Genomic DNA, 144179 nt, shown 5'->3' on the forward strand with positions numbered 1-144179 from the left:
TGTGTGTGTGTGTGTGTGTGTGTGTGTGTTGTTCTTTGGGGGAAGAAATCTGCACTACATTGTGGTCTGAGGCGACGAAGAAGTCTGAAGTGTTTGGGAATGTCTGGTATTCTGGTGGCATGTGGACAATTGGTGCGAGATCGTTTGTGATTGCAAAAGTCACAGCCTCTTTACCTGCTTGATTTGTGCAGTTGGAAGCAAGCAGCCAACTACTGTTGTGGACATAGAAATCCCCGTGGAAGATTACTTCACTGTTTGGAGAAAATCAACATTTAAGAAAAGGTGAGTGAAGAGTTCAGGGTGGTTGTTGGCATTAGGAGAGCAGTAGAGACAGCATATGAATTTGATAATAAATCACCCATATCAGCTGTAATACCTTCTCATAAATTCATTCACACTAGATGCACTCACTACCCCTAAAGACAAACTATTCCACTTACTGCTCTGTGAGAGAAAAACCTAGCTCTTCTTCTTGACTGCGAGCAAATTTAAACTTCCGTGAATGCCTCCAAAAGATCTTGTGTATCTCGTTGGATGTGGCGTTTGCACACCACGGCGTTGGCCGCATGAAGGAAGACTTGGTTTCAAATCTAGTCGGCGACTAGAGGAAATTTTCCTAAGCCTTTTTTCGACTGGTTCCCAAGTTAGTCGATCTCTAGCACGGGAAAGCAGGTTTTTTGTCCCCTGGAATTCAATAAAATTGACTGTAGAACCCACACTATTTCAGACATTAAATATATTGTGCATTCACGTCAATTCACTGCATTCCACTCAGTTAGTGAGTGGAATGCAGTGAATTGACGCCCCAAGAAGTGCCGCCATCTCCTGGTCCGTAACACAATATATTTAATGTCTGAAATAGTGTGGGTTCTACAGTCAATTTTATTGAATTCCAGGGGGAAAAAACCTGCTTTCCCGTGCTAGAGATCGACTAACTTGGGAACCAGTCGAAAAAAGGCTTAGGAAAATTTCCTCTAGTCGCCGACTAGATTTGAAACCAAGTCTTCCTTCATGTGGCCAACGCCGTGGTGTGCAAACGCCACATCCAACGGCACTTCTTGGGGCGTCAATTCACTGCATTCCACTCAGTTAGTGATGCCCTTGGGCCAACTACCTCTGATTGGGTACCAGTGGAGATTGAATTGCCCACACAGTCTCCAAACGTTAGGGCTAAAACGGCCTTGCCTACTCCCTATACGGGAATAAAACGGCGTTAGCTGATTTTTTTAATGCTTCGATGTTCTATCTTTACCTTTAGACCTATAGACCTGTACCTTAAGTCCAGTTAGGGTAGAAATACAAGAAAACAATGATGGTAACAATGTCTCAAGTAGCGATGAGTTTGTCTATTTAGTGTGAAGTGGAGGTTAACAGAATGAAATATATGGCGGGGTGTTGCTACAGACCTGGCAGCTCAGTTGTATGGGACAAAGAAATTAATCGCCAATTTAGCCTTATGGGTACCAAGCGAACGACCATTATGGGTGACTTTAATTTTCCAAACATTGATTGGGTAGAAGAGAAATCTCATGATCAGAAAGAACAGAGATTTGTTGAATTGTTGTGGGATAACTTTCTCAAACAGAATGTGAAAGAAGAAACTTGAGCTCAAAGAGTGTTGGATTTGCTCATAGCATCAGAAGGGATCTCTGACAAGAATATAGCTATTTTACCACCAATCGGTGACAGTGATCATGCTGTTCTTTCTTGGGAAGTATCTACTTGTACTGAAGCTCCGATTAAATCAGGCTACATGCTGAATTCAAAATCTGGAAATTATGATCAACTTAGAAGAATACTATCTTTGGTCCCATGGTATCAGTTACTGAATGGGAAAAATGTCAGCAATGCATGGGAATCTTTGAAAAAGTGCTTGAATGAGGTGGTATCTGAATGTATCCCTAATGTTCGAAGAGTAAACAGGTTGGGTGTGAAATGGATGTGCAGCCTTATTAAGCTAGAGATCCACAAGAAGAAGATGATGTGGAAAGAGTATCATGAGAATAAGAGTGAGAGAAGTTATGAAATATATAAACCTGAGGCCAGAAAAATAACAAGTATTGTGAGAAAAGCTAAAACGGAGTATGAAAAGAAATTGGTCATGCAAGCTAATGGCAATCCAAAAGAATTTTATCGTTATGCCGCAAGCAAAAGAAAGAATGAATGTGGAAGAATAACTTTATTGAATGCATATGGTACACGAGTGTCGGAAGCTAAGGGGATTGTTCAGTTAATGAGTGCTCACTTTGCTAAGATATATCAACCAGGTGTATGTAGTATGGTGCACAGTGCTATTGCTACGTTGGATGAAGAGTTAGAGGTTCATGAAAATGAGATTGAAGAACTTTTGCATAACCTGGATAAGAATTTGTCAATAGGGACAGATGGAATACCTTCCCGTTTGTTAAAGGAATGTTCAGCTGAATTAGCTAAGCCTTTCACACATTTGTATAATTTGAGTCTCAGCTCAGGAATGATACCACAGGAATGGAAGGAATGTAATATAGTTGAATTTCACAAGGGTGGTGCAAAAATTTATGTCTAACTACCGACCTATTAGTATTTCTGGTGTGATAGTGAAGATTTTAGAGAAGTTAGTAAGAACTCGCATACAGAAATGGGTAGACAAGCATTCTATTCTCTGCATAGAACAGCATGGGTTTACTAAAGTTTACATTGTTATAAAATATGAGCAATTTGCTCATATTTTATAACAATGTTATGGCTGAGTTGGATAAAGGAAATGGATACGCTATGATAATGTTGGATTTTTCTAAGGCATTTGATAGGATACCACACGATAAGCTGTTGCATAAACTGGAGAATATGGGATTGGAACATAATCTATTGACTTGGATCAGGGGATGGTTAACAGACAGATATCAAAAAGTGGTATACAGTGGATATGAATCAGATTTAAGGTGTACCTCAGGATTCAGTCCTTGGGCCATTATTATTCAATCTATATATTAATGACTTCAAACAGGGTCTATCATCAGCTTTGCAATTGTGTTCTGATGATGCAAAGATAGGCAGGGAAATCAGGGATGCTACTGATATTCACTAATTACAAAATGATTTGAATAGACAGAAATCTGGGGAAACGAAAATGGCTATCAGTTTAATGTTAGTAAGTGTAAAGTTATGCACTTTGACTGACGTGATTAGAGATCCAGAGGCATATTATATTAGCGGGGTTATGCTACAAGAAACTGAAGAGGCAGGGGATCGTGGTGTATTGGTGGATAAGAATTTAAAGTTCAAAGGTCAAATAGCAAAAGTTGCAAATACAACTCAGAGGATAATTGCTATGTTGAAGCGAACCTTGACATGTAAGGATAAGAAAGTAATTTTTCCTCTTTATAAGGCTTTGATAAGACCACACCTGGATTACTGTGCGCAGATTTGGTCTCCCGGGTTCCAAGAAGCCGTGGAAAGGGTGCAAAGAAGAGTTACAAAGATTATATCCGAATTATGGGATTTAGATTATGAGGACAGATTGCGAGCATGTGGATTACAGACTGTGGTTAACAGGAGAAAGAGGGGTGATATGATAGAGGTCTATAAAATTTTGAATAGGTGTTATAGCATTCAAATGATGAAATTTTTCGTTATATGGAATGCGGGGAAAGAACACGGGAGCATCCATGGAAGTTAAGGTTGTTCTCAGTCAAGAAAGGGGTAAGAGCTAGTTTTTTCTCTCAAAGAAAAAGGGAAGGTATGATAGCTGGGTTGGGTAATTTACAGCTTCCCTCGATGAGTCCTTGACTCTCTGGAGGTCTCAGATAATAATAATAATAATAATAACAATATCATCCCTCTTTTTCCTCTTAATCAGAGCTGTAATTCACATACTAACACTCTGTTCTCATAATCTAAATCCCATAATCCAGATATAATCTTTATAACTCTTCTTTGCATCTTTCCACAACTTCTTTATCCCCTTCGAACCCTAGAGACCAAATCTGTGCACAATAATCCAGGTGTGGTCTTATCTATGCTTTATAAAGAGGAAAAACGAGTTCCTTATCCTTACATGCCATATGATCTATAGCGATCTTTCCTGCTATTGTAACGTTTAAATTCCTATCCACCATTACTGCAGAAACGAAGATAGTTTTGGTTCTGTGCACCTCCAAACTGCAAGCACTCTTAAACAGGAATGGAAACTATCAGACAGCTTGTGTTTGAAAGTTTCCTTAATGTTGTTTTCTTTTCAGACTGATATCTTACAATACGTAACATGAAATATCTGTATAATAAATTAGTTTTACTGTGGTACAACATATGTGCTTCCTTGATTATCTGCAACAGCCTAGAAAAGAGGTTTCATAGGGAGCGACTAGAATCGAACCTATTACGATCTTCTTTGGGTTGCTTACTTCTGGGTGCAAATGCATTCCCTCAGGGCTATATAAGTACATTTTATTTTGTTTGATAAGATTCGCGTAATTTGATATTAACAGGTTATGAAATCCTCTGATGCCTTTTATTTCCCAAATGGATCAATCATGAGCCCTAATTAACCTTTTTGAAGAGAGGTAGACCAGTCTCCATCTTCAAGCTTCCAGGACTAGTGAGTGAGCTAGGACTATCAAAAAATCAACTTATTGCTGTCATCTCATGGAGATTTAACCCTAACACTCACACTATTGCTTGTATCACTAAGTTCTGTTGATGTTTTGAAAATGAGGTGCTAAAATTGAAGTTTCCGCTAGAGAAAAAACTTTACTTGTGAGATAAACTAATTCAGAAATTAGCTGAAGAAAGACTAATAGTTCTAGTCAGAGATTAGAATCAAGCCCATGTCTTTTTTCAGGTGGTATTGTTTATCAATTTTTCACTCTCCCTACCATAATTTTGATAATATTAATACCAGTCTTCTTTGCTATAAAGCACAGTAAGCAAACTGAAGTTCCACTATCAGATAATTCAGCCTTCAGTTGAATAACGATCAACATTTTCTATGTTTCATGTTTTTCTATTATTATATGTGGGGCTACATTGAACTACTGCACAAAGATCTGGTCGCCTGGTTTTCTAGGGAATGATGATGTATTGGAGAAGGTCCAGAGAAAGTTTACTAAGTTAGTATCAGGTCTATGGAATATCAGATACAAGGAGAGATTGAGGGGATGCAACTTACAGAGCCCTGAGAATAGAAGAGGGGGACATAAGTTGGTGAGGAGTTGTTATCAGATTAATGCAAAGAAGATATTTCATAGAGTAGAGAGAGAGAGAGGCAGGAATAGAACTACAGGCCATCCATGGAAACTGTATAAGGAAGGAAGGATGTGAGCAAGGGACTGAAAAGCAGGTTCTTTGCATGGAGAGTGCAGAAATTGTGAATAAGTTCAAGGCGACTCGATATAGACTTCCCACGATGAGTCCTTTGACTCCATGGAGGTCAGATGATTCTTTCTTTCTTAATCCTCCCCTCTTCTACCTTTTATGGTGTCGAGGTATGTATTATTGCAACCGCACTCAAGGATAAGGTGGTTAGTCCTATGCCTCCTGGTGTGTTCTATGTCTGTAGAGAATGTTCACTGGGTCGGTTTGCCTGTTCTGGGAGACGAAAACACCGAGTTTCCGGGTGAAAAAAAACCCTACCTCCGTATGAGACCAGTAATCAAAAGAGACCAGATAACGGTTCCTCACGTCACTGGTGGGAATCGAACCCAGGTCTTTCTGACCAAACCGCTTCATCTATACTGACTGGGCTATGGTGGCTCCAGATAATCATTATTATGGCCATTTTCTAAAACAGCTGATCTTACAGCTCCTACAAACTCAAGATATGCTGTTGCACCTTCTGCTGGACATTTAGTTCAACATATATGCTATTCTCATAGAATTCGCATGTCTGGCTACCATTCAGTAACCTTAACAAAAGTTACCTGGTGACTTTTGCAAACCAGAAGGAAATTCAAAATACCATTCCTTTTGATATCAGATCCAAGACTCTCAATCCTTATGCATTCTGCATTAGGTACTGTTTAAGAAGGATGTCTCTTAAGAGCTAAAGAAGTCTGTTTTACTTATTCTCACGTGACTAGCTCAAAGCTATCTCCTTAGTTATTCATAATTACCAGCATCTTAGTTCCACATAACCTTTCCTCACAGCAGTCTTTGTATGGCTGGAAAGCCTATAATTATTTCCTTTGCAAAAACTTGCACATCTGATCTTAGGTTTCATTCAGATCCTGAAGTAAGAAATCTCCCTTCTTGGAATTAGAGTATTTACAATTTTTTTTGACAAACTTAGCATTTATATCTATTTAGTGCTTCAGTATCCAAAAAGAGTTAAGCTTTAACTTGTGGTACTTTTTTCTGATCAACTGTTTATTCTATTAGTCTCAGCTCTCCTATCCTATGCTTCTCATCCATCCCTTATGATGGGTTGAGTCCCCGAATGAGGGGGCTTATGACAAATTAATGCAATCGGCTCTTCACTTCTCTGCTGCATCTCCTAAGGCAAGTATTGATGACTGCAGATTAGTGTGTTGTTCATGAGGCCGGTTTTCCTGTTCTAGGGGAGGAAAAACCCGAGTTTCTGGGTGAAAAAAACCCTTCCTTTATATGAAACCATCTAACTCACCTTTAGTCGAAAGAGAACAGATAACGTTCCTCCCGTCAAAGACGGGAATCAAACCCAGGTCTTTCCGACCAAAGGGCTTCGTCTATACCAACTGAGCTACAGAGGCTTTGCATAGTAACAATTTTTTAGATAGCTTTCCAAAATTTAAAATTCTACTTTTCTCAACACAGAAAGATCAAACTGATTAACAACTTTCTGAGCCTAGCATACAGATATTCTGAACCTTTTCTACTGATGTCCATAGACAATGTTCATCCTTTAGTCGAAACTCACCTTTAGTCGAAAGAGAACAGATAACGTTCCTCCCGTCAAAGACGGGAATCAAACCCAGGTCTTTCCGACCAAAGGGCTTCGTCTATACCAACTGAGCTACAGAGGCTTTGCATAGTAACAATTTTTTAGATAGCTTTCCAAAATTTAAAATTCTACTTTTCTCAACACAGAAAGATCAAACTGATTAACAACTTTCTGAGCCTAGCATACAGATATTCTGAACCTTTTCTACTGATGTCCATAGACAATGTTCATCCAATCTTATCTGTAGTTATACCACTTTCCTTCCATTATGATTATTCTGAGTGCAACCAGATACCAGCTGACTAGTTTTGAAACAACTCATTCTATTCATTTGTTCATGCTAATATGCAGAATGGACTCTCAGCTTGTTTCACAGCAACTGTAAGAGTATATATTCAAGAACAAAATTCCCCCCCCCCCAGTTTTATGGGTAAGACTGCTATCAAAACAAACCCACATTGTGTTGCTTTCATAGAGAAGAACACCAGACTGTTTCATCCAATGTACATTCAGCAAAAACATGGTATATTTTGCATAAACAAACGTTCTTAAGTACTAACATATTGAACACAGAAAATTCTGCTGCTAATGAAGAACAAAATTGCAAGTACTCAAAATATTCACTGGCTTCATGATGTAAGTTACTTTGGTGTGGACAGCTTTCTTTTTTAGCCATTTAAGAATTTTTGCTAGTCCACTTCTGAAACTTTTTTCAGTGACCCTGCTTGCCTTTCTTTCCATAAGTTTATTTTTCATTTGGTTAGACTATAATATATTTAGTTTAATTCTTTATCCAAGTGTAAGCAAACAAAGTTCGCACTTGAAAATATCTTCAGGACTGGGAAAAGGTAGTGCAACACCAGGCAACTCCGAGCAAAGGTGGACCAAGCTCTCATCACGCCTTGTCTCAGTATCTCCCATAATGCAAAGCAAATTTCATTGCAGACATGTATACTGCAATGCATTAAGGGAAGGGCCACTAACCAGACCGGTTTCAACCTTTATTGAGGTGTATTTAAGTAAAGGCTGCTCTAAAAATTAGACGATCCCAAAAGATCACCCAACTTAGCTTTCTTCCACTCAGTGACAGGCTCACCCTGTCACCAAGAACTTCTCAGTGTTGACTCTACCTAGTAGTAGGCTCACTCCACCATCAGACAGAGCCATAATCTCAGTGGTGGCTCTACTCAGAGATAGGCAAAATTCTATCCCAAGCAGATCCTCTCATATGTATATATATATATATATATATATATATATATATATAAATATATAATATATATATATATATATAAATATATAATATATATATAAATATAAATAATATATATATATATATATATATATATATAAATATAAATATAATATATCGACTAACGCCTTTTTATTCCCGTATATACGGGAGTAGGCGAGGCCATTTAGCCCTATCTAACTTTTGGAGACTGAGTGGGCAGTTCAATCTCCACTGGTACCCAATCAGAGACAGATGGCCCAAGGCTATCACTAATTAAGCGGTACGCAGTGAAGAGAGACGGCTCAAATGTGCCGCCATCTCCTGGTCTCTAACCCTAACACAATATATTTAATGTCTGAAATAATGTGGGTTCTACGGTCGATTTTCTTGAGTTTACAGGACGAAAAACCCGAGTTTCAGGGAGGAAAAACCTGCTTGCCCGTGCCAGAAATCGACTAACTCGGGAACCGGTCGAAAAAAGGCTTAGAAAAATTTCCTCTAGTCGCCGACTAGACTCGAAACCAAGTCTTCCTTCGTGCTGCCTAGTGCGGTGGTATGCAAACGCCACATCCACTGAGCTACACAGACTCTTATATATATAAATATATATATATTATATATTATATATATATATATTATTATATATAATATATATAATATATATAATATATATAATATATATTATATATATATATATTAGTATATATAATATATATTATATATATATATATTATTATATATATATAGTATATATATTATAATATATATACTATATATATATATTATATAAATATAATATATATATATAAATATAATATATATATATAAATATAATATATAAATATAAATATAAATATAATATATATAAATATAATATATATAAAATATATATACACCTATGTAGCTCAGTGGATGTGGCGTTTGCCAACCACGGCGCTTGGCCGCACGAAGGAAGACTTGGTTTCGAGTCTAGTCGGCGACTAGAGGAAATTTTTCTAAGCCTTTTTTCGACCGGTTCCCGAGTTAGTCGATCTCTGGCACGGGCAAGCAGGTTTTTCCTCCCGGAAACTCGGGTTTTTCGTCCTGTAAACTCAAGAAAATCGACCGTAGAACCAACATTATTTCAGACATTAAATATATTGTGTTAGGGTTAGGGACCACGAGATGGCGGCACATTTGAGCCGTCTCTCTTCACTGAGTACCGCTTAATTAGTTATAGCCTTGGGCCATCTATCTCTGATTGGTACCAGTGGAGATTGAACTGCCCACTCAGTCTCCAAAAAGTTAGATAGGGCTAAATGGCCTCGCCGACCCCCCGTATACGGGAATAAAAGAAGGCGTTAGCTGATTTTATATATATATATATATATATATATATATATAAATACATGCTGCAGTTATTCAATATTGGCGTTCACGTGAACTTGCACGCACAATTGCAACAAACAATGGCACGCCAGTTGGAACAACTTGAAAAATACGTTTTTATGTATCGATTATGTGAGGCAATTTGTACCTGTAATTTCCAGTTTGTTTAAATAATTCAATGTTTATTAGTATTCCTTTCCTTTATAAATACCTGAAGAAGGCTGCTATATGCCGAAACTAGTAGTATTTATCATTAAAATCTTGTAAAATGTTATCTCGGTCTTGGAGTCATTAAATCTATTTTTTGAAATACATATATAATATATATATAAATATATATATCCAGCATGGGAGGCAGACCCAAACGTGGAGATAATAAGGCAGAAGCAATAGGAGAGGTCATATTTACCTCTCCTATTGCTTCTGCCTTATTATCAACTACCACCTTCTCCTATAAGAAGGTGGTACTCCTGTTGGCAACAGGAGTTGCCAACAGGTGTACCACCTTCTTATTGAATTACTCTGGATTTAGAGAAAGGTGTTGGAAGTTTATTTTTCACTTGGTTAGACTATAATAAATTTAGTTTAATCTTTTATCCAAGTGTAAGCAAACAAAGTTTGCACCTGAAAATATCTTCAGGACTGGGGTAAGGTAGTGCAAGACCAGGAAACTCCGAGCAAAGGTGGACCAAGCTCTCATCACTCCTTGTCTAAGTATCTCCCATAATGCAAAGCAAATTTCATTGCAGACATGTATACTGCTATGCATTAAGGGAAGGGTCGCCACCCAGACCGGTTTCGACCTCTATTGAGGTCTCGTCAGTGGGAGGAAGATGCAAACGTGGAGATACTAAGACAGAAGCAATAATAGAGGTCATACTTACCTATACAAGTTGCCAACAGGTGTACCACCTTATTATTGAATTACTCTGGATTTAGAGAAAGATGTTGGAAGTTTATTTAGCACTTGGAATTTTTGCATTTTGCATTTTTGTCATTTTGCACTAAATTTATCATAGTCTATCCAAGTGCAAAATAAACTTCCATGATCTTTCTCTAAATCCAGAGTAATTCAATAATAAGGTGGTACACCTGTTGGCAACTCTTATAGGTAAATATGACCAACCCTTATAGGTAAAAACGCATTCCAAGGGTGAGAAGGTTAAATAAGGTAGGTACAAAATGGATGAATGAAGAAATGCAGCATGCGATACAGAGGAAAAGGAATTATGGAGGCAGCATAAGCAGAGTGGTAATAATCAATTCCATGAAGATTACAAAGAACAGGCAAGGAGTGCGACTTGGTTGGTAAGGGTAGCAAAAGTGAAGTATGAGCAGCAGTTAGCTATTGAAGCCAAAAAGAATCCTAGGGAGTTCTTTCAATGTGTAGCCAGCAAAAAAAAAAAAAGAATGATTATAGGATAACATTGATTGGAGAAAATAGTATAAGGACAACTAATGCAGAATATATAGTGGAGATAGTTAATGAGCAGTTCATAAAGGTCTATCATTCTTGTGAATGTTACATCATGGAGAGATTGTGAGCAGTTCATGGGGAGGAGAAACTAAGTGAGCAAGAGGTGTATGGGGAATTGAGCAAACTTTATGTTAATAAAGCTGTGGGATTTGATATTATACCACCACATATTCTGAAGGAATGTGCCAGGGAGTTGACATGACATCTTCCTTGACATATTTTTTTTAATACAAGTCTTGCACTGAGTCAAGTTCCTAAGGAGTGAAAGGAGGGCAAGGTTGTGCAACTTCATAAAGGAGGTGATTGGACTCAAGCATCAAACTATAGGCGTATCTGAGTGTCAGGTGTTGTGGCCAAGTTGTTGGAGCTTTTGAGAACTTGGATCCCGAACTGGGTTGACAACAATGGTATTATCTTTGATGGGCAGCATGGATTTGCTAAAGGGAGGTCATGTTTTAGTAATCTACTTACATATTACAATAAGGTGACTGCTTCCTTGGACAGAGGAGAAGGATACATAATATATTTAGATTTCGAAAAGGCTTTTGATAGATTACTGCATGACAAGTTGATAGTCAAACTAGAGCGGATGGAATTGGATATTAGATTAGTGCATTGGATCAGAAACTGGCTATCTGATAAGTATCAGCAAGTTGTGTATGGGGGAGCAATATCCACAGGGCCGGAGGAAGCGGGCATGCAGAGCATGCGGGCGCAGCTACCAAGGGGGCGCCGCCGCCAAGGCACGGTTCATAAGTTCATTTTTAAGAAACAAAATTTTTACCATAAAAACACAAAATTCTTAGAATGATCAATATTAAAAATAAATAAGGTCGGATACACCGAATAAAAATTTAAAAAAAGTTGCATATTGGCGCCTCTTTGATCAGCCGGCTGTTTAAAATTTTGCAACGAGAGCAGGCTAAATGCTTGCTTGCAGAGTATCTTCATTCTTGCTTGTCTATAATGACAAAAGAATATGTGCTCCTAAGTCAGACACATACTTTCACACTGTTAATAAGTTGGGAAAGACTGTCCATATCTTCAAGTAGAAAAACATCACAGTTACATATAATTCTTTTCTTCCTTCCATGAGTAACACGTATGAACGGTTATGCACAGAAACGCATTTTCGTACAAAACATTTATTGCTGGTTAACCAGTCATATGGTACGCATCTCAGTAGCTTACTGACAGTAGCGCAGTGCGGACTATTATTTCGTCTGTGTCATGTTGTGTAATAATTTCTTGTGGGTATAAAATAGAAATGGAATCAAAAATTAAAAAAAAAGTTATCCGGTGCACAAAATCGTAAGCGTCATGCTGCGAAAGAAGCAGATGTTAAGAAACAAACTGGGGCTCTTAATAAATTTGTTAATATAATAAAATATTCTGATGCAGATTGAAACCAGCTCTATACATCAGAAATCAGAGTTGAAGAACCGTGCATATTATCCAGTTTGTATGAAAGTACTATTGCAACTATTGAACAAGATAACAAGACATGATTTAAGTGAAAAACAGATTTAGTTGTAGTTGACCATGAAACTAACACATTGTTAGTCTCTGTAAATTTAGAAGATCCAGGTGAATGGGGAAATATTGATGAAAAATTACAAGTTGTTTTAATTGAAATGGGGCCTGTTCAAAAGAAAGATATACTGTATATCCCAGAGATACATATGGTCGTAAATTTGGCGACACGTATTATAATAGAAAAATGGAAAAGGGTGAGCTCGTGGCAAGAACATGGCTCATTTATTCCGAAACTTTAATTTTTTTTTGCTTTTGTTGCAAACTTTTTGCACCTACTGAATCAAGTAGTCTTGTACAAGGTTATAACGATTGGACAAATGTAAGTACAACTTTGCATAGACATGAGACTAGTTTAACTCACATGAAAAATTTCTTAAAATGAAAAGAACTTGATAAAAATTTAATAATCAAAACTACTATTGATTGCCAGACTCAAAGCATGTATGAAATTGAAAAAACATTGGACGAGTGTTTTAGAACGCTTGATCGAAATTATAAAATTCCTTGGTCGCCAAAATTTAGCTTTTCGCGGATCATCTGATAAATTACATGAAAGGAATAACGGCAATTTTTAAAAATTAGTCCGAACTGTTTACGTAGTTTGATCCCGTTATGGAAAAATCATTTTGAAAGGACCCTACATCGAAATAATAGAGTACACTATTTGAGTAAAGACAGACAAAATGAAATATTGGAAACTTTAAGTAACGCAATCAGGGATACAATTTTATTATCAATTCGAAAATCTAAATATTATTCCATAATTTTAGACTGCATACTTGATGCAAGTAAAACAGAACAAATGACCATTATTACTTAAGTATAAAGAGCTAATAAGCTTCATTTCGGCAATGAAAACATTACTTAAATTAAGGGGATATTAAATCCCACATTCCGATCTTTGAGTTTCTTATTCGGTTTTAAAACTATGTGGGATTTAATATCCCCTTAATTTAAGTAATGACCATTATTATTCGCTTTGTTTCCTGTGACAATGGAATTGTCAAGATCAGGAAAAACTTTTTAGGTTTTGTAGATTATCAGATTCCACAGGACGTGGTTTATGTGCAACAATAATGGAACAACTGGAAAAATGGAACATCCCCATTGGAGACATGCAAGGTCAAGGGTATGACAATGCGGCAAATATGAAAGGGAAAAAAATATGGGCTCCAAAATTTCCTTTTGAACAAAAATCCTCGAGTTTTTTACGTGCAATGTGCTGCTCATACTCTAAATTTAATCATTAACGATGCAGCCGAAGTGAATGCAGATACAATTAGTTTCTTTGCAATTATTCAAGAAATATACAATTTCTTTTCATTCTCTTACAAACAGTGGGCAATCCTATTAAAGTTCGTAAAAATTTTAACATCGAAACAGGCATCAAAAACGCGATGAAAAAGTAAAATTAATGCAATGCGCCCTCTACGATATCAGTTAGGAGAAATTTACGATGATGCATTTTTTGAAATTTTAAATAATGAAAATTTTAATAAAGAAACTCAGTATAAGCACAAACATTATGTGCTAAAATAAAAGACTACAAATTTATTTGCTCTCTTATAACTTGGCATGATTTACTTAACAGAATAAACCCTATGAGTAAAATGCTCAAGACAAAAGTTCTTGCTTTAGAATCTATCGAAAACTTAAAAATATTCTTACAAGAGGATCGATCAGATACAAATTTTAAAGAAGTTCTAAAAGCGGCAAAAGAACTGAATGAAGAGGTGGATGGAGAACAAGAATTTAAAACTGGTACGGAAGTTAGACGAAAGAAGCCACGACAATTTGACTACGAGCATTACGACGAAACGCCACTATCACCAGAAGATAAATTTAGAGTGAATGTGTTTTATACACTTCTAGATGTTGCAATGTGTTCGTTAATAGAACGTTTTGAACCACCACTAAAAACATATGATAATTTCAATTTCTTGTATAGATTACTACAAATTAATAATGAAGATTTACGAAACAATTGTGACGATTTGGAGGTTCTCTTGAAGGACGGCGACAATAAAGACGTAAATGCAATAGAACTATATTACGAATTATGTGCTTTCCGGGATATTTTTCGGAAGGATAATTTAAATATTCAAAACTCTTTCGATATTCTTATTTTTATTGTGTCCAATAATTTATCTTTCCCTAACTTTTCAATTGCTTTAAGAATACTATTAACCGTACCTGTTAGTGTAGGAGCGGTGAACGTTCCTTTTCCAAGCTGAAATTCATTAAAACCTACTTAAGAACACGTATGTCACAAAAAAGGCTTGTTAGTTTGGCGTTAATAGCTATTGAAAATGATATATGTGCGGAATTAAACGTTAAGACCATTATTTCTAATTTTATGAATATGAAATCAAAAACCCTAAAATTTTAATTAAAAAACTTCAAGTATATTTATGTAATTTAATTTATTTTCTGTTATTCTGTAAAGATGTTATTTTTTGAATACTTATATTAAATGTTCTAATTATTTCTGAATTCTTTTATTTTCTCATCTATCTTGAGTTTCTTTTATTTTCCTAAAAGATAGTTCCACTTATAAAAATTATTAAAATTTTTTTACAATTACTAAGATTTACTAACTTGTAAAATGAAAGAATTTTTAAACTTTAGTTCAAATAAATTTTAATTTTAATTAAAATTCATTTTAATTTTGTTAGCGAATCAGTCTGTGAGAAGGCTATAATCCCTGTATCATTATATTCAACGATTAAAGTGAAGTGGCTTTATCAAAATTTGCTTCAACTTTTAAGAATATTTTGAATATTCGAGTTTTTAACGATTATCCTGCCTAGTCAACACTCGTGGTTCGTTACATTTAGCAAAACAACGTGACTGTTCTTTCAAAATTTATTTAAGAAATTTCAAATAATTTAAATTTTTATTATCGTAAAAGAACCACGTTACAGGGGCGCCAAAGACCCTAGCGCCGGTTCTGAATATCCAGGAAGAGGAAAATCATTACTGATGTGCCTCAGGGTCTGTTTTTAGGGCCAATGCTGTTTAACCTGAATCTTAATAATATTGGCAAAGATTTGGATGGGGATATTCAGTTGTTTGCAGATGATTCAAAGTTGCACCCTATGAAGAGCAGAGAAGATATTGTGGCCTTACAAGAAGACCTGAATAGATTGAGTGAATGGGCACAGAAATGGGAATGCAAGTTCAATGCTGCAAAATGTAAGGTTTTAAAATTTGGGAAACAAAGATGGGATGTAGAATTTATGCTGGTGGGGATATATTGTTGGAGGTGAACGAAATAAGAGATCTTGGGGGGGGGGGTGATAGTGGATAAGGATCTGAAATTTAGGGGGACACATTGCCAAAATTGTGAGGACAACAATTCTGGGAAAGATGTGGAGGACACTGACTTTAGAAGTAGGGAGATTTTTGTTCCATTGTATAAGGCTTTAATTAGGCCATACATGGACTTCTGTGCACAGATTTGGTCACCTGGTTTTCAAAAGGATGAAGAGATTTTGGAAAGGGTCCGGAGACAACTTACTAAGGTAGTTTCTGATCTCTGGGAATGTCAAATATGAGGAAAGGTTGAGTAGATGCAATTTACAGAGTTTAGTGGATAGGAGGAAGAGGGAGGTATGATAGAGATGTTTCGCAGCAAACGGTGAGAGATCAGGGTAGAACCAGAGGACATCCCTGGAAGCTGTATAAGAAGGATGTGAGCAGAGGAGTGAGAAGCAGGCTATTTTGCATGCAGAGTTGTGAATGATTGGAATGCCTTGCCTGAGATTGTGGTGTCTGCAGAGAATTTGAATGTGTTTAAAATGCAGTATGATGAGCTGTGTGTATGACAAAAACAACTCCTATATGAGTCTCTGACTCCATGGTGTCTTGGGACATTAACAATAATAAAACAGATCAATATTGTTTGTCTGTGTATGATATTGCCTATGATATTCCAAGAAGGCATCATTCCCCATATAAGCATCATGGAATGAAAACAATTAAAGTACTGTAAAAGTTTCCGACGGTAGAAGCCATAATGAATATGGTACAAAAACCATAGATGCATACATGGATTGATTAATTAGTCTAACTCCACAAAAATTAACTGTCAAAAACAATCCACTCAGTGTTAATAACGAATGAAGTGATAAATATTTCTTTTTTACCCAGATGCAAAGTGCTGTAATATTGTTAGTGCAACTTTTCAATTAATTTTCAAGTGTCATATTTAGATAATGATCAAATATCTAAAAGCCTGATTTCTTGAGATTTTCAAATATCACATGGAATAACATTTCATTATTTCTGGAACATTTCTTTCTCTTTGATTCCAAAAGTAATAGCAGCACAGTCTGGATAACCAATGCTGTTTGCAAATCATGAATCAGGATGCTTTTCAAAACTTTACAGTCAACAAACAAAGACAGACAATCATTAGTGGCACTATTAAAAAACAACACCATAAACTTTAATATATTAACATTAACTCACTATGATCAAACTTCAACAGTTCGAAATTAACAATCAACATATGTACAGAACAAGGAAAGTCTTGTGACTAGTAGGGCAACGGTTTACATCTGATTTTGGTAAATTATAAATACAGAAAAGGCACACATAAGGATCTACAGCTTCCAGTTGGCAGTACAACATGCTTGATGACTTTTAGCTTAAATGCCATTCTGGAGCACTGGAAAGGCCTTGTAATAAGTGATAGGACAGATGGTTAGGGATATGCTCATCAGCATCAAGTTGTTCATTTCTTGCAGTTTTCTTCAATGCAAACACAAACCTCCTTAAAAATGTCATCTGGAGATCCTTCAGCAGCAATCTGCAAGGAAAAAAAAAAAAGAGAATTTTTATGTAGCATTAACCTATAAATGAATCTGAATTGTAAATTTATAACAATTTATAATAAAATAATTGCACTAGATTACAGAAGTTTTCCACAAATTTCCACACCCTTTTCTCATGAGCATCTCACCAATGAAAGTTAACCTGTCTCACATTAGTACTGTGGATAATTAATTATTAGGTAATCAAGAAAACCTGCTCCAGACACTAAACCTACAGTTTTTCAAGTCACTTTAGGCCTCCAGAGGAGAAGGATCTTTGCATAGAGTGCTTGGTGGAATGCATTGCCTGAGTGTGTTGTGAATGTCTATACACTGAATGAGTTTAAGGCCCAGTTGGATGAGCATTGTGTGCAATATTGTGTACACAATGAGTTTCTGACTCCATGGAGGTAAGATGTCAATAATAATAAATTCAATAATTACTAAGTAAATTTTATAATTCTTCAAAAAAGGTACCATACGGAGAAGTTTGAAATTTTTATGCATAACCTGTTGGATTTGAGGCGCATTTTGCAAAAAACCATAATCCAAAATCCAGATGTTTGTTTTCTTGGTGTATAGCTTTAGGAAATTTAATAAATTTTTAAGATGATCACAAAATGAATATGTGATTCAATTCAGATGTCAAATAATTTTTATTGGAGGTGGGGGGAATTGAAATTAGCATTATTTCTGGACTTGCATCAGAAAACTCACTGAAGGCCAACTCTCAGACTGCAATTCATACTCAACCTTGAAAACATATGCATCAATCCTAATCTGCCAAGCTCTGCCCTCATTGATCTTGTACTCAAAAGTCCAGAAATGGTCTTTGTCACTTGCCTCTGTATCTGTTTCCTTATGTCCTACCTTGATCATTCTGATATCCAAGTGATAAGATCTGCATACAGAAATTCACATGTGCCTTATATAGTGGCAGTATCATCTACTTATCCCTACTTGCAAGTGTCCTCATTATAATATCAATTTCCTGAAGTAGCTTTCCAACTTTTCCAATGTGCCTAATGAACTTCAGCTCCATGTCCACTGACATTTCCAGATCCCCCCCTCAATCCCTTGGAGCAAACTTCCTCCAATACAATGCATCTTAGTCTGTCTTCTTACTCCAGAGTAAATGACTTTACACTCAGCAGCAAACACTAACCCCATTCATCTTCGAAAGAGCCAATCTATTAAAATCCTCTTGTAACAGTATCAGTGCTTCTTGAAATTGCTCTTTTCAATTTAACATAATCAATGAACAACCAATCATCTCTTCTTTAACAGTGAACTAAATCAGTGATAAACATTAAATAATAGCAATCCCAGAACAGAACCCTGTAGCACTCCGCTTGTCACCTTTCCCCATTTGAGACGTTGCATAACTATACATAACTCAACAGCTTCTATTGGCCAACCATCTCCAGATTCACCCCAATCAATTTCAACAGGACTTTGTCATATGATGCTCTCTTGAATTCTTTGCAAAATATAGAAAAATTACTGTGCAATCATATCCTCTACTCAATAAAGTTGTAGTTTACAGTAATGGCAAGTTACTGAAGCTCCCCCCCCCCACCTTAAACCCATGCCTATCATCTAGAAAGATTTCTATACTCCATTTAGTTTTATTTCTAATAGGCTTCTTACACCATTACACCTGAAATGGAAACTTGTCTATAGTTGGACAATCCCTAATGCAGTGGCACTATTTTTTTTCTGCTTCCACTCTTCTAGTACTGTTCCTGTTGCCAGATTTATTGAATGACAACTCAAGAAACTGTAACCTACTTTACACATTGATATAAATAGTAATATCCCATGTAAATGCATTTATAATGGCACTTGTGACATAGTAAAATAAACTCTAAAGCAAGAGGACCTGGATGGCCAAGTGGTTAGCATATCTGCTCTCCACCAAAAGGCTGTGGGTTCGAATCCCACTGTGGGTGTAGATGTTTGCATTTGTCTGAGAAAATACTAGTGGTGGTAAGTAGTAGATGGCATTGGTGTAGATGATGTGGTTCACTGTAGTTGGTGGATGGAGAGTTGTAGAGTAGGTGTCCTCCCTCAATGAGTCTTTGGATTCCTTGGAGATGTCATGTAATAATAATAAATCTGAATATAACAGATCAATGTACAGACAATTCAACCAGGTAGAATAACAATGGATTTCAAAGATACCAAGCAACACACTAGACCAGTGTTTCCAAAACTTTCAGTACCGATGTACTAACACCACTGTACCCCCCCCCCCTCAGGCAGACAATTTGGGAATGATATGATTATATATTTGGTTTAATCCTTTATCCAAGTGTAAGCAAACAAAGTTTGCACCTGAAGTATTTTCAGGACTGGGGCAACTCATGGCAAAGGTGGTATAAGTTCTCATCAGTTGCCTTAGTAATATATAATGCAAAGCACATATCCTTGCGGACATGTATAATGCTATGCATTATACATGTCTGCAATTTGGGAGAAGTTATATTTCATTCCAACTCAAATAATTATAAAAGGTATTTGTTTTTTTAATGTTTGCATTATCAAGCAGGGATGACAGGGGTGGCCTCTTGTGAGAATAGGTGCTTGGGAGAAGGGGGATTACATTGGGTCAGCGTTTCCCAAACTTTTCCTACAATGGAACACTTCACAAATCCTGAAATTTTCACGGAACACCTTGGTTATTTTGTAATGTATTAATTAACAATTAATTGTTAATTTAGCTGATTTATTATTAATTAATGATTGATCATTAATTTTTAAAAATTAATTAAACATCCTTAAATTAATTTGTGCTGATTTTCATTGAAATATCCGATTCTGATCACCAAAAATTTATAATATTATTATAAGTACTTACGAGTAAATGCAGACTTTTCCTCCTATGTGCTGGTAGTTTTCCCTTCCTTGTGTACATCCTGGAGATCGCTGGTGGTATTCAGTATTACTAGATTTTAGTGGGAAAATTTTCTTTATACTTCCTTGCTGATTGGTCACTAACCTTTGCAACACAGATGTTATTTCTTTCAGTTTTGAGAACAGAAGATACACCGCCCATTGTTGTAATCGGCTCGCAGGCAATTTTTATGATCAGTTATAAACAGCGATATTCTCTTTCCCAATTGTTGAAAGATTTCGATATATGAAAATTAACGATAATTCACAAATATTTCCATGTTTAAAAATATGCCGCTTGGTCACTAACATTTGCTACACAGATGTCATTTCCTTCAGTTTTGAGAACAGAGGATACGCTGCCCATATTATAATCAGGCAATTTTTATGACTGGTCATAAAAATTGCCTGATTATAATATTCTGATTATATTATATATAATCAGAATATATAATATTCTGATTATATTATAATGTATTCCATTTCCCAAATGTTGGAAGGTTTCAATGTGTGAAAATTAATGATACACAGATGTTAATAGGCGTTCTGGGTCTGAGCTTTGACATTTTCACAAATATTATTCTCCTCAGAATATTTCCACTATAAAATATTTACTCATGAAAACTGCTTAGAAAACTAAAATGACAAATTCCAGGACTTCTGGAGGAATGCTTATTCACCTTCCGCGGAACACAGTTTGGGAAACCCTGCATAACTCCAGAGTGAAGTCTAGAGGGGATAGTGATAGATATAGAAACAGTGACATTTTTATTCTTTATACTAATACCAGGAGTATATGGAATAAAGGAGATGAATTGGTGGTGCTAATAGCATCAGCCTGTCCAAAGATTATAGAGATCTCTGACATGTGGTTGACGGAAGATGATATACTAACAAGAATAAAAATAGCAGGGTAACAGCATTTTTTGACCGCATAGGAAGGGAAAACACAGTGGTGGGGGTACTGCTTATGATGAGTGATGACATGTCCTCTCAGAGTGGAGGATTTGGAGCACAGTGGCACTAATCGTTTTGAAAGCATAAGGTGCAAGTTAGAGGTGAGCAAGAGAGGATATTTAGTAGGGTATTGCTACAAGCCAGGGAGCATAGAGGATGAAAAGCAGGAGATGTTTAGGCAGTTGAGCTTGGCAAGTGCAAGAAGAATGATTGTTATAGGAGATTTTAACTACAGCAGTATAAGTTGGGAAGAGGAAACTGCATGTACTAATAAGGGAATGGAATTTCTATAATTTCTGAGGGACAAATGTCTTAGTCTTCGACTACAAATTGCTGACAAATGTCAGCAATTTGTAGAAGAAGGAACACAAGGTTCAAGAGTTTTTTGGATTTGGTCACTGCATTAAAAGCACTGATAACTGAGATGGCATCTTTGCCCCAAAGTTGGAGAGAGTGATCATGTGGTTTTGACTTGGATGATGAATAGACATGCAGGAGCATCAAAGAGAAAGGAATACATGTGGAATTATAAGGCAGATGATTATAATAGTCTTAGATATCAATTTGGGGCAGTTCCATTGAGGGAAGAACTGGAAGGTCGAGATATCATCAGTGCTTGGGAACTTGTGAAAGAATATTTATTAGCAGCAATAGCAAGCTATATACCACGAGTGAAGGAGAGAACAAAATTTGATGTAAAGTGGATGACAAACAATATCAAACAGGAACTACAGGTAAAAAAGAGGTTATGGAAGAGATATAAAGAGAGGTAGAGGAGAGCAGATGCATGAAGAATATAAGACTCAGGCCAGGAGAGTGACTAGTGTGATAAGGAAGGCAAAAATGAAATATGAGAAGAGATTGGCCCTGAATCCAAAGAAAATCCTAAGCTATGTAGCCAGAAAGAGGAGAAATGTTTGTGGAAGAAAGACATTACTGGATAAAAAATGAGAATAGAGTGACTGATGCCAAGGACGTAGAGTTGTTCAATGAACACTTCATTGGGGTATTTCACCCTAGAGAAGTATCATAGATTAGAGGGATAAGGTAGGTTCGAGGTTTAGAAGTGTAAGAGAAGAGCGTTTTTCAAATACAGAGTACTCTGAATGTCAATATAACAGTGGGACTGGATGGAATTTTGCCACAGGTTATTATTATTATTATTACCCCAAGACCTCATGGAGTCAAAGATTCATCTGGGAGGTCCTATTATCACATTGTCTTAAACACACTCAAACTCCTTGCAGACACCACACTCTCAAGCAAGGCATTCCAATCATTCACAACTATGCATGAAAAAACCTGTCTCTCACTCCCCTACTCACACTCTCTTTATACGGTTTTCAGGGATGACCTCTGTTTCTCCCCTGATCTCCCACTATTCCCTGTAGAACTTCTCCACCATTGATCTTATAACAACCCCTTACCAACTTGTAGGTCTCTATCATATCTCCCCCTCTTCCTCATGTCCACCAGACTCTGCAAATTACATCTTCTCAATCTTTCCTCATACTCAACATTCCAGGAGGTCAGAAACTACCTTAGTCAGTCACCTTTGGACCCTTTCCAACATCTCTTCATCCTTCTGAAAACCCGGTAACCAAATCCGGGCACAGTAGTCCATGTGTGGCCTAATCAAAGCCTTATACAATGGAACAAGAATCTCCCTACTTCTACATGTCAGTCAGTGTCCTCCACATCATTCCCAGAAGCCTTTGTGTTGTCTTCACAATTTTGGCGATGTGAGTATGAGTATCAGGTTATGAGAGTATGTGCTAAAGAACTGACAGCTCAGTTGACCTTGATTTTTCAATGAAAGTCTGGCCAATGGAAAGGTATCCAAGAAGTGGAAGGAGGGTAAGATAGTACCATAGCATAAGGGTGGTAGCAAACTGGAAGTGGCAAACTATAGACCAGTTTGTATTTCATCAGTAGTTATTAAGATCTTGGAGAAATCAGTGAGGGACAATATACAGTGTTGGGCAGATGAGGGTAATGTTATCTGTGAGAGTCAACATGGATTTGTTAAAGGGTGTTCTTGCTATAGTAATATGATTGCCTTTTATAATAAAGTGACAAGATTGGGTGATGAGGGAAAGGCTTATTCTGCCAATTATTTTGGATTTTACAAAGGCATCTGACAGGTTACCAAATGATAAACTGATATTTAAGTTCCAGCACATGGATTTAGATGTCAGGTTAGCTAACTGGATTCAAGATTGGCTATCTGATAGGAATCAGTAAGCTGTATATGGGGGAGCAATATCAAGGAGGCAGAAGGTTACAAGTGGATTCCAAAGGGTTCAGTACCGAGACCTGTATTGTTTAACCTTTATATCAATGACATTGTCAATGTATTACAGGGGGATATTCAGTTGTTTGCAGATGATGTGAAGCTGGGAAGGGTTATTAGTAATAGTGCAGATGTGGTAACCCTGTAAGAGGATTTGAATAAACTAGACAGATGGGCAAATGAATGGGTGTCAGTTTAATGCAATAAAATGTAGTCTTGAAGTTTTGTGGATACATCAGTGGGAGGCTGGATACTCTGTTGGAGGAAATGTACTTGAGGAAGTAGAGGAGGCATGGGATCTGGGGGTGATGATTGATAGAAACCTGAAATTCAGGGTACAAAGGTGGTGAAGGCAACCCAGAGGATTGCTGCAATACTGAAAAGAACACTGACCTGCAGAAATAAAAGTTGTCATTCCATTGTATAAAGACCTGATCAGACCACACAGACTATGTTATTGTTGATAGTGATGTTTTCTCCCTGGTGCAGGACACCAGAGTGTACAGAGAATTTGAAATTGGAAGTGATCACTATTTAGTCTTGAGCAGGATAAAATTGAATTTCATATTGAAAAGAATAACATGTAAGAAAGTTTTAAAGCGAATAAAAGTTGAGCAGCTCTCAGATGTGAACTGTAGACTAAAATACAGAAATATTATTGAAAAGAAAATGAAAGAGTTTGAGAACAGGAATCAAACCTTGGAGATTCAGTGGCAAACTCTGAAGGAAACATTGATTGATTCTGCCAGAGAGGCATGTGGTGAGGTTGTGTGCAAGGATAAAAAAATCAGAACTCCCTGGTGGACACAGGAAGTTAAAGAGGCAGTGAAGAAAAAGAAGAAAGCATATCAAAAGTTCCTGGCAAATAAGTCAGCTTTTACTCTTACAGAATACAGAGACAAATGTAAGAAAGCTAAACAGTGTATAAAACTAGCTAAACAAAAGCCATGGGAGGACTTTGGCAAGACTATAGAAAATAAATATCAAGAAGGTGGCAAAATATTCTGGAGGTTGTTGAAGAAGCTTAGGAATGGAGGAAAGAGTGCTGTAAGAGGAATTAGAGATGATAAAGGTGAAATGAAAACAGGAGAAAAAGATATCCTTGAAGTATGGAGTAATTACTTTGAAAAACTGCTAAATGAAACAAGCAGTGATGACAGCACAGTGATAAAAAACACTGACCAGGCATGCAGTCAGGAATACATATCCATACTTGAAGTAGAAAAAGCCATCAAAGGCTTGAAATGTGGAAAGGCTGCAGGAGTAGATGATATTCGACCAGAAATGCTGAAGTATGGAGGTATAAGAGTCTTACAGTGGCTGCACTGCATAGTTCAGAAAGCCTGGGCAGAGGGACGAATTCCCGATGATTGGAGTAGAGCTCTCATAGTACCCATATATAAAAAGGGAAATAAAACTGAATGTGAGAATTACAGAGGTATTTCTCTACTGAGTGTTCCTGGCAAGATCTATGCAAGTATACTTGAGAAACGGTTGAGAAGAATTGTGGAAGAAAAGCTTGGTGAAGAACAAGCTGGATTCAGGCCAAATAGAGGCTGTCAGGATCAGATCTTCACTTTACGACAAATAGTCGAGAAAGCATGGGAATATAACAAAGATCTGTATTTAAGTTTTGTCGATTTGGAAAAGGCATATGACAAGGTGCCAAGAGAAAAGCTATTCAATACATTGCAGTTATATGGTGTCAATGGGGCATTATATCAAGCAATACTTAGTCTTTATTTGAGTTGTGAGTCAGCAGTTAGAACTGAAGGAAGTACAGGAAGATGGTTTAATGTTAAATCTGGTGTGAGACAAGGATGTACATTATCCCCTCTGTTATTCATTATCTATATGGATCACATTATGAAGGAATGTGGTATTAAACCTGATATCAAAATTGGAGATGTTAATGTCAGCTCTTTGCTTTATGCGGATGATGTTACACTTCTAAATAAATCCGCTACAAATCTGCAAGATTCTCTGACTAAATTGAATAGCTGTTGTAATAGATATGGTATGAAGGTCAGCAATAAAAAGACAAAGACAATGAAAATAGGCAGAATCATTGAAAATGTCAACTGTGTTGTGAATGGAGAACCTGTGGAACAAGTAAAACATTTCAGCTACTTAGGCACAATTTTTACTGAAGATGGTAAACTAAATATAGAAATAGACAACAGAATCAGCAAAGCTGGTATCGTGGGAAGTCAATTGAATAAATTCATATGGAATAAGAAAGAAATTAGTCGGAACACTAAATTAGCTGTATACAAGACTGTGTTCAAACCAATTTTAACTTATGGATCTGAGAGCTGGATCAGAAGTAAAACACTTGACCAAAGACTAGAGACCGCAGATATGAGAGTCCTGAGAAAGATTAGAGGCGTGAACAGATGGCATCAATGGCAATTTCATATTAAAAATGAGGATATTAGGAAAGAACTTGACATTGTCAGCATCCAGGAATGCGTTAGCAGAGCTAATCTCAGATGGTATGGTCACTTAAATAGAATGGGAGAGGAAAGATTAGCAAAACAAGTGTTCTCTGCCAGGTTGGCAGGAAAACGACCCAGAGGAAGACTAAGATATACGTGGATTGATAAGGTACGATATGTCTTAGACGATAGAAATATAAGATCTGATAATGTTGGAGTCTTGACAAGTAACAGACTGATTTGGAGGAAAATTGTAGATAGGAAGTTAGTAATGATGTAATTTTTTCATGTAGTACTGTCATATCCTGTACACCCCTTGAGGGTACATGGCAGGAGTTTGATGATGATGATGATGGATTTGAAGGGGATAAATTAACTGTGTAAAGGATGCAGAGGCAGATAACAGATGGTACCAAGACTGTATAATGTTAGTTATGAAGACAGGCTGAGGGAATGTGGACTGCAGAGTTTGGTAAATAGAAGAAGGAAAGGTGATATGACCAAGACTTTTAAACTGTTGAGAGGTAGTTACAGGGTTGAAACCTGAAATTCAGAGTACTGGGGAGTTCTTTCGCTTGGTGGAATGGCTGAAGGAGCAAGGGGCCATCCCTGGAAGTTATGAAAGGACACTGTGAACATGAGGATGACGAGTGGTTTCTTTGCAGGGTGGAGGGTAGTCAAACCATGGAATGCATTGTCTGATAGAGTGATGAGAGTACAAACAAAGAGTCAATGATTTCAAGGAATGGTATGATAGACTGTTTCCTAGGAAGAATCTCCCACGATGTGTCTTGACTCATGGAGGCCTGAATAATAATAATAAATTATAAACATGTTTAATTTTTTAAAATTATTAAATTTATTTTTTTATGAATCCAATGTGGAAAGGAATATGAAATTTGAATTTAATGAAAATTTAAATGAGACAAATGAAATTTAGTGTAGAGTTCTTATGTGGTTCAAACTATTTGGAATTCTTTAATGTAAAAGTTCAAGCCATGTGGTTGTAATGCAATTCAGGCAATGAAAGCCAGTCATTATCGTTTAATTTAGGGCAATGTGGTAGAACTTAGAATTCTGAACAAATGCTCAAATTTAAAATGGCAGTGGTCAGTTGATATCAGGTCATCCCAAAAGTAATGTTTTTTTTTTTTTACTGTACTTATTCAAACGTGTCTCAAATTTTCTAAACATGAATTTTTAAAGGTTTATAAGTACTACTAAGCTAAGGCAGCCTCGTTCTAAGGAATTCCAACCTTGCAAAAACATCATACATATGTTATTATTTAAATAACTCGTTATTACTATGGAGGTCACTGAAGAGCACATTAGCTATATCATGTTTTATGAGTTTAAAAAAAAAAAGCAACAATGCTGCTAACACTGTAAAAAAATGTGCAAGAAGTGTATGGCGATAATGTTTTGAATGTGCAAAAGTGCCAATGACAGTTCCAAAAATTTTGACTAAAGGGAACTTTAGCTTGAAAGCCTCCCCTCGCTCTGAGCTCCGTGTCTCTCTCGATAATGATAAGCTGGAAGCCGCTACTGCAAAATAACACAAAATTATCAACAATGCAACTGTTGATAATTTAGCGCAAAACTGTCGAAGATTTAGCAAAAGATCTTAATTCATCGTCCATCCATTGCCATTTGCAAGAACTTGGAATAGTGTCTAAGCTTGGCAAGTAGATTCCTCATGAAATAATAAACAATCGAAGAGAGCACATCAACATCTGAACTGCTCTTCATTCTCAAGAGGTTCATTCTCCATTTTTGAGTCACGCAGTCACCAATGATGAAAAATGGTTACTTTACAAGAATGTTAAGTGCTGAAGGCAGTGGGTTCATTCAGGTGAAGAGGCTAAACCTCAGCCAAAAAAAGACTTTCACTCTCAGAAGGTTTTTGTTACGTGTTTGGTGGGATATCGCTGGTATTAAACACTTTGAATTCTTGCGACAAAACTTAACAATCACAGCTGAAGTAGACTGTGAACAACTTGATAGACTGAATGAAAAACTGAAAGAAAAGAGGTGTTCACTGGTAATTCGAAGGGTGCTGTTTTTCACCTTGATAACAAATGTTCTAATAGTGCAAGAATCACCTGTACCAAGATTGAGGAACTTTGCTGGTCAAAGCTTCCACATCCTCTGCATTCTCCTGATCTTGCACCATCAGATTACCACTTATTTCGAAGTTTGCAACATTTCATCAATGAAAAACAATATGATACATTAAAGGCGGCACTGAAATTGAGCCTATGAGACTTCTTTGTCTACAAACCTCCAGCATTTTGGATACTGCAACTCTATATACAACTTGCTGATACTTGTCTTACACTGTCACCTATCCAGTTTGCTAGTTTGTTATCCAATCCCATCTGTTTCAGTTAAATTATCAGCAGCAGCTTGGTTGGCCGAGTGGTTAGCGTATCTGCTCTCCACCCAAAAGCCCAAAAGGCTGCGGATTCGAATCCCACCGTGGGCATGGATGTTTGCGATTGTCTGTGGAAATGCCATTGGTGGGCGGTAGATGGCATTGGTGAAGTTATGGTTGGTAAAGACAAGAGAGTTGTAGAGTAGATGCCCTCCCTTGATGAGTCTTGAGACTCCATGGAGGTGTCATGTAATAATAATAATAATGATATTATAGAAATTATCCAAAGCTTTGCAAAATCTAATATACCACTTTATATGCATCTTTCTTGTCCAATGCATTCATCTTTTTTTTTTTTTTCCCACTCATGAAAGGTTTATTTGTAAACCTATAGCACATTCATCATACTGCGAATGGGCTAAGGATTTTTCCCTCCATTTTTATTGATTTTATATACATACATATACTCATATATGTATATTATTTTTTTGCATTGTTCATAAATCCTGCTCTAGAGACAAAACATGAAACTTTTTCAAACCTCCAATAAGTGGGACAGCAGTGTCACACTTGGTGATGAAATTATTCACCTCCTACCTAAAGACAATCACACACGTCCATGTTCACAGTGGGATTTGAATCACAGCCTGTTGACTGGAGGGCATATATGCATTTGTTATGCTGTATTACATAAGCAAATGTGTAAAACAATGTCTTTCCTTTAACAAACTCATGCTGATGATCACAGAGAATGAATATTTTTGTTATCAATTCATTTCTGTATCTCCTTACTTTCAATAACCTAATTGGTAATTGTTCACTGGTAATTCGAAGCCTTATCACCACCCTTATCTTTTAATGGTTCTTTCTTCACAGTTCAAAACTGAATTCCCTGATCGACCAATTTCATCACCACTATGTGCAATCTCCCCCCCCTCCAACTTCCCGCTACTCTAGCAAAGAAAAGAACATGTAGAGAAAACAGATTTTGTTGTGGGAGATGGTACACAGGTATATATCATCACCTGAAAGTTTACAAGTGCAACATAAAATAGTACAGACAAAATATTCACTGAACATTTCTTATGCAGAAAAACTTTGACTGATGATATACCTAAGAAATCTTTCATGTTCTTTTCTTTTGCTAGAGTAGAGGGAGGTGTGTGTGTGTGGGGGGGGGGGGGGGGGGCTGTAAAATAGTGGTGATGAAATGGATGGATCAGAGAATTAGGCTTTAACTGTGAAGAAAGAAACCATTAAAGATAAAGAAGAGTACCCTTCAACAGCATCAGGATTATAATTAACAGGCTTGAAAGGTGCTGAGTAATGAGGAAGGAAAAATTTGCATATGAAAGGAACGTTGAGAGAATGATTAAATCAGTTTGATCATTTGTTATCACAAGTGATTTCATCTGCTGGATGAAATCCCTTGTGATAACAACAGTATAGTTCAACAAGTTTCAGCATTTGTAAATAATGGGATGAATGTCAAAACCAACTATGTCATTTGGTTTTAACAATATTTTTATTTTGGGCAATAAATCTGCATTTTTTGCAAAAATAAAGCAAGAATAGTCAATAAGTAGAAATGGAAGGATATGATGTGTTTCATGAGGATAGAAGGGGTAAAAAGGGAAGGGGAGTGCTATTGATGATAGAGAAAGAGTTATGTCCATACAAAGTAGAGAAGCAAGAGGGAAATAGTGCCAGTGGTTTTTGAGGCAGTATGGTGTGAGATAGAGGTGAATGGAATGAAATACTTGGTTGGATGTTGCTATAGACCGGAAATGTGGATGTTAGTGACTATGAAATGTATAAATAAATTAGCCCACCCACCAAGCAAATAAGAAAAGAGTGATCATTATGGGCAATTTTAATTATGGCAATATAGACTGGAATAATGAGATAGCAACTGGAAGTAAAGAAAATTAGTTTCTCGAGTTTTTGAGGGATAACTACCTCAGACAGTATGTAACAGATGGAACGCGAGGATTGAGGATCTTGGATTTGGTCACATCATCAGAGGATGTAATTATAAATGAAGTGTCAAATCACCCACCAATTGGTGAGAGTGACCATGAGGTGATTACCTGGGTGGATGCCAGCAGTGCGAGGACCTCTGTGAGAAAAGGGTATGTGGAACTGCAAGGGTGGGGATGATTATGAAGAGTTCAGGAGACAGCTTGCAGGTGTAGCATGGAATGAGGAGTTATCCGGAAAAGAGATCAATGCAGCTTGCAGGATTTACAAAAACTGTCTAGTAGATGCAATGTCTAAATGTATTCCAAGGGTGAGAAGGTTAAATAAGGTAGGTGTGAGATGGATGAATAAAGAGATTAAGCATGCAATACAGAGAAAAAGGGACATTGTGGAGACAGCATAAGAGAAGTGGAAATAACCAATTCCATGGGGTCTACAAAGACCACGCAAGGAGGGTGACTTGGTTGGTGAGGGTAGCTAAAAAGAAGTATGAACAGCAGTTAGCTAATGAAGCTAAAAAGAATCCTAAGGAGTTCTTTCGATATGTAGCCAGCAAAAGAAAGAATGATTATGGAAGGATGACATTGATTGGGGAAAATGGTATAAGACAGCTGCTGCAGAAGGTGTGGTGGAGATACTTAATGAGCAGTTCATAAAGGTCTTTCAATCTTGTGAATGTGACTTCATGGAGAGATTGAGAGCAGTTGACGATTGGGAAGAGAGACTGACTGTAAGTGAGCAAGAGGTGTATGAGAAGTTGAGCAAACTAGATGCTAATAAGGCTGTGGGGACTTGATAATATATCACCACATATTCTGAAGGAATGTGCTAGGGAGTTGACACTGGCCTTGACATATTTTTTTAATACAAGTCTTGTCAAGTTCCTAAGGAGTGGAAGGAGAGTGAGATTGTGCCACTTCATAAAGTTTGATCTTGAGTTCAACAAATGAATTCAAGCATCAAACTATAGGCCTATCTGTGTTGTGTCAGGTGTTGTAGTTATGTTGTTGGAGAAGCTTGTGAAAACTAGGATCCAGAACTGGGTTGACAACAACGATATTATCTTTGATGGACAGCATGGACTTGCTAAAGGGAGGTCATGTTTTAGTAATCTACTTACTTATTACAATTAGGTGACTGCTTCCATGGACAGAGGAGAAGGATACAGAGTAATATACTTAGATTTCACAAAGGCTTTTGATAGATTACCGCATGATAAGTTGATAGTCAAACTGGAGTGGATGGGGTTGGATGTTAGATTGGTGGATTAGATTGGAGACTGACTATCTGATAGGTATCAACAAGTTATGGGGGAGTGATATCCAGGAAAAGGAAAGTTACTAGTGGTGTTCCTCAGGGGTCTGTTTTAGGGCCATTGCTATTTATTTAACTTGTATATTAATGATATTGGTGAAGATATTCAGTTGTTTGTAGATGATGCAAAGTTGGAACGAACCATGAAGAGTAGAGAAGACATTGTGGCCTTACAAGATGACTTGAATAAATTGAGTGATTGGGCATGGGAATGGGGATGCAAGTTCAATGTTGCAAAATATAAGATTTTAAAATTTGGAAAACAGAAATGGGATGCAGAATTTATGCTTCGTGAGGATATATTGTCGGAGGTGGAGGAAATAAGGTTCTGAAATTTAGGGAACACACAGCCAAATTTGTGAAGACAACACAAAGACTTCTGGGAATGATGCAGAGGACACTGACTTATAGAAATAGGGAGATTCTTGTTCTATTGTATAAATCTTTGATTAGGCCACATATGGACTATTGTGCCCAGATTTGGTCATCTGGTTTTCACATGGATGAAGAGATGTTGGAGAGGGTCCAGAGGTGACTGACTAAAGTGGTTTCGAACCTCTGAAATGTCAAGTTTGAGGAAAGATTGAGAAGATGTAACTTACAGAGTTGGTGGACAGGAGGAGGAGGAGGAGGAGGGGAGATATGATAGAGATCTACAAGTTGTTATGGGGTTGTTATAGGATCAATGCTGGAGAGGTTCTACAGAAAATAGTGGGAGATCAGGGTAGAACCAGAGGTCATCCCTGGAAGCTGTATAAGGAGGATGTGAGCTGAGGAGTGAGAAGCAGGTTTTTTTCTTGAAGAGTTGTGAATGATTGGAATGCCTTGTCTGAGAGTGTGGTGTCTGCAGAGAATTTTGAGTATGTTTAAAGCACGGTATGATGAGCTGTGTGTTTGATAAAAAAGGACCTCCTAGATGAGTCTTTGACTCCGTGGGGTCTTGAATAGTAATAATAATAATAATAATAAGAGCATTTAAGAGTTGAGGTAAGAATTTTGCAGTAGTAAGTAGGAGTTAGTAGAATCAACAGGGGGTTTAAGAGGAACAACTTCATGGATTTTTTACAGACCATAGAAAAGAAGTTCTATTAGTTGACAATTTCCTCGAATAGAGAATTCAGTTTGTTGGTTCAGTTAGTGATAATACCACATACTTTCTTGGTAAGCGGTATTATCGCATAAAAGAAGGAATGTTTATGTTAACTAAATAGCTTTCTTTGTTTTCTTTTCATAATAGTTTAATGGCTGTTTTTTTCTCAAGGATTTCAAGGCTTGAAACCCTACTAATAGCCAAATCAGTAAACTGAATTCTGTACCAAATGACAGCTGGAAGAAGAATGTTCTTCTTCTCCCATAGTCCTAAATGGACCGTTGGGTCATTCATAGCTGGTAGGTAATAGTCTTTGTTAGCCTCCTCCAGTCATCTCGGTCTCTTGTTCGTGATGTCAGTTGAGAAAAGGAGGAATTTGTCCATTTTTTGATGTTATCAGTCCATTTTAATCGAGGTCGACTCCTAACCCTTGGTCCCAGAACAATTCCTTCTAGTGCTTGCTTTGGAATGCCATTAGCCCTCTCCACATGTCCAAACCATTTCATCTCTCCTCTTCTGATGACTGTCAGAATATTTTCCCCTTTTCTCCCGTCTATTGAATCGATCAGTTTTCGGACATTTTCAATGGTTTTGTGAGCAGTACAGGGGAAAGATTCTTCATTTCAAAAAGACAGGAGTCTCTTCTCATCTTCCTTCAATAAAGTCCAGGCCTCACAACCATATAAGAGGACAGAATTCACCAAGGTGTCAATTAGTCTTAGTCTGGTTGTGATTACTATTCTGCTATCTCTCCACAATGGTTTTAACTTTTGTGGGGCCACAGTTGCCTTAGCAATTCGGTATTTAATGTCAGTTTTTGAACTACCATCTTGACTTTTTGATGTTATGTGATTTTTGATGTTATCAGTCCATTTTAATCGAGGTCGATCCCTAACCCTTGGTCCCAGAACAATTCCTAGATAAGTGAACTTGTTTACATTCTCAATTTGTTTATTGCCAATTTGTATCTTTAAGAATTTAATGTCTGATTTTGAGATTATCATTGTTTTTGTTTTTTGTAGGTTTATGTATAATCCATATTTTTTTAATGTTCCGAAAACGCGGCTGGTTATCTCTTGTAATTCTTTACTTTCTGCCAGAAGATATCATCTGCAAAACGCAAGTTATTTATTCTTAGTCTGCCAACTGCTATTCCAGTGTCGTATTCATAAAAAGCTTCATCTATGACATATTCCAGAAAACAATTAAAAAGAACAGGGGACAAGATGCATCCCTGTCTTACCTCCCCATTCTGCCAGGAATGATTCACTGCTGTAATTTTTAATTTCAAGAAGAATACTATAAAAAAAAATTGAAGACTCATTTGTGTGGTCTTGCCAGAAATCCATAAAGGATCTCAGACTCAATGTTGGCTGTATTGACTGATACTTATGTTAGCTTCTAAGCACTCATACTGTTCCCATTCTTTTGTGAAAAACCTGTTCTGATTTCTTGAGCTAAATAAACTTATCATTACAGTAATTTAATATTGTTGTCAATTTTGATGTTCAGTACTTATTTAAGAATGTACCATTCTTAGAAACGTCCCTTATCATAGGTAATTTGACATTCACTCTGTCTGTTTTTGTTTGCAAAAACAAATTTAACAAGCAATTGAAAATACTATCATGGGAAGCACCTCTTTCTCCTGCCTTGGATATTTTCTATCTTGACCATCTAGAAGACTCCTTATTCTCCTCCATACTACCTTACCTGTCATTTTGGGTATGATATGCGAATGATGCGTTCACCATGTAGCCATACCCTGAAAATGCTCTGATGTAATTCCTAACCAAAATCAACATTATTATTATTAGGCCTCCATGGAGTCAAAAGACTCATTGCGGGAGGTCCCCCTAAGAAACACAAAGTCTACCATACCACTCCATAAACTCATTGACAGTTCTCGCTCTCACCACTCCATCAGGCAATGCATTCCATGGTTCAACCACCCTCCATGCAAAGAAACCACTCCTAACCCTCTTGCTCACAGTTTCCTTTCATAACTTCCAGGGATGACCTCTTATCATCAATCCTTCCTGCTGTTCAACCAAGCAAAATAACTCCCCAGCGTCAACCCTGTAACCACCTCTCAACAGTTTAAAAGTCTCAATCATATCACCTCTCCTTCTTCTATCCACCAAACTCTGCAGTCCACATTCCCTCAGCCCATCCTCATAACTATCCTTGTACAGTCCTGAAACCATCTTTGTACCCTTTCCACAGTTAATTTATCCCCTTCAAATCCTGGGACCAAATCTGAGAACAATAATCCAAGTGTGGTCTGATCATAGACTTATACAACGGAATGATAACAATCTTATCTCTGCAGGTCAGTGTCCTTCTCATAATTGCAGCAATCCTCTGTGTTACCTTCACCACCTTTGCAATATGTCCCCTAAATTTCAGTTTTCTATCAATCATCAACCCCAGATCTCTTGTCTCCCCTACTTCCTCCAGTACAACTCCTCCAATAGAGTATGAAGTGTCCCATCGATGTCTCCCAAACCTCAAGACTACATTTTGCTGCATTAAACCGACACCACCATTCATTTGCCCATCTATCTAGCTTATTCAAATCTTCTTGCAGTGTTGCCGCATCTGCACTATTACTAATAATCCTTCCCAGCTTCGCATCATCCGCAAACAACTGAATATCCCCTTGCAATCCACTGACAATGTCATTGATATAAAGGTTAAACAATACAGGTGCCAGTACTGAGCCCTGTGGGACCCCACTTGTAACCCTCTGCCTCCTTGAAACTGCCCCACCATACACAACTCTCCGATACCTATTGGACATCCAATCCTGAATCCAGTTGAATTCAGTGAATCCAATCTGACATCCAGACCCATGTGTTGCAACTTAAATATCAGCTTATCATGTGGTACCCTGTCAAATGCCTTGGTCTAAGTATAAGAAAATGGCAGTATATGCCTTTCCCTCATCTAATGCTATTGTAACTTTATCATAAAAGGCTAGCATATTGCTAAAACAAGAGCGCCCCTTCACAAATCCATGTCGACTCTCACAGATAACATTACCCCCATCTGCCCAATGCTGTATACAGTCCTTCACTACTTTCTCCAAGATCTTACTAACTGCTGATGATACACAAACTGGCCTATAATTAGACACTTCCAGTCTGTTACGACCCTTATGCAATGGCACTATCTTACCTTCCTTCCATTCCCTGGGCACCTTTCCTGCAGCCAGACTCATTGAAAAGCCAGGTCAAAGGCACTGTCAGTTCCGTAGCACATTCTCTCAAAACTTGTGGTGAAATACCAGTCCCACAGCTTTACTGACATCCAGAGTACTCAGTATTTGAAACACACTCTCCTCCTGTACCTCTAAACCTCGAACCTGCCCAATCCCTCTAGCATTAACCACCTTAGCGGCCATTATGGATCAAATACGCATCCTCGTATGCTTCGTATCCATCATATATTTCAATGTAATATCAATGGTATTACAATTTTAATATGCACTTCACATCCATATTTACTTGGACGTATATATAGGTCCTGGCTGGTAGAGTGATTAAAACTGACTCCTCCAGGATGAAATACTCCAATAAAGTGTTCATTGAACAATTCCACTATGTCCTCTGCATCAGTCACTCTATTCCCATTTTTATCCCACAATATCATTCTTCCACAGTCATTTCTCCTCTATGTATCATACTATATATCTCCTATATATCGTACAAATTCCCTAGGATTTTCTTTGGATCTTAGGGCCAATCTCATCTCATATTCCAGTTTCGTCTTCCTTACCATACTAGTCACTCTTCTGGCCTGTCTTATACTATTCATGCATCTTCTCTTCACCTGTCTCCTTATATCTCTTCCATAGCTTCTTGGAATTTCGCATGCAATTCTTGTTTAATATTGTTTGTCATCCACTTTACTCCAAATTGTGTCCTCTTGTTCAATCGTGGTATACAACTTACCATTGCTGCTAACAAATATTCTTTCATAATTTCCCACACACTAATGATATCCCGGCCTTCCAATTCCTCCCTCCATGAAACTTCCCCAAGTTGACGTCTTAGACTATTATAATCACCTGCCTTATAATTCCACATACATTTCCGCCTCTTGGATACTCCTGCACGTCTATTCATTTTCAAGTCAAAACCATATGGTCACTCTCTCCAACTGGTGGGAGAGATATCATCTCAGTTATTATCAACTCTTCTGATGCTATAACCAAATCCAAAACTCTTCAACCTCTTGTTCCCTCTATTACATGCTGCCTAAGACATTCGTACCTCAAGAATTCTAGAAATTCCATTCCCTTATTGCTACATGCATCTTCCTCTCCCCAATTTATACTACTGTAGTTAAAATCTCCCATAACAATCATTCTTCTTGCACTTGCCAAACTCAACCATCTAAAACATTTCCTGGTCCCCACCCTCTGTGCTCCTGGGTCTGTAGCAAACATCCTACATCCTCTCATGCAACTTAACAATATTTGTTTGTTCATATATTTCAATCTAAATTTTAAAGAACAATGTTTATAACATCAATTTTTTTCTACTTTTTATTTCATGGAATTGGCTTCTGAGAGAGACATGTACAGCAAGATTTAGCACATTATCCTTCTCAAAAAATGGGCATCAACACTTTGCTGAATTGAACTCATGTTGTTTGCTCCAACCTTTATAATCTTAAACTATAATTTGACAACATTCATTGTACTGTGGAGCAGACTGACTTCTTCTCACAGAAGATTCAATTTATCTTTGACTCTTACAGTCCTACTACTAAAAACCTTGAACTTGTATGGATATGCCAATTCCTTATATAACCTAAATCTCTGAACTAATATCTAAGATTCTTGGAAAAGAATTTAGTAACTACATTTTCTCCTGTTAACCCTCCAAAAATATACAATTTCTTCTGCACCTACCAAGTGTTTACAAAGTTCCTTGTGATTACCATCTCTTTCGCTTCAGTTGAGAGGAAACACAAAAGGAACATCAGTGTTATATCATCTAAAAAAGCCTGAGAAGTCTGATCTAGCACAGAATGGAAATGATGTTGATAACAATCTTCTGGTTAAAAACCTGTCACATCGCATTTTAAATTCGAGCATTTGTTCAGAGTGCTAAGTGCTACTACACTGCCCTAAATTAAACTGTAATGATTGTCATTCATTAACTGAAATTTGAGTCTTATCCTTATTAGTTGCAATTTGTTTTAGACATGCCTTACAACCTGACTATGGCTAGTGTAGTGTTTCCCAAAATGTATGTGTATCCCTCAGGGTTTCCAAAAGGTCTTATGTGGGGGGAGATACAAGGGATCACTATCTTAAATTCGATTTCTTTTTTTTCTTTTAAATTTTTTGTCATTGTTTTGTTGCAGGTAAGTGCAGGTCTATTCTATAATTAATTTTTTCAATAATTAAAATTCTAAAGTAAGCTTTTTAAACAGTGTATTTCTTAGTATGTATCAAGTCAACCTAAAAGTAATGTCGCTTTTAGCATTAAGTTTTGAAAGGATATAAAACATAAAAAACTTGCTAATTTAATGAGATATACATAGGTATTATTTCTGGGAAATTCCAATGTTACTCCTCCTTAAAAACTATTATTTTTACGACTATTTTTGCCTGTTTTTGTTTAGAAGTGCTTATGTCACATTGCACTTGTGCAATGTGACCTCTGAATTTTCAATATCCAATTTAAGCCTCTCTCTCAATATCATTAACACACAAGCTAAACATAAGTAGTCCAATCATGGATTCCTGATGCATTTCATTAGTGAAATCTAATTCTGTCCACTCAAGAACTGGTTAAAGAAACAGTATCCTGGAAGATCCATATGCACAAACACACAACAGCCAATCACCTATGAAAATCATCATCTGTTTTGATTTATCAATTTGTTTGGCAACGGCTTTTGCCAAATGTAAATACAGTAAAACCCGGAAGTTACGCAGTAGGTGGGACCAACAAAAAGCACCTAAGTCGAATTCGCGTAACTCTGGGTATAATTTTACATGTAATTTATATATACAAACATACAATTGGGACCAAAGGTTTACAAAAACACCTATATTTTTTAAGAAATATAATCATAATTGTAGTTTTTCGTACATAAAAAACAATAAAGTTATTTCGATGTCGATGGTTTCATAAAATCTAATAGATTCAGCTGACAGCATAATGTCTTTTTCTTGTCACGCAAAATTTCTTCATACAAAGCTAATGAATTTTTTATTCCTTACCCTGTGGATATAATTCGTTCCTCATTAGAATCTATGTCCTCCAAAATCTGTAAACCTTTCTTTTATGATTGTTCTTACTGTGGATTCCTGTAGATCGAACTTCTTTGCTAGCTCACAAATTTTCATTCGGCTAACAAAATCCTTAATAATGTTGAGTTTTGTTTCCAAAGTCAATGTTTTTCTTTTCTTGCTAGCAGTAGAAAAATCGGACTTGATTCTTTTGGATGACATTATTATTTTTTATGTGATAAAATTTTTATCAAGAACATAACATTAAACAATCGCAAGGTTTGTAGACTATAAAAATCATGTATGAATGGAGACCACGTGAAACACGTCAGTGCTTGTTCACAGCATGTGCGACACTGGCGAATGTGGCCGATGCCTGAAAGATATGACTAGTGGTGAGGCGTAAAGTGGGGCAGGAATATATACATAAGAAATCACGTAACTCTTGATTCACGTAAGTCGGGGTATGACTGTACATAAATGAAGATGCATGTGCATCTTCATTTCCCAATGCACTGGTAACCTTGTTGTAATACATAAGTAGATGTTAAAGGAAGGTTGTGCTTTAACAAACTTATGCTTACTTTCAGAGAATGCTATTACTGTTATTAATTCTTTTCTGAATCCTGGCACTCACTAATGTCTTCATCACTTTATATCTGCAAGCAACTATCAATTAAAAAGTAAATGTATAAATCAAACAAGCCCTTTCCTGGTATTGGAAAGAAAAATGTTTTTTTTTTGGTTCGCAGTTTCAAATTTGCTATTCTGGAAAAACTAATAAGGAATAAAGTACATGGTTAGAGTGGTAGAGATTAAATCATTTATTAATCTCTCTCAGAACATTCTATTCACCTGCCATTCTTCATTTAAAAAAATTGACCATCTTGTTATTTACTCTCTCACACCTTTATACAACTTCTAAGAACTCTGTGTTCCCTGTTTATAAATTTTAGAAATATTCGTATCAGAAAGAAATAAGCTTACTTTTTGAACCTTGTTACCATAATGAGTAAGAACAGGTAGTGTTTGTTTATGAAATGTATCTAAGCGTTTCTGAATAGTTGTCTCGTTATCATCCACTCGTCCACTTGTTTTCCCTCTCTCAAGAAGACGTTCTTTCATCACATCATCTGGGACTTCGAAGAACAGCACAGAGGTGCAGCTGCAGATCTATAATTGAAGCAACAGTTATGTTAAAAAATACATTATGTAAGACAGGTTAATTTAAGACCATATTCATTAGAAAAATGCACTGGATTGAAGTAAAATATTGAGAAAGAGCAAAGATAACTGAACTGCACACACCTCAATAAGCATCGTTCAGATATAACCACACTTTTCATATTCTAAGCATATTCTCAACCATTTGTGATGAGTCAAGCATTCTATACCATTCATTATCAAGTCAACCAGTTCTTGAACCACTGTTGGACAAACAAATTTGGCTGTTTTTTTTTTTTTTTTTTTTTTCCCCATATTGCTTCCTATAAGCTGATCTCATAGGAAGCATTACATCAACTTTTTTTTTTCCAGGAACCACAATCAAAAGTTTGTACTTTTAATAGCCTATGTATGCCATATACACAACTGTACTTTCCTAGAAACATAAAACTTCTTTTGTAAAAGAAGATAACATTACACATGAGTTTGAGTAATGTTATCTTCTTTTACAAAAGTCACATGCAGATAAGCCACTGATATGATATTATATAATACTCTTTCCAAATGTGGAGGTTCTCCATACCCCCATCAATGCATAGTTGTACAGACCCGACTATCCATTTGTACAGTTAGTTCTAAAGGATATTCATTTGCCTTGTATTGCATCACAGGTCATGTGTGGAAAGGAATATACATATCAATATGTTTCATTCTAAAATTCAGTAATAGTGTACTAAACTAAACTAATATTAATACAGAATTCAGGTAATAAATTATTATTAATATGTAACACCTCCAGGGAGTCCAAGGACTCATCAAGGTAGGGCACCTACTCTACAACTCTGTCTCCACCAACTACAATGAACCACAACTACACCAACGACAACTACGGCCAACCACCACCACTACTTCCACAGAAAATCAAACATCCACGCCCATGGTGGGATTCGAACCTGCAGCCTTTTGGCTGGAGAGCGGATACGTTAGCCACTCGGCCAACCAGGCTGGCAAATAATACTAATATGAGGGTCAGGACTAGGGAAAAAAAACTGCTGACTGTTATAGCATGTTCTGTAGGAGCAAGTATGGATGAGTAGTATCATAATAAAGCAGCTCTTGCTTTGATGTTACTCATTTAACTCCTACATGGAGTATCCTCTTGGGAATGCAGTCCAATAGCACTACACAAATATCCACCGACTATTTCCCTATGCACTACTGACAACTCCTAATCACCAGCTCTGCAGTTCTACACATGCCCCTTCTTAAGGAAGAATTACATATTTAGCAACCTCTTAGGACAAAACTGCATGATTACTTGCAGTTTTGTCCCAATATAGAGGAGGCACCTACTGTGGCTATCTGATGCTATTACTAGATCCAGTCCTCTCAAATCCTGGGTATCCCTCACCTTCCATATTCCTTAGTAACTGTATAAATTCTTTTCATCACCCATGCAAACATAGTTGAAGTTTGCATAATAACCACATTGACCTGCATCCGTTGTGCATCTTCTTCAGTCTGTGGCAAGCAACCTACAATATTTTGTTCGGTTACCCTCTATCTCACACCCAATAAATCTCAATCCTAAATTCCTCCTTTAGCTTTTACATTTGTTAGTTGAAATTTTCAGCTATCATCAGTAACCTCTTTTCTCAACTTATTCCTATAATTCTCTCTCTCTCTCTCCCCCCCCCCCCCCTAAAAATACAATACTCTTACATTCTTTTCCTATATCTTCTGTCAATTTAGTCTCATTGATAACTATAATTGAACAAGTTAAACTAACTATTGCCAAAAAACTATCCTTATTCCAAATGTTTTTGCCATTTGTGTACAAGAAATATTATATCCCTTTGAATCTGCAACTACTGTTGTACGAGGATGGTCTGAAAATTTCTCAGCCTCGACCATAGATGGCAATACTATCGGCAAGATTTTTGTTAAATTCTGAATGAGAACATTTATAAGACAATATTATATCATTCAGAATTAATGTGAATTATTCCTTACTGTTGCGTATCACAAAATTGTAAAATAAGTGTAAATATTTCTAGTCATAAATTGTGCTATTCTTGCAAATTCCTGGTAATACGTATACACACCATGTAAACTATACACTGAGACCTTGGAACTTAATCCTATTATTGCCTAAGGCAGGATATGTAAGCTTACATATCCTGCCTTAGGCAATGGTCATATATGTCATACATGTAACAATCTAAATTTTCACCAGTCCTATTTGGTGCTGATAGCTGAACGATGCCTATGGAGATGTCTACCAGTGCACATTTTGGCGCCAGAGGTTAGGGAGACATGCACTGTTGAAAAAGAAAGGAACCAATGGGAAATTAGAGCACGAGATACAAAATGGAATTGCAGATCGTACATTGTTCTTTTCTCTCTTGTTTTCTGACTTGTGACTCCGGGTTCGTGCCCTTGATCTTCGATGATTCCATAGTCGTTGAAGCTCAGCGGAAGCTTCGGAAGTATCCAGCATTATGGTCGTCAATTTTGCCAGATATATCCACTCCAGAGCCAGTCAGATGAGATGCGGCAATACAGGGCCATGCTGTACTGATGACCAGAAAACTGAATAATCTTTCCATTATGCTGTAGAAGGCAAGCCTTCTTATAGATGTAGCCAGAGCCGACTGAATGTTTCTAGGTAGAAGTCCTAGGAAGAAAGATAGGTGCCATCCAAAGCATGTAATGTCAAGAAAAGTATGTGTACTGTTCCGGTAAGATTTCCAATTCTCTATCTTACGAGCATGTGAAAGGGGACATGTAATGAATATGAGAATATTCTTAATTGAACTTGTAGTGATTCAGAAAGTGTTCCTAAGGAACGCATTCAATTTAGATTAGTATGTTTGTTCCAAGGGAATGTGTGTAGTATTGATTTTTGTTCATAGTGGACATGTAAGAATATAACAATAGTTCCTAGAGAATGTGTGTATAAGAATTAACAATTGTTCCTCAGTAGACGCAAAAGATATTAATAATAGTTCACAGAGAACGTGTGTGTGTGTGTGTGTGTGTGTGTGTGTGTGTGTGTGTAAGAATTTAAGAGTTAGTTTTAGTACCTGAGGAATATGTTCTGATTTAGATGATTTATGTAGAGTTATGTGACAAAATTGAGGAACCTTAGGAACTCTAAATGTTACATTGTATAATGTGCTGTGTATTGAAGTGAAAGTTAAGTAAGGCAACAGATAATTAATGTAGGGTTCCAGTTTTTTTTATTGCCAATGATTACTCCTTAAGAGAAAAGTCGTGAGCAGAGTATGATCTTATGTTTTAGATACTTAAAAATGTGTTTGATAATTTAAGTGTAGCTATATATCCATTGAAATCAATTGAGAGATCTTAATTCATGTTTTATTCAAGTTTGTAATTTCTTGTCTTAGTATAATAAATGTCCTTGTTTGATTGTAATTACGTGCTTGCCTGTTTTGTTCTCATTTCACCACTTGCTAAAATAGAATCTAAGCGGGAAACCGAAAATTTATATAAAAGTATTGAATAGAGGACCACGATTGCTGTATGTTAAAAGTTGAGATAAATTATTGATTTAGAGAGCCTATATTAGGTAAAAGAGGACATTATACTTACTGATTGTTATTTCCCTGATGTTATGCATGCAATCATCTAAATGCGGAGTGGCATAGCATGAACAAATAAATTTCTCTGCATTGAAAAGGAATTAATAATAAGTGAGAATTAGAGAAGTTAACCCTTTTCATAGATTACTTCCTTACCATCCTCGTATAAGTATAATGTCAATTTGATTCAAGAGTAGGCCTAAAGATGATTGAAGACTGCGTGTTTAAGATATATAAGAGAGATAAAGTAATAAGTAAAGAGGATACCTTGATATAAGTTATATAAAAGTCGTTATGGAAGCATCACAAAATAAAGTATGATTAAAAGTTAAAATAAGAAAGTAACGACGTAACAGTCTCACTGATAACTATAATTGACCAAGTTAAACTAACTATTGCCAAAAAACTATCCTTATTCCAAAAGGTTTTTTGGCATTTGTGTACAAGAAATATTATATCGCTTTGAATCTGCAACTACCTTTGTACGAGGGTGGTCTGAAAATTTCTTGGCTTCGACCATAGATGGCAACACTATCAGCAAGATTTTTTTTTTTCTCAGCTGGTACATCTGTCATAAGCATCCATGTGAAATTGCCAGTTCTATCAAGTAGTTTGTTTTATACAGTTGTCTGAAGCAAAAGTGTTGTCTGTATCCCTTGAAATGAATAAAATTGAGTATCATGTGCAGTTATAAAATTCTCTGTAAAAGAAGGTTTAACGCAAAAAGAAACTCATTCAAAGCTCATAAAAGTTTATGGGCACTTTTCTCCTTCGTTTTCAACAATTAAGAAATGGGCTGCAGAGTTTAAACGTGGCCGTACCAGCCTTGAAGATGATCCACGTGAAGGACGTCCAAAAAATGTAACAGCACCAGAAATCATTGATCGAGTGCACATTATGGTATTGGATGACTGACGGGTCAAAGTGCATGAAATTGATGACTATAGGCATTTCAAAAGAAGATGTAGGCATGCTGATCAAAAATGCGAGTGCGTTTTTGATCTCACAGCAGATCAAGTCCTGAGGCTCAAATTAAACAAAATGGTCAAGGGCACTGACAATTCTTTAGCCGCTTCACCTACAACACGAGCTGGTATAAAATCCAATCCCACAGGTATATTGACATTGAGGTTCTGTAATAGACTAGTTACCTCTACTTCATTCATCACAATTCCAGTATAAGCTGTTGGTCCTTCTATTCCTGCAAAGTCACCACCTGGATGATATACTCTTGCAAAGTGCTCGCTCAGTAATTCCACAATATCGACTGATTCGGTTACCTCCCTACCCTCAGCATTTTTTAAGATCATTCTACCATGAGCATTTTTCCTTTTACTTGCAACATATTGAAAAAACTGTTTGGGATTCTCTTTAGCCTGCGTGGCCAATTTCCTTTCGTAATCTGCTTTTCTTACCGCCCTTGTTACCATCCTGGCCTGAGCTTTATACTGTTCATGCGACTGATGGTCACCCTTCTCCTTAAATTCTCTCCACAATTGTTTCTTTTTTTGCAGCTCAAGCTTAGTGTTATTCATCCATTTAACCTCTACTTGATTTATTATTCGGACTCTTGGTATACAGTCAACCACTGCCTCCTGCAAACAGTTCTTAACCACCTCCCATGCACTATCAACTTCCAGCCCTTGCAGTTTTACATGCCATGGCATTGAGCCAAGCACACACCTAAGCTTGTCATACTTACCAGCCCGGTAATTCCACATGTACCCTGTCTTAATTGTAAATTCAACTCCTTTAGCCACATCCCAAGTCATGACCTTATGGTCACTCTCACCAATTGGTGGCAACATGGTCATGTTAGTTACAGCCACATTCTCAGTTGCAGTTACTAGGTCCAGCACTCTCTGCCCCCTGGTATTTTCCACTACATGTTGCCGTAGATAGTTGTCCCTTAATAACCGTATAAAATCCAATTCCTTCTTCCCATGTGCCCTCTCCTCTTTCCAGTCAATGTTACCATAATTGAAATAACCCATAATAATTACCCTCCTTCAACTCATTTCTTCTATTTGCTTATGCATACTATCCCTACCATCTATTCTATCCCTTAGATCCCTTAATTTTCCCATTGCCAAAACACCTTTGTGGGCAAGTGCATTGTCCAATTATTACTATTACTATTATTATGGGCAACTCCTGATGAAAGATGATTTTTATCTTCTGCAAATTGGGTCTTTTCTCAAGATTTTTTTCGTCTAGTCTGGTTAAAAGATCAGAATAATATTCCCCGGTTATTGTTTTACCTTTTTCAAGATAATTAATAAACCAAATGCCTAATATCAGTCCCAAGGGGGTGGAAAGAGGGGAAAACAGTTCCACTGAACAAAGGTGGTTCCAAGGCTGCTGTTGAAAATTACCGGCCAATCAGCATAACAGGAATCATTATCACGGTCTTAGAGAAAATAGTCAAGAGGAAAATACAAGATTGGATAGAAGAAAATGGGATACTGTATCGGGGACAGCATGGTTTTGTGAAGGGTAGGTCATGCCTCAGTAACTTGCTCACATATTATAACACAGTGACGGCTGAACTGGATAAGGGTAATGGGTTTACAGTGATTCTACTGGACCTTGCTAAGGCCTTTGACAGGATACCACATGGAATTCTAATCAGTAAATTGCAGCATATGGGGATGGACATAGGGTTGGTGAGATGGATAGGAGGGTGGTTGACGGAGAGATATCAGAGAGTGGTTTACTCAGGAGTAGAGTCCACAAGACGGCCTGTGACTAGTGGTGTGCCACAAGGATCTGTTCTTGGACCACTGCTGTTTAATTTGTTCATAAATGATATAGGAAAGGATCTGAGAGGAACTGTTCATTTGTTTGCGGATGATGCGAAGTTGGGTAGGGCAATAGTGAATGCAGATGACGTCAAAATTTTTCAGGATGATTTGGATAGATTGGAGGTCTGGGCTAAGGAGAATGGATGTCAATTTAATGTGGCAAAATGTAAGGTTATGCATTTTGGGGTGAAAAGATTGGCGGCAGTTTACTGCATTGGTGCTCCAGGAAATCAATGAGGCACGAGATTTAGGAGTGTTGGTGGATAAGGAATTGAAATTTAGGGGACATATTGCAAAAGTGGCCAAATCAGCTCATCAAATCACTTGGTTGCTGAAGAATACGTTGACAAGCAGAGACAAGCAGGTTATTGTTCCTCTGTATCGAGCCTTGATAAGACCCCATCTCGACTACTGTGCTCAGATTTGGTCACCTAGGTTTCTTCTTGATGGGGAGGAGGTGGAGAGGATCCAGAGCCGAGTGACCAAGATGATAGCAGGTCTGTGGAATGAACCTTATGAGAACAGGTTGAGGATTTGTGGGTTGCAAAAATTGGTTGATAGGCAGAGGAGGGGAGATATGATTGAGACATTCAAATTACTGAAGGGTTTCTATAAAATTAATTCAGAAGATATTTTTGAGAACAAGGCTGGTTGTGGGAGGACTAGGGGACATCCATGGAAACTGGGCAAAAGTGTGGTTAGTAAAGGTGTTAGAGCTGGGTTCTTTACTTTTAGAGTAGTGAATGAGTGGAATGCACTCCCTGAGTCTGTGGTGGATGCTGTGACAGTGAATGAGTTTAAGGCGAGGTATGATAGATACTGTATGAATGTCGAATAGTTGTGATGAACATGATTTGGAGCCTCCCTTGATGAGTCTAATGACTCCCTGGAGTTGCCCGTAATAATAGGACAATGCACTTGCCCACAAACGTGTTTTGGCAATGGGAAAATTAAGGGATCTACACTCTGAATTGTTGGAACATCCACCCTATTCCCCAAATTTGACTCCTCTGACTTCTATCTCTTCCCAAAACTAAAACTCTTCCTCGCTTGTTAGTGTTTTTCATCGAATCAAGAGGTGATTGAGGCTGTAGAAGGGTATTTTGCAGATCTTATTGAGAACCACTACAGGGATGGCGCTGGAGCATTGCTGGAATAAATGCATTAGTCTCTTAAGGGCGATTATGTTGAAAAAAAATAATAATAATTTTGAAATTATAAATTAGTTTTTTCATTGTTAGGCCAAGATCTTTTCAGACCACCCTCATATGTTGTAATTTCCAACCCAATCAAGACTTCAGAAACTGCATTTGGCATTGCATAATCATTTGCATATTCATTTGTCTCTGGGTGACGAGAGAGAGAGAGAGAGAGCGAGAGATGCCTGCCTGCAATCAGTCATACAAGTCCTCTTCCAAACATCTACAAACTGCACATTCCTCCTGCAGAAGCTTTGCATCAACTCATTTGCAGTTTTTATGTCCCTTCCTGTATATTCCTATCATTCCATTGGAGCAGACAATCTTTATTCTTTCTCCCACACCACCTCTTTCAGAATTTTGTTATCTTCCTTCATTTCATATTTTTTGCCATTCAAATCATTTGTTCCTGCCAAACAATTAATTTTTACACACTCTCTCTCTCTCTCTCCATATACTAACAGCATTTTTAACATTCTTATCTCTGCGCTCAACTATTGCAACTATAGAGTTAGGTGAAAACTCAGAACCCAGAAGCAGTATGACATCAAGAATTGCAAGGTCAAGAAGTCAGCAGGTGAAGGAGAAAAAAAACGAGTTTTTGAAGAAGGCAGTGTTATAGTGCAATCTCAGAGTTAGATAAAAATCAGGTAGAAGTCAAATGGACAAGCAAAAAGAAAAAATATAAAGCACTTTTTTTTCAGGTAAGTACTGAATCTTCTTTTTTTGCTCATCCACTGGACTCCTCCTGATTTTATCTTTCTAACTCTGGAAATATAGTTTAGATGCAGCCTAAAATGTAATCAGCAAGTTCATTGTAGCAAGGGTGGCCTTTTGTGGGAATGGGTGCTTGGCAGGAAGGGGGATGACACCAGGAAACACTGAGTCCAGTAGAATCTGCAAGGGACAATGACAGGTATAGAAGCAATGACATTTTTATGCTTTATACTAATGCCAGGAGTATCTGGAATAAAGGAGATGAATTGGTGGTGCTGATAGCATCAGCCTGACCAAAGATTATTGGGATCTTGCAGACATGGTTGATGGAAGATGATATAATAACAGGAATAGAAGTAGCAGGGTATTTTCAGAAGGATAGGAAGGGAAAACGTAGTGGTGGAGTACAGCTTATGATTAGTGATGACTTATGTCCTTTAAGAATGGATGCTTTAGACACTAATGGTTTTGAAAGCATATGGTGTGAGGTAGAAGTGGCCAAGACAAAATATTTAGTAGGGTTGTGCTACAAACCAAGGATCATAGCGGGTGGGGAGCAGGAGATGTTTAGGCAGTTGAGCTTGGCAAGTGCAAGAAAAATGATTGTTATGGGAGATTTTAACTACAGCAGTATAAGCTGGGAAAAGGAAAATGCATGTAGTAATGAGGGAATGGAATTTCTAGAATTCTTGAGGGACAAATGTCTTAGACAACATGTAATAGAAGGAACAAGAGACTCAAGAGTTTTGGATTTGGTAATAACATCAGAAGATGCTGATATAACTGAGATGACATCTCTTACCTCAGTTGGAGAGAGTGACCATGAGGTTTTGACTTGGAAAATGAACAGACATGCAGGAGTATCAAAGAGATGGGAACGTATGTGGAATTATAAGGCAGGTGATTATAATAGTCTTAGATATCCACTTGGAGCAGTTCCATAGAGGGTGGAATTGGAAGGCCGGGATATCATTAGTGATTTGGAAATTGAAGGAATATTTGTTAGCAGCCATAGTAAGCTATATTCCACAAGTGAAGAAGAGGACACAATTTGGGGTAAAGTGGATGACAAACAATATCAAACAGGAACTGCAGGTGAAAAAGAGATTATAGAAGAAATACAAGGAGAAGGGTGGAGAGCAGATGCACGAAGAATATAAAACATAGGCCAGGAAAGTGATTAGTATGGTGAGGAAGGCAAAACTGGAATATGAAATGAGATTGGCACTAAGATCCAATGAAAATCCTAGGGAATTTTTTAGCTATGTGGCCAGTAGAAGGAGAAATGATTGTGGAAGAATGACATTGCAGAATGAAAATGGGAATAGGGTGACTGATGCAGAGGACATAGTGGAATTGTTCAATGAGCACTTTATTGGAGTATTTCATCCTGGAGAAGAAGGTTTTAATACTAAAAGATAAGGAAGGTTCAGGTTTTAGAGGTGCAAAAGGAGAGAGTGTTCAAAATACTGAATACTATGGATGTCAGTAAAGCTGTGGACTGGATAGTGTTTCACCACAGGTTTTGAGAGAATGTGCTAAAGAACTGACAGCTCCGTTGACCTGGCTCTTCAATAAAAGTCTGCCTGTGGGAAAGGTACACAAGGAATGGAAAGAAGGTAAGATAGTGCCATTGCATAAGGGTAGTAGCAGACTGGAAGTGTCTAATTATAGGCCAGTTTGTGTCATCAGTAGTTGTTGAGGTCTTGGAAAAAATAGCGAGGGACAATATACAGCATTGGGCAGATAAGGTTATGTTATTTGTGAGAATCAACATGGATTTGTTAAGGGGCACTCTTGCTTTAGTAATATGATTGCCTTTTATAATAAAGTGATAAGAGCAATGAGGGGAAAGGCATATACTGTCACTTTTCCAGATTTTGCAAAAGTCATTTGACAATTGTGCCACATGATAAGCTGATGTTTAAGTTGCAGCACATGGGTTTAAATGTCGGGTTACTGAACTGGGTTCAGGATTGGCTGTCTGATACATATCAGAGAGTTGTGTATGGTGGGGCAATATCAAGGAGGCAGAAAGTTACAAGTGGGTGTTCCGCAGAGTTTGGTACTGGGATCTGTATTGTTTAACCTTTATATGAGTGATATTGTCAACGGATTGCAGGGGGATATTCAGTTGTTTGCAGATGATGTGAAGCTGGGAAGGGTTATTAGTAATAGTGCAGACGCAGCAGCCCTGCAAGAGGATTTGAATAAACTAGACAGATGGGAGAATGAATGGGGACATTGGCTTACTGCAGCAAAATGTAAAGTCTTGAAGTTTGGAATATATCAATAGGAGGCTGCATACTCCATTGGAAGAGCTGTACTGGAGGAAGTAGGGGAGACGAGATCTGTGGTGATGACTGACAGAAAACTGAAATTCAGGGAACATATTGTAAAGGTGGTGAAGGTAGCCCAGAAGACTGCTACAATACTGAGAAGGACGCTGCCTTTCAGAGATAAAGGAGTTATCATTCCATTGTATAAGACCCTGATGAGATTACACTTAGACTATTGTTCTCAAATTTGGTCCCCACGATTTGAAGGGGATAAATTAACTGTGAAAGGTGCAGACAGATAACAGATGGTTTCAGGACTGTACAATGTTAGTTATGAGGATGAGCTGAGGGAATGTAGACTGCAGAGTTTGGTGGATCGGAGAAGGGAAGGTGACATGATTGAGACTTTTAAACTGTTGAGAGGTAGTTGCAGAGTTGACACTGGGGAGTTCTTTCAGTTGGTGGAACAGCGGTAAGGAGCAATGACAAGGGGCCATCACTGGAAGTTACGAAAGGAAACTGTGAGCAAGAGGGTGAGGAGTGGTTTCTTTGCATGGAGGGTGGTTGAACTATGGAATGCACTGACTGATAAGGTGGTGAGAGCAAGAATGGTCAATGAGTTCAAGGAGTGGTATAATAGACTTTGGGAGATTCCTAGGAAGAATCTCCCACGATGAGTCTTTTGACTCCATTGAGGCCTGAATATTAATAATTAATAATAAAGAATATGAACTACAAGCACCATTACCTGTCAATCTTCTATTCAACAAAGTAAAATGCTTCTGATTTGTCTGGTCAAAAAAATCACTCAAATTATGAGAGGAAATCAGCTGAGCAGACTAAATGAAATCTTACAGAGAAAACAAATGATTATAATGATGACTAATGTATACTGATGACAGGAGGGTGAGAGTAGAAGTAATCCAATTACTGATTATGCATCTCCAGGCTACTTCTATGCAGGTATACTTAATATACCTGTCTGATGTGATGGGAATAGGTGAGTTAAGAGGTGCTCACGGTATCGCAAAATATGGCTGAAGAATTAGATGAAATATTAGCACAAGTGTTAACAGAATGTGTGAGAGGATTAGTAGTGCACATGAATAGATCTAAGTCTCAGATTGAAGTCAGGAAAATGAAACAGAAAGTTCTACTTATTCAATGACAGTGCATTCATCTCTGCAATTTTCCTTGAATAAGTGAATGCACTGTCATTGAATAAGATTAAGGAAAGTGACGACATTGTGTGAGGTCTCTTGCAATGAATCTTGAGACTCCATGAAAGAATAAACAATAATAATAATGTTTTTAATATGTGCCCCACAGCATCCAAAGCCCATTAGTCCTTCTGTAGAATTTTTTAACAAGAATTTGCTAACTGATGTTCATCTATTCAGTCTGTTGAAATATCTTGCTTAAATAGTAAAGTTTGTTCTTGTAAGTAGTATCCATCAGAAAGCTCCTTAAAAAATCCAAGAGTTGCGATTTGGAGATGATCAAAAATATTCAGAAATTGAAAACATCCAGCACCTTAATTATTTTGGTCTCAAACCTGTTGTGAAAATGTATCCTCTCAAAATTGATTTCCATGCCATAAAGAAATAGAAGGAATTTGAGGTCATGGAAATAACAGTCAATTACAGTATTCATAAGAAAACTGGTCAAACAAGATACTGAAATAGTACCACAACACCACATATCTTCAAGTATAAAAATATTACCATCATATAGTGCCTTCATAGTGCAATTGGAAGAATGATGGTACGTTGCGCCCTTCGATTGAAAAATCGAATAAGTTCAATTCTCGTTGTGACGAGAGGAAATGTTTATATGTTTTTTTTTTAAAGTGAATAGTCTGACTTCTGTCAAGATTTGTGCTACATTGTTTTTCTGGAATAGAGTGTCTTCAGTGGTTGTTTTTGAAGTTAGTTGTTGTCACTATATTGTGTATTTTGGTTACCAAAAAGACAAGTCAGAATCGGATGCATAACAGTGGAAGAGAAGACGAAGATAACATAGGTTTTCATTATTTAGTTTTATTTTATTTATATTTAGTACACTTAAATGTTCTGTTTGTATTTGTATGTACTTTTACTTATATAGTTATATTCCCTTATACTTATTTAGCATTTAGTTGTAATAGATCCTCAACACTATTTTGAATAATGGTGGCAGTTAAAATTGCAAATGGCGTATCACCAAGTCCTCTCCCATTTAAGGACTCCTATTTTGAGTGATATCATATGGGATTTTGTAGCATGCAGGACTTGTGAAATGTATGCGTCCTGGCGGTTGTATATGTGGCAGGTGAGAGAAGGGGGAAATACGTATATGCGCAAAATGCAGGCAATGGGAGTAATGTGGTGAGTTAGAGATGACTATAATTGACCTTACTGAGACTATAACTGACCTCATTGAGTCAGAGGCGAGAGATTCTCCACATAGAGATGAGTGGTATGATAGAGGGCGAGAATGGTAAGAGAAATATGAATAAAATAATGAGAGTAGGGAGTATGGAAAAGCTGAATGATTATGAAGTTTTTGGAGATGGCCTCAATTGGGAGATGAATGGCAAATAAGAGTGGCTGATTTGCAGAGAGAGAGAGAGAGAGAGAGAGAGAGAGAGAGATGAGCTGAAAGAGTAGGTGGAATGTCTAGGGAATGAGATGAGAAGTGTGAAAGATGAGATTAGAGGAATGAGAGAAAGTTATGGGAATGATAGAAGAAGAGAGAATGGAAACAGTAGCAGGAAGGGAATGAGAAGAATGCGAGGGAGCAGTGGAACCAGGGACAGAGTGATGTCAGGAAGGCAGGTAAGTAGGGAAACACAGAGAGAAAGTGTTAGAGGAGAGAGAGTGAGGGATGCATGTGAGCAATCGAGGAACAGGGTGGTAACAGGTGTAATATATGGGGACTCAGTGATCCGTGGTGTGGTGTGCAAGATACAATGTGTTTAGGAGTGTTTGCCTGGAGGAATGATAGAAAGTGTGGCTATGGCAATTAAGAGGGGTGAAAGGGTGGATAAGATGATTGTGATGGTAGGAACAAATGTCTTGAGAGGTAATGTAAACTGGGCGGCAAGAGATATGAGATTGTTGCTTGAGGGTGTACAAAAGAAGATGCAGAGAGAAAAGATAGTGTGCATGTTGCCTAGTAAGATAGTGACGGGCTTGAGCAGAAGAGCAGTAATATTGAATAATAACTAGAATGTGTCAGAAGAGAGGATTGGAATATGTGGATGTATGGAGGGTGTTTGAGGACAGAAAGGAATTGTATGCTATCATGCATTCAAATGCAAGAGAGAGACTGCCTGCATTTGAATGAGGAAGGACGTAGGCATCTGGAAGAGACTGCTGTTCTGAACAAGTCACTGTGTCAATACAGGGAAACTAGAATGCCCAGGTTGGTAGCAGGGGTGGCCTCTTGTGGGAACAGGTACTTGGAAGAAGGGGAATGACAACAGGTAACACTGAGCCTAGATGGGATAATGCTGGGTATAGAAACAGTGGCATTTTTATGCCTTATACTAATGCCAGGAGTATCCAGAATAAAGGAGAGGAATTGGTGGCGCTGATAGCATCACACTGGTTAAAGTGAGACGTGGTTGACAGAAGAGGATATAATAACAGGAATAGAAATAGCAGGGTACAGCATTTTTCAGCAGGATAGGAAGGGAAAGTGTGGTGGTGGAGTAATGCTTATGATAAGTGCCAACTTATGTCCTCTAAGAGTGGGGCTATGGAAGGCAGTGACACTAATGGTTTTGAAAGCATATCGTGTGAGGTAGAAGTGGCCAAGACAAGATATTTAATTACGTGTTGATACAAACCAAGGAGCACAGAGGGTGGGGACCAGGAGATGTTTAGACAGTTGAGCTAGGCAAATGCAAGAAGAATGATTGTTATGGGAGATTTTAACTACAGCAGTATAAATTGGGAAGAGGAAGATGCATGTAGCAATAAGGGAATGGAATTTCTAGAATTCTTGAGGGACAAATGTCTTAGGAAACATGTAATAGAGGGAACAACAGTTTTGGATTTGGTCATAGCATCAGAAGAGTTGATAATAACTGAGATGACATCCCACCAGTTGGAGAGAGTGACCATGTGGTTTTGACTTGAAAATGAATAGACATGCAAGAGTATCAAAAGAGATGGGAACATATGTGGAATTATAAGGCAGGTGATTATAATAGTCTTAGACATCAACTTGGGGAAGTTTCATGGAGGGAGGAATTGGAAGGGCAAGATAGCATCAGTGCTTGAGAAATTGTGAAGGAATATTTGTTAGCAGCAATAGCAAGCTATATTCCACAAGTGAAGAAGAGGACACAATTTGGAGTAAAGTAGATGACAAACAATATTAAACAGGAACTTCTTGTGAAAAAGAGGCTATGGAAGAGATAATGAGACAGGTGAAGAAAAGATGCATGAAGAATATAAGACACCAGGAGAGTGACTAGTATGGTAAGGAAGGTGAAACTGGAATATGAGAAGAGATTGGCCCTAACATCCAAAGAAAATCCTAGGGAATTTTTTAGCTATGTGACCAGTAGGAGGAGAAATGACTGTGGAAGAATAACATTGTGGGGACAGAAATGGGAATAGAGTGACTGATACAGAGGACATAGTGGAATTGTTCAATGAAATTGGAGTATTTGATCCTGGAGGAGTAAATTTTAATACTAGAGGGATAGGGTAGGTTCGAGGCTTAGAGGTGTAGGAAGAGAGTGTGTTCCAAATACTGAGTACTCTGGATGTTAGTAAAGCTGAGGGACTGGATGGTATTTCACCACGAGTTTTGAGAGAATGTGCTAGGGAACTGACAGTGCCTTTAACCTGGCTTTTCAGTGAGTCTGGCTGCAGGAACGGTGCCCAGGGAATGGAAGGAAGGAAGGAAGGTAAGATAGCGTGAATGCATAAGGGTGGTAGCAGACTGGAGGTGTCTAATTATAGACCAGTTTGTGTGTCATCAGAAGTTGTTAAGATTTGGAGAAATTAGTGAGGGACCGTATACAGCATTGGGCAGATGAGGGTAATGTTATCTATGAGAGTCAACATGGATTTGTGAAGGGGTGCTCTTGTTTTAGTAATATACTAGCCTTTTATAATAAAGTTACAAGAACAGTAGATGAAGGAAAGGCATATACTGCCATTTTCTTGAATTTAGCGAAGGCATCTGAAAGGGTGCCACATGATAAGCCGATATTTAAGTTGCAGGACACGGGTCTGGATGTCAGATTGGTCAAATGGATTCAGGATTGGCTGTCCGATAAGTATCAGAGAATTGTGTATGGAGGCAGAGGATTACAAGTGGGGTCCCACAGAGCTCAGTACTGGGACCTATATTGTTTAACCTTTATATTAATGACAGTGTCAGTGGATTGCAGGGAATATTCAGTTGTTTGCAGATGATGCGAAGCTGGGATGGATTATTAGTAATAGTGCAGATGTGGTAGCCCTGCAAGAGGATTTGAATAAGCTAGACAAATGGGCAAATGAATCAGTTTAATGCAGCAAAATGAAAGGTCTTGAGGTTTCGGACACATCGATGGCTGCACACTCTATTGGAGGAGCTATACTGGAGGAAATAGGGAAGAGAATAGATCTGGGGTTGATGATTGATAGAAACTCAAATTTAGGGGACATATTGCAAAGGTAGTGAAGGTAACACCGAGGATTGCTGCAATAATGAGAAGGACACTGACCTGCAGAGATAAAAGAGTTATCATTCCATTATATAAGACTTGGATGAGACCACACTTTGTTCTCAGATTTGGTCCCCAAGATTTTGAAGGGGATAAATTAACTGTGGAAAGGATACAAAGGCAGACAACAAACATGGTTTCAGGACTGTGCAATGTTAGTTATGAGGATCGGCTGAGGGAGTGTGGACTGCAGAGTTTGGTGGATAGAAGAAGGAGAGGTGATATGATTGAGACGTTTTAAACTGTTGAGAGGTGGTTACAGCATTGACACTGGGGAGTTCTTTTGCTTAAACAGCAGAAAGGAGTGATGAGAAGGGGCTATCCCTGGAAGTTACGAAAGGAAACTGTGAGCAAGAGGGCAAGGAGTGGTTTCTTTGCATGGAGGGTGGTTGAACCATGGAATGAATTGCCTGATTGAGTAGTGAGAGCGAGAACGGTCAATGAGTTTAAAGATTGGTGTGATAGACATTGTGTTTCCTAGGAGGGACCTCCCACGATGAGTCTTGATAGACTGTGTTTCTTAGGAAGGACCTCCTGCGATGAGTCTTTTGACTCCAAGGAGACCTAAATAATAATAATAATAATAATGTCTGCAAAATGTATGCATTACCGAAGGAAAAGGGAATTTCTTTTGAAAGTGCTAGTGGTGGGAAAGTGTGCAAAAAATGTTATGAGAGTAAGGATCAAGTGTGTCTCAGGTTGCAAGATTGAAGTAGTTGATGGAATTCAGAATACACTTGAAAATGTGTGTGATGTAATGGTAGATAGGATTGAGAGAGAGAGAGAGAGAGATTAAATGTGAGACGATTGAGAGAAAAAGATAGTGAGAGTAAAATTGTTGAATGAAAGAAAAGTATGACTGATGTAAAGAATGAAGAGTTGGCTGCAATCAGAGAGATAGCATGGTTACCCAGAGTGATACACAGGGCGAAGCAGGAGCTGGAAGAAAAGCAGAAACGTCTGGAGAGTGGATCAGCTGATAACAGAACGAAAGAAAGAAATGCAAGATGAGAGAAATGATGGCTTGACCAAAAGAGAAAGAAAAATCAAGGAGCTAATGTTGTATGGTGATTCAATTATAAAAGGTGTGATTGTGGTGGCTGGAACGAAAGATTTAAAAGGAGAAAAGTATGCCATGAGAGAGAGGAGATGAAAGAATTATTGGAAACAGCAAAAGAAAAGAGTGAGAGAGTTAAGATAGTGCCAGTGTATGATAAAGAGCTGAGAAGGAAGGCCATAATAGTGAATAACTCAATGTATAATTTATGCAGGAATGGTGATGTGGAGTTTGTGGATATGTGGAGTAAGTTTGATGGGCAAAAGGATTTATACAAGAAGAATGGTTTGCATCTGAATGGATTTGGTGTTTGGAGACTCAAAAAAGTGTTGCTGAATGAAGTGAAACTGGATGTGCAGAATCAGGGAAACTAGAGCTTTTGGACGAGGGAATAGATAATCAGACATCAGTGAGGCAGTTGAGTGTAAAAATGTGTGTAATATCACTGGTAACAAACCAGAATGGGTTGGTTAGTATAAAGCGTCAGGATAGCGGTGAGCCTAAAGGGCTTTTGCAATTTATATACACTAATGCCAGGAGCATTCAAAACAAGCAGGAGGAATTTTTGCCAATGGTTAGTTCATCCTGGCCAAAGGTTATTGACATTAGTGAAACATGGCTAACAGGAGATGATATAGTTAGTGGAATAGAATGTGAAGGGTATAGTGTGTTTGGGGAGGAAAGAGAGAAAGAACGGGGGGAGGGTGTTACTGATGACAGCCGATGAACTGCAACCAAAGAGAGTAGAAGTTCAACTGCAGGCCAGTGAAAATAGCACATTTGAGGCTATCTGATTTGAAATTGAGGCCAGCAGAACAAAATATACAGTTGGATGCTGCTATAGACCAGGGGATGGAAAAGATAATAAAAATAGCATGCAGTGGCAAATAGACTTAATGAGTGGAGGACAGGTAATTATTATGGGGGAGTAGGGCAGATTTCAACTATGTGAGAATAGATTGGAAGGAGGAGAGGACATATGGGAGGAAGGAAATGGAATTTATGCAGTTACTAAGGGATAATTACCCGAGATGGCATGTAATGGAATATACCACGGGTTCAAGAGTGCTCGATCTAGTAACTGCATCTGAGAATTTGTCTATAATGAATATGACCATGTTGGCATTCTCACATTGGTCTTGGCCTGGTCATATGGTCTTGACCTGGGAGGTGGCTAAATGTGTGAAATTTTCAGTTAGGACAGGGTATATGTGGAATTCATAATCAAATTTTGAATCTGCATATCAGGAAATTAATTCTAATATGTTCAAAAGGATTCAAAAATGATTACGAAAGGAAAGAGAACAAATAAATCTAGAGCTTGCTCTGATCCTTCTACCTTGAGAGTGAACATGACATTGAATGGTGAGTCTTCCCAAAAGACAGTCGATCGACAAGGAAAAGAGAGTAAGCCCTCCCCAATTCTGGAAAACACCTTTAATTGTTTCCAGTTACAATGTACACACACTCTAAAAATGTGGAAAATTCTTTGAGTTATGCAGAGGAGCTGAGCTGAACAATATCAACACAATTTGTAACCAAGAACACCACTGGAAAACTGACACAGTCAGGAACAAAACTGCATCAACAGACAAAAATGAACTTTCATTTATTCTTCAGCAGGAAAACATAGCAACAGCACCCTTGGAATCTTAGTCAGCAAAAAATTATATAATAAAATCTTTGTAATAGAGAAAGTTTCAAACAGAATGTTATCCTTAACATTGGACCCCAAGGCAACTATTACCTCAGTATATGCACCCACAGAACTCACCGAAGAAGACAACAAATCAAAATTTTATGAAAAACTTGCTACTTATCTTTTAAACCTCCCAATGCATAACTGCCACATGATAGGTGGAGATCTTAATCAACAAATTGGAGCAGACTTGGCAGGATCCACCAGAAATATAGGACAATATACATATCACCACACAGCAAATCACAATGGACATCTGCTTCAGAACTTTGCAATGATCAATTTTTTTATTAAAATCAGCTAACGCCTTTTTATTCCCTTATACAGGAGTAGGCGAGGCCATGCAATGATCATAACTATATTATTCTCCACAGCAAATTTCCTCACTGTGCAAACAGAAAATGGACAAGAGAGCACCCAAATGGATCAACATGCCAACTTGATCACATACTCAAATGGTAAATGGGTTAGATTAATATGCCTACAACATCCTTGTCTTAACTCTGATCACAGAATCATTAGTGCTCATATCAAGCTTCAGCTAACAGCTACCAACTCAAAGAAAACAGTAAAAAGATATATAAAATGGAACAGTTTAGAAGATCCCGCAACCCAAAATAAATATAAAGACGCCATTTGCAAACGACTAAAAAACCTAGTGCTTACGAGTAATAACACTAAAACTAATAATAGCTACAATAATTAAATCAAAGAAGTTGCAACAGAAGCACTGGATAAATATATCCCTAAACCAGCAGAAAATTGGGCATCACAAAATTCTGTAAAACTGATTAATCACAGAAATAACCTCAAGCAAAGAATGAGACAACTCAACAGGGAACAGATAAAGCAAAACTTTGAAATAATAAATAACCAAATATACGAGTCTCTAAAAAGAGACAAAGAATTCCACATACAATAAATTAAAGACACCAAAGAAATTATATATTTGGTTTAACCCTTTATCCAAGTGTAAGCAAACACAGTTTGCACCTGAAGTATTTTCAGGACTGGACAACTCATATATAGAGGCTGATGACTTCACATTGCTTGCCTTAGTATCCCACAATGCAAAGCATATATCCTTATGGATATGTATAATGCTATGCATTATGGGAAGGGTCACTACCCAGACCAGTTTCGACCTTTATTGAGGTCTCATCAGTGGGAGCCAAACCTTCAACCTTAGTATCACCTCTGGGTCTGGCTCCCACTGATGAGACCTCAATAAAGGTCGAAACCAGCCTGGATAGTGACCCTTCCCATAATGCATAGTATTATGGGAAGGGTTGACTGTCGGCCTGGTTGGCCGAGTGGTTAGTGTATCCACTCTCCAGCCAAAAGGCTGCAGGTTTGAATCCCGCCGTGGGCATGGATGTTTGTGATTGTCTATGAAAATACTAGTAGTGGTCGGCAGTAGATCGTGTTGGCGTAGATGATGAAGGTAGTTGCGAGTGGTGTAGACGGAGAGTTGTAGAGTAGATGCCCTCCCTCAATGAGTCTTGGACTCCCTGGAGGTGTTACATGATAATAATAATATATGTAATAACGCTCTCGGGACAGGGGAAATACCTCCCTATTGGAAAGAAGGTATAATTATACTGATACCAAAAAAAGGAAACAAGCAGGAAAGCTACTGTGGAATAATATTACCTATAGCTCTGAAACTTTACAATAAAATGATTCTTAATCATACAGAACCTAATATTTCCCCATTATTAAGGAAAAATCAAGCAGAATTCCTAAAGAACAGAAGCACATTAGAACACATTCACAGTGTAAAAAGATTATTGGAAGGTTCCAAAGACAAGAATATTCATCTTATCCTCAATTTCATAGACTTCACAAAGGAATTTGATTCCATTAGTAAAATTAACATGTTTAGCATTCTTTATCATTATGGTATTCCCAACAAAATTACTGAACAACTGCATCACCTTATCAAGATTTTCACACTTGTGTTCTATCTCTTGTTCAACAGCAAATTGACAGAAAAACTTATAACAACAGGAGTTCTACAAGGAGACACTCTGACTCTCTTCCTCTTTATAATAACTCTACACTAAATTTTCAGGATGGCTGAGGATGGATTCGGTGCAGCGCTAAAAACAACAATAAACAACTCTGTCTCAGTGACTTCAGCTATACAGATGAATATACAGGGTGTCCCAAAATTCACATAAGAAGTAATTTTGATAGAAAACACAGGTTTTTAATTAAAAATTGTAATTTCTTATTGATTCATAAAGTATATAGTATAGGGTTATGCATGAAATAGCATATCGGGTAAATGGCCTCCACGGCTTTGCTGGCACATACACACTCTTTTGTCGAAATTTTCCATGACTGTTTTGCATAAATGTGGCTGAATTTCATTGATACAGCGCTCAATTTCCTCCTTCAAGGCGTGGGTGGTCGTGGGCTTGTTGGCATAAACCTTAGACTTCAAAAAACCCTCAAAAAAGAAAAAAGTCCAACGGTGTTAAGTCACATGATCTGGGCAACCAATTCTGATCACCAAAATGGGAAATAACACGACCAGGAAATGACTCATGCAGTAATTGAATTGTTTCTCGGGCTGTATGGCATGTGGCACCGTCTTTTGAAACCACAAGTCGTCCACATCCATATCTTGCAATTTAGGCACAAAAAACTGGATTATCATGTTGCGATAGTGAGCACCATTAACTGTTATTGCCTTACCAGCAGCATTTTTGAAGAAGAATGGACCGATGATGCCTCCAGCCCAAAATCCGCACCAAACAGTAACATGTTGTGGATGCATTTGTTTCTCAACAAACACTCGTGGATTTTCTGAACCCCAAATGCGACAATTTTGTCGATTAACGAAGCCATCAAGATGAAAATGAGCCTCATCGCTGAAGATGATTTTGTTCGAAAAATAAGCATCCACTTGTTGTTCCATAATCCATTCAACGAACTCTCTTCACTGTGTGTGGTCAGTAGGCTTCAGTTCTTGAGTCAATTGAACTTTATAAGCATAAAGATGCAAATCTTTCGAGAATACGCTGTAGAGAGCTTCTCGAAATGCCCAATTCCAGACCACGGTGCCGAATTGATGTTCCTGGACTCTCAGAAACACTCTCACAAACTGCTTCGATGTTTTCTGTTGAATGACGGCCAGAGTGTATAAGATCACTAATTGATCCAGTTTCCTTGAATTTTTTAATTAATCTTTTCACAGTTGATGAAGTTAAATCACTATTCCGACCATATTTTGTATGAAAATTGCAAACTGTAGCTGCCAAACCTTCATTATTTTTAAAATATTGCTCAACAATGAAAATGCGTTGTTCTTTCGTGTAGCACTCCATTTTTAATAACCCTGAACTGTCAGCTGTCACGCTGTCTTTTTTTTCTCGTTGGCAACACTTTACCGCACAAATGGGGCTAAATTTAAATCTTGCGTGAATTTTGGGACACCCTGTAGTATTAATAAATTCATCTTTATACAAGACTCAACAACACTTTGACAAGCAATGCTAAGCTGCAAAAATATCTGGACTGACAGTTAACTCAAATACAACTAAAACACTCACAAATATAGTACACAGTTCCATCAATACAGAACACAACCAACTTTTAGAAAAAGTAGGCTTACAATACTTAGGCTCAAATATAAATAATGCTGTAAATCACATAATATTAAGAAATATAAAGCTCTTAATCACACAGGAATTTAAGAAATATATGGAAATCATCCCTCATCACCTTGGAAACAAAAATTAAGCTTTACAAAGCAACCTCTCAGGCTATCTTATATGGTGGAGAAACGTAGAACGTTTCCACCCAAAAAGCAACGAAAACTATTAATAGCTTTAATACAACCTGCTGAAGACTGTTACTTGGCTACATTGCGACTGTTACTGTTACAATTGCAAATATGATCCTAGAAGGATCATATTCGCAATTCCACTATTTTAAAAGAAGCAAATCAAAAACCATTGGTTAAAACCCAATGCAGACATCAACTTAATTGGCTTGGACATCAACTGAGACATCCTCCTTCTCCATACTTTGACATCTTGGTTTTATACGCTCCCTCAAATGGACAAAGATGGAGAGAAGACCAACTAAACAATTCTGGGAGTATATTAGCCACATTATCAGCAGATACTCTCTCTATGAGAAATAACTCAACTGGCTCAAAACAGAGACGCCTGGAAAGCTACATATAATAATTAACCTTTTCTTATTCCTATTTAATTAGTTCATTTCCCTATTTACAAATTGTAATAAACCATGATGATGATATGTAGAATTACAGGACTGGTAAGTATGACAAGCTTAAGAGATTGCTTGGATCAGTGCCATTGCATGTAAAGCTGCAAGAACTGGATGTTGATAGTGCATGGGAAGTGGTAAAGGAGTCTTTGAGGGAGGTAATGGCAGACTGCACGCCTAGAGTCAAGAGAGTAAATCAAGTGGGAGTTCAATGGATGAATATCATCATTATGCTGGATCTGCAAAAAAAACAAACAAAAAAAAAAAAAAACACAACTGTGGAGGAAATTTAAAGAGAAAAGTGACCAGCAGGCACATCAACAGCACAAGGCACAAGCCAACTAGTGTGGTAAGAAAGGCAGCAGATTATGAATGGAAATTAACAATGCAAGCTAAAGATAATCCCAAACAGTTCTTTCAATATGCTGCAAGTAAAAGAAAGAGTGCATATAGCCGAATGATTTTAATGAATGCTGATGGCAGGGAGGAAACCGAATCAGTCGAAATAGTAGAATTACTAAGTGAATGCTTTGCAAGAATATATCATGCAAGTGGTGATATTGCAGGAATGAGAGAGCCAAAGTCTTATATGAGAACTGAAGTAAATGAAATGGAAGTGCATAGCATAATTACAGAACCTTAATGCGAATACAGCTGTGGGACTAGATGGTATACCAGCTCGAATTTTACGTGAAGTGGCAAGGGAATTGTCAGTAACATTGACCATATTGTTTAATCTAAATCTCGGCTCTGGGTTAGTCCCAAGGGGAGATGAAAAGAGGGGAAAATAGTTCCATTACATAAAGGAGGCTCCAAGACCGATGTAGCAAATTACTGATTGATCAGCACATCTGGAGTTGTTGTCAGAGTATTGGAGAAATTGATCAAGAGCAAAATAAATGGATACTGTATGGGGGAGAATGGTTTTGTGAAGAATAAGTCATGACTCAATAACTTGCTCATGTTTTATATTACAGTGACAGCCAACTTGGATAAAGGTAATGGATTTACAGTGATACTGCTGAACTTTGCAAAGGCCTCTGACAGGATACCACATGGAATTCTAATCAGAAAACTGCAGCACATGGGGAAAGATATAGGGTTGTTGAGATGGATAGGAAAGTGGTTGATGGAAAGATAACAGAGAGTAGTTTATTCAGGAGTAGAGTCCAAAGAAGGCCTGTGACTATTGGTGTGCGACAGGGTTCTGCTCCTCAGACCATTACTGTTTAATTTGTACATTAACAATATAAAAAAGTATCTGAGAAGAACTGTTCAGTTATTTGCTGACGATGCAAATTTGTCAAAATTTTGCAAGATGATTTGAACAGATTAGCAGACTGGGCAAAAGAGAATGGATATCAGTTTAATGTGGAAAAGTGTAAGGTTATGCATTTTGTGGTGAAAAGATTACAGCTGTATATCACATTGGTGGAACTGTACTCCAGGAAATTGAAGCCAGAAACTTGGGAGCGTAAGTGGAAGGGAGTTAGAGTTTAGGGGACACTTAGCAAGAGTGTCTAAAGCTCATCATGGCATATCTTACATTCTTTCCATTCCTTGTGTATCTTTCCCACAGGCAGACTTTTATTGAAGAGCCAGGTCAATGGAGCTGTCAGTTCTATAGCACATTCTCTCAAAACCCGTGGTGAAATACCATCCAGTCCCACAGCTTTCTAGCATACTCAGTATTTGGAACACTCTCTCCTCTTGCACCTCTAAACCCTGAACCTTCCTTATCCTTTAGTATTAAAACCTTCTTCTCCAGGATGAAATACTCCAATAAAGTGCTCATTGAACAACTCCACTATGTCCTCTGCATCAATCACTACTGCATATTCCCATTTTAATTCTGCAATGTCATTCTTCCACAGTCATTTCTCCTTCTACTGGCCACATAGCTAAAAAATTCTCCAGGATTTTCACTGGATCTTAGCCAATCTCTTTTCATATTCCAGTTTTGCTTTCCTCACCATACTAGTCACTCTCCTGGCCTGTGTCTTATATTCTTCGTGCGTCTGTTCTCCACCCCCTCCTTATATTTCTTCCATAATCTCTTTTTCACCTGCAGTTCCTGTTTGATATTGTTTGTCATCCACTTTACACCAAATTGTGTCCTCTTCTTCACTCATGGAATACAGCTTACTATTCCTGCTAACAAATATTCCTTCACAATTTCCCAACCACTAATGATATCCTGGCCTTCCAATTCCACCCTCCATGGAACTGCCCCAAGTTGATATCTAAGACTATTATAATCACCTGCCTTATAATTCCACATACGTCCCCATCTCTTTGATACTCCTGCATGTCTATTCAACTTCCAAGTCAAAACCACATGGTCACTTTCTCCAACTGGTGGGAGAAATGTCATCTCAGTTATTATCAGCTCTTCAGACGCTATTACCAAATCCAAAACTCTTGAACCTCTTGTTCCCTCTATTACATGTTGCCTAAGACATTTGTCTCTCAAGAATTCTAGAAATTCCATTCCCTTATTGCTACATGCATCCTCCTCTCCCCAATTTATACTGCTATAGTTACAATCTCGGATAACAATAATTTTTCTTGCACTTGCCAAGCTCAACTGCCTAAACATCTCCTGCTCCCCACCCTCTATGCTTCTTGATATGTAGCAACACCCTACTAAATATCTTGTGTTGGCCATGTCTACCTCACACCATATGCTTTCAAAACCATTAGTGTCACTGCCTTCCAAAGCCTCCACTCTTAGTGGACATAAGTCATCACTTGTCATAAGCTGTACACCACCACTGCATTTTCGTCTCCTATGCTGTTAAAAAATGCTGTACCCTGCTACTTGAATTCCTGTTATTATATCATCTTCCGTCAACCATGTCTCCTAGATCCCAATAATCTTTGGCCAGGCTGATGCTATCAGTGTCACCAATTCATCTCCTTTATTTCGGTTACTTCTGGCATTCGTATAAAGGATAAAGATGTCACCATTTCTATAGTTATCATTATCCCCTCTAGATCCCAATGGACTCAGTGTTACCTGATTTCATCTCCCTTCCCCCAAACACCCATTCCCACAAAAGGCCACCCCTGCTACCATCCACCCTGGGAATTCTAGTTTCTCTGCATTGACACACTGACTTGTTCAGAAAACAGCAATCTCTCCATATGCCTTTGTCCTTCCTCATTCAAATGCAAGCAATCTGTCGCATACAGTTCCATTCTGTCCTCAAATACCCTTCAAGCATTCACATATCCCAATCCTCTCTTCTGACACATTCTGGCTATGCTATTCAGTATTACTGCTGTTCTGCTCAGCTCATCACTATCATACCTGGACAAAACACACAATCTTTCCTCTCTGAAGTTTCTTTTGTACAAACTCAAGCAAGAATCTCAGATCTCTTGCCACCCGATTTACATTGCCTCTCAAGTCATTTGTGCCCACCATCATCACAATCATTTCATCCATCCTTTCACCCCTCTTAATTGCCATAGCCACACTTTCTAATGTCCCTCCATGCAAACACTTCTATGAGTCTCCATACATCACACCTCTTACCACTCTGTTCCTTGATGGCTCACCTGCATCCCTCACTCTCTCTCTCTCTCTCCTCTAGCCCTTTCTCTGTGTTATCCTACTTACCTGTTGTCCTGACATCACTCTATCCCTGGTTCCAGCACTCCTTCACATTCTTCTAATTTCTCCCGTTTTCAATCATTCCCATAACTCTCTCTCATTCCCTCTCTTCTACTGCTCCTATTCTCTACTCTTCTATCATTCCCATACTCTCTCATTCCCTCTTTCTCCTATTGTTTCTATTCTTTCCTCTTCTATCATTCCCATACTTCTCTCTCATTCCCTCTCTCTCTCCTCTTCTATCATTCTCATATCTCTCTCCTACTGTTTCTATTCTCTCCTCTTCTATCATTCTCATATCTCTCTCCTACTGTTTCTATTCTCTCCTCTTCTATCATTTCCATACCCCTCTCTCACTCCTACTATCATTCGTCTTGCATTTATCTCTTCCATTCACCTAATCTCATATTTCATACTTCTCATCTCGTTCCAGAGACATTCTACCTCCTCTTTCAGCTCATCTATCTCTCTTTCTGCAAGTTAGTCACTCTTACTCACCATTCATTCTCCCAATCAAGACCAGCTCCGAAAACTTCAGTTATTCAAGCCTTCCACGCTCCTGACTCTAATTTTTCATTCATATTTCACTCATCATTCTCTCCTATCACACTACTCGTCACCCGACATTCATTTCCCATCCCTGACACAACTAGGTCAGCTATCGAAATATCTAATTCATTAAATTCCTCACATCGCCTACATTTTGTGCACATATGCACCCCCTCTCTCTCTTTCTCACCCACCACATATCCAACTCCTGGGACGCATACATACCACATGCATTGCATGCCACAAAATCCTTTATTATATTATGCAAAATATCGTCCTTAAATGGTGGAGGATTTAGTGATGCCATTTGTATTTGAAGCTGCAGCTGCCATCATGCACTTACTGATGAGGTACTACTAAACTAAACACACACACACACACACACACACACACACATATATATATATATATATATAAACCCTATATTTAACTAAACTAAATAGCGCAAACTTATCTTCTCTTAACTGCAGATGCATCCGACTCTGACCTCACCTTCTTGGTAACCCAAAATAACCAGAGGAAATTTTTCAGAACAGGTCTGGTGGTGGGAGAACTAGGGGCCACCCATGGAAACTGAGTAAGAGTGTAGTTAGCAAGGGTGTTAAAATTAGGTTTTTTGTTTGGAGAGTAGTGAATGAATGGAATAGGTTGCCAGTCTGTTGTGGGTGTCATGACTGTGAATAAGTTCAAAGCAAAGTATGATAGATACTGCACAAATGTTGGATGGTCCTTGACACGACGTTTAGGGCCTGCCTTGATGAGTCTAAGGAACCCTTGGAGTAGCCAGTAATAATAATAATAATAAAATATTTAATTAAAAACAAAAACATTGGGTAACATCCACATTTTACTGTTAAAGCTACTAAATAAATTATTTCTTTTGAAAACAAGACTGAAATGAATCATTAGGACAGCAATGAATTTTAAACAGATAAACATCAAAGAGATAATTTAATCAAAGCTGCTCAAACACATTACTAACAGGAACTACTTTAAAAGTAGTACTACAAACTGAAAGAAACATTATGGCTTACTTGTTCTTCAAATTTCACACCTTGATCAACTTCACGAGGATATCCATCAATAAGAAAACCTTTTGAACTGGTTACATTTTTAAGAATAGACTCTTTGAGTAATTGCAGTACTTCATCCTAAAATGGAAATTATTCTTCAAGTTTACTTTGGAGAATCACAAATTGATACATCAGTAAACATGAGAAATTTCAGTGTTAAGTTGTTATATTTGCTTTTCAAGACCTCTAGTTTTAATTCAAACATTACCTCTTGATTATATTTTTTCTACATGGAATTAGAGAAGAATGTCAAGGAATGGTAATATTTTGTAACCTTAGGCAACTTCTTTAAGCTGAAAAGGAAAAAATTCATGAAAGCAATGTCTTTCTTAGGTTGAAAAATACTACAGAAAATAACACATAAAAAGCCAGGATCAGTGTACTGGGGTAACAGACTTATATCGGGATGATCGCTGAAAAGGAACTGATGTTCAGGATACACGTTATAAAGGTTGCAAAGACCATCTATCAAATGGAGAAGGACATGATGATTTCATTACATGTGACCTTCATTGGACTGCATCTATTCCACTGTTCATAGATCTCATCATCTGGACTTTGAAAGGATAACGAGATTTCAAAAAAGATACAACAGAAAGAGGAGGTGATAAGCTGGCAAGAACAAGTTGTTGGAGAAGTGCTTACCCAACAGAAATGAAAAATTTTCCCAAATACAAAGGGAAATTTACTTATACAAAACATTCCTGGAAGTAATGAATGATAATGAGAACTTGTTTGATAAGTTCTAAGTAAGTAGAGAGTACTTAGTGTATGAAATGCACTGCTTAAAATAACTGGTCTGCAGACAGCAAATAATAAAAAAATTATTTCATACAAAGTATGTCTGTGAACTGTCATCATGTAGACCAGTGCTTCCCAAACTTCTGGATGTCAGGGCCCCCCCTTTGCAAAAATTAAAATATTTCATGGCCCCCCCCCTCGAAAAAAATCGTAATAGAGATATATTATTATAATATTTATTGTATTTATATTCAATACAAAACATACACAGCGATTGCAAAAAATCAAATGCATATATTACATTTTTTTCCTCTTACCGTTTGGTTCTGAAGACACACAGGCTGTTCTGGTAAAATATGAAATACTGTCTTTTTTTTTTTTTTTTTTTTTTTTTTGAGTCTGTTTCTGCTTCTGATTGTTCGCGGGATTTTTTTTTTTTTTTTTTTTTTTTTTTTTTTTTTTTTTTTTTTTTTTTAAATCAGCCACTTATCCATCTCAGGGTTAAATTTTTTAAAGTAGAATAGATCAAATAATATCACCACTTACCGATACTGGCACACCACAGACTGATAACATGAAATTAGTGAATATTACCTAAATAAGGGAATCCCCGGACCAGGAACATTTTTCTCTTTTGTGACTTTTCTCCCTTTACGGTATTTAAGCCTAACGCAAAACAGACAGCAAAAGCAGGTTATTAAAACGTGCATATGATTCGTGTGGTATTAATAAAAGATCGCGCAACCGAAAGATAAAAGTATAGCTGACAATTGAGTTGAAATGCTAACTCTCTTTAACCGAATTCCATATGTGAAACTGCCATAACATTCATTATATATATATATATATATATATATATATATATATATATATATATATAGTACTTAGTTTTAACACTTTTACGAATTTTAACACGTTCGGTTGAATTTTATTGCTGCCTTGGGAAATCTAACTCACACACATCTAATTAATAACAATAGTTTTTGGTTAGACTCTGTGTTTGCCCATGCAACATATGGTTTTGTTTCAGTCTATACAGCATAGTTTCTGTATGAAGGGGACATGCGATTCATTAATTAGTGTGTTTTTATCCCAGTTGTCTCTAATTGCACTATTTGTTGAGAAATATATTACACAGACTCCTCATACTTTATTCACTGGCATAATAAAAGTACTTGTTTTATTGCCTCTGCTGCTAGGGAGGGCATGTTGTTTACCACTGCAAGCGAGTTACTATCTCCCTACATGAACCTGCTTAAGCTTTTTTTCATGTGTGAAGTATATGCGAAACTTTTATTGGTAACAGAAAACTAGCTCGGATGACAGTGATAATATAAAACGAGTTTTGATATGTATATAAAGTCAATATCAATAGTCCCTGATTACGAACGCGTGATGAAAGGGACAGGAAGATTTGGAGCTTCCCTGAGAGCATTCGAAGTAAATACAATTAACCATTGCTTTGAAATGAAACATATGAATAAGAAATATTTACTAATATTCATTAAGCGCCGAAATACACAGGAAGCAAAATTTGGGAACCAACACCAGTGTGTGAATTTTTCCATTAAAATATAAAAAATAACAAAAAAGAAATAATAAAAGTTAAAGACGTTTCTTTTAAAATAAAAAAAAATCTACTTAGTCTTAAAACATGTTACATTTATTTTCATTATTTCACGGCCCCCCCTCAACAAAACCGAAGGCCCCCAAGGGGGCCGTGGCCCACAGTTTGGGAAGCGCTGATGTAGACTACTGAATTTTATAGTTCTAAGAATATTGACAGTTCCTTTAGAAAAACGAAAAAAAAAGTATAAAATAATTTTATAATTCAGAAGGATTGAATGCTATATTCTGCAAGTGATAATGTATTAAAGGATATGGACAAGATGAGACATAGTAGTGTCTCATCTTGTCCATATCCTTAAACAAGTTGAAAGTTTGGAGGATACATTGAAACTGGTAATAGCAGCATGAAGTTCTTGTTTCATTGTATGCAATAATCAGGCTGAAAATGCACTGCTTGATAAATTTTGTGCAGATGATAATGTAGTAAATAGTGAAAATATTTCATAATGAATTGTAATTACAGATGTCTGTCTGAATAATTCCCTTAACACTGACTGCATTAAAAAGGTATCATAAGAAAAGAAAACAGGATGAGCTTTATATGTGATAGTGTGTACCTCTCACAATGAGTCTGACTCTTCATGGAGGTCAGATGTTAACAACAATAATGATAAAAGACAAATACTAATCACTTTCCTCTAGAAAGTGATTAACAGGCAATTTTCTTGAAAGCATGTGCTTGTTTGCTGACTATTTTTTCAATTTAACATACTATACACAGTACACTGGATTAAATAACAGGATCATATGCATGTAAACTGAAAACTTTACAGTTTATATGTGGAGATAAGGACCATTTCTGAGGCTTCTTTAAACTTACTTTTATAAAAATTATCAACATGTGGCATTTCAGTTTCTTGTCAAACTACTGGTTGCCTGTGTTTGTTGTATGGAATCCTTTCTTTTAGTGTTACATGGTGATCAGCATTTATTTTAGAAATTGTGGACTTTACAACCATGATATAAATAACTCTTTTTAATTTCCAGACATTTCGATCTTCATATTAAGATCATCATCTCGGGTATATACAAATATACAAGGACAAGCTGAGTTACATTACACACAGTAAGCTAAAGAAACAATAATTTGATCACTGGTTATTCTACCGACATGACCTCTAATGAAAAAAAAAAAAAAATTAATTATTTAGAAACTACATCAAAGCTAAATTCTATTTAAGAAAACATGAGAAAAATATTCTTTCTTATAGATAGTCTTCTTTCAATAACAATGATGTCCTATTTTTAACATTACAATTGTTATTTTAAATTTAGGATTCTGGTTTACCTGCAGTCCTATTTATAGTTAACTCTTAGAGAGAAGGCATATATTCCGTGGGTAGAATATGTACCTTCCATATGCTTGGGATTTTTAGACCATCATTATTGTTCAGATTGGGGTGGTTGATGAGCTTCCTTAATTTGCATGCATATCATGTTTTGGTGTGAAGTAAACAACTGGTGCTTTTCCAGTCAATTCTATGTAAAGTGTTCAGAGCATGATCAGAAAGGCCAGCTTCACCATAGTTATTATATTTAATGTGTCGTTTATGTTCCTTTTGTCTGAGAGGAATGGTTCATCCTGTTTGTTGTATGGAAGGCTAATCCTGATTTGTGCTGTCTTCTATTCGCAACGTCATTTATCTCTCCAGACATTCCCATCTGGCCTGCATACCAATTCCATAAAAATTGTGGATTTTTGTAAACTCCTGTTTTTTTTTTTTTTTTTTTTTTAATAGGAGGGTGTGGAGGTTTTGATGGATATAAGAACTTCAAGAAAGCCTTCAAAAAAGTCTTTAACGTCAAAGGCTTTTTTTCCAATGCACAGGGTGTCCCAAAATTCACGCAAGAAGTAATTATGATAAAAAACACAGGTTTTTAATAAAAATTGTAATTTCTTATTGATTCATAAAGTATACAGTACAGGGTTATGCAAAGGTAAATGACCTCCACAGCTTTGCTGGCACATATACACTCTTCTGTCGAAATTTTCTATGACCGTTTTGCATAAATGGGGCTAAATTTTGTTGATACAGCGCTCAATTTCCTCCTTCAAGGCGTGGGTGGGCGTGGGCTTGTTGGCATATACCTTAGACTTCAAAAAACCCTCAAAAAAACTTCAAAAAAGAAAAAAGTCCAACGGTGTTAAGTCACATGATCTGGGCGGCCAATTCTGATCACCAAAATGGGAAATAACATGACCAGGAAATGACTCGTGCAGTAATTGAATTGTTTCTCAGGCTGTATGGCATGTGGCACCGTCTTGTTGAAACCACGTCTTCCACATCCATATCTTGCAATTTAGGCACAAAAAACTGGATTATCATGTCGCGATAGCGAGCACCATTAACTGTTCTTGCCTTACCAGCCGCATTTTCGAAGAAGAATGGACTGATGATGCCTCCAGCCCAAAATCTGCACCAAACAGTGACACGTTGTGGATGCATTTGTTTCTCAACAATCACTCGTGGATTTTCTGAACCCCAAATGTGACAATTTTGTCGATTAACGAAGCCATCAAGATGAAAACGAGCCTCATTGCTGAAGATGATTTTGTTCGAAAAATAAGCATCCACTTGTTGTTGTTCCATAATCCATTCAACGAACTCTCTTCGCTGTGTATGGTCAGTAGGCTTCAGTTCTTGAGTCAATTGAACTTTGTAAGCATAAAGATGCCAATCTTTTGTGAGAATACGCTGTAGAGAGCTTCTCGAAATGCCCAATTCAAGACCACGGTGCCGAAATGATGTTCCTGGACTCTCAGTGACTTGTGGAAGGACTGCCAGAGTGTATAAGATCACTAACTGATCCAGTTTCCTTGAATTTTTTAATTAATCTTTTCACAGTTGATGAAGTTAAATCACTATTCCGACCATATTTTGTACGAAAATTGCGAACTGTAGCTGCCAAACCTTCATTATTTTTAAAATATTGCTCAACAATGAAAATGCGTTGTTCTTTCGTGTAGCGCTCCATTTTTAATAACCCTGAACCGTCAGCTGTCACGCTGTCTTTTTTTTTTCTCGTTAGCAACACTTTACCACACAAATGGCACTAAATTTAAATCTTTCGTGAATTTTGGGACACTCTTTATAAGATGTTTTGTACTCATGAAGCAACATTTCAACTTTGTAATGTTCTTGATGCAAAGTAAAACAATTGCATTTTTGAAATCATGGTTTATTTAAAAGGAGCTGTTAGAGTATATCAAGAATTTTGTTAATAGTCTTCAATTTGTACCTTTCAGTTTGAGGGCAAGAATGTGCCTCAGGAAGCACAGTTCTTCGCTCCTTTTTTCTGGCATACTAGAAATGTTGCAGCGTTTTGTGTGTGCACATGCATTTTTTTTTTCAATAATTTATTCCCTATATTATTAATACACAAATTAAATAAGTTAAATATTAAATTAAATTAAATATTAAAATAATAAAAAATATTATAAAATGTTAAAATAATAAAATAAATATTAAATTAAATATAAATTAAGTTTTTGGATGTGTGGAGTGAGTTTGAGGGAAGACTGGATTTCTATAAGAGTGACTGCCTACACCTGAATGCGATTGGTATCAGGAGTCTGGAAAAACTAATAACTGGTATGAGATCTAACACAGAGAGTCAGAGAAACTAAACTATACAGGGAGGAATGGTGTGAATGTAAGAGTAAGAGCGACAATGTTATATAACTGTGTTAATGATGCGAATGGGCTTTGTCGTGGAAATTATTATTATTATTATTCCGGGAAACTCCAAGGAGTCGACAGACTCATCGAGGGAGGCCCTAACATTATGTCTGGAACAACAATTCAACATTCACCCAGTATCTATCATATCTTGCCTTGAACTCATTCACGGTCGTAGCACCCACAACAGACTGTGGAAGCTTATTCCACTCATTCACCACTCTCCAAGAAAAAAACCTAGCTCTAACACCCTTGTCAACCACGCTCTTGCCCAGCTTCCATGCATGGCCCCTAGTCCTCCCACCACCAGTCATATTTTTAAAAATATCTTCTGGATCAATCATAAAAACCCTTCAGTAATTTGAATGTCTCAATCATATCACCCCTCCTTCGCCTATCGTCCAATTTCTGCAACCCACAAATCCTCAACCTATTCTCATAAGGTTCATTCCACAGACCTGCTATCATGTTGGTCACTCGTCTCTGGACCCTCTCCACTTCCAACCCATCACGAAGAAACCCTGGTGCCCATAACTGGGCACAGAAGTCCAGATGGGGTCTAATCAAGGCTCGATACAGAGGAACAACAACTTGTTTGTCTCTGCATGTTAAAGTATTTTTCATAAGCCAAGTGATTTGGTGAGCTGTTTTAGTCACTTTTGCAATGTGCCCCCTAAACTTCAACTCCCTATCCACCAGCACTCCCAAATCTCTGGCCTCATCAATCTCCTGGAGTACGGTTCCAACAATGCGATATACTGCTGCTATTCTTTTCACCCCAAAGTGCATAACATTACACTTTGCCACATTAAACTGACATCCATGTTTTCTAGCCCAGTCCTCCAAACTATCCAAATCATCCTGTAAAATTTTGACATCCTGTGCACTCACAATTGTTCTACCCAAATTTGCATCACCAGCAAACAAGTGAACACTTCCTCTCAAATCCTTTCCAATATCATTGATGAACAAATTGAAAAGCAATGGTCCAAGAACAGGGCCCTGAGGCACTCCACTAGTCACAAGATGTCTTTTTGACTCCACTCCTGAATAAACCACTCTCTGGTATCTCTCCTTCAACTACCCTCCTATCTATCCCCATCTGCTCCAGTTTACTGATTAGAGTTCCATGTGGTATCCTGTCAAAGGCCTTGGCAAGGTCCAGTAGTATCACTGTAAACCCATTACCCCTATCCAGTTCAGCTGTCACTGTGTTATAAAACGTGAGCAAGTTACTGAGGCATGATCTACCCTTCACAAAACCATGTTGTCCCCCATACAATATCCCATTTTCATCTATCCAATCCTGTATTCTTTTCTCGACTAATTTCTCTAAGACCTTGACAATGATTCCTGATATGCTAATCGGTCGGTAATTTACAACAGCAGTCTTGGAACCACCTTTATGCAGTGGAACTATTTTCCCCTAGTTTCACCCGCTCGGGACTAACCCAGACCTGAGACTCAAATTAAACAAAATGGTCAAGGGTACTGACAATTCTTTAGCTGCTTCTCGTATTACACGAGCTGGTATACCATCCAATCCCACAGATGTATTGACATTGAGGTTATGCAATAGACTACTCACCTCCTCTTCATTCACCACAATTCCCGTATAATCTACTGGTTTATTCGTTTCTTCAATGTCACCACCTGGATGATATATTCTTGCAAAGTGCTCACTCAGTAACTCAACTATCTCAACTGATTCAGTTACCTCCCTACCATCGGCATTCTTTAAAATCATTCTGCCATGTACATTTTTCCTTTTACTTGCTACATATCTAAAAAACTGTTTAGGATTCTCTTTAGCCTGCATGGCCAATGTTCTTTCGTAATCCTTTTCTGCTTTTCTTACCACACTCGTCACCCTTCTGGCCTGCGCTTTATACCATTCATGTGCCTGCTGGTCACCATTCTCCTTAAATTCCCTCAATAGTTGTTTCTTTTTTTCCAGCTCAAGCTTAATGGTGTTATTCATCCATTTAACCCCTACTTGATTTATTATTCGGACTCTAGGTATACAGTCAGCCATTGCTTCATGCAAGCACGTCTTAACTACCTCCCATGCATTATCAACTTCAAGTCCTTGCAGTTGTACATGACATGGCACTGAGCCAATCAAACTCCTAAGCTTGTCATACTTTCCAGCCCGATAATTCCAAATGTACCCTGTCTTAATTGAAAATTCTACACCTTTAGCCACCTCCCAAGTCAAGAGCCTATGATCACTCCCACCGATTGGTGGTAATGTGGTCATATTTGTTACAGCCAAATCCTCAGATGTAATTACTATGTCAAGCACTCTCTGACCCCTAGTATTTTCCATTACATGCTGTCGCAGATAGTTATCCCTTAATAACCGCATAAAATCCAATTCCTTACTCCCATGTGTCCTCTCCTCACTCCAATCAATGCGACCATAGTTGAAATCTCCCATAATAATCACCCTCCTTCCACTCATTTCTTCTATTTGCTTGTGCATACTGTCACCACCATCTTTTCCATCACCTGGTCTATAGCAGCGCCCAATTGTATATTTAGTTCTGCTCGCCACAATCTCACACCAAATGGCCTCATATGTGCTCTTTTCTCTATCCTGCAATTCAACTTCTATTCTCCTTGGCTGGAGCTCATCAGCTATCATCAACAATACTCCTCCCCCCATTTTATTCTTTCTATCATTCCTGAACACACTATACCCATCACATTCAATCCCACTAGCTATATCATCTACAGTCAGCCATGTTTCACTAATACCAATAACCTGTGGTCTGGAAGTGCCAACCATGGCCCAAAACTCTTCCTTCTTGTTCCTAATACTCCTAGTATTAGTGTACATGAATTTAAGGCCCCCATTAGCCCCAACCCTACCTTGATGCCTTATATTAACTATCCCACTCTGGTTTGTTGTCCTTATTTGCTCTAGCATATTATATTCATTCTTACATTCAACTGCCTCCCTAAGGACTGTATATCTACCCCCCCCCTTAACAAATCTAGTTTCCCTGAATTTGCACATCCACTACATTCAGCAACACTTTTTCAAGTCTTCTTACACCATAACCATTCAAATGTAAGCCATCCATCTTATATAGATCCTTTCGCCCATCAAACTCACTCCACACGTCCACAAATTCCACACCACTCGTCATACATAACATACGCATAAAGTCATTCGCAATTATGGCCCTCCTTTTAAACATTTCACTGTCATACCGTGGCAAAAGACTAATCATTCTAACTCTCTCACTCTTTTCTTTTGCTACCTCAAACAATTCATTCAGGTCTTCTATCATTTCCATTTTATATCCTTTCAAATCATTCGTACCTGCCACAACAATCATTTCTTTCACCCTTTCCTTTTGCTCTGTAATAGACTCAGTTACATCCTTTATGGTTGCACCAGGTTGGTACGATTTTGTCAAATCCTCTACTAACACACCTCGTACTAACGAGTCTCCATACAGCACTCTATCCCTCATTTTGTTATGTTCACATTCATACGCCTATTTTTGCTGTCATACCTTTTATTATTGGTTGGTTCATTCAGTCGACTTTTGTTCATGCACTCTAGCTGCTGTTTTGCCCTTTCTATCGCACCATTCAACAACGCGATCTCACTCAATGCATCTATCTCATCTTTTTTATTCTCTGAGAAACCATTAATACTATCATTCACAATAACTAATATTTAAGGAATTGACAGCGTATACTGGAAATATAGATTAAATAAACTTTAATATACACTTTCCGATATTTCGGCGAACGTTACGTTGCCATCTTCTTGGGATTCAACAGGGCAAAAATAATCTGTTCTAATGATCAAGCCCTAACCACTGAACTAAATCACATCCGTGACACTTTCTCAGCCAACGGCTACCCCCTCCAAAAAATCCAAAAAATACTTAACCCAGTTATCCACAACCCACCATCCCCTCCCCTTCACAAAAAAGATTACTCCAAATCCATCACTATTCCCTACATCAGAGGCACCTCAGAAAAAATCAATAAAATCTTAAAAAAACATGACTTGACCACTTGTTACAGACCACATAGAAAACTGGCATCCCTTATCCGCTCCACCAAAGACCAACCACTTCCCCTAGACCTACCTGGTGTATACCAGGTCCCTTGCAGCTGTAAACTGTCCTACTTTGGCCAAACAGGCAGGACAGCAAATATCAGAATCTCAGAACACAAGGATTACATCCGATTTCACCAGTACAGCCACTCTGGGCTTGCAGACCACGCTCTGGATACTCGCCACAGAATAAGATGGAAGAAATCCACAGTAATACACCGCAGCAAGTTCAAGTATGAAAGACTATTCATGGAATCAGCCTCGGCCCTTAGGAACATGCCAAACCTCAACAAATTTGGATGCATGAAACTGCCCCAAATTTGGGAAACTTTTATCAAAAGAACTTCAGCCCAAAGGCCAAGAACTACCAATATAGCCCGCCAGGGGGCACCATCAGGACTTTAGGAAAACGCTAGCGTCCTAGCCTCAGTCTCATTTGTTGTATTAGTACTTGTGTGCACGTGTCTTTTTAATAAGTTCCCAAGAAGATGGCAACGTAACGTTCGCCGAAATATCGGAAAGTGTATATTAAAGTTTATTTAATCTATATTTCCAGTATACGCTGTCAATTCCTTAAATATTAGTTATTATATCATTCACACTCTCATAATTCTCATGTACAACCTTGCCGTTTCTTGTCATATTGCTATTTTCTTCATTCTGAAGTTTGACAAAAATATCACACTCACGATCCGAAATACACTTCAATTCCTCATTCTCCTCACATTTTCTACACACATTCAATCCTTTATTATCATCTATACACACTCCGACCGCACTCCGCAAACCGTACATTTCACAGCTAGTACACTGACTCATTTCTTTTATACTGCCGTTTTTTGATAATGATGGCGAACCATCGTTACTGGCCGCCATTTTCCTTCGTACAGGTGCCATAATTATTGCAACGTGTTTTATCAAATAATAAGTTATAACACACCAAAAACACACAAACAGACGCACTAAAATACGCAAGGCAAACAAAACTACGCAATATTAAGTAATTTTATCAACGATAACTGAAAATAATACTTATCTTATCAGGAGCTTGCACGAACACTACACACTACGATATAACCTCGAACTGTTGACCCAAAATGTTGACAAGGAGAGAACGATTTCGGGTTTGTGTTCATCCAGTTCGAACCCATCAAATGTGTGCAAAGATATCTACACGTGTAAGGCAGTAAAGAATAGAGATCTGCAAGTTGTCCAACTGTGTCAGGCAGACTGCAGACAAGACAATACAAAAGAACAAAGAGGTAGATAATTATGTCTGTACACGAATGCTAGGAGTATCAGAAACAAATAGAAAGGGATAGAGTTTGTTGCTTTAGTCCATATGTTGCGGTCTCACTAATACCTACAATCTGAATACACCCTTGGCTATCAGAATCAGACCTACTAACTGGTATTGAGTGTCAAGGGTGCAGTATTTTTAGGAAGGATAGAGAGGATAGGAGGGGCAGCAGCTAATGATAATGGATGACTTGAATCCAGTTAGAGTTGAGACCTATGATTGTAGTGCTACTACTAACAATATTTCATGTGGCACTGAGTATGAAGCCATCTGGTGTGAGATGGAATCCAACAAGATCAATTACATATTGGGATATTGTTTCAGACCTGGTGGATCAGTTGCTAGAGATGAAGAAATGCATAACCAAATAGAAAAGATGAGAGCAAAAAGAGAAATCATAATGGGAGACTTTAATTATCCAAATATTGATTGGGTAGCAGTAGAATCTCATGAGAAGAATGAAAATGCATTTATTGAGCTGTTGCAGGACAACTTCCTCAAGCAGCATGTGACAGAAAAAACTCTAGGGCAAAGAGTGTTAGATTTGATTATAGTGTAAGAGGACGTTTCATTTAAAGATGTAACTATTCTGACTCCAGTTGATGACAGTGATCATGCAGTACTCACTTGGGAAGTCACTAAGTTTATTCAGAAAAGGTTACATGCTGAACTACAAAGCAGGAAATTATGACCAACTGAAGAGTATACTGAGTTCAGTGGAATAGGATCGGTTGCTGGATGGAAAGAATATCAACAGTGCACGGGAAGCATTTAACCAATACTTAAATGATGCGATATCAGAATGTGTCCAGAGAGTTCGAAGGACAAATAGAGTAGCAGTCAAATGGATGTGTAACCTTATTAAACAAGAGATTTGTAAGAAAAAGACAATGTGGAAGGAATACCGTTTGCATAAGGATGATGTCCGTTATGAACGTTATAAGCAGCAGGTTAGAATAGTTACAAATGTTGTACAGAAAGCAAAGTCTGAGTAGGCAAAGAAACTGGCTCTGTGTGCTAAAGACAATCCACAAGAATTCTATCGATATGCTGCAAGTAAAAGAAAGAATAAATATGAAAGAATAACTGTTATAAATCCAGAGGGCTTGAGGGTTACAGATGCAGAAGAGGTTGTTCAGTTAATAAGTGCCCATTTTTAAAAGCTATCAACCTAGTGAATGCAACATTGAGCTCACTGTTACCTCTTCACTAGATGAAGAAACGCAGGCATGTGAGGCCGAGGTGTTAGAGCTGTTGCACAAACTGAATAAGAATTCAGCAATAGGGACTGATGGAATATCAGCATGTGTGCTAAAAGAGTGTTCAGCTGAACTGGCCATTCCTTTGACCAGGCTGTTTAAGTCTCAGAACCTGGAAGATTCTGCAGGAATGGAAGGAATGTATGGTAATTCCATTCCACAAGGGTAGTGCAAAGACTGAGGTATCCAACTATTGACCAATTAGTATCTCAGGAGTGTGGTGAAGATTTTGGAAAAACTACTTAGGGATTGCATTCAGAAATGGGTTGACAGTGAATCTCTACTTTTAATGAACAACATGGGTTTACTAAGGGAAGGTCATGTTTTAGCAACTTGCTCGCATTCTATAACAATATTACCATTGAACTAGGCAAGGGGAATGGATACACTATGATACTTTTGGATTTTGCTAAGGCTTTTGACAGAATACGGCTGCAGGCTGTTGCTTAAATTGGAGAAAATGGGTTTGGATTATACAATATTAGCATGGATAAGATGAGCTGACTGACCGATATCAAAAAGTGGTATATGGGAGATCCGAGTCTGCAAGGTTTAAGGTAACAAGTGGGGTACCACAAGGATCAGTGCTTGGTCCACTGTTATTCAATCCATACATTAATGATATTGGGAAGGATTTGATAAGTGACATACAGTTATTTGCTGATGATGCAAAGATTAGGTAAGATAATCAGGAATGCTGCTGATATGCAGTACTTGCAGAATGATTTGAATAGGCTGGAATTGTGGGTATGGGAAAATGGGTGTCAGTTCAATGTGAGTAAATGTAAAGTCATTCACTTCGGCATGATTAGATATCCAGTGTTGCATTATATTGGTGGGATTAGGCTAGAAGAAACTGATGAGGCTAGTGTTGTGTCGGAAAAACTGCCAATTCACCTTTTGTGAGTCATCCTATTTCCGACCCAACATAAGGTAACGTTAAAAACCATGGATATGGACATGCTTATGCCTCCAGAAGAAAATGTGCATCTTGGTAATTCAGAACTGTGTCTAACGATTTTTCTAGTAGATATTAAGTGAATTTTGAGAAACCCATAATTTAAATAGATAATGTTTGTGGATTATTTAACAAAGAAAAAATTTGTATAAATGCTGAAAGATGTATATAAGATGATATATGTATTGGGCCATGTCAAAAACAGTTTGGAGTTGCAGTGACCAATCGGCCGCCGCTATGTGCATGACGTAGTCACTGAGAGAGAGAGAGAGGGCGCTCACATTGTCTATATAGGTTTCGGCGCGTAATTCAATTGCTCTCTTATTTTCTGTTCCTGGTTCTTGATCCAAGTGCTGGACAGCTGTGAAGTTTGCTGCCATACCCAGCAACATTCTCCCGTTGCCGTGCATGCTGTGTCGACTGTAGCCACAACAGAGCAATGCGGCCAGAGTTCCAGAAAAGAGCCGTTGGTTAGCCATGCCAATGTACAAATCATCGAAGAGGTGATCTTTTCTAAAAGAATGGAAGTATGTCGCAGACGCCATGAGAAATATACGGTGAAGAAATCCGGAAGTCTAATTAAGGAAGTCCCAATAACTACCAGAAAAGGAAGAACGGTAAGGTGCAAGCTTTCGTATTAAAATTGAATAATAACCAAAGAGGGTATAAGAAACAGAACATTAATGAGCTCCATATAGTCAACTTCCATTTTGTATCTAAAGAACTGTTTTCTTTTGGACATTTCTGTCTACGTCTAAAGAGCAAGTGACACCCTAAGCTTAAGCTGAGCTGGGAACCAAGGTTTCGGACTGTTTATGTTGGAAGAAACATTTATATCATTGTGTTAAACTTAAATTTGAATATTAACTGAATTTTGGGGAAGGATAAGCATAAGAGCTTGAGCATAAGAGAGAATATTGTCCCATGTGAATTTTGCAAGACGGAGTACGTCTGATATGCTCCATACTAGGATTGTAGAATATATCAATGTATATGTGTTATTCCTATATATATGGGAACTGAGCCCTCTGTAAGAATTAACCGAGCCTGAACGTAGTTACACTAAGAAGAGTATGAGAGTGCTAGTATAAGATTTTAGAGTAAACCTTTTGGATACATTAACTTAAAAGGGGGGGGGAGTTCAGACTCTTTAGAATTGGAATTTCTAACTAAAGTGTATATATGTATTTGTCTAAATAAATGTATTTCTTTAATTCAAACCACATGAGTCTGCCATTGTTCTGAGAATTAAGTTACCACTTGTTAAATTTCAGACCATGCATAATTAGTAGGGGAATCCATTAGCAACTAAGAAAGGGGGACCACGACTGCAAACCACTTGATCCCTATATTGTTTTTCAGTAGTTTTAAATTGTGTGTCAGAATTCAGTTGCCGGCTGGCGCAGTCGACTTAAAAGAATATAAATTTGTCAGCAATGGAAGAGCTGAGGATAAGTAAATAATATAACTAATAATAACAGGGCTAGTACGAAGACGTAACACTAGGGATCTTGGAGTGCTAATAGACAGGAAGTTGAAGTTTAAGGGCCATGTGGCAAAGATTGCAAATACAACTCAAAAGATAATTGCAATGCTGAAACGAACGTTCACATGTATATATAAGGATATTATTTTGCCTCTTTATTACAAGGCCTTGATAGGACCCCACTTGAACTATTGTGCGTAGGTCTGGTCTCCGTTGTGATTCTGATATATTGGAGAGAGTACAAAGGATTGTTAAAAATGATATCAGGATTGTGGAATACTGATTATGAAGACATTGAGAATTTGTAGGCTGCAGACACTAGCAAACAGGAGAAAGAGGGGTGATATGATTGAGACTTACAAACTTCTGAAAGGGTCATTGTTGTTATGTTCCATCAAGTTGTTTTCGACTCCTGGTGATTCTATGAACATACATTCTCCATTCAGATCTGTCCCTGGCCATATCTTTCAGAATTTCCAAGCGGATTCCAGTTGCTTCTTTAACTCCATTCAGCCAACTAATTCTTGGTCTTCCTCTTTTCCCTCTTCCATCAACTTTAGCAAGCATAATCATCTTCTCCAGACTGTCATTTGCTCACATAATATAATAATATCCAGGTGGTGACATTGCAGAAACGAATAAACCAGTAGATTATACGGGAATTGTGGTTAATGAAGTGGAGGCGAGTAGTCTATTGCATAACCTCAATGTCAATACATCTGTGGGATTGGATGGTATACCAGCTCGTGTTGTACGAGAAGCAGCTAAAGAATTGTCAGTACCCTTGACCATTTTGTTTAATTTGAGTCTCGGGTCTGGGTTAGTCCCGAGCAGGTGGAAAGAGGGGAAAATAGTTCCACTGCATAAAGGTGGTTCCAAGACTGCTGTTGTAAATTACCGACCGATTAGCATATCAGGAATCATTGTCAAGGTCTTAGAGAAAATAGTCAAAAGGAAAATACAAGATTGGATTGAAGAAAATGGGATACTGTATCGGGGGACAGCATGGTTTTGTGAAGGGTAGGTCATGCCTCAGTAACTTGCTCACGTATTATAACACAGTGACGGCTGAACTGGATAATGGGTTTACGGTGATTCTACTGGACCTTGCCAAGGCCTTTGACAGGATTCCACATGGAATTCTAATCAGTAAATTGCAGCATATGGGAATGGACATAGGGTTGGTGAGATGGATAGGAGGGTGGTTGACGGAGAGATATCAGAGAGTGGTTTACTCGGGAGTAGAGTCCACAAGACGGCCTGTGACTAGTGGTGTGCCACAAGGATCTGTTCTTGGACCACTGCTGTTTAATTTGTTCATAAATGATATAGGAAATGATCTGAGAGGAACAGTTCATTTGTTTGCGGATGATGCGAAGTTGGGTAGGGCAATAGTGAATGCAGATGACGTCAAAATTTTGCAGGATGATTTGGATAGATTGGAGGTCTGGGCTAAGGAGAATGGATGTCAGTTTAATGTGGCAAAATGTAAGGTTATGCATTTTGGGGTGAAAAGATTGGCGGCAGTTTACTGCATTGGTGGAACCCTGCTCCAGGAAATTGATGAGGCACGAGATTTAGGAGTGTTGGTGGATAAGGAATTGAAATTTAGGGGACACATTGCAAAAGTGACCAAAACAGCTCATCAAATCACTTGGTTGCTGAAGAATACGTTGACAAGCAGAGACAAGCAGGTTATTGTTCCTCTCTATCGAGCCTTGATAAGACCCCATCTAGACTACTGTGCTCAGATTTGGTCACCTAGGTTTCTTCTTGATGGGGAGGATGTGGAGAGGATCCAGAGGCGAGTGACCAAGATGATAGCAGGTCTGTGGAATGAACCGTATGAGAACAGGTTGAGGATTTGTGGGTTGCAAAAATTGGTTGATAGGCGGAGGAGGGGAGATATGATTGAGACATTCAAATTACTGAAGGGTTTCTATAAAATTAATTCAGAAGATATTTTTGAGAACAGGGCTGGTTGTGGGAGGACTAGGGGACATCCATGGAAACTGGGCAAAAGTGTGGTTAGTAAAGGTGTTAGAGCTGGGTTCTTTACTTTTAGAGTAGTGAATGAGTGGAATGCGCTCCCTGAGTCTGTAGTGGATGCTGTGACAGTGAATGAGTTTAAGGCGAGGTATGATAGATACTGTATGAATGTCAGATAGTTGTGATGAATATGATTTGGGGCCTCCCTCGATGAGTCTAATGACTCCCTGGAGTTGCCCGTAATAATAGTAATAATATATCTGGAGCATGACAATTTTTGCTCGATGATCACAGCTCCGAGGGAGCAATCTGGCTTTATTCTGTCTATCACTGATTTATCGGTTTGCTTTGCAGTCCATGGTATTCTTAGTAAGCGCCTTCTTCTTCTTCTTCTTTTGCTATGCCTTATCCTGTGTTAAATGGGGTTGCCATTCCCATCTTTAATCTTCTTCTTCCAGATTCTCCGGTCCAGGTCATTTTCCTGACACCATCCTTTTTCCCTAAGATCCTCTGCCACCTTATCCCTCCATCTGAGTTTGGGCCTGCTTCTTTTCCTCCTTCCCTCCACTCCATACACTCCATTTGTTTACCAACATACTCCTCACTCCTTCCCTCTAGATGACCGATCAGCCTGCTTTCTTGTACCTTCTTACCGATCGGCCCCACCTTGACCGTCCCTCTGATGTAGTCATCCCTTAGTCATTCCACACCACTCATCCATCTCAACATCTGCATCTCCACCACCTCCAACTTCCTCTCCTGTGTCTTTGTTATAGGCCACGTCTCTGCGCCATGGAGCATCGCCAGTCTCACCAACATCTTATACAGCTTTCCTTTCATCTTACAACTCACTCTCTTGTTGCACAGGACCCTGATCATCTTCCTCCAGTTCATCCAGCCACATGTTATTCAGTGCTGTATTTCCTCATCCAGGTCACCATTCCTCTCGATGACCGACCCGAGGTACTTGAATTTCTTCCCTGAAGTTAACCTTTCACCCTGGAGTCGTATGATCATATCCTCGTCACTCCCCATTGACACATATTCGGTCTTTACCCAGTTAATTTTCATGCCTCACTCCTTCAATACCTTTCTCTACTCTTCCAGGGTCTTTTCAAGCTTCTCTCGAGATGATGCGCAGAGAACATTATCATCAGCAAACATCATGCTCCATGACCAGATCAAAGCGGCAGGGGCTCGGAGCTGATCTCTGATGGAGCGCTATGACAATGGGGAACCCCCTCTGTCATGCCAACACTAGACCTGAAATGAGTTTCCACTCCTTCATACATCTCCTTCACTAACTCACGTACTCTTTCAACACCTTCTTCCTCATACACCTCCATACCTCCTGTCTGGCCACTCTGTCGTACACCTTTTCCAGGTCTATAAACACCATATGTAGCTCCGCCTGCATCTCCCTATTTTCTCCATCATTTGCCTTAGTGCAAATATTGCATCCGTTGTCCCTCTTCCTGGCATAAATCCAAACTGCTCCTCACCAATTTTTGTTACCCGCCATATCCTTCCTTCAATTACTCTTTCCCATATCTTCAAGCATCTCCAAATCCATAATTCAAATGCATCTATCTTCCTTCTTTCACTCTTTCTCAGGGTCCAACTTTCATATCCATACAGTACCACAGGGAATACCATTGCTTTCACGATTCTGATTTTTGTTGCGAGGCTAATATCTTTAAAGAGCTTGCTTAAATTTGTCATTGCTTTCGTTCAGAGTAATAAACTTCTTCAGTACAATAACCATCTTTATCAATTCGGGATCCTAGGAGCACAAACTTGTTAACTGTTTCTATTTTCTCCCCATCTACTTCAAAATCATTAAGTTCACATGTTGCCATAACTTTTGTCTCTTTGAGGTTAAGTTTAAGACCATATTTAGCACTTTCATCTTTAACTTTCATAATAAGTTCCTCCAAATCTTCTTTGCATTCTGCTAGCAAGGTGGTATCATATACATCTCAAATTATTAATATTTCTTCCACCAATTTTAATTCCAACTGAAGACTCCTCCAATCCTGCCATTCTTAAAATGTATTCGCTGTACAAGTTAAACAGATATGGAGATAAAATACATCCTTGTGCACTGCTTTTTCTATTGTGAAATACTCAGTTTCTCCAAGATCTGTTCAGACAGTAGCTTCTTGTTCATAATAAAGATTCCGCAGAAGGATAATGAAATGCTCTGGTACTCCCATTGTTCTTAACACATTTCAGTTTCACATGATTTACAGAGTCAAAAGCCTTGCTATTGAAACAAAGGTAGACATTCTTTTGATATTCCTGTGCTCTTTCTATCATCCATCTCACATTGCCGATTTGATCTCTCGTTCCTCTTCCTTTTCGAAATCTTGCCTGTTCATCTGGCATTTCTCTCTCTTCATGAATGGTTCCAGTCTTTTCTGAATGATCTTAAGTAAGACTTTACTTGCATGAGAAATCAGTGCTATAGTTCTGTAATTTTCGCACTCTCTAGCATTGCCTTTCTTCAATAAAGGTATATAAACTCATTTTTTCCATTCCCTAGACCATTTAGTTGTGATCCAAATTCGCTGACATAGAGCTGTTAAAATTTTAACTGTCTCTTCTCTCAGGACTTTGAGCAGCTCAATAGGTATTCCATCTCCTCCTGGCCTTCTTAATGGATAGCTGTTGCAGTGCCCACTTCACTTCACTCTCCAGTGGTACTGGCTCCTGTGTATAATACTGCTCTTCAAATTTCTCAGTAATTTTGGAGTCCTTTCTGTAAAGGGCTTCTGTATACTCTATCCATCTTTCTTTGATGTCTACAGATTCTGTAAGATATCCTTCGTGTTTACTTTTCAATATTGTCACCTTGGCACTAAACTTGCCTGTTAATTTGCTAATCTTTTTGAAAAGATCTCTTGTTTTTCCTTTCTTGTTTTGGTCTTCTATCTGTTGGCATTCCTGGTTAAAGTATTTTTCCTTGTCTCTTCTGGTTTGTTGTTGAAACTCTGCATTCAAATGCCATACTTCCTGCAAATTTCCTGTGGTCTTCATTTTCCTCCTCTCCTGAGTAGTTTTGTGATATCTTCTGACAGCCATTTAGACTTCTTCTTCTTATAAACTGTTGGAATATTCTTCTTTGCTTCTGTTTTAATTATATCTTTAATCTCTTCCCATAGTTCATCTGATTCTCTTTTGCACAAATTGAATCTGTTCTGTATACTAATATGTATTCAACTGGTATGTTTCCAAGATCATATCTGATGGACATTTGTGTCGTTCAGATATGATCGACATGAAATGTCGATATGAAACTAAAAACAAATGTTTTTAGTTTCTGTAATTTCACATGTATCGTAGCCACTAATAACTCATGATCTGTTCCACAGTCTGCACCTGGAAAAGTTTTGACTTCTCCATCATCTTTATCCGGTATACAATCAATTTGATTTCTGTATTGTCCATCAGGTGATATCCATGTGTACAATCTTCTTTTGTCCTGTTTAAAGCAGGTGTTAGCAACAAACAAAGAATTCTCTGCACAAAATTCAACTAGTTTCTTCCCTGCAGTGTTACGAATACCTAAAGGGTCATACAAGGTTTCAACTGATAGAATTTTTCAATTTATGGAGGGTGGAGAAAGAATGAGAGGGAATCCTTGGAAGCTGAGAATGAAGGCCACCAATAAGGGTGTGAGGGCTAGATTTTTCTCTGAGAGGGTGGTGTGTGATTGGAATAGATTGCCTTTGGATGTTGCGAGTGCAAGCAGTGTGAATGAATTCAAGAATAAGTATGATAGCTGGTGTGTGTGTAGTATGTGGCCTCCCTCGATGAGTCTCTGACACCCTGGATGTGTCTCTAAATAATAATAAATATTGGTCTTAGTACAGAGCTCTGAGGCATTCCACTATCCACCCTCATTCTTAGTTCTGAAATCCTCTTCTTACTTTTTGGTGGTTGTATTTATCTATTATCAATAATACTTCTCTGGGCTATTCCATTTATCCTCTCTGAAAATACCCCTTAGTTCTGTCCCTTTAGCATTTTCTATTAATGAAGTCAAAATGATGCTGATAATTTCTAAGTCAAACTGACCAATGCCATCCCTCCCTTGATTTCTAATACCTGGTATTCATAAGTGTATTTTCAACATCCCAATAACCTGCCCTTGTGTGATGTAATTACCAACCCATTTAGATCTGAAACCTAGAAAACTGCACTGTACACTGCATGACCATGTTTATGCTCACAATCCTTTATCCAAAGTGTGGCTGGACATGCACATCTAAGTATCTAACTCCAAAATCATTTAAATGCAATTATGGAATTCACTCCATACATCTATAAACTACACATCATTCCTCCCATATAAATCTTCTCGCTGCCTTATTTACAATCACAACACTCATTTCATTTCGAAGAGCCTCAAAATCTTAACTACCTCTCTTTTCTGCTTTTTCCCATCAACACTCATATCTTCTCTCATTGCATATTTCACATTTTTCAAAACATTTGTGCCTGGCAAAACAATCAACTCTTTACTTCTCCTCTCTGCATACTAACAGCGTCACTGACATCCTTTTTTTTTCTTCTCTTCCCATTCACTTTTCCTTTTATTCTTTTTCCTGCTGCAGTACATGCATGCCACTTCTCAAGTCACTCAAGCTTATGTTTTGTCCTGTGAAGGACTACATTTATATGCACCATCTCTCTCCTCACTGCTGCTTCATTATTCACATTAACTTCATGCACTTTCATATGTGCATGAAGTGTTTTTAATTAGTGTATATTGTGGCTTTTTGTCGCAAATTGTGCTGCAGTTTTTTCACTTTGGATACAAGTGTCCTTCAGTGGTGTTGTTGTTGAAATTTTTTGTTGTTTATATTGGGTTTTGTTACTTTATTGTACTGATTCAGCTTCTAAAGATGGCATCCATAAAGAAATGTATGTCAGCAGCATGGAAGGCTTCTGTATAAAAGTCTGGCTCTGCTTTGGATCTTTGGATTTTTTCCAGTGGATATGTTGTGAAAACTGCTATATGTATGCACCAAAAATGTGAAAGATTTATGGATTGTTTGGGTAATAAACAAGAAAGAAAGCGTTAACATATGTGAAAAGTGTCTGGATAGATTAGAGCAATTAGAAATGGGAACAAATGTTGGGACCGTAGTAGAACGGATTCGACAGGAGTTAGTGAAAATGGAAAGTGAAACATCTGGAAGTTAACATCTGGAAAAAGATATTAAGCAGTTAAGGAGAGATTGGCTGATGATGAGGAGGAGGAAGTTAATATTATGAAAAAAGATTCAAAGGATAGTCTTATATCCGTGTATGGGTGGGACTCAATCATTTTGTGGAGTGATTACTAATAAAATGTACAAAACATGCATTCCTGGTGGAACAACGAAGCAAATAACTGAGGCATTGCAGAAAAGGAAATACCAGGTGTCAAAATTCGTGGGCACAAATGACAGCTGCTTAGAAAAAGAATATTGATAGAAACTTGAGGAAGTTGCTGCAGGTAAAGATGAACGGTGTTGTTGGAAAAGTCATAGGCATGTTGAACAGATATGACAACAGTGAAATGAGAAGGAAAGCAGAGATAATGAATAGTAAGATGGCCGAGTTTCTGTGAGGCAAAGGGGGGTTAAATTTGTAAATCTGTGGAGTGAATTTGAAGGGAAGTTGGAATGGTATAAAGCTGATGGATTACATTTGAATGGGTTTGGTGTTGGGCATTTAGAAAGATTAACGTCTTCTGAGAAGGCACAGAGTCAAGAAGTTTATGTAGCAAATGATCAGAGTCTACCTGTGAAGCAGAATAGCACAAATCAACAGATTGTATGGCAGGAGAAAGATGGATATGAGGTTGAAGATGTGGTTGCAGCAGCATGAGATGATGGAATGCAAAAAGTTGAGGATGAGACAGGCAGGAATGGAAATCAGAGTCAGGATCAGGGAAATGGGAGTGGTCAGACTGAAGAGAGGGGTGTGGTATAGCATCTAGAATAGAGAATGCCGGTACTGGTAGAATGGCCTCAAAACACAGTGATTGTTATGTTTATACACAAATGTAAGGAGCATTTGAAACAAGAGAGCTGAGTTTGTTGCATTGATTGAGACGGTATGCCCAAAAATAATTGGACATAAGCAAAACTTGGTTGTCTAAAGAGGATGTGATATCAGAAATAGAACTAGAAGGATATATAATTTTCCAGAAGGATAATAAAGTCAAAAGAGGAGGGGGGGGTGCTGTTAATGATTGCAGGGGAATTGTGTCTGCAAAGTGTGGAAGTTGATAGTGCATGCACAGATTTTGAATCTGTGTAATGTGAAGTTGAAATAAACAGGTCAGTATATCTGATAGAACTGTTATAGGCCAGGGAATGCAGAGAATACCGATTGTGAAATGTTTAGGCAAATTAGTTGGGCATGTAAAAAGAAGGCGATCCTGGTGGGAGACTTTAATTACAGGAATATAGACTGGAAGGAGGAGAAAGTGTATGGGAACAAGGAGAGCAAGTTTGTGGAATTTCTGAGAGATAAGTATCTTAAGCAGCATGTGATTGAATCAACTAGAGGCTTTAATATTTTGGATTTGGTGATAACTTCACAAGATGTAGTTATTAATGAAGTGTTGATGCTGCTGTTGGTTGGTGAGAGTGATCATGAGGTACTTGTTTGGGAAGTGATGAAACAAGAAAAAGTCAATGCCAAAAATGGATACATGTGGAAGTATAAGGCAGGTGATTATAGGAAGCTCTGTAGTCAGTTAGGAACAGTACGTTGGGTAGATGAGTTGAGTGGGAAAGATGTTGACAATGCATGGAAACTCACAAGGCAGCATCTGACAAAAGCAAAGTATGACTCAGTACACAATAAATAACGGAAAAATATGTCTACTCACGGCTTACCTCTTTTAAAACTCAACGTATGACAGCATACCAAACGTTAAGCAAGTAAATAGAGTAGGAGTGAAATGGATGAAGTGAAATTAAGCAAGCTGTGCTGGAAAAGAAAATGTTACAGAGGAAGTATAAGGCAGTTGGTGGCAATCAGACCCATGAAGAGTATAAAGTGCAGGCTGGAAAGGCGATGAGCATGGTAGAGAAAGAAAAGGTGCAATATGAGAGGAGATTGATTGGGGACAAGGTTAACTCGAGGGAATTTTTCTGCGATATGGCAAACAAGAGAAAGAATAATTATGGCAGGTTAATGCTAGTGGATAATCATGGCTGCAGAATAACAGTTGCAAATGATGGAGTCGAATTATTGACTTTATCAGCATACATCACACTGGTGTAAATGATGCAGTGGAATACATAGAAGAGAGGCAATATTAGGAAAATCGAAAGTGAAAGAAAGAGAAGTGTATCAGATGTTGGTTGGGTTAGATGTGAATAAGGCTGTGGGAATGGATGACATATCACCATGTATTAGGTTGATGGACATAGCATTCTTTATGATGATGGTCACATCATAATCCTTCATTATGTCATCTTCTCCATTCACCTGTTGGGTCCTCTTACAAGTCCAAAGATTTTTCTAAGAATTTTATTTTCAAAGATATCTGCCAAGTTTTTGCATTCTGGTCTGTTATGCTCAGGTTTCTGCTTTGTATAAAATGGGTCTAAGGACAGTTGTATACTTTATTATTATTATTATTATTATTCAGGCCTCCAAGGAGTCAAAAGACTCATCGAGGGAGGTCCTTCCTAAGAAACACAAAGTCTATCAAGACTCATCGAGGGGAGGTCCCCTCCTAAGAAACACAAAGTCTTATCATACCACTCCTTGAACTCATTGACTGTTCTCGCTCCCACCACTCCATCAGGCAATGCATTCCATGGTTCAACCACCCTCCATGCAAAGAAACCACTCCTCAGCCTCTTGCTCACAGTTTCCTTTTGTAACTTCCAGGGATGGCCTCTTATCATCACTCCTTCCTGCTGTTCAACCAAGTGAAAGAATTCCCCAGTGTCAACCCTGTAACTACCTCTCAACAGTTTAAAAGTCTCAGTCATATCACCTCTCCTTCTATCCACCAAACTCTGCAGTCCACATTCTCTCAGCCGATCCTCATAACTATCCTTGTACAGTCCTGAAACCATCTTTGTCATCCGTCTTTGTATCCTTTCCACAGTTAATTTATCCCCTTCAAATCCTGGGGACCAAATCTGAGAACAATAGTCCAAGTGTGGTCTGATCAGAGACTTATACAACGGAATGATAACCCTCTTATCTCTGCAGGTCAGTGTCCTTCTCATAATAGCAGCAATCCTCTGTGTTACCTTCACCACCTTTGCAATATGTCCCCTAAACTTCAGGTTTCTATCAATCATCAACCCCAGATCTCTTGTCTCCCCTACTTCCTCCAGTATAACTCCTCCCATAGAGTATGCAGCATCCCATCGATGTTTCCCAAACCTCAAGACCTTACATTTTGCTGCATTAAACCGACATCCCCATTCATTTGCCCATCTATCTAGCTTATTTAAATCCTCTTGCAGGGCTACCACATCTGCGCTATTACTAATAATCCTTCCCAGCTTTGCATCATCCACAAACAACTGAATATCCCCCTGCAATCTACTGGATATGTCATTGATATAAAAGTTAAACAATATAGGTCCTAGTACTGAGCCCTGTGGGACCCCACTTGTAACCCTCTGCCTCCTGGAAACTGCTCCACCATACACAACTCTCTGATACCTATCAGACAGCCAATCCTGAATCCAGTTGACCAATCTGACATCCAGACCCATGTGCTGCAACTTAAATATCAGCTTATCATGTGGCACCCTGTCAAATTCCTTCGCCAAGTCTAAGAAAATTGCAGTATATGCCTTTCCCTCATCTAATGCTCTTGTAACTTTATTATAAAAGGCTAGCATATTGCTAAAACAAGAGCGTCCTTTCACAAATCCATGTTGATTCTCACAGATAACATTACCCTCATCTGCCCAATGCTGTACACGGTCCATCACTACTTTCTCCAAGATCTTAACAACTACTGATGACACACAGACTGGCCTATAATTAGACACTTCCAGTCTGTTACCACCCTTATGCAATGGCACTATCTTACCTTCCTTCCATTCCCTGGGCACCTTTGCCAAAGCCAGACTTTCATTGTAAAGCCACGTTAAAGGTATTGTCAATTCGCTAGCACATTCTCTCAAAACTCGTGGCGAAATACCATTCAGTCCCACAGCTTTACTGACATCCAGAGTACTCAGTAACTGAAACACACTCTCCTCCTGTACCTCCAGACCTCGTACCAGTCCTATCCCTCTAGCATTAAAACTGACTCCTCTAGGATGAAATACTCCAATAAAGTGTTCATTGAACAATTCCACTATGTCCTCTGCATCAGTCACTCTATTCCCATTTTTATCCCACAATATCATTCTTCCACAGTCATTTCTCCTCCTACTGGCCACATAGCTAAAAAATTCCCTAGGATTTTCTTTGGATCTTAGGGCCAATCTCCTCTCGTATTCCAGTTTCGCTTTCCTTACCACACGAGTCACTCTTCTGGCCTGTGTCTTATATTCTTCACCCATCCTCTCTTCACATGTCTCCTTATATCTCTTCCATACCCTCTCTTCTACTGTTTCCATTCTCTCCTCTTCTAGCACCCCCATACCTCTCACTCATACTCCTTAAATTCTCTCTCTCTCCTACTCTGATTCGCCTTGCATTTATCTCTTCCATTCTTCTAATCTTATCTTTCATACTTCTGCTCTCATTCACTAGACATTCCACCTCCTCTTTCAACTCATCTATCTCCCTCTGCAGGTCAGTCACTCTTAATCTAAATTCACTCTCCCATACAAAACCATCTCCTAAACTTCCACAGTCACTCACACCTTCCACACTATCAACTATTATTTTCTCATTCGCTCCTATCATACTACTTGTCTTCCTACATTCATTCTCCGTTCCTGGAGCAACAAAGTCGGATATCGATATATCTAATGTACTTATTTCCTCCAACTGCCTGCATTTTGCACACATACGCTCTCCACTCTCTTTAACAAGCCACATATGTAATTCCCGAGAAGCATACATGCCGCAAGTACTGCATGACACAAAGTCCCTTATGATATTGCTAATAATTGAGTTCTTAAATGCTTCTATTTTAACTCTGCTTGACAAAATTCTGAATGATAATAAATGTAGTGAGTGATAAGATCTATTGGAGGTATATATTCTAGCTTTTATTTCTCTACTAATTTTATTATTTTGAATAATCAATGTTTCAAAATACTGTGATATTCTGAACTTTGGAATTATGGCTGAATTAAAACTAAGGCTATGAGTCCAATATGACTTAATTGTGTCTTACATTATTTGTCCATTTTATCATTATTATTCAGGCCTCCATGGAGTCAAGAGACTCATTGCAGGTCCTTTCTAGGAAACACAAAGTCTGTCATACACACCTTGAACTCGTTGACTATTCTTGCTCTCACCACTCTATCAGGCAATGCATTCCACGGTTCCACCACCCTCCACGGAAAAAGGAGAGCTGCATCGAGGAAAAAGAAGGTTATAAATGGAAATTTCATTGGCTTAATACTAAAACTACTATTTAACCTTTATGTCATGGGTACTGCGAATGAACAGAAAAAGTATATTCAGTCAACTGCAAATAATACAAAGCTTGGAGAGTTATTAGGAACAGTGATAATATAGTGATTCATCAGGGGGATACAAAAGCCTGAAAAGGTGGGCAAATGGATGGGATTGCAGTTAATGTGGATGGGTGCAACATTTTAAACTGAAATTCAGAGGAGAATTATGTATTCGTTCTGTTGGTGAGAATAGGCTAGAGAATGCAAGAGATCTAGAAATAAATAGGCAGCAAGGAGCTGTCAAGTATTCATTGAACTTCAAGGACTAGCAAAGCCGAATCAGTATACTCCTTCAATGGCAAGAACATCAGTCTAGATGTGGTATTTACTGGTCAATGTGCAAAGGATCAAGTCCTATCATTTTAGGGAAAAGGTGCAAGATGGCGCCTTTTTATTTTGCCTGAAAAAAATGCTACCTGTCCATTCCTAACACATCAATATTTCTCAACCAAGTTGCATAATGCAGTGAGCAATGCTTATTTTTAGATGGTAGAAAGGTAAAAACAAAATCTCATCTTCCTTTCACAAGTTAGGTTTGATGCCTTGTCACAGCCAACTAATTTAGTCTTGAATAAAATCAGTGACTTCAGAGACTGACTTTAGATGAGAAACTAACACATCTGCCTAGTTGGTGGAGTGATTAGCATGTCCAATCCCCAACAAACAGGCTGTGGGCTTGAATCCCACCATGGGCACAGATGTTTGTGATTGTCTTTAGGTGGAGATGAATTTTATCACCCAGTGTGAGACACCACTCCTCTCAGAGGCCTGAAGTGGCTTGAAAAAGTTAAATGTTTGATCCCTAGAACAGAGTTTCCAGACAATGTAAAAAAAAAAAAAAAAACTATAAAACTAATAAAAACAGGGAAAAAAAACTTGCTTACACATGGTACAAATGTAGTATAAGTATACAGAAAAATTTTTTGTGGATGGGAACTACATAAAAAAGCTTTCAGTTCCCCTTAATTCCAATTCAAATCCAAAACTTTTTTGCACTAAGGAGACACTATAAATAAAATATACTGCATATTTACTTACATGGCTGACTGAATGAACATTCACTACAAACAACATGCTGCAAGTTAAATTCCACTGAGATATAAATGTTTGTGAAAGTCTTTAGTTGGCTAGTTTTTCATCACCTCTATAAAACTTCCATCCTGCTTATTGGAGGCTTGAGGTGGATTCAAGAAATATCATGTTTGGTCTCTAGAGACCAAAATAGTACTTCAGTGTTTACATTATTCCTTGTTGCTCACTGAACTTTCAACCCACTGCTTAATCAAAATAATGCAATTTATATTTTCTTGGTACTTCAGAAGAAAAATTTATTTAACAAGCAGATGATACAAGTGCTTCAGAAAATCTTTTAACCTTAGTTTTGCTGAAACAGGTTTATAAAGTACAAAACTGGAATGGGCTTATGAAACTTATTATGCTATCAAAGACCAGTTAATGTATTATTTGAGAAAAATATTTTTTTTTTTTTAATATCTGATCCACACAAGGCCACATGACCTATTGCACATTAGTGCCATGTGTGAGCAAGAGGAATAGAAGAAAGGAGGAATCCATTCACATTTTGCTTGAAGAGCTGAGGGTTGTAATCTTTAGGGAAGGCAGAGTGGGGAGACTGTTCCAAAGGACAGAAGTAGGTGGAATGAAAGAGGAGGCAGTGAAGTTGGTTCGATGAGTTTCAAAATGGACTGTAAAAGGGTGTTGTTTAGCAGTGGCTCTTGTTTTAATGATTTTGGAGGCGAATGGGAGAATAATAATGGCCAATTCAGCAGAGCACTGTCCATGAAAGTATCTTGGGAAGGGGAAGGCACGTGGCAGAAACTGAATGTCTGTGAGAGAGAGAGAGAGAGAGAGAGATTGAAGTAGGTATGTGAGAGAGGGGCATTAATTAGAAGGACTGCCCTTTGGTGGACAGAATCAAGCATTAGAGAGGATTTTGGTGTACCATCCCAAATATGGGAGCAATACTCCATGGCTGGGTGGATTTGGACTTTGTATAGAGTTAGCAGCTGTGAAGGCATGAAGTAGTGTTTTATGCAAAAAAGTACACCAAGTTTTTTGGGCAGCTGCAGAAGCCATAGTTGAAACGTGGCTGTTCCGGGAAAAGTTTGAAGTGCAGGTCAGTCCAAGAATAGAAATCTGATTGTGCTTGGATATCCCAGTATTACTGAAGGTAAGGGGAAGGCATACAAGCTCTGTCTTGTGAGAAATCAGACAGGACTGTGTTTGGGTGGCACTGAAGTTTACAAGGTTGTCCTTGCCCCACTGAGATATAGCTAGGAGATCTGAGTTTAGGTTGCTGGTTGTGGTAGATCTTGAGGATTCTAATACTTGAGCACTACAAGGTTTGTCAAATTATTATTATTGCATTACACCTACTTACAGCTCTCCATCTCCACCACTCAATCCACCAACTACAGTGAACCGCATCATCTACACCAATGCCATCTACTGCCCACCACCACCACCACCACTAGTAGTTTCACAGACAATCACAAACATTCATGCCCATGGTGGGATTCAAACCTGCAGCCTTTTGGCTGGAGAGCTGATAGACTAACCACTCAATCAAAGGAGGAATGGAGTGTACTGTCGTCAAAGCTATGGATAGCATTGGAAGTCTGAGAGAGCAGGTCATTTATATACAAAAGGAAGAGAGTGGATGAAAGAACAGAGCCCTGGGGTACTCCTGCATTGGTGGGGAAATCTGAGGAGAGTAAACTGTCCACCATGACATACAGTGAGCAATCAGTGAGAAAGTCAGCTATCCAGTTGCAGAGTGAGGAAGACAGACCATAGGATGGCAGTTTGTTAAGTAGGCCCCTGAGCCAAACCCAATCGAATGCCTCCGAAATATTCACATAGTTGTCAAGAGCAACCACGTGAGCATCTCCAAACATACACAACAGACATAGCAAATTCAGTAAATGTATTTTTCTTAAAAGAAAACATGCAAAAAAGTAATACATACCAAAAAAACAAAACATTACAATATATAAGCGAATTCATCATGGTAGTTCCAATCAGAATTGTCTTATGGCTACACACAAGATGACAATGAAGAATGAAAATGTATGCCAAAAAAAATAAAATACTTACCAAAGGAACCAAGTCTCCTTTTTCCATGATTTCATTTAGATGTTTTCCTCTGTCTGAACCAGAATCTACTTCTGCTCTAAGAAGATCACCAGATGATAAGTGTGTAAATCCATATTTCTCTACAATTTTTGCACACTGAGTACCCTTTCCAGATCCAGGCCCTCCTAATGAAAGCATTTGATTTCTTAATAGTGATGATCTTAAAAACACACACATAGAGGAAAATTAAACTATTATTATACTTCTCAACCTCTATAAATTAGAAGTTCACTCTACAATTATCACTACACCCATAATACTTCTACTTAAAATTCATTCATTAAACAATATATTCTGAAATCTTTACCATTCTACATACCATATCTATACTCAACTTATGTACTTCCATAATCTATGTAGTCTATTCTATTTGATACACTCCTTCCCAATTTATATGTTCATTAAATCATATCTCTTCTACTTTACCAGTGGAGTGTTATGGTAAGAGATGAACTGTGCCATCTCTCAGGGTAGAGAATCAGAGGAGAAATCACACTAATGGCTTTGACAGTAGATGATGAGAGATAGAAGTGGACAGGACGAGGTATTTAGTGAGATATTGCTATAGATTAGGAAATATAGATGGTGATATGCAGGAAACATTGAAGTGAATTAGTTTGGCAAATGCAAAGGGAGTGAGATCATTATGGGAGACTTCAACTATAGTAATATAAAGCAGGCTGAGGGAAACCAAATTTTTGGACTTCTTGAGGGACAACTGTCTTAGGCAGCATGTGGTGTAAGGAGCATCAGGATCAAGAGTTTTGGACTTGGTCATAGCATTAATATTGATTGTGACAGATGCCATACTTGCAAAGTCTAACTCTACCTCCCCGTGGTGCACCCTGAGGTGTTGGGAATCCTAACCATTGTCGGACTTGAACCCAACACCACTAATAGAGCTCTGGTGAACACTTCAGAACCCCCTAGTCAGGAGAAGTGTATATCTGACTACAACAACAGAAATGGTCCTAAGTCCTGCACGACCCACACTCACCTTTCTACAGCAGCAGCAGTAAGGCACTGAGTAAGGCCAGGGGTGCTAAGAATCTCACAGATGAAAGCAGGCTGCTTATTAGATCTTTTGAAAATGGCAATCGGTACCCTCAATACTCAAACTTTGGCAAGAGACTGCAGAATAGATTTATTAATCAAAAACTAACCAATATCAACTTAGATATCCTGCACTGCTAGTGAATGAAACAAAAAGATTGAAAAAACTGACAACAAGATGGTACAGTGGCTCACAGATACTCCTTGGAGCATCCTCGAACAATGGCAAACAAGGAAGAGTGGGCTTTATGGTTAAATCTAAGCTCACCAAATCGATCCTTTCTTGTAACATTATATCTGAAAGAATAGGTGTACTCCTAATTGGAATAGAGAACAATAAAATTAATATCCTGCTATGCTCCAACATCCATAGCTGATAACCAAGAAACAGAAAATTTTTACATGAATCTTGAACATGCATTAAATTACAAGTCAGTGTACACATTCATTGGTGGAGACTTTAATGCCAAAATAGGATGCTGAAAACAAAATGAAAAGTTCACAGGTCCAAATGGCCTGGGAGAAAGAAATAGAAGAGGAGAGAGATTAGCTGAATTCGCTGCAGCTGAACAACTCTTTATCATGAAATAGATGAGATTTTTCTATTTTTTTTTTTTTTTTAAGGGAATATGCTAAGGAACTGACCATTTTAACCTGGCTGACTTGCAATGCAATAAGTTCCCTAGGAGGGGAAGACGGCACATTGTACAAGGGCAGTGGTAGAATGGAGGTATCAAACTACAAACCAGTTAATATTTCTTCAGTGGTCATCAAGGTTTTTTTGCAAAAACTGGTAAAGACTTATATACAGAATTAGAAAGATGGATTTGTTAAGGAACACTCTTGCTTTAGTATTCTGGTTGTCTTTTATAACAGAGTAAAAAAATGCAGTGGATAAGGCATACATTCATTTTTTGGATTTTCACAAGGCATTTGAGAGGGTGCCATGTGACAAGTTGGTATTTAAGATACAACATATGGGTTTGGATATCAAATTACTGGCAATATCAGGGAGTAGAAAGGCTAAAAGTGGAGCTCAACAGGGGAATGTGTTAAAGAGACCAATGACTTTCCATACTACAGGGAGATATTCAGTTGTTTGCAGATGATATGAAACTTGGAAGGGTTATTAGTAACTAGTGATGTGGCTCTTCAATAGGACTTGAATAAGATAGAAAGTGGACAAATGACTGGGATGTCAGTTTAATGCAACTAAATGAGGTTTTGAAACTTATAATCTGCAGATGGAATGCTTCACACTCACTTGGAGTTATACTGGAAGGAAGGGAGGAAGTAAGGGATCTAGAAGTGATTGTAAATGGAAATTTGAAGTTCAAAGGACATACTGCAAAGGTTATGAAGACAATTCAGAACTGCTCCAATATTGACCAGCAGAGACAAAAAGGTAGCAGTTCCATTGCATAAAGCTCTGATCAGACCCTATCTGGATTACTATGCTCAGATTTGGTCAGCAGGATTTGAAGGAGATGAAATAACCTTAGAGAGAGAGAGAGAGAGAGAGAGAGAGAGAGATCATAGCAGATAATGAAATTAATTGGGACTGTACAGAAATATTTATGAGAACAGACTGAAGAAATGTAAACTACAGGGTTTAGTGGATAAAAAACGAAGGAAGAGGGGATGGATATGACTGACACACTTAAACTATTAAAAAAAGGTTTACTGGATTCACTGAGAGAATTTTCATATGGCAGAAAGAGGGAAAGGCAAAAGGAGTCGATGACATACCACCACATGTCGTCTTAAGGGAATGTTCCAGTGAATGCCTTACGAGAAATTTTAGTGGAAGTTGATAAGAGACCTTGGAGTTCTGGTGGTGGTGGACAACAAGGATCTGAAGTACTAGACAGCTTACTTGGGAATTACAAATAACCTAGCAATAACTCTCACTATATCACACACACGGACTATACATTATTACAAGACATAAAACAACACTTTATAATTATTAGCCAATGCGCAGATATCTCCTTAATTAGTAGTAGTTTATTATGTTAAATCCTGAATGAAGAATTTGCTTGTAAAGCTCTGCATTCAGGATCTAACAGTATGGAAGAACACATGAGGGACATTACTTACAAGAGACAGCAAGCCAGTGCATTACCAAGTCACATCCTTTTCTCGGCTAATCCTAATGATGAAAACAAAAGTCACAAAGTCTGCTGGGAAAAATCTACTAACATCTTCCATTGCAATGATGAACTTGAGAGAAAATCGTGGAATCTAGAGAAATCATCTTCAATCTTGTTCATCTAAATAATAACTTCAGCTACAACCTCCCAGATAGTCATTCAGCTGTAATCATGTACTGGCATTCACGTATTGTTGGGAGAGTGCATGCTGCAAGCACGCACTCTCCCAACAATGCAACAAATAAAAGAACTTCAAATACAACTACAAAATTTTCATGCTAATTATGTATAGAGACTCTCTATGTTGTTCATAGTCTTTTAACCTTCAGTGTTTTTTCTTTCTTTTATAATGTCACCTGATGAAGGCTGTTACAAGCCGAAACTAGTCGTGTTTTTAGATTAAAACCTTTTTACTTAAATCTCGGTTCTAGTCATTCAATTCTTTATAAAAATATGTATGTTTACCGAGTTAATGATCATTCTTTCACACACACACACACACACACACACACACACACACACACACAAAGGTGATGAATGGATTTCACAAAGGAGATGCATATACAGTGGCATACTTAGATTTTGTAAAGGCTTTTGATTGATTGTCACACCACAAGTTGGTCGCTAAATGGAAGCAGATTGGATTATAACTATTCACCTATCCAACTCCCTGGTCTATCAGATAGGTATCAGCAAGCTGAGGATGAGAGAGGGCACTATCTCAAAAGAGGGCAATCATTAGTGGTGTACTGGAAGGGGGGGGGGGAATTAGTAACCAAGCAGATGTTATGCCATTTCAGGAGGGCTTTAATAGATTGTATGAGTTGGCAACAGTATGGAACTATCAATTCAATGTTGCAAAGTGCAAGGTTCTGAAACATTGAATTGGCAGTAATTGATGGGCAGAGAAATTTTAGAGGAAGTTGAGTATAAGAGACCTTGGAGTGGTGGTGGACAAGGACCTGAAGTTCAGAGGTCACATTGCAGAAGTTATGAAGACATCACATCAGATCATGACAGTGATGCAAAGTACCTTAACTTTAGAAATAAAGAGGTTCTGGTTCCATTGATCAGACCTCATATGGATTATGATTATTGTGTACAGATTTGGTCCAGTGGTATTCATAGTGATGAGGATATACTGGAAAGGGTCCAGAGAAGACTGACTAAGGTCATAACTGGTCTTTGGGATGTGAGGACAGATTGGGGGAATGAAGTTTGCAAAGCCTTGTAAATAGGAGGAACAGAGGAGATATGATAGAGACATTTAAATTGATAAAAGAGTTGTTATCAAGTTAATGTGGAAGAAGTTTTTTGTAGAATGGGAGAGGGAGGTAGGACAAAAGGACATACATAGAAGCTGTATAAGGATGGTGTGAGCAGGGGCATAATGAGTGGGCTGTTTGAATGGAGAGTGGTTAGCAAGTGAAAGTATTACCTAACATGGTGAATGCAGATAGACTGAATGAGTTTAAAGCAGTTTGACACACACAAAGCCCTTCATTCTGCTTTAAGCTTCTGCAATGAGTCTTTTAACTTCATGAGGTCTAGTATTAATAATAATAATAATAATAATAATAATATTTCACTCAACATGTCATGAGCTTCATTCAGAGAGAAGGCAGAAGGGAATTAGTTACAAAATTTAAATTATAAACATAAGCACGAGTTATACAGCATGTTTATGCCCCTTTCCTGAATAAGCTCTAATGCATATTTACTTACCAACCACAAAGATGACAGGAACCTTTATATTTGATGCCTCCTGAAAAAATAAAAAGAAAAATTAATAACACATATTTAAATAGCATTTTACTTTATAGTCTTCTGTAAAGCAAAATGCCTCTTCAGAAAAATTATTATTACTACTACACTGGCAACTCCATGAAGTCCACAGACTCAGAAGTCTAGAAATATCTCATAAAGCATTAACCCATCATAGATTCATCACTTCCTAAGTGATGAAGCTAGTCCTCAACTCAGTGTTTATATGTTCTTATTCCATTTCTGGTTCCTCCACTGGTGCTCTACTGAAAAATATACTCTGTATCAATCATCCTATAAAAACCTTTAAGTAATTTGTATGTTAATAATCATATCTTCCATTTACTGCTACCAAACAATTTTTGTAGACCAGAAATCTTCAACTTATCTTTATAAGTATAGCATTCCATAGAAATGCCACCATGTTGGTCACAGGATGTGAAAGTCCAGAATTACTGCAGTGAAGATACTGGCCAGCAGAAAAAAAAAAAAAAAAGAATGAAATTTCCATTGAATAAAGTCCTATTAGACTACATCTGGGCTACACAGACCCTGCTGATTTCGAGAGAGGGAGATGGTAGGTATTGATAGGTATCAAAGAGTTGTGTATGAGGGGGGGAGCAATATCAAGAAGGCAGAAGGTTATAAGTGGGGTTCTGCAGGACTCACTACTGGATCTGTATTGTTTAACCTTTATATCAGTGACACTGTCAGTGGATTGCAGTGGGATTTTCAGTTGTTTGCAGGTGATGTAAAGCTCAGAAGGGTTATTAGTAATAGTGGAGATGTGGTAGCACTGCAAGAGGATCTGAATAAACTGGACAGATGGGGAAATGAATGGGTGTTAGTTTAATGGCTAAATATAAAGCCTTGAAGTATTTGGATACATCAATGAGAGACCATACTCTATTGGAGGAACTGTACTGGAGGAAGTAGGGGAAGGCAAGGGATCTGGCAGTGATGATTGAAAGAAACCTGAAATTCAGGGTACAAAGGTGGTGAAGGTAACCCAGAAGATTGCTGCAATATTGAGAAGGGCGCTGACCTGCAGAGATAAAATAATTGTCATGCCATTGTATAAAGCCCCAATCAGACCACACTTAGACTACTGTTCTCAAATTTTGTCCCCAGGATTTGAAGGGGATAAATTAACTGTGGAAAGGGTGCACACAGATAACAAAGATGGTATCAGGACTGTACAATGTTAGTTATAAAGACAGGTGGAGGGCATGTGGACTGCAGACTTTGATAGCATGAAGAAAGAGAGGTGATATAGTTGAGACCTTTAAACTGTTGAGAGGTAGTTACAGGGTTGACATTGGGGAGTTGTTTTGCTAGGTGGAACAGGGGGAAGGAGCAAGGAAAAGGAACCCATTCTTGTAAGTTGCAAAGGAAGCTATGAGCAAGAGAGAGAGAAGGAGAGCAAGGAGTGGTTTCTTTGCATGCAGTGAACCATGCAACAACCATGGAGGATTGTTGAACCATGGAATGCATTGCCTGATAGTGGTGAGAGCATGAATGGTCACTGAGTTCAAGGAGTGGTATGATACCGTTTTCAAGGATGGGCATTCCACAATGAGTTTTTTTTTATTCCATGGAGGTCTGAATAATAATAATAATAATAATACATATGTAAATTAGTAAAACATGATGTTATCAATCCATTTCAGGATCCTACATCTCACCAATCTCTAGTACCTTCACCACAACTCCAGATATACAGATTAGCCTATAATTTTAAGCCACAGCATTATCACCATCATGGAACCTGTGCTGTTGTAAGATTCTTATTAAACAGACATACCAATGGCACTGCCAATTCTCTGGAATATTCCCTAAAGATACATGGTGAGATGTCATCCAATCCTATCGCTTTATTGACATCAAGGTTATTTATTTCCTCAAATACCTCCTGCTCACTCCCAATTAAGCCTTACTCTCCTATGTCCTCTACACTTCAGTTCCTCATGATTCCACCCTGATCAGGATGAAACATCCTTACAAATTGTTTATTGAATACATCAACAATGTCTTCTCAGCATTTACCATTCTACTATTTTCATCCATTAACGGCATCTTACAATGACCATTCTTCCTTCACTTGCCACATATCTAAAAAATTCCTTGCGGTTTTCCTTTGCCAGATTTCTGCAAATACTGCACTTTTGTTTTTCTTAGTAACCAAGTTACTCTCCTGGCTTGTTCTTTATACACTTCATGTAACTGATTATTACCATTACATATCATTACATTATTATCTCCCTAAATATGTCATCCTACAGTGTCTCCAAAGTACCTTCTTTCAAATTTCATGCTTAAGCCCTGCATTCATTCATTTTACACTTAACTTATTCAGCCTTTTGGCTTTCAAAATGCATCACACATTGATGTTGTTATGTATTTCTTTGTCAGTTACCAAGTAGCCTTTATTTCCTTACCACTCAACTACTTATTCCATGCTATAATAGGGTGGTCTGAAAAGTTCTTAGCTTGACCATACATGACAACAATATTTCACAAGATTTTTTTTTCTAAGTTCATACAACTGTCATAAGCATCCATGTGAAATTGCAAGTCATTTTATCAAGTAGTTTGTTTTATACAGCAGTTGAGTGAAGCGAAAGTGTTGTCTGTATCCCCTTGAAATGGATAAACGTAAGTATCGTGCAGTTATAAAATTCTTTGTAAAAGAAGGTTTAATGCCTTCTTTTACAAAGAAGAAATTCATTTGAAGTTCATAAAAGTATATGGGCACTCTTCTCCTTCATTTTCGACAATTACGAAATGGGCTGCAGAGTTTAAGCGTGGCCGTACCAGCTTTGAGGATGATCCCTGTGAAGGACATCCAAAAAGTGTAACAACACCAGAAAATCATTGATCAAGTCCATGATACCATATTGGATGACCAGCGAGTTAAAGTGCGTGAAATTGCTGAGACTATATGCATTTCAAAAGAATGTGTAGGATATATTTTGCATGAAGAATTGCAAAGGAAAAAGTTTTGCACAAGATGAGTGCCACACTTGCTCACAGCAGATCAAAAATGCACTTGCATAAAAATCTCTGAACAGTGCTTGAAGCATTTTAACAAGAATGAAACTGATTTTGTGCACCAATTTATTACTATGGATGAGGCTTGGATTCACAATTACACACCAGAATCCAAACAGAAGTCAAAACAGTGCACAGAAGCTAGTTGTTCAGTGCCAAAGAAGACAAAGTCAGTTCCATCAGCAGGAAAGGTCATGGCATCAGTGTTTTGGGATGCTAAAGGCATTTAGTTTATTAATTAAATTGAAAAGGGTAAAACAATAACCGGGGAATATTATTCTGATCTTTTAACTACACTAGACAAAAAAAATTGCAAGAAAAGACCTAGTTTGCAGAAGGAAAAAATCATCTTTCATCAAGACAATGCATCTGCCCACAAAGGTGTTTTGGCAATGGGAAAATTAAGGGATGTGCACTTTGAATTATTGGAATATCCACCCTATTTGCCTGTAACCAGCTTGGTCACTCATCTCTGAATCCTCTCCACCATGTTCTGTTCCCCCAAGAAACACAGGTGACCAAGGCTGAATCATACCCTTGACTACTGTGCAAGGGTATGATTCAGCCACATATGTGGCTAAATATATAATCTAAATCATATATATAATCTAAATCATACCCTGATACTTTTCAGCATGTTCTTCAGCATCCAAGTAATCCTCTGAGCTATTTTATCAACTCTTGCAATATGGCCTCTGAATTTCAAATCTCTATCCATCATTACCCCCAGATCCCTAGCCTCATAAATTTCCTGAAAACTAGTACCATCAGTATGATACAAAGTGTGTAATATTTTCATCCTGAAGTGATCGATCAACTACCTTACATTTTACAACACTGACAAACCTTCACAGCATGTAAAGGTTTGGGAAACAAGAGAAAGAGTAGGTGATAGGACAGAGCCTTGAGGTGCTTACACTTGTAATTTATTTAAAAACATCCTGTAAGATATCTACATCACCTTTATCAACAACTATCTCTAAATCCAGAGTATATTTATATATTTATAGAGATTTATATATTATCCAGAGTATATTATTTATTAATAAGGTGTGACGCCCTTTGGCTACTCATATATGAAAGTACAACTTCCGCATTACTTCAAACTTGGTATCACTGGTTTTCTGCTTTTAGCTTTTGATGAGAACAGACGTATTATTTTAGACAGCCTGATTAGATTGCATACAAGGTTTCTCAGAAATCTCACATTGCACTGGCACTGACACAGTTTGATTCCTACTGTCTCCCCCTCTGCATGAAACATGCAAGAGGTCAAATGGCCGGCAGGCCTCATCTGCAATGAGGACCAGTGGTGGATTAAAGGTTTTAAAGGGAAGTAGGTGGCCAAGTGAGATACTACAAGACTAAATATTGCTAGTAGACCAACTCAGTCTACAGGACATTTGCTGGCAGGCCCCTAGCCCTGAGGGATTATATATTGCCAGTAGACCACCTTGGTCTACAGGATTCTTTGCTGGCAGGCTCCTAGCCCTGCGGGATTACATATACTCTTGTCAAACAATTTCTGCCGGTAGGAGATCGCTGCTCGGATATGGAAAATATCAAGAAGCAGATCCAGATCCTAAATAAGGAGCAGTCCCGAGAGGTACTGAAACTCATAATAGGCAAGCTTGAATCTGACTGGCTGGGTTTTATAAAGCAGTACATTCAAACTAATGATCCGGATGGAGAGAAGGAGGAGGAGATATCACAAAAATTCATTACTGCTCTGTCACCAAAATCCCCCTGTCAAAACAACTCACGGGGAGAACATTATAACAAAAGATGTAGAACTACAGAGGATCAGATGGATGAAGACTCACCAACACCAGATGTCCCGAGGAACACTGAAAAGGTTCCACCTGTTATACTAAGCGACAAGGACAAATGGACCACTGTCACATCAGCCCTTGGAGAACATAAAATCTCATATTCCTGGGCTAAAAATGAAGATGGAGTCAAACTCCAGCCAGCCTCAGTCACTGACTACAGACAAATGACAAAACTAATGGATAACAAAAGTCTTCCTTATCACACATTTGCTTTACCCAGTGAAAAGAATCTCAAGGTGGTACTTCACGGGGTAACCGAAGGTGTCACCTCTAAAGAAATCACTGATGACCTTATGAGTCGGGGCCTGACCCCCAGTAAAAGTGAGCAGGATGCTCAGGTCAGATAAACGGCCAATGCCACTGGTGCTCGTAGAAATTGACAAGGCACAGAAAAAGATATATGAACTGACCGCTATCTGTGGCTTCAGAATTTCTACTGAGCCACTAAGGAAAAAGTCGTCAGCTAGGCAGTGCCATAGGTGGCAAAGGTTTGGCCATGTCCAAAAACTTTGCAAGGCAAATTTCAGGTGTTTAAAATGCGGTGAGGGCCACCAGACCATCATGTGCACCAAGCCAAGATCCACACCAGCTAAATGCACTAACTGTGGGGGCCCTCACCCTGCTAACTACAAGGGATGCATTACACACCCAAAGAACTGTGGGTCAGCAAAAACTACCCTTCCAACACACTACAGCGATGCTCAAGACAGCCGTGTAGGTCGCACCCCGGTCCAAATAATCTTAAGCTCGACAACTCAGGAAAGAAAACAAACGGCAGCAATAACCAAACAAAACTTATGCAGAGGCCGCACGAACTAAGGCTGTTCCATCCCATGAACAAATAAGTTCTAATCTAACATCGGTATTAACTGCCTCGCTAGCTACCATGTTACAAGAATTCAGCATGACAAATCCTTCGCCATCCTCCACGAAAAGATTCCTACAAGGTACCCATTCAATTCTGACAGCCTTTAATAATGAATAAAAGAAAATTCCATCCCAACTCTCTAATCATCACTGCATGGAATGCAAATGGACTAAGTAACAAAATTCTGGAATTGCAAGAGTTCACTCACAGACACAATCCTGACATAATATTAGTAAATGAAACATCTCAGGCCAGCTAATAACCCCAAATTACAGAACTATATCATGTACAAAACAGACAGACTCACCAGCAGTGGAGGAGGTACAGCCATATGCATTAAAAACTACCTAAGCCACAATGTTCTGACAAATCCACAAACCAAGAACCTAGAGATAACAGGCATTGAAGTTCATACCAGCAATGCTGGCAGTATAAAAATCTATGCTGTATATAATCCACCCAGCATTCCATTACTGGTATCTGACTTGGACACCATTCTCGGCTTCACAGACTCCATCATCATGGCTGGTGACTTTAATGCCAAACATACAGCCTGGTATAGCTCCACAATCAACAATAATGGTTGAACTCTAAATCATTACTCAATACAAAATTCTATTGTTAGCCAGACCCACACAGCACACCCATCACAGCTCAGTTGGAAGCTCAGATGTACTTGACATAGTCATCCTCAAAAACATCGGATACCATTATCAGTTGGAAACATTAAATGAATTTTCTTCTGACCACAACCCCATTCACCTTAATCTCGGAACACAAGCGCAATTCTCCACTACGCACCCTTTCATATCTTGGGACAAGCTCTACAGAATTCTCCCTGACCACATTGTCCCAGTCCCTGTTATTCACACTAAAGAGGAGATAGACTTTGCTGTAAACAATTTAACCAGTCAAATCAAAAAAGCAATAAAGTCAGTCACCCAAACTACAGTCTTTCACCCTAGTGGTCAGATCCCTGAGGAAATCATGGATCTAGTCAGATTGAAAAACAAAGCCAGAAAGAGGTACCATAACAGAAGAGCCCCACAAGATAAAACAAATCTGAATAAACTAAATAGACAAGTTTGTGAAGCTCTCCAAAAACATCGAAACCAAGATTGGGAATCCAAGATAACCAAGCTAAACCCAGAGGACAACTATATTTGGAAGTTCTTGAGAACCCTCTGCACTAAAAGGCAACTTTTACCCCAATTTAGGCCAAGAAGGGAATAGCTCATACTGACAAGGAAAAGGCAGACGCTCTGGTAGACAGCTTAGAAAATCAATGTAACCCCTCTTATGAAAATTTGAACATCAATCTTATCTACAAGATTCACCGCCGAGTTAAGCAGGCCATAACACAACAAAAGGATGATCCAGAACCTGTCACACCCACTTCTCCAGTAGAAGTTATAAATATCATAACCCACCTGAACAACAATAAGGCCCCAGATCCAGACAGAATTACAAACAAAATAATCAAACTACTCCCCAGAAAAGCCATTGTGCATCTAGTCAACATAATCAATGCCATCCTCAGACTCAAGTATTTTCCCTTAACATGGAAGATGGCAGATATCATGCCAATCAAAAAGATTGGAAAGAACACCCAGCTCCCCGAAGACCTATCAGTCTTCTGTCCAGCCTTGGAAAGATTGCAGAAAAGGTCATCCTTATAAGGCTTCAATCAGAAACGAATAAACTAGGTATCATTCCTAATGAGTGGTTCAGGATTCAGAAAAAACCACACTACCATACAACAGATTCACAGACTGGTCAAATTCATCACCAAAGGATTCGACTGGAACCTCCACACAGCTGCAGTCTTCATAGATGCTGCGAAGGCTTTTGGATAAGGTGTGGCATCAGGGTCTTCTCTACAAGCTCATCACATTCAATATACCAACAAATCTAGTAAAAATAATTAACTCATACCTCAAAGATAGATTCATGCAAGTCAAAATAAATGAAACTGTATCAAACAGATGCAAGGTCCTGGCAGGTGTGCTGCAGGGCTCACTCCTGGCCCCCTGCTGCTTTCTATCTACATAGCTGATATCCCTCAAAACCTAAGCTCAACAATCACTGTGTTATATGCAGATGACACTGCATTATTAGCAAGATCTCTCAGCCCCAAACTAGCCATCAAAAGACTCCAAAGCAGTATTCACACATTAGAGAAATGGTTGATAGACTAGAGGATCCAAGCAAACCCACAGAAGAGCTCACCCATACTGTTCACTAGAAAAAAGTTGAAAGTTTATTTTTCACTTGGTCAGACTATAATAAATTTAGTTTAATCCTTTATCCAAGTGTGTGCAAACAAAGTTTGTACCTGAAAGTACCTTCAAGACTGGGGTAAAGTGGTGCAACTCCTTGCAAAGGTGGAGCAAGCTACCAACACTCCTATCTCAGTATCTCCCATAATGCAAAACACATCTCCTTGTGGATATGTATAATGTTATGCATTAAGGAAAGGGCCACTACCCAGACTATTTTCGACCTTTATTGAGGTCTCTTCAGTGGGAGCCAGGCGCAAGTGGAGATACCAGGCAGGAGGAGATGACCTTGCTACTGCTTCTGCCTGGTATCTCTACTCTGGTCTGGGTAGTGGCCCTTCCCTTAATGCATAACATTATACATATCCAAACATTATACATATACAAGGAGATGTGTTTTGCATTATGGGAGATACTGAGATAGGAGTTTTGGTAGCTTGCTCCACCTTTGCAAGGAGTTGCACCACTTTACCCCAGTCCAGAAGATACTTTCAGGTGCAAAATTTGTTTGCACACACTTGGATAAAGGATTAAACTAAATTTATTACACGTTTTAGACCAAGGAAGACACATCTACTAGGAGTTAAGATCCCATGGCAGAGTGAAGTCAAGTATCTCAGCATAATGCTTAATAAAAAACTATAATTCACCAGTCATATAAAACATATAAGCTCGAAGACATTCAAAGTAATTGCGCAGCTCTACCCAATGATCAACAGAAAAAGCAAACTGGACACTCAGAACAAACTACTCATATACAGGATGGTAATACACCCAGTCATCACTTACACATCTCCTGCATGGAGCCATACCTCGAATACAAATATCCAAAAGCTGCAGAGAATACAGAACAAATGCCTGAGAATGAGTTTAGATGCCCCATGGTTTATCAGAAACTCCCAGATTCACAGAGAAGTCAACATTCCCTACATCACATCCCTTCTCCATGACCTAGCAGTAAAGTTCTTCATCAAGACAAATAATCATTCAAACCCTCTGATCAAGCAAGCTTCAGACTACAATGAAGCAGAATTCTGCAAATACAAAAGATCAAAGTCAATTCTATGCTCCGCTGAACACAGCTAATCTCACTGCCCTTTCAGGGTGAGCTTAAAGCTCAATAACTCTCAACTCAAAGAACTTTCCTTCTCAGACAAAGGGGAATATGAAAAGCATTTATGCTTCACCCATCAAACCAGTATTGTTCTGCTTGGTATCACCTCTGGGTCTGATTCCCACTGATGAAATCTCAATAAAAGTTGAAACTGGTCTGGGTGGTGACCTTTCTCATAATGCATAGCATTATACATGTCCATAAGAAGATGTGCTTTGCATTATGGGATACTTAGGCAAGTATAATGTGATGTCATTAGCTTCTATACATGAGTTGCCAGTCCTGAAAATACTTCAGGTGCAAACTTTGTTTGCTTACACTTGGATAAAGGATTAAACCAAGAATATAATTTCTTGGCATCTTTAATTTATTGCTCTCCCTAGTTTTGCATCATTGGCAAATACTGAATATTCCCCTTCAAATGTTTTGATATATATCATTAATATATAAATTAGAGAGTAGTGGTCCTAGTACAGACCTGGACACTCCATTAGTCACCCTCATTCACCTTGATTCCACTCTGCCATACACCACCCTCTGATGTCTATCAGCCACCATCCCCATATCCATTTTCTCCAACTTATGTAATAGTTAATAATACTTATGTAATTTGCTCCAACTTATCTAATGCTTAGCCCACCTATGATACTAATTATTATTATTACATCACACCTCCAGGGAGTCCAAAGACTCATCGAGGGAGGGCATCTACTCTACAATTCTTTGTCTCACTACTCCACCAACCTTCGTCATCTAACACCAACGCCATCTACCGCCGACTACCATCACTAGCACTTTCACAGACAATCACAAACATCCATGCCCATGGCAGGATTCGAGCCCACAGCCTTTTGGCTAGAGAGCGGATACACTAACCACTCAGTCAACCAAGCTGCTGATTATATTGTCTGCTTTGTTTAATTTTTCATATTTTCCTTGTAACTTTTGTAAAGTCATCATTTTCTTCTTCTTTTCCTTTTTCAGAGGCATAGACTCCAACAACTGTTAAATCTGCTTTATTTAATTTTAATTGCACTTCTAATATTCTTTCATTCCAGTATATATAATGAGTTAATTTTGCTTTAATTGATTTATCTGTTTACCATTTCTTGACACATTAGTCACCTGCCTTTCAGATGGATCACTAACTTTTTCCATTTACAAAAAGCCAACACACACACACACACACACGCAGGAACTACATAAACAATCACATCATCATCAAGTCCTAATATTAACCATATTATAGGCTAAAAGTGTTTCATGGGTGGGATTCATATAAAGAATGAAAATAAAGACTGGAAGACTAAGGGAGGGGGGAAGAGAGAGAGGATTTCAATAGTATCACGTAAAGATTTAGTGGCATCTGTGGATTCTGCTAAATTCCAGAATTGTCTCAAAGCTACTCGATCAACTACCCTCTTTTTCTTAACATAAATAACCATCTCTCACCAATAATAGCATTCTCTGTAGTTATAATGTATCTTATTCCTCCTCATTTAACAAGCCTTGCAGGCTTTTTTTTTTTTAAATCTTAATCCCATACATGAGAGATCAAGAGATCCATAAACACATCAGTGCCATGTGTGGAGTGTAGATGAGAACTGAGATATGAGTTTACTGATGTTCTCTTTGAAGAGTTGCAAGTTGTAATTGTTTGGGAAAAATTCATGAGGAAGGCTGTTCCAGAGGACAGAGGTGAATGAAATAAAAGAGGAAGAGAAGCAGGTTCAGTGCACTTTCAGTTGCACAGTTAAGGGATGCTGGGCAGTTGCTGCTCTTGTATTAACAGGTGTAACAACTGAAAGTGAAGAAATTATAGTGGCCAATTCACTGGAGCAGTGACCATGGAAGTAGCTGTAGAATAGACAGCTACATCCATGACCTTCGACCTCTATCTCAGAGATGCTGAAACACTGCATCTGTGAGACAGAGGTCGAAGTGAATCTGTAAGAGAGGGATCAGTGAGCCTAGCTGCTCACCTCTGAACAGCATCAAGGATTTTAAAGGAAGTTTTAGGTGCACAACCCCAAACATGTGAGCAGTATTCTAGGCATGGGCAGATTTGGGATTTGTATATGGTTAGGAGTAAGTTGGGCATAAAATATCCTTTAGAATGAAAGAGAATGCCTAGTTTCCTGGATGCTGTTGATGGAATCAGACACCTATGGGCACTGAACCCATGGTTGTTGTTGTTGATTGATGGGATGTGTTTATACCACGAGAGATAGGTGGTAAACGTTAGTCCAAGCAGAGAGATCGGCAGGCCACGATGACACACATGGTCAACTGAAGGCTTTGGAAATATTAAAGGCGACAGCACAAGCTTCTCTGTATCTTTCTATGGCACATGTCCAATGGTGGGTGATATAAGCTACAAGGTCAGTTGTGGATCTTGAATGGCAGAATCCATACTGGTGGTTGCTGATTAATTGGTAAGCCCTAAGTAGTGGAGTTGGCTATGATGACTTTCTCCATTATTTTGGAGAGGACTGAGATGATGATTGCAGTACAACACTGAGCAACTTGGAGCAAAGGTGGACCAAGCTAACATCACTCCTATCTCAGTATCTCCCATAATGCAAAACATCTCCTTGCAGATATGTATAATGTTATGCATTAAGGGAAGGGCCACTACCCAGACCGGTTTCGATCTTTATTGAGGTCTCGTCAGTAGGAGCCAGGCCCAGAAGTGGAGATACCAAGGCAGAAGCAATGGAGAGGTCATCTTTACCTATAGGAGTTGCCAAAAGGTGTGCCACCTTATTATTAAATTACTCTAGATTTAGAGAAAGATGTTGAAAGGTTATTTTTCACTTGGTTAGACTATAATCATTGTAGTTTAATCCTTTATTCAATTGTGAGTAAACAAAGTTTGCACCTGAAAATATCTTCAGGACTGAGGTAAGGTAGTACAACACCGGGAAACTCGGAGCAAAGGATAAGTATAATGTTATGCATTAAGGGAAGGGCCACTACCCAGACCGCAAGGAGATGTGTTTTGCATTATGGGAGATACTGAGATAGGAGTGATGTTAGCTTGGTCCACCTTTGCTCTGAGTTGCCCGGTGTTGTACTATGTTACCTCAGTCCTGAAGATATTTTCAGGTGCAAACTTTGTTTGCTCACACTTGGATAAAGGATTAAACTACATTGATTATAGTCTAACCAAGTGAAAAATAAACTTTCAATATGATGATGGCAATTGGTCAGTAGCTTGATGGTTAACTTCTATCACCCTTTTACAAGTATACAAACATTCCAAGAATTTTCTATAACTAAGGCCTTAAACACAGATTTTCATGCTGTTCTTCAAATGGGATTCTATAATTTTCTAGAACTAAGGCCTTAAAAACACAGATTTTCATGCTGTTCTTCAAATGGGATTAGGTTAACTCAGTCAATATTGCCAAAATATAGTCTGGCATTTTTTTTATTTTTTATTTTATTTTTTTTTTGTCTCCTCCCAAAAGATCAATTCACCTTCCCTTACCTTTGATAACATACAAATCACCACACAGGGATCAAATTTCTTTCCTTGGACTTGAGATTTTCTCTCAGCCTTTCCTGGCATTAACTTCCTTGGCCTCATAAAAAAATTGACATTCATTTCTATTCATGAATGTTTACTCTTATCCAGCCAGTCTAACTACTGTTGTTACATGCCATCCTGTCGTTTATGACTCTCAGCAATTTGGTGAACAAATGTTTTCCATCACTCTTGGGTCTCTTTTTTTTTAAGTAGTTATAAATTACATTAACTGTTACAAAGTACATTAACTTATGTTTAGCAATCATTCTATCTTTATATTCTCTAAAACCATACCAGTCACTCCTGTGGTCAATGGGATTCTTACTACTTTCCCCCATGTCCAAAATTCAAATTAATCAATTCACTTCCTATCTTTCTTCTTAATGATTCAGCTTTCACATCTATACATCACTACTGTAAATACCATTGTTTTAACAATTCTAACTTTTGTGGCTTTACTAACATCCCTATTTTCCATAATTTTTGTCAGGTTTAACATAGCTTTCCCCCCCATAGCTAAATCCTTTTAATTTCATATCAAAATATGAAATATATCAAAAACCTCTAGAACTTCTTGATGCTATCTAGAGCACAGCAGTTCCAAGGACCACTCATTTTCTCTCTCTCTCTCTCTCTGTCATCAAAGCATTTCAACAGTCTGTTTTAGCCCTATGGCTCTTCTATGGGTTTACACCCATAGACCTCTACTAACATTACTCCACAGAACTGGAATTCTGCCACTCCAACTTTCCATTAAGCCTTTTAAAACAAAGCAACTGCTGCATAATGTCCTTTTACAGACTAACTGCAAGCTTACCAGATCTGCTTCTCTCTCTCTCTCTCTCTCTCTCTCCCCCCCCACTGGCATGTTGAGAATTTGAAACCGTGATATTGTTATTATTATTATCCAGGCCTCCATGGAGTCAAAAGACTCATTGTGGGAGGTCGTTTTTAGGAAATGCAAAGTCTATCATACCACTCCTTGAACCCATTAACTGTCCCCACTCCAACCACTCTCTCAGGCAATGCATTCCAAGGTTCACCCTCCACGCAAAGAAACCACTCCTCACCCTCCTTTCATAATTTCCAGGGATATTTCATAATTTTTTAATCGATTCTGGAGGGAAGTGCAACATCCCCCCCCTCCTTTGCGGATGCCCATGACCATGTGATTGCATTTTTATCGATGTATGAAAGTTTTGAGAAGATGAAAATAACAGTTCATGATGAGCATCTCATCACATCGCATCTTCATGGTGAAGAAATAACTGGACCATTACATGAAGTAAAATGCTTTTTTTTTTTACTGTTTTGAGATCAGCAGTATGTTAACGTTAGGAACGGTTTAAACATAACTAATAATCAATGAAGCACAGAGACTAGGTACAAAAACAATGCACATCACAATGTTTGTTTTTCATTTCTATTCTTGAATGATGTGACAACATAATCACAAAATAATATCAGTGCAAAATTAGAAAATATGCATTTTTGCAACAGTCGTTAAGTGACCAGAAAAGTTAGGATACAATGGATGGTTGCCATTGTATCCTAACTTTATCTGGTCATTATTGTATCCTAACTAATTAAGAGATCAGCATGAAAACATTGTTAAAAGAGAGATCTGATTTCAACAGTCTAGTTACATTTTAATAAGTAACAACGGTAATTGATAATGACTAAGATGATTGATATCATATGGCATATTCATATTTAAATTAAAGCAAAGTCAGAGAACTAATTGGCTAGTAGAGTTGACTGAGGTGATTAATATACAAGCTAAACATATTGGGAATAGTTTAGTGAAGGAAGATGCAATTGTGTTGCAGATAACATAGGACTGGGAAGAGTTACTAGTGGTGAAGGTTACATGGTGATCCTTAAGGAACTAACTTATCCTCTGGTGAGATGACAACTATTTCATATTATGAGACATTTCTTTCGATCATGCAAACTTCTGTTTTCCTGGATTTTCATCAAGAAAAATCAAATTAATTAAATCAAAATTTTACATTTTATTTTCATTTATGCATATGCAGATAAACAATAGTGTTTCAAATAAGGCACTTTTTTGTAACCAAAAAGTACATTATGACAGCATTTCCTCCAAGTATTTTATTTAAATAGAATGTATCATACTTAGATAAGTTCTGGGTCACTTCAAAAATAATGGCCAGTATTTTAAACCTCATTATTTGCTTCTTCTATAAGAAGCAATGCCATCAGTCTAAATGGTTTTTTTTTTTTTTTCACCTGGCCTATAATGGGCAAACTAGAAGAAAAACGTACATTAATGGAGGGGGTAATTCCTCCCCCCTTCCTTTAATGCACGTTTTTTCTTAATCCTGCTAGTATACTACTCGCCATTCCGATGAGCAGTATACAGAGGAATACGCATTTCCACCAATCGGTAATAATTTTATCATTCTCCAAATGCTTACGGCCACTAATGTGATTATTTATTCAGTATTTTAGAAAGTGCATTAACAACACCTGTAAAACTGTTTACTCGGCAAAGCAGCTACAGGTAAGTGCTGTGGTGATCGAGCTCCTGGCTTGACGACCAAAAAATATCTGATATTTAAAACAGGTCCGCCGGCGGTCTGCTGGCCGTAATCACGCTAGCAATACGCCAATTAAATGCACTTTGTTTGAATAGGGAATATGTGGAAGACTATACTTAAAAAATTTATTTCTATGTACCATCAACCTTAACAATTCTCTAAAACTGCAATCAATAGTACAATAAAAATCATCACCGGACATATCGAGTTCGACACTAAAAAAAAAAAGCCTGAAATTATATCTAAATATACGTATAATTTAAAATCGGCAAGTATCTTCCGTCGATGTCGACTGTGAACATGAGGAGAAAACTATGGCGATTTTTAACTCCCCTTGGAAAATTAGGTGAAGTATAGTATTATTGTCGCTATCGTATTGATATTGATAATTTAGTTAGGAAACACAAGTTCATTAAATAAAATTTATTGTTTAATATGTAACCTGCGTATATCTGCCAAATATAGTATTATTGTCGCTATCGTATTGATAATTTAGTTAGGAAACACAAGTTCATTAAATAAAATGTATTGTTTAATATGTAACCTGCGTATATCTGCCAAATATTTCGTCGTGTTTTCACCCACACACTCTCCTTTCATGCGAGAAAATCATGGTGTTGTATATCACCGTTACACCACACACGGTATTGGCTGTTCTCTTTAAACATGTTACCATTAATGTCGACTGGTCATCCAAAACTTGGAAATTCCAGTTTAATTATTCTATCGCAATAAATATAAATAACTGTCTTCGTGGATTTTAAAAATATTTCGTCATAAATAAACTGTTTCTTTAGGAATATAATAATCACGGAGATGATTATCGTATCGTAAACTAAAAGGTGTAACATCTCATATTCTCTACAACTAAAGCCCAGTTGATTAAAAATTAAGTTCAATATTGTAAAAACATGACAGTCATGCCCAGCAGTCGGACTACAATTTACTTACCGCCATTTCTAAGGATAACGATGACTCCCAAATAGGATTCAAAAACTATAAGGTGTCTTTCCCTATTCTAAAACAGTGACAGGTGACCTTCTTCCTCTCTTACCGTAGAGGAATGCTCTATTTTTGAACGCTGCCCTTACTAGTTTTTCCCGCCTCTGTCGCTGCAATAGTTCGTATATTGAACTAGTCGACAAGAAGTACGCGTAGAGCAGAGCAACTGCGCATGAGAGAAGAATGATTTTTGTGACTATGTGAACAGGAAACAGCTGTGCCGAATTGTAATGTGAGGGATAACAAATTACTTCATTAATTCGTAGGCAGATCAGTACATCTAAACGTGCAAAGTAAAACATAGCGCAATCGTACTATACAGCACAAGACATACAGATTACTTGTTTCAATATCTACTACACAGAATATAAGGTGCTATATTTTTCAACTAATAACCGCGGAGGTCTGTTCTTCCATGTAATAATGATATTAATATTTTTTTTACAAAAATAAACTATTAGTCTATAACTATTGAAGCAAATGAAGAATATATTATTAATTTTCATTAAAAATAAAGCAGTTCTTTTCTGAAAAAAATTATATATATATATATATATATATAATTTTATGTGTGAGCATCCGTTACCCTCGTCTACTCATCTGGTAGACCATAACTAGCAAACATTCAGAAAAGTTAATGTTGGAATTATATACTTTCAATGTATAGGATCTAATAACTTTTCCAAGATTTTCAGATTTTTCTTTTTTTGTTTTGTTATAGCACTAGTGTAAGATTTGAGTTTATTCCACAGAAGTTGGTGTCCTGTTGTCGAGACATCATGTGGATCAGCTGAAGACATTACATATGAAGATACAGCTGTGGCCTCACTTGCTAGTATTCAATATCTCCACGATGCTCTTCGATGCGTTGTTCAATAGATTTCTCATGCTATTTCCCATAGTATGGTGTCCTGCAGTCACACGACAGCCGGTATGTCCCTAGATATTTCAGTGGGTTGTGTGAAAAGAATAATACTGTTTTAATTTTTATATTATCTAAGCATTTGGTAAATTTTACGAAAATAAAGCTAAATAATTGGTTGGTAAGAAGCCTCGAGATGGCCCGGTTCACTGTAGACATTTGTAAAAAAAAAAAAAAAAAAAAAGTGAAATGTATATATATATAACCAGCAAACCTGTAATATATATATACATATATATATTTAAAAGTTGTGCATTTTTGACAAGAAAAATATTTTCCTCATAATTTGAGATGTCTCTGCAAATTACGTATAATTATATAAGTGTATTATAGGAAGAGACATCGATTTGCCAGTGGGGATATAAGGGGGAGAGGGAGAGAGAGAAATAAGCAACTAACCGTGAGAGGCTAAAAGTATATGCTGCACAGAAGGTGAAGCTGAAGTGATTTTTCTAGTGTCAAGTCATTCCAGGTTCAACGCACCAAAAGCAAGTAATGGTTACGCGTTTAAAATCATGCAGAGCAGGGATTTAAAGATATGTAATTTCCTTTAGAGTAGCAGGACTTAATTATCTCATGAATTATGATGATAATAATAATAATAAATAAAATTTCTTTTCGGAGCCTTCTTTGCTCAGTCGCTATCTACGATGCCCTTTGAATGGAAAGAAATTTCATTTATTATTAATAATAAATAATAATATATACTGTATATATTATTATATATAAATAATAATATATATTTATATATTATTTTTTGCAACCATTTATATATAAATGGTTGCACGAATGGAAAGATCTCATCTAGGACGCAAATAACCTTTATAAGAGCGCTTTTCAATTGAAGGTGAGTCTCATACGTGAAGGTTACCCCTCTCCCCCGGAAACTCAGGTTTTTCATCGCGTAACACAAGACGTACCCGCCACTAATGACATATGCAGTTAACATAATAAAATGGCTTCATAGGCTTAACACCAAATAGCCTTCCATTGTAAAATGACATCAAAATAATTAGCTGATCTACAGTATACTTTAAATATAAAATATTATCCTATATCGGAGAAATAAAAATGCGCAGAATGATAACATAATATCATTTAGAATCATTAAATTGTAATACTTGAAAATATTCAATTTATGAGCCACTTATAAGCAACTTCGTAGCATTTGAAACGTTTCGTAAACAGATTCTGTTACTTAAAAATGAGAGAGTGAGGATATTTGTTCAGCTGTAGCAAACTAGCAAATGTTAGCGGTGCATGCACGCGCTCTTGTGTGCGTGCGTGAGGACATATAAGTTCATTCGATCATGCGTGCAACCATTTAAGAAAAAATTGTGGTATATTTATTAATCAGTATATTAATAAATAGCAGTTCAGTTCTGAAGGCAAATACACGTATTCGCATCAGTTATAAATATTAAATTCTCTGAATAAATGAAAGCACAGTAATCAATGCTGACAGAGAGAAAGTAGAAGAGTTAGGAATTCTCCAGGTCTCCAGCGGATTGTCTACAGAAATCGATATCAAGGCTAGAGCATAGTTTTCGTCTTTATGACGTCATTCTGACGTACACACTTCAAGGAACGAATAAAGGCTTGCGAAACTAGTTACAAAGAGGCGTACAGATATCCCCCCCCCCCGAAAAAAAAAAAAAGAGTATCATATTTACGTGGATGTCATATCAGGAGTTCAAACAATAAATGCTTCAAATAAATGGGGTACTTATATCAATATGTTAAATATTAGTTTAAATAAATATTAAATTTAAATAAATAAACTTGAAAGAGACCTTGGACTCTTCGGAGGCATCCTGGCTGGCTGACTGGCATATCCGCTCTCCAGTCAAAGGCTGCGGGTTCGAATCCCGCCATGGGCATGAATGTTTCTGATATTGTCTGTGGAAATATTAGTGCTGGTGGTCGACGGTAGATAGCGTTCATGTAATTGTGGTCAGTTGGTGGATTGAGTGGTAGAGACAGAGTTGCAGAGCAGGTGCCCTCCCTCGATGAGTCTTTCGACTCCCTGGAGGTGTCAAATAATAATAATAATAATGTAATAGTAATAGTAAGAACGTGAAAATATAGTAACAACATAAAAAAATAGCTTGAAATGAAAACAAATTAATCCATTAACCCAATGAAAACATTACTAACAGTCCAGGGCTGCGCGACCCTGGACTGTTAGTAATGCGGTCCCATAAGACTTAAACTTTTGACATTATTACATGATGCGAAAAATATGCTGCCTTTCTTTTCGTTTTGATACAGGGATTTGACAATAGGTTTCAAGATTTCCGAAAATTCAATTTTTTTTTTGTGTGTGTGTATTTGCGACTCCATTTTCAGTCGACATAAATACATTACCTTCGAATTTTCAAATGGAATGTGAATTGTGATTAACTCTGAGATGAATTTTTTTGTGGACAATTGTGATTGATTAGGATTGATTTCTGGTGAGATTCGTTCAGCGCAAGGTAGAGTTTCGGCTTTTAATGCAACTTTCTCAGGCCCTCTCCTGTCTCTGCCCTGTGCCCATCAGTAGTCATCTGCCTCTAAAAAAAGGGAGATTTCGACTGTCGGTCTACACCTCGTGGAAGGGACAAGGCAGGTCCTGAATCACGCGGCCACCATTAAACCACGGGTTGATTTAATTTGACTCATTGCTGCAGCTCTTGGTTTTGCTGGCGGTCCTTTTGTGACTGCAGGATCTGTCTTTGCTGGTGGATCATCGATTTGATCTACGGGATTTCACATTTGGGTTCTAGAACCCGCTTATCAAACTTTAAGTTTTGCAGCAATATCTGAAAACACTGCCCATCATATATCGGATACAGCTGACAGGGAGGAAGAATTCCAAACAGTTAAAACTAAAAGAAGGGAAAATTTCCGTTACTAGAGAATCACCCAAGACAGTAGAAATGGAGATCGATATTAATACAAACTCAAAAGAAAGAACATCCCCCCCCCCCAGTCATCCTAAGGGATAAAAACCATTGGACATCAGTTGCTACTTCACTCCGAACTCTAGAAATATTTACGAAAGCCACTAATACAGAAGGAATTCGCATCCAGCCAAAAACTTCTACCGATTACAGACAACTAACAAAATTACTGGATAATAGCAACCTACCCTACCACATATTTGCACTCAATAGTGAAAAGAACCTTAAAGTTGTGCTGAGAGGGGTAACAGAATCCATTACAAAAGATAAAGTACAAGTAGATCTCCAAAACAAAGGCTTGACCTACAAAATTCAGCCGTATGCGAAGAGCTGATAAAACACCATACCCTCTAATATTGGTAGAGATCAGCAAAGACCAGGAACACATCTACGATCTTCAAACTATCTGTGATTTAATCATAAAGACTGAATCGTTAAGCACAAACAAACAACGACGCAATGTCATCGCTGTCAAAAGTTTAACCACTCAGAACGCTGCTGCAAAGCAGATTACTGATGTGTTAAATGTGGTGCCACACACTACAATTGAATGCCAAAAACTCCGCACACAACCAGCAAAGTGTGCAAATTGCGGAGGCCCACAGCCCGCAAACTACAGGGCTGCATAGCGTTTCCTCAAAACCAAAAGACACAACTCAAAATCAGCAAACCTAAACAAGAAAGCACGTCCTCCAATCAAACCACAATCCCCACAACGGACGGAAGGTCGTATGCTGAAGTTACAAGACCAACCTACCTAAAAGCCCTAAATCCAAAACCAAACCAGTCACAGCAAACCAACAAACCTATCCTACAGAACATATGCTTGCTGAACTCCAGAAAACCAACCCAACTCAAGAAGCCAAGGATATCATCTTAAGACACAGACAGTCAATGCTTGTTGAAATCCTTAATGGATAAGGCTAATAGTTTAATTTAGCTTAATTAAAATAGTTTAATTTAGAAATAATTTAGCCTTCGGCTAAATTATTTCCCAGAGTGATGGAAGCTTGCGAATGTCTTCCTAATTCCAAAACCTAGAAAAAATACACAATTTCCACAGAACTATCGGCCTATCAGCCTTCTACCATGTATAGGCAAAATAGCCAAATGCGCTATACTAACACGGATTCAAGAGGCAACTGATAACAACCACGTCAAGAAGGACAATTCGGATTCAGACAACTGTATTCTACAACTCTCCAAATTTACAGAGTCGTTGAATACATCACCCAAGGATATGAATGAAACCAACATTCTCGAGCGGTCTTCCTGGACATAGCACAAGCATTTGATGGAATTTGGCATCATAGTCTAATTTTTAAGCTACATCAAGTAGGAATCCCATTACCACTAGTTCTACTTATCAAATCATATCTCAATAACAGAAAATTTAAAATAAAACTCAATGGAATCAGATCTACAGAAAGGAGAGTTACGGCGGAAGTCCCTCAAGGCTCTCTGCTATCTCCCCTACTCTTCTCCATATACATGGCAGATCTCCGCAAATTGTCCAAATCCATCACCGCCCTTTATGCCGATGGGACAATTATCATAGCCAGATCCCTCCGTGCACATCTAGCCACAAACAAACTGCAGAGAGCAGTCAACGAATTAGAGAATTGAATAATATAAGCACGTAAACACAAGAAAGATTTAATTAGCCAAATATTTCGGTCTGAAAAGTGCAGACCATCTTCAGTCGCACTACAAGAACAGTTTTAAAAAATACAAGGTGAAATACTAACAATAGATCATTTAAAAATAGAACAAGCCGCGTTGATGTATATCACTAAGTATTAAAGGGAATATTATTCAGCAGGGACATAATTGAAATAAAGATATTAATTAATAATATTAAATAACAAAAAATTAATTTGAATTAATGAGTTATCGTGATTAGACTTTCCCAGATTTTTGATACAGATATACAGTCATTCCGATTGAGGTTAGGACGATGGAGTATGTCTCTACGCTTTCTTTGAATAAACGTTCAAATTTATGGCGGGATCTTTGTAAGAGTCGAGTTTTTGACCAAAGAATTTTGTGGTTAGTTTCAATCCCGTGCTGAGCCAATCCAGATTTTTCAGGTTTGTTGTGATGAATGGAGGATTGATGTTCTTGGATTCTTTTTTCAAGAGGGCGTCCACTGATAAAGTGATAAAACCTAACTATCATTTTAACTAGTGATAAAGCTAATGCTCTTTGCCTAGAAGTCGCTTTTTCTCTACTTAAGGCCAAACTTCCTCCTTCCAACATATCTCTTTCTGAAATGAAATCTTTACAGTCCTTGAGAAAAGACAATCACCTCATTATCACCAAAGCTGACAAGGGGAAAGCAACAGCAGTTATGGACTCTGCAAATTACAGAATAAAAACTTTCTCTTTTACTTCGAGATCGCTCCACATATCAAGAAATTGATTATGATCCAACCAACAGACAACTAAAAAAATTAAATTCTCTCCTAGATAAAGTCATCAGTTTAGATACAGACACAATTGAAAGACTTAAAACTCATTTTGCAAGACCTCCTAGATTTTATGGTCTTCCTAAAATACATAAGATTGACTTTCCTCTTCCTCCAATAGTAGATTGTATTGATTCTCCTACTTACTGTGTAGCCAAGTATCTAGATAAATTATTGCAATTTCACATAGACAACTCCAGTTCCTTTCTTAAAAACTACTCAGATTTCTTAGAAAAATTGAAAAATATCTCATTGCAACCTACAGATCTTATCGTGAGCTTTGATATAGAATCTTTATATACAAATGTACCTCTCAAGGAGACTTTAAAATTACTGGCTGACATCTTTCCAGAAGACATTATAAAACTATTCGATTTCGTAATACACTCTGGATATTTCTTATGTCAAAACAAATTTTACAGCCAAGTAGAAGGAAGGGCCATGGGAAGTCCTCTCTCTCCTGCTTTAGCCAACTTTTATTTAGAACATCTAGAAAAAGTCCTCTTCTGATCTATTTTCCCTCAACTATCCTTTTGGGTAAGATATATAGATGGCCATACAGTTAAGATATATAGATCTTAACTGTATGGCCTGGCCTCACAACAAAGACTCATTACCTTCTTTTTTAAACAGTATCAATTCCTTACATCATCGTATAAAGTTAACTATAGAAATGGGAAAAAACAACCAGTTATCTTTTTTAGACGTTCTCCTCATCCGGTCACCTTCAAATACTCTTACAACTACAGTTTACAGGAAACCAACGTTCACAGGTCGGTATATTCTTAAGGAATCATAAAATGTCTAATCAGAAGAGCCAAAACTAATTGTTCTACTATCCAACAACACATGAAACTCAATGGCTTTTCCGAAAAGAGTACACAACATCTTCTCTATTCTTATAATCCACCACTAAACAGCAAAGATTCAATACGTCGAGTTCCAATTCCATACATCTCCGGGATTTCAGAACCTATCTCAAGAATTCTGAAGAAATATGAGTTAACAGCTACGTATTCACCTATTAACAAATTAACTTCCCATTTTCCTTCTCCTAAAGACAAACGCTCAACTATATCTCTTCCTGGAGTTGATCAAATTCCCTGCAACTGTGATCTCTCCTATTTGGGACAAACTGGACGCTCTCTTGAAAAAAGAATCCAAGAACATCAATCCTCCATTCATCACAACAAACCTGAAAAATCTGGATTGGCTCAGCACGGGATTGAAACTAACCACAACATTCTTTGGTCAAAAACTCGCCTCTTACATAGATCCCGCTATAGCTTTGAACGTTTATTCAAAGAAAGCGTAGAGGCATTACTCCATCGTCCTAACCTCAATTAGAATGACTGTATATCTGTATCAAAAATCTGGGAAAGTCTAATCAGGATAACTCATTAATTCATATTAATTTTATGTTATTTAATATCATTAATTAATATATTTATTTCAATCATGTTAAAATATTCCCTTTAATACTTAGTGATATAGCATCACGCGGCTAGTTCTATTTTTAAACGATCTGTTGTTAGTGTTCCACCTTGTATTTTTTAAAACTGTTCTTGTAGCGCCACTTAAGATGGTCTGCAATTTTCAGACCGAAATATTTGGCTAATTAAATATCTTTCTTGTGTTTACGTGCTTATATTATTCAATCTTTATGTCACAAGTATCCTTAAAATGTCGAATTAGAGAAATGGTACTCCAAAGGGCGCATCGCGACCAACCAGGAAAAAGCTCTGCAGTACTTTTCACCAGACGTAAAGCAGAACCGAACACAAGCATACAAATGTTTGGAAAAATCATCCCTTGGCACAACTCTACAAAATTAGGAGTTCATCTTGATAAACGCCTAAATTTCAAGACACACATAAATAGTGTCTCCACTAAAGCATGTCAGACAATAGTACAGCTATATCCACTTTTGAATAGGTACAGCTTCCTAAACATAAACAACAAAATTCTCCTCTACAGATCTGTGATGACCTCAACTAACTTACACCTCACCAACCTGTCGACACACAACCAAAAGAAACATCAACAGATTATAGACAATCCAGAACAAATGGCTAAGAATGGCATTTAATGCCCCTTGGTTCATCAGAAACCTCCAGTTACACCAAGAAGCCAACTTTCCAGATATCAAGACCTACGTGATAGTCATTGCAGAAAAATTATTCGCAGTCACAGATAATCACCCAAATCAGCCAAATCACCCAAGAAACCGAAATCCTCGATCGCAAGAGAAACCTAAAACAGCTTACAATGCTCACAATGAGTGGCTAAATTACCCAAAATAATCCCCTCATCCACAATTAATCAGATGAAGGGATAAAGAGTCAAGAACTTGGTCCATCTCCCAAAGAAGTTCCAAGTTCAAATGGAATGTATAGAGTTGCAATCAGATATTCAATTCAAAGAAAATTTTGATAATGTCTCTTTGCCAGATTTTTATAAGACCTATCTTCCAAGAGAAAATATCCTTCGCTTCACAATCACGCTTTATTCGTGTCATCGCTTTTTTGGTAGTACGTACATTTGTAAACAACTATTTCCAAGACTAAAGCATACGAAGAGTAAAGTTGATCAAATTCGTAGTGATTGCAATTCGTAGTGAGCTTTCAAGGTTCTCGTCAGAGAATTGCAACCACTTCCATCGAACCAGACATTGATGATTGGTTTCACGTAAACAAGGCCAAATATTGCACTAGTTTTGCGTTTATGCTGCCCTCTTTTTTTAATGTTATAATAAAAAAAAAAATAATAAAAGTAGTTTTGTTACTTATATACATTAACTTAGACCTAGGTTCTAGTCTAGTCGCTGACTGGAGGAACTTTTTCTAAGCCTATCTTCGACCGGTTCCCGAGTTAGTCGATCTCTGGCACAGGCAAGCGGGTTTTTCCTCCCGGAAACGCGGGTTTTTCGTCCCGTAAACTCAAGAAAATCGACCGTAGTACCCACATTATTTCAGACAGTGACATATCTTGTTAGGGTTAGGTACCAAGAGATGGCAGCACTTGTTTGCCAGCCTCTTCATCGACGGCTGCTATAATTAGTGATAGACATGGGCCAGCTATCTCTGATTGTCTACCGGTGGAGATTGAACTGCCCACTCAGTCTCCAAAAGCTAGATAGGGTATAAAGGCCTCGCCTACTCCCTATTAGGGAATAAAAGGCGTTAGTTGATTTTTTTTATATATACATTAACTATATTATACACTTTATATGTGGCCCAAGACAATTCCTCTTCACTCAATGTAGCCAAGGCAAATCAAAAGGTTGGACATCCATGATTTATATCATATTAAGGAGAGCGTAAAACAGCTGATTATTATTTTAAGAATCGGTTGCGATTAGCTGGTTTTGGTACCTAAGTAAATCAGTTTCTTCCGAAAACCAGGTTTAACACCCCTCCCACCCCAAACTCAGAAACACAGATCATAGGACTCACACTATAAATATATAAATATAGGTCGTGAGTTAGAAATCGCTTAAGGACATGATTATGAATGTATTTAGTCGGAAGAAATATTTCATCACCTGGTATGAGCATGCCATCCTGCTTACTGGAGGCCTGAAATGGCTTGAAAAACTTCAATGTTTGATCCCTAGAGCAGGGTTCCGGATAATGTAAAAAATAAATAAAAACATAATAATAATAATAATAATAATAATAATAATGAACAAAAACATTTTATCACACACTTAAGGTACTATTGTACTATGGGTGACTCCAACCAACCCATGAAACAAGTTTTCGTGGATTGGTTGGAGTCATATAAAAAAAATAAAGTCCTCATTTTATTTTTTATTTTTATTCTATACAACCGTTAATGCGTGTTAGCTGGAGACAATGCTATTTGTTGTCACGTTCTGTGGTTCACGCTCACTCTGTCTGAAGTCTGAAATTGGTAAATTTTAAATAAACGATGACCAAACATGATTTAAAATCAAACCTTGGTTTTTGTTGCATTGAGTAGGAATTTTAATCATATTTGCTGCTTCTTTGAATTTTCTTGTGAAACAATTCTTATCTATATAGGGCATGTTTGTTCTATCCCAGAGTACATCATGACCGGTACAGGATGTGTGAAATGCCAATCCCGATTTATGTTCTCTCTTATTTTTTACGTCTCCCGATCTCCCCGTCTGGCCCACATAGCAGATGCCACAGGAACAGTGAGTATTATAAGCCCCTGGTTTTTTTCATTGGGTCATGTGGAGGTTTCGGAGGATGAAGAGATCTTGATATTTTTTCATTGGGTCATGTGGAGGTTTCGGAGGATGAAGAGATCTTGATATTTTTTCAAGTGGCAGGAAAGTCACTTTTATGTTGTATTTGTAGAGAAGTTTGGCTATGTTACATTCTTGATAAAAGGAAGGATGATTGCGTTCTTAAAATCTTGTTTCTTTAAGTTTCTTGTAGGTGCTGTATTGAGAATTTTCTTAATTATCTTAATTTTTAAACCATTCAGTTGTAGGATCTGTGTTAAGTACTGTATTTCTTCTTTCCGTTTTTCTTCTGTACTGGGGATGTTGTATGCTTTATCCCTTAACGTTTTTATTAGGCATATTTTTTGCTTGGGGTGGTGATGTGATAGCATGCAGAAATCTTCCTGTGTTTGTCGGTTTTCTATAGATGGAGAAGGATAATCTCTTTTTCTTTCATTTATTTCTATAAGGATGTCTAGGAAAGGAAGTTTTTTTATTTTCTTTTAGTTCCAGAGTGAATTTTATGTTAGGATGTAACTGTAAGTTATTAAGATAGTCTTGAAATGTAGTCAGTTCTAGTGCTGTTCCTGGCCAAATGATGAAGATATCGTCCACATAGTGGAGCCATATTTTTGGTTTTTTGTGCCAGTTTTGTAAAGCATTATTTTCAAAATTTTCCATGCAGAGGTTTGCTAGAGCTGGTGAGAGAGGTGAACCCATTGCTAATCCTTCTTTTTGTTTCCAGATTTTGTCTTGGTAAAAGAAGAACGTGTTTTTTATGCACTGTTTGTACAGCTGTACAATGTGTGGTGGGAAGAGATTTTCTAGGATGTTTGCTGTTTCATTTCTTGGAATCTTTGTGAAAAGGTTGACTACATCTAAACTCGCTAGTATGTCTGAAGAATCTATGTGTTTATCTTTTACTTTTTCTATGAAGTTTGTGCTGTTTCTTAATGATCGATGAGGTTTTTCCTACATGTGGTAAAATCAAGTTTGTAAGGTGTTTGCCAGGTTTGAGGTAGGAGAGTCCCTTCTGTCCGCTATCGGTCTTAGTGGTATATCCTCTTTACGAATTTTAGGGACTCCATCAGTGGAGGCCGGTGAAAATTTTAAGTGGGGATGCTGCATATACAAAATAAAAATAAAAAATAAATAAACAAAAATTATTTTTTTCCTAATCAGTAACCAATTTATTAATTAAATAAATTTACATATTAAAAATTGCTTTATTAAAAATATTTCACCCTCACCACGAACAAACATCAATAATAAAAGTTTTGTATCTCAGAGAAATAACGCGCGCAAGCATACGATACACTGCTCGTTTGAGCAGTGCGGGAATGATTTGTAACGTGCAATCACAAGAACAAACGAATATTGGCGAGACTGGCTGCGATTGGTCGAATGTGATAATATCGACACTGCGTTAGATCGCAGTGCATTTATTTCGTAATCTAAAGCGTTAATCGAACAATTCCAATTATTAATTATTCAATCACTATCGAAACATAAGCTATAACCTTTAACATGTTGCATTGCATTTATATAATGTTGTAAGCATTGTTATTATTTATAAACACAAACAAAATTAAAAATTTTCATTTTTGACTTGGGGGTGCTGCAGTGTCGCAGTGCTTATGTATGGGCCGCCACTAGACTCCATATATTATTGGCACTAGTGGGTGTTTGGATTGTAAATTTCTTTTGAGTTCCTCAGACGAATTTGGTATATTCTTGATAAGTTGATTGGTTTTATTGTGAGTTCGCCAAGTGGGTCGTTTAATGATGTGTAGGTATCGGAATCTTCAAGAAGGCTTTTCATTTTGTTGTTATAATCTTCTGAGTTTAAACTCACTGTTGCATTGCCTTTGTCTGCTTTTATTATGACTGTGCTTTCGTCTGTAACGCAACGATAAGTCTCGAAAATTGATATCATAGCCCAAATTGAAAAAGGAATAAGAAATGTTCCAGGAAATACAGCAGATCTGATCTGCATTCAAAGCGCAGCATTATTATTAAATTGCAAATTACCACCAAAAAACCTACAAAAAATAGAATTCACAGCCCTTAATAAACTTAAATCAGACAAAAACATAGTCATGAAGCCTCACTTCCAACTCTTTCCAACTACAAGAAAATATACCACCTCCTCATGTAAGTGCCTCCAACTTCGCCCTTCGTATATTCATCCTTAACCCTCTCATCTACAAGGCTGCACATGACACTCAGTTTTCAGTGGAATCTACCATATAAATCAAAATGTGCCAAACCAGATTTTGACATACAGTGGAGGGTATGGTATAACATTTTGCCAACTGCTGCTAAGCTCTACAAATTTCAACTTAGAAAATCTGATCTGATCTGATCTGATCTCTCTTCTGCGAAGTTTCAGGTACCTTGAAATACACATCTAACCTGTCCTGCAAACAAAGTGATGAGTGATGATCACCTATGTCCTGAATACTGCCTCTGTTACCTGTAACTACACACACACACACACACACACACACACACACACACACACACACACACACACACACACACACACACACACACACACACACACACACACACACACACACAGCCAAGAAAACTACTGGAATTTAGTCCATACGGAAGAGAACAGACACAGAATGTGCAACCTCATCTTTATCTGCTCCAAAGCCGTCATCTACAGCTCATAATAATAATAATCACACAAGAAATAACCAGCATCCATCAATCACCGAATCGGAACAAACCCTCATGTGGAACCTACGTCGAAAACTACAAAGCAGGCTTTCACTGGAACTTGATTATCACAAAGGAACAAGAACCGTAGCGAAATTCATTGAGGAGTGGAATCCAACTGGTACCCTGTTCTGTATTGCTGACGACGATACACTTCAACTGAAAGATAGCTAAGAGTGATTCTGAACTGTAATGTGGATTCTTTTATTTAAAAAAGACAAATGCTCTCTACCATTCATGTATTATTTGCCTTCTTTCTATTGTATATCCAAAAGAAAATCCTTTTTCTCTGTAATATATATATTCTTATAATATATAGACTTTTTGTTACCTTTCTTCCAAAGTACATTTTATCAAGTTATATTTAAAAAAAAAAAAAAACTAGCTATTTATCTCCTCATTAATTATGCATTTCTATTTTGCTAACGCAACGCCTTTTGAACTTTATTTCCATTGCTTCTGTCTTTCATTGTTATATGGGTATTGGAGTCAGAAGACTCATTGCGGAATATGAAGTATACGATAGCCTGATAATATTTTAGTAGTACATCTTTCCGCTTACGCCTTTATTTTTTATTGAAAGGAAGTAGGCGAGGCCATTTCAGCCCTATGTAACTTTTGGCGATGGAGAGGTAGTCGCCATATGTCATTAAATATTGATGGTTTGGGCCAGCTATCTCTGATTAACTAAGGGTGGAGTATTACATTGTTAAATACACAATATTTCTGGTAAACTGGTAAAATGATTATGTTGAGTGTTACATAGTCCTAAACAGTGACCAATCGATTTACCTGAATTTCAAAAAAAAAATACTTTTTTAATGAACCATGCCTTGTTCTAACATGGAGAGTATTTTAAATACCTTTTTGATTGCCAAAATATTACTATTACTATTATTACGGGCAACTCTAGGGAGTCATTAGACTCATCGAGGGAGGCCCCAAATCATATTCATCACAACTATTCAACATTCATACAGTATCTATCATACCTCGCATTAAACTCATTCACTGTCAGAGCACCCACCGCAGACTCACGGAGCGCATTCCACTCATTCACTACTCTAAAAGTAAAGAACCCAGCTCTAACACCTTTACTAACCACACTTTTGCCCAATTTCCATGGATGTCCCCTAGTCCTCCCACAACCAGCCCTGTTCTCAAAAATATCTTCTGAATTAATTTTATAGAAACCCTTCAGTAATTTGAATGTCTCAATCATATCTCCCCTCCTCCGCCTATCAACCAATTTTTGCAACCCACAAATCCTCAACCTGTTCTCATACGGTTCATTCCACAGACCTGCTATCATCTTGGTCACTCGCCTCTGGATCCTCTCCACCTCCTCCCCATCAAGAAGAAACCTAGGTGACCAAATCTGAGCACAGTAGTCTAGATGGGGTCTTATCAAGGCTCGATACAGAGGAACAATAACCTGCTTGTCTCTGCTTGTCAACGTATTCTTCAGCAACCAAGTGATTTGATGAGCTGATTTGGCCACTTTTGCAATGTGTCCCCTAAATTTCAATTCCTTATCTACCAACACTCCTAAATCTCGTGCCTCATCAATTTCCTGGAGCACGGTTCCACCAATGCAGTAAACTGCTGCCAATCTTTTCACCCCAAAATGCATAACCTTACATTTTGCCACATTAAACTGACATCCATTCTCCTTAGCCCAGACCTCCAATCTATCCAAATCATCCTGCAAAATTTTGACGTCATCTGCATTCAGTATTGCCCTACCCAACTTCGCATCATCCGCAAACAAATGAACTGTTGCTCTCAGATCCTTTCCTATATCATTAATGAACAAATTAAACAGGAGGGGTCCAAGAACAGATCCTTGTCGCACACCACTAGTCACAGGCCGTCTTGTGGATTCTACTCCTGAATAAACCACCCTCTGATATCTCTCTGTCAACCACCCTCCTATCCATCTCACCAACCCTATATCCATCCCCCATATGCTGCAATTTACTGATTAGAATTCCAAACCCATTACCTTATCCAGTTCAGTGGTCACTGTGTTATAATACGTGAGCAAGTTACTGAGGCATGACCTACCCTTCACAAAACCATGCTGTCCCCGATACAGTATCCCATTTTCTTCTATCCAATCTTGTATTTTCCTCTTGACTATTTTCTCTAAGACCTTGATAATGATTCCTGTTATGCTGATTGGCAGGTAATTTTCAACAGGAGCCTTGGAACCACCTTTGTGCAGTGGAACTATTTTCCCCTCTTTCCACCCCTTGGGACGGACCCAGACCCGAGGCTCAAATTAAACAAAATTGTAAAGGGCACCGACAATTCTTTAGCCGCTTCACGTACGACACGAGCTGGTATACCATCCAATCCCACAGATGTATTGATATTGAGGTTCTGTAATAGACTAGTTACCTCTACTTCATTCATCACAATTCCAGTATAAGCTGTTGGTTCTTCCATTCCTGCAAAGTCACCACCTGGATGATATACTCTTGCAAAGTGCTCGCTCAGTAATTCCACAATATCGACTGATTCGGTTACCTCCCTACCCTCAGCATTTTTTAAGATCATTCTACTATGAGCATTTTTCCTTTTATTTGCAACATATTGAAAAAACTGTTTGGGATTCTCTTTAGCCTGCATGGCCAATTTTCTTTCGTAATCTGCTTATGCTTTTCTTACCACCCTTGTTACCATCCTGGCCTGAGCTTTATACTGTTCCTGTGCCTGATGGTCACCTTCCTCCTTAAATTCCCTCCACAAGTGTTTCTATTTTTGCAGCTGAAGCTTAATATGTTATTCATCCATTTAACCCCTACTTGATTTATTATTCGGACTCTTGGTATACAGTCAACCATTGCCTTCGGCAAACACTTCTTAACCACCTCCCATGCACTATCAACATCCAGCCCTTGCAGTTTTACATGCCATGGCACTGAGCCAAGCACACACCTAAGCTTGTCATACTTACCAGCCCGGTAATTCCACATGTGCCCTGTCTTAATTGTAAATTCCACTCCTTTAGCCACCTCCCAAGTCATGACCTCATGGTCACTCTCACCAATTGATGGCAACATGGTCATGTTCGTTATAGCCACATTCTCAGTTGCAATTACAAGGTCCAGCACTCTCTGCCCCCTGGTATTTTCCACCACATGTTGCCATAGATAGTTGTCCCTTAATAACCGCATAAAATCCAATTCCTTCCTCCCATGTGCCCTCTCCTCTTTCCAATAAATGTTATAATTGAAATCACCCATAATAATTACCCTCCTTCCACTCATTTCTTCTATTTGCCTGTGCATACTATCCCCACCATCTATTCCATCACCTGGTCTATAGCAGCACCTAATTGTATATTTTGTTCTGCTAGATTCTATCTCACACCAAACAACCTCAAATGTGCTCTTTTCTCTATCCTGCAGTTCAACTTCTATAATCCTTGGCTGCAGCTCATCAGCTATCATCAATAACACTCCTCCCCCTTTTTTATTCACCCTGTCACTCCTGAACACGCTATACCCGTCGCATACAATCCCACTAGCGTTATCATCTTCTGTCAGCCATGTTTCACTAATACCGACAACCTGTGGCCTGGAAGTGCCAACCATGGCCAAAAACTCTTCCTTCTTGTTCCTAATACTCCTGGCATTAGTGCATTAATTGCAGAAGCCCATTTGTCCTATCCCTACTTTGATGCCTTATACTAACTATCCCATTCTGATTTGTTGTCCTTCGTACTCGCTCGGGCATAACATACTCATTCATACACTGAACTGCCTCCCTAAAGTCTGCATATCTACTCCCCCTCTTAATAAATCTAGTTTCCCTGAGTCTGTACATCCACTTCCACATCATTCATCAACACTTTTTCAAGGCTCCGAACACCAACTCCATTCAAATGTAACCCATCCATCTTATATAAGTCCTTTCGCCCATCGAACTCATTCCATAAATTCCACACCACTCTCCATGCATAACCCACGCATAAAGTCATTGGCAATTATGGCCCTCCTTCTAAACACTTCGCTGTCATACCGCGGTAAGATACTCACCATCCTAACTCTCTCACTCTTCTTTTTTGCTCCCTCAAATAATTCCCACACATACTCTATCATTTCCATTTTGTCCTCTTTCAAATCATTTGTTCCTGCCACGATTATCATCTCTTTAACCCTCTGTTTTTGCAGTCGAATAGATTCGCTGACGTCCTTTATGTTCGCACCCGGCTGGTACGACTTCGTTAAACTCTCAACTATTACACCTCTTAATAGCGAATCCCCATACAGCACTCGCTCCTTCATTTTATTGACGTTTACGAACATTCTATTATTTGCCGTCACAGACTTTCGCCGGTTATTTGTCGGTACGTTCAGCACACATTTTTCCATACGCTCCAGATGCCTTTTAGCTCTGTATATCGCACCGTTCAAACGGGCAATTTCACTACTCGCATTTATCTCACCATTTTCATTATCAATCAAATCATCCATTCGTTCTGTATTTCTACCTTCATTTACACTTTCAACGACGCTCTCACACCTATTTGGCACTACCACGCAATTCTCTAGCACACCGCCATTTTCTACATTCTGACTAGCGTTAACGATATTACTCTCGCCACACGAAACACGCTTGAAATCATCATTCTCTTTACACTTTCTGCACATATTAACTCCACTATCACTTTCTAACCAGACTCCCACCGCTCTTCGCAAGGCATACATCTCACAGACAGCACATTGCATAAATTCGTTTACATCAAAACTCTTAAACAAACATAGCGACCTGTCCGCCATTTTTTTCTTTATCGGTGTCATATGTACGCTATCTTATCTTAAAATTAATAATTAAAATAACAAAAAACACGCAAAAATTGCACAGACACACCAAGAAACAAAAAACAAACAATATTACTTAAAATTCTAGTAAAATTTCTAATGTTAACACAAAATACTACTAATCTTTTCAGGAGCTCTCGACAAGCCGACGATCTAATCAGTGCGACACCAAGCGACGAATATATATAAGGCAACTGAAATTTCAGTTCCCTTATTTTGCAAATTAGTCGATTTTACATAAGGATATATCGTTTTAAAAGCACAATAAGGTTCCCACTGTGTGTGTGTGTGTGCGTGTGTGTGTGTGTGTGTTATACAGTGAAATGTGAAATGATCTCGGAAATGTTATAATATTCGGCATCTCAAATAGCGAAAATAACATTCTTTCAAATAATAGTAATATATGTAATAAATTTCTGTTAAAATTAAAAAAAAAAAAAAAAAAAAAAAAAAATTTTATTAGAAAATGTTAATCATTTTCATACTATTCTACTGTACGAATTTATTCCAGTTCCACTCGTATTGCATTAGTTTCGTAATTCTTATCCGATCGGTCCAGCGCCCTAAAATCTCAGAAAATAATTTTCTAACGTCACTTTGTCACTTTTCAAAAATGATTTGTTTGTAGATATTATTATTATTATTATTATTATTATTATTATTATTATTTATTTATTTATTTATTTTGGTAACCTCCATTGAGCCAACAGACTCATCTGTGGGAGGCCTACTCAACCAGTAACATGTCCATTATAATGAGCCTTGAAATTATCTACACTACGTGCACTACAACGCACTCATGCATTGCATTCCACTCACTAACAACTCTCCGCGTAAAAAATCTACTCCTCACTCCCTTTTTCACTCCCTATACAACTTTCAGTAATGGTCCCTTGTCTTTTCATCTTAACATCCACTCTTTTTATAATTTCTTCTGTATCGATCTGATATAATTCCGTAACTAATTTGAAGGTCTCTATCATATCTTCTCTATTCCGCCTATCCACCAACCTCTGTAAGCAACATTCCCTCAAAGGCTCTTCATAACCAACACTCCAGAGTCCTGATATCATTTTGGTCATTTATCTTTGGACCCTCCGTAGTGTTTCCACATCACAATGAAAAACAGGCGACCAAATCTGAGCATAATAGTCCATGTGTGGTCGGACCAATGTCTTATATAGAGGCTCTACCACCTTCTCATTCCGTACATGTTAATGTATCTTTTATCGTAGAAGCAGTACGATGCGCAGTCTTTGCACCACTTGCAATGTGCCCTGAGAACTTTAGTCTGCTATCTACATCACTCCAAAATCCCGAATCTTACCAACTTCCTGAAGTACAGCTCCATCAATAGATTACGTAGCCTTATATCTCTGTAATTCCAAAGTGTAACACCTTGCATTTATTAACATTAAAACTGCAACTCCACTCATTTATCCAAGCTAAAAGTCTATTCAGATTTTTAGCTTGGACAAAATTTCCCCACCTGTAGAGAATTAACATGAGCACTACCCCTGATAATTCTACCTAACTTTGCATCATTCAGCAAACATTTGAAGATCTCCACTCAATCCATATGAAATATCATTAAGAAATAAGTTAAACAGTAGGGAGTCCAACAGAATCCTGAGCTATTGTCACTTTCCTTTTCTGAGACACTGCTCCACCATACATAACTTACTGGTATCCTCCAGAAAACCAATCTTCAGTCCATCTAACCAATCTGCTACATAATCCCATCTTCTGCAGCTTATATACCAATCTGTCATGTGGTAATCTGTCAAATGCCTTTGCAAAGTCCAAAAAATTACTGTATATGAATTTCTCTTATCCAACACATTCATTAACCTTATCATAAAATGCAAGCAGTTTGCTAAAACAAGACCTTCCCTTCATAAACCCAAGCTGACCATCATAGAGAATCTTATATCCATCAACCCAATTCTGTATTCTATTCCTAATCAGTTTTTCCAACACTTCGACCCTAGCTGCAGATATACTTACTGGTCTATAATTGGAAACTTCTGTTCTAGAATCATGCTTGTGAAGAGGTGTTATTTTGCCTTCTTTCCACTCCTTAGGGAACCTCTCCCAATGCAAGACTTTCATCAAATAACCAGGTCAAGGGCCTCAAATTCTATTATTGTTATTGCATAAGTCATCATCAACCATGGGTCCAATGCCCGTAGGTGTCTGATGCCATCTTGATATGATTCTTCCATTGCATTCTATTTTTTGCAAGATGACTCAGTTCGTGTATAGAGTTTCCACACCATTTGACAATGTGATCTCCCCATTCTCTGTTTGGTCTTCCGTTTTTTTTTCTTTCCTTCAATCATTCCCAAACAGCACCATTTTTATTTTCCTCTCATCGTTCATTCTGCATATATGGCCAAAGAGACATAGTTTCCTTTTGATTATTTTTTGGATCAGGTTTTCTTTTGGTTGTATTTGTATGTGAATTTCCTCATTGTTCACTTTCCGGATCCAGCTTATCTAATCTATTCTAATTTGAAATCTGTCTATGGTAACTCTGTTCAGTAACTCCTGTTGTCCGAATATCATTGTTTTCGTTTTTTCAAAGTTGACATTTAGTCCATATCTTTTTCCTTCTGTGTATAGTGTTTGCAATGTCTGTTCCAGTCTTCAATAATCAGGACGATGTCATCTGCAAAGCAGAGGTAGTTTATTCTCATGCCATTTATTGAAATGCCTCCACCTTCTTCTTTAATCTTATATAGTGTTCTTCCTAGATGTGCGATGAAGATGATTGGTGATATTGGGTCCCCTTGTCTCATGCCTTGACTAGTGACAAACCAATCTCCTGTCTCACCTGCTATTCTGATTTTTGCTTGTGTTTGGCTGTTTATATCTTTCAGCAGATGGATCAGTTTATTGTCTACACCATAGGATTTCAAGACAGCCCATGTTATATTTTGGTCAATATTATCAAATGTTTTTTGGAAGTCCACGAAACAGCAGTATATCTCTTTGTTCTTTCTTCGAGCTTTCTCTGATATCAGTCTTAGTGCGAGTATTTGTTGTACTGTACTTCAATCTTTTCGAAATCCGGCTTGCTCATCAGGAAGATGTGCCTCCATATGACTCTTCAGGCATTCTGTTAGTATTTTCATCAGCACTTTGCCAACATGACTCATTAATGCAATAGTTATGTAATTGGTGAATTTTAAAGCACTGCCTTTCTTATGAAGAACAACCATGACCGATTTTTTTCACTCTTCGGGGGCATACCCTGATCTTATTTCATTTGACATTTGATGCTAAAATATGGAGGAGAATCAGTTGTTGTAAAAGAAATGCATAGCTTATGCATTTCTTTTACAACTGATTCTACCTCATATATTAGCATCTCGCCTATTATGTTGTCATCTCCAGTACTCTTGTTGTTTTTGAGATGTTTTGTAGCTTTATTCATCTCCTCTTCCAAGATGTCATTTTCAAAGATCTCTGCCGGTGGAGAGATTGCTTTTAGTCCTTTAATTACTTCTGTTACAGTATCATTTAGTTGATTTTTATATAGTTCGCTGCAATATCTTGTCCATCTGTGTATGATTTCTGTGTTGTCCATCAATACTTTTCCATATTCGTCTTTGACTGCTACTGATCTTGTTGGCCACTTCCTATTGACATTTCTTATAAGTTTGTTGACCTCTCTAGTTTTGTGTTCTCCATAGTACAGTTCAATGTCTTTGCACTGGTCCTCCAACCATTTGGCTTTATCAGATCTTGCTGCTTTCCATACTTCATTGCATTTTTGATGGTATAACTCATCTGCTACCGCTGAATTATCTCTTTTAAGTTTCAGTTCTCTTTTCTCTTGTACCAATTTTAGGATTTCCTGAGTTATCCATTTCTTGTTGATCTTTTCTCTTTCAGGAATTACTTCCTCTACTGCTTTTTAGCACTGTAGTCAGTCGTTATGCTCGTGTATCTATATTTTGTTTTTCACTTGGGGTCTTAACCTTAGTTTCCAATATGTTCTGATGTGCTGTTCTCGACCTGTCTTCATTTAGTTTTGAGATGTCTCTAGCTTTTTGGAACTTTCCTTTGTACTTCTGTTTCAGTTTTAGTCTTATATATTCGCAATCACTAAGCTGTGGTCCAAATCAATATCATCTCCTTGGAATAATCTGCACTGTTGAACTGAGGTTCTCCAGTCTAGACTATTAATATCAGGTCGATCATATTCCTGTGTTTGCCATCGAAGGAGCCATGACCATTTAAGAGAATCTTTTTGTTGTATATTCGCAATCACTAAGCTGTGGTCCGAATCAATACCATCTCCTTGGAATTATCTGCACTGTTGAACTGAGGTTCTCCAGTTCTGGTCTATTAATATCAGCTCGATGATATTTCTGTGTTTGCCATCGAAGGAGCGCCATGACCATTTACGACAATCTTTTTGTTGTAATTTGATATTGCAAATCATTAAGTTGTTATCCGTAGCAAATTCCAGAAGCATCTCTCCACGTTCATTTCTTTCTCCATATCCAAATTTTCCCATAAGCTTTTCCCATCCTGTGTTATTTTTCCCAGTCTTTGCATTCCAGTCTCCTACAATGATGAGTACATCCAGCTTCGGTACCTCGTCAATTTCTAGTTGTAGATCCCTATAAAATCTCTCAATGTTTTCATCTGTACTCTCTGCAGTGGGCGAATATATTTGAATAGTCGTGATATTAAATGGTTGGGCACTGAATCTTGCAACCATTATTCTTTCACTAACTGGTTTGTATCCTATCACTGCCTGACAGGCCTTGTTACTTAGCAGGAAACCTACGACCGCTTCATGCTTACTTTCATTTCCTGACCAGAGAACTCTTCCACCATTTGATTCTCCTGACAGTGTCCATCTCATTTCTGAAATGCCCAATATATCACATCGGTATTTCTTCATTTCTTCTTGAAGAACTGCAATTTTCCAGTTGCCCAGAGTGTACGGACATTCCATCTACCAATTGATATTCCATCCTTTACAGGCCTGAGTTTGATTTTTTTTGTCTTTTTTTCAGTAACTGATTTTTCGATCCAACCCTGATTACTCGATTGGGGACGGGGACCTTGTTTGACTGGGCGACGTCAGAGCCGGCATGAGTCTTTTCTCTTGTTCTTTGGCATCAGATTTCAATCGTGTTTTCTTTTTACTGTCAGCACATCGACACTTATCTGGCAAACCCTTAGTCTTCCTTGAAGAGCTTGGGAGAGAATCAGGAGCATATAGATTTAGGCTTAGGGCGGCCTAAGCTCGCCTTGATACCGTCATCGGACTTCTGTGGCATTTT

At 37.9% G+C, this 144179-nt stretch overlaps 1 protein-coding gene across 1 annotated transcript; it reads right to left on the reverse strand.

Moving 5' to 3' along the window:
• Positions 1–16926: 16926 nt before the first annotated feature.
• Positions 16927–120841, reverse strand: Ak1 (Adenylate kinase 1). Its single transcript, XM_090404887.1, has 6 exons — positions 120710–120841; positions 104480–104519; positions 99510–99673; positions 68603–68719; positions 39909–40094; positions 16927–17323 (listed from the first exon to the last, which is right to left on the reverse strand). Exons 1-6 carry the CDS (start codon positions 120713–120715, stop codon positions 17249–17251), a joined length of 588 nt encoding a protein of 195 aa, XP_090261013.1. The 5' UTR covers positions 120716–120841; the 3' UTR covers positions 16927–17248.
• Between the last annotated feature and the right edge of the window lie 23338 nt (positions 120842–144179).

This window comes from Typopeltis vanoorti, chromosome 15 (assembly GCF_054136105.1).
Source record: "Typopeltis vanoorti isolate ZY-2024b chromosome 15, IOZ_Tvanoo_1.0, whole genome shotgun sequence".
NCBI lineage: Eukaryota > Metazoa > Arthropoda > Arachnida > Uropygi > Thelyphonidae > Typopeltis > Typopeltis vanoorti.

What these genes read in the sequence shown, in the direction of transcription:
- Ak1 (XM_090404887.1), bottom strand. An exon ending in TCCTGTCATCTTTGTGGTTG is followed by an intron (nt 99,674 to 104,479) that starts GTAAGTAAATAT and finishes TGCTTTCATTAG; the next exon opens with GAGGGCCTGGATCTGGAAAG. An exon ending in GTGTGAAATTTGAAGAACAA is followed by an intron (nt 40,095 to 68,602) that starts GTAAGCCATAAT and finishes CTTCAATTATAG; the next exon opens with ATCTGCAGCTGCACCTCTGT.